General features: G+C 38.2%; 9 protein-coding genes and 2 non-coding genes across 27 annotated transcripts; 7 read left to right on the forward strand and 4 right to left on the reverse strand.

The window, feature by feature from the left end:
* Window positions 1–2,735: 2,735 nt before the first annotated feature.
* On the forward strand, window positions 2,736–10,331 carry tefa (TEF transcription factor, PAR bZIP family member a). 4 transcript variants are annotated; one of them, XM_017483598.3, is made up of 4 exons: window positions 2,736–2,980; window positions 5,806–6,186; window positions 6,650–6,870; window positions 7,285–10,331. In XM_017483598.3, exons 1-4 carry the CDS (start codon window positions 2,890–2,892, stop codon window positions 7,498–7,500), a joined length of 909 nt encoding a protein of 302 aa, XP_017339087.1. In that variant the 5' UTR covers window positions 2,736–2,889; the 3' UTR covers window positions 7,501–10,331. The 4 variants fall into 4 exon arrangements, with proteins under 4 accessions (XP_017339087.1, XP_017339089.1, XP_017339085.1 ...); XM_017483600.3 differs by having other exon boundaries at window positions 5,809–6,186; XM_017483596.3 differs by lacking the exon at window positions 2,736–2,980 and adding an exon at window positions 4,592–4,974.
* A 52-nt stretch (window positions 10,332–10,383) lies between these two features.
* phf5a (PHD finger protein 5A) lies at window positions 10,384–13,478 on the reverse strand. The gene is given in 4 exon segments (NM_001200932.1): window positions 10,384–10,581; window positions 10,723–10,889; window positions 11,321–11,344; window positions 13,386–13,478. Coding segments are annotated over 4 exon segments (333 nt in total). The 5' UTR covers window positions 13,438–13,478; the 3' UTR covers window positions 10,384–10,491.
* Window positions 13,479–15,438: 1,960 nt separating this feature from the next.
* aco2 (aconitase 2, mitochondrial) lies at window positions 15,439–27,876 on the forward strand. Its single transcript, XM_053685363.1, has 17 exons — window positions 15,439–15,548; window positions 16,360–16,502; window positions 16,794–17,052; window positions 17,318–17,410; window positions 17,530–17,688; window positions 17,798–17,948; window positions 18,028–18,132; window positions 18,218–18,309; window positions 21,273–21,378; window positions 21,490–21,647; window positions 23,424–23,497; window positions 23,604–23,715; window positions 23,828–24,106; window positions 24,186–24,377; window positions 24,525–24,657; window positions 26,608–26,729; window positions 26,888–27,876. The coding sequence occupies exons 1-17, from the start codon at window positions 15,513–15,515 to the stop codon at window positions 27,017–27,019; spliced, it is 2,346 nt and encodes a 781-aa protein (XP_053541338.1). The 5' UTR covers window positions 15,439–15,512; the 3' UTR covers window positions 27,020–27,876.
* A 2,368-nt stretch (window positions 27,877–30,244) lies between these two features.
* Window positions 30,245–35,392, forward strand: csdc2a (cold shock domain containing C2, RNA binding a). 2 transcript variants are annotated; one of them, XM_017482729.3, is made up of 4 exons: window positions 30,245–31,537; window positions 33,078–33,350; window positions 33,514–33,636; window positions 33,771–35,392. In XM_017482729.3, the coding sequence occupies exons 2-4, from the start codon at window positions 33,172–33,174 to the stop codon at window positions 33,931–33,933; spliced, it is 465 nt and encodes a 154-aa protein (XP_017338218.1). In that variant the 5' UTR covers window positions 30,245–31,537; window positions 33,078–33,171; the 3' UTR covers window positions 33,934–35,392. The 2 variants fall into 2 exon arrangements, with proteins under 2 accessions (XP_017338218.1, XP_017338217.1); XM_017482728.2 differs by having other exon boundaries at window positions 31,532–31,668.
* A 1,516-nt stretch (window positions 35,393–36,908) lies between these two features.
* On the forward strand, window positions 36,909–52,569 carry gucy2cb (guanylate cyclase 2Cb). Of its 2 annotated transcripts, none has more exons than XM_017482618.3 (27): window positions 36,909–38,057; window positions 39,481–39,593; window positions 39,684–39,751; window positions 41,119–41,334; window positions 41,531–41,649; window positions 41,737–41,836; window positions 41,963–42,062; window positions 42,250–42,382; window positions 42,499–42,581; window positions 42,777–42,897; window positions 43,098–43,188; window positions 43,288–43,390; window positions 43,846–43,908; window positions 44,002–44,073; window positions 45,566–45,670; window positions 45,766–45,852; window positions 45,931–46,063; window positions 46,144–46,281; window positions 46,470–46,558; window positions 48,537–48,628; window positions 48,994–49,149; window positions 49,329–49,521; window positions 49,632–49,806; window positions 50,342–50,440; window positions 51,052–51,146; window positions 51,297–51,373; window positions 51,949–52,569. In XM_017482618.3, exons 1-27 carry the CDS (start codon window positions 37,871–37,873, stop codon window positions 52,145–52,147), a joined length of 3,207 nt encoding a protein of 1,068 aa, XP_017338107.1. In that variant the 5' UTR covers window positions 36,909–37,870; the 3' UTR covers window positions 52,148–52,569. The 2 variants fall into 2 exon arrangements, with proteins under 2 accessions (XP_017338107.1, XP_017338108.1); XM_017482619.3 differs by having other exon boundaries at window positions 43,104–43,188.
* A 566-nt stretch (window positions 52,570–53,135) lies between these two features.
* On the reverse strand, window positions 53,136–66,922 carry kctd17 (potassium channel tetramerization domain containing 17). Of its 10 annotated transcripts, XM_017484496.3 has the most exons (7): window positions 66,369–66,904; window positions 62,079–62,187; window positions 61,410–61,501; window positions 59,039–59,185; window positions 58,609–58,734; window positions 58,159–58,292; window positions 55,506–56,931 (listed from the first exon to the last, which is right to left on the reverse strand). In XM_017484496.3, exons 1-6 carry the CDS (start codon window positions 66,723–66,725, stop codon window positions 58,200–58,202), a joined length of 924 nt encoding a protein of 307 aa, XP_017339985.1. In that variant the 5' UTR covers window positions 66,726–66,904; the 3' UTR covers window positions 55,506–56,931; window positions 58,159–58,199. The 10 variants fall into 10 exon arrangements, with proteins under 10 accessions (XP_053541339.1, XP_017339985.1, XP_017339990.1 ...); XM_053685364.1 differs by lacking the exons at window positions 55,506–56,931; window positions 58,159–58,292 and adding an exon at window positions 53,136–55,499 and having other exon boundaries at window positions 66,369–66,915; XM_017484501.3 differs by lacking the exon at window positions 58,159–58,292 and having other exon boundaries at window positions 66,369–66,906.
* Window positions 66,923–71,219: 4,297 nt separating this feature from the next.
* Window positions 71,220–71,292, reverse strand: trnar-ccu (transfer RNA arginine (anticodon CCU)). The gene has a single exon. It is a non-coding gene; the product is annotated as a tRNA-Arg (tRNA).
* A 296-nt stretch (window positions 71,293–71,588) lies between these two features.
* On the forward strand, window positions 71,589–79,994 carry rangap1b (Ran GTPase activating protein 1b). Of its 2 annotated transcripts, none has more exons than XM_017484460.3 (16): window positions 71,589–71,740; window positions 72,316–72,443; window positions 72,541–72,668; window positions 72,898–72,957; window positions 73,046–73,225; window positions 73,309–73,443; window positions 73,524–73,682; window positions 74,080–74,190; window positions 77,005–77,104; window positions 77,531–77,615; window positions 77,920–78,052; window positions 78,181–78,282; window positions 78,369–78,471; window positions 78,570–78,658; window positions 78,785–78,906; window positions 79,052–79,994. In XM_017484460.3, exons 2-16 carry the CDS (start codon window positions 72,335–72,337, stop codon window positions 79,128–79,130), a joined length of 1,695 nt encoding a protein of 564 aa, XP_017339949.1. In that variant the 5' UTR covers window positions 71,589–71,740; window positions 72,316–72,334; the 3' UTR covers window positions 79,131–79,994. The 2 variants fall into 2 exon arrangements, with proteins under 2 accessions (XP_017339949.1, XP_017339950.1); XM_017484461.3 differs by having other exon boundaries at window positions 71,617–71,722.
* A 634-nt stretch (window positions 79,995–80,628) lies between these two features.
* On the forward strand, window positions 80,629–87,549 carry chadlb (chondroadherin-like b). Its single transcript, XM_017484451.3, has 8 exons — window positions 80,629–80,834; window positions 81,284–81,453; window positions 81,877–82,071; window positions 82,202–82,503; window positions 82,633–83,134; window positions 83,231–83,917; window positions 85,649–85,815; window positions 87,324–87,549. The coding sequence occupies exons 2-8, from the start codon at window positions 81,292–81,294 to the stop codon at window positions 87,547–87,549; spliced, it is 2,241 nt and encodes a 746-aa protein (XP_017339940.1). The 5' UTR covers window positions 80,629–80,834; window positions 81,284–81,291.
* An 84-nt stretch (window positions 87,550–87,633) lies between these two features.
* Window positions 87,634–96,369, reverse strand: l3mbtl2 (L3MBTL histone methyl-lysine binding protein 2). 2 transcript variants are annotated; one of them, XM_017484450.3, is made up of 18 exons: window positions 96,301–96,369; window positions 95,525–95,979; window positions 95,096–95,252; window positions 94,149–94,282; window positions 93,871–93,970; window positions 93,710–93,786; window positions 93,308–93,425; window positions 91,859–91,993; window positions 91,641–91,729; window positions 91,297–91,546; window positions 90,889–90,965; window positions 90,668–90,772; window positions 90,051–90,198; window positions 89,877–89,959; window positions 89,550–89,784; window positions 88,767–88,808; window positions 88,342–88,536; window positions 87,634–88,256 (listed from the first exon to the last, which is right to left on the reverse strand). In XM_017484450.3, exons 2-18 carry the CDS (start codon window positions 95,897–95,899, stop codon window positions 88,126–88,128), a joined length of 2,451 nt encoding a protein of 816 aa, XP_017339939.1. In that variant the 5' UTR covers window positions 95,900–95,979; window positions 96,301–96,369; the 3' UTR covers window positions 87,634–88,125. The 2 variants fall into 2 exon arrangements, with proteins under 2 accessions (XP_017339939.1, XP_017339938.1); XM_017484449.3 differs by having other exon boundaries at window positions 96,084–96,333.
* Window positions 96,370–96,589: 220 nt separating this feature from the next.
* trnaq-cug (transfer RNA glutamine (anticodon CUG)) lies at window positions 96,590–96,661 on the forward strand. Its single transcript has one exon. It is a non-coding gene; the product is annotated as a tRNA-Gln (tRNA).
* The last annotated feature ends 5,765 nt before the right edge of the window (window positions 96,662–102,426 follow it).

The raw sequence follows: 102,426 nt of genomic DNA on the forward strand, positions 1-102,426 counted from the left end.
GAAGCTCTGGTGAACTCCATGCCCAGGAGGGTTAAGGCAGTGCTGGAAAATAATGGTGGACACACAAAATATTGACGCTTTGGGCCCAATTTGGACATTTTCACTTAGGGGTGCACTCACTTTTGTTGCCAGCGGTTTAGACATTAATGGCTGTGTTGTTATTTTGAGTGGATAGCAAATTTACACTGTTACACAAGCTGTACACTCACTACTTTACATTGTAGCAAAGTGTCATGTCTTCAGTGTTGTCACATGAAAAGATATAATCAAATATTTACAAAAATGTGAGGGGTGTACTCACTGTTGTGAGATACTGTAGACGGTTTACTAAACAGACCAAATGAGACCAGTTGTGAGTAGCATGATCTTTTCTTAAAGCTGTTGATGTAAGAATTTTTTATTTTCACCCTCTTTAGTGGGAAAAAAACAGCCATTGACACCTACTTGCAGAACATCATTTTATAACATGTTTCATAACAAAATACTTCACCTGTTCATCAGGAAAGCAGCTAAACTGTTGAATTAGATATCTTTCATGCCTTAATTTGGGGCATGTTGACACATGATGTACCTGAGCTGATGTGTGGAAAATTTCCACCACTGATGACCTGACGAACATCTGAAGCATTTTGTTAGGAAACAAAATGTTATACAGTGTAGCATTTTTTATAGCATTTTTTCTACTAAAGAAAAATTCTAAATTCTTACCTCAAGCAATCAATTGATTTGATTGATTTATTTTTTTAGAACATGGCCAGTAGTTTTAAATGACCAATTCTTTTGCTTGATTAAATATCTAACCATAATCTCTTTGGATCTGGGGTCTGTTCCAGAAAGAGTTCTATATTCAAAATTGATTATACAGTAAAATTTGTCTAATAATATGACATGTAAAATACCTGCAAATTGAATTATGTGCATGCTTCTAAGCCTAACAATTTATTGTTTCAATGATGTACATAAGTAACTTAATACAATTTTACTCAAGAATATTAATTGATTTAAAAAAAACATATTTTGAGAACAAATATCTATACTCGTGTGATTTCACCAACTCGCCATAAAATAGACAATGTGTTACATGTACAGCTCTGTAGAAACATACTTTGTGTGTACCATAGCAAAAGCATTTATAAAAAGCTTCAACATTTGGCATGCTGGAACATTGCAGGGTTGTCAGACTATCTATATATCATTTTCCAGGTTAGTTTCAGACTACAACTTGTCACTCAGTGCGTTTACATGGACAACAATAATCCACTATTAACCCGATTAAGACAACACTGATTAAGAAACTACCATGTAAACAGCTATTTTTAATTACCTTAATCTGATTAAGGTCATACTCAAAGTAAACACTAATTGAATTAAGACATTTGGAGTATTCCTGTTTTAGTCGCATTATCGACGTGTATTACAGACATGTAAACACCTTAATCACACTATTAACGTCGTGTGAGAGTTTTCACCACATTTTGTGACAGGACACGATCACACATGGCACTGCTCAACATTTCACCGCGAACAAGAGAGTACGGCTGCGTCCCAAACCGCATACTTGCCTACTATAGGCCTGTAGTGGGGAAAAATACATGTATCTCGGCTCCTATATAAACGGTAAGTACGCGGTTTGGGACGCAGCCCAACGGCTTCAAGCAGTCATCTATTTGCACGTACAGCATGACAAATAATTAACTGCATTTAAAGCGTTCATAAAAAATTTAATAAAAACACCCAAAATTGTATACGGTACCATAACGAAGACGAACTGTATGTTGATGCGTGAAATTCTGGAGGGACATCAGAAGGCGTGGCGCGGTGACGTAATGACGAGTGCCGTTAATCTAATTATGTTCTATAACGTGTAAAACGGGTACATGATAGGAGTATTCTAAAAGCGACTCATGTAAACACCTTAATCACATTATTATCTTACTCAGTGTAAGGTCAATAATTAGATTACTGCTGTCCATGTAAACGTAGTCAGTTTGTTACATGTACAGCTCTGTAGAAACATGCTTTGTGTGTACCATAGCAAAAGCATTTATAAAAAGCTACAACATTTGGCATGCTGGAACACTACAGGCTTGTCAGACTATCTATACATCATTTTCCAGGTTAGTTTCAGATTACCAGTTGTCACTGAAACTGGTATGGATGTTGTCTAATCCTTGTTGGAACTCCGGGTTTTGACGGATCTCAAATTATGTTAGCAGGCTAATTTGCAAATCCTACTTTCTTAAAGTGAACCCTAGAGGGAGAAAGCTGATTTAAACTCGATTTGCTGCGAACGGCCTCGTAGAGTGTGATAGGAAGAGGTCTGACACCACGTTATCCTGATGTTAATACCTCTACCATGCTTGCTATTCAGAGAGCACATCAGATCATATACTAATATCAAGACTAATCATTGTATTTATTTTATTACAAATTTGAGAATACTACACCATTAGATACTTTTTCTTCATTATTATTCAACATTTCTAGTGGTCACTGGTCAAAGAAAACATGGTTAATATTTCAGATGTAATAATGTTCAAAGTACTTTTTTTTTTTTTTTTTAATGAAACAGTAGGTTGGATAGTGTCAGTATTAATGTTGGCTTAATTTCATGAAACAGATATAGACACGTGCTTTTGGTCTGCTTAGATAACCTATCTTCATTCCTATTGGCTGCCAAGAGAACTATGAGAACTTCCAACAGCCAATCACACACATCAAAGCGCAGTGAGTAATTATCCTCAGAGAGACTGAGCTGCTGTTTATGATCTGTGCGCAGAAGTTAGGTAACTTCGCACAGCTTGTGGTTATCGGAAGGTTTCGTTCTCTGAAGACTGTGAAGAACCTTCAGGCTTGTCTTCATTCATAATTTGATTTGTTAGTTAAAACATGAGTTGTACTGAAATGTCTTCAGATATTCCGGAGCTATTCAAAGCCCTGCTCGAGCACCCTTTCTCCTTCTCCCCTATTAATGAGGACGGTAAGTGTATAAAACTCAGTTCTGCAACTGGGTTGTGGTAATATTTTTGCTGACTGTTTTAACAGCAAGATTATTCTGTAATTCATGCACGTTACTGATCTTCAGTGTTATTTATTATATTGATCGTTTGCACAGTCAATTTAAACGGTATGCTATTTCTTATTAAGATTTGTCAGTTTGGTGACTTTTTTTTTTTTTTTTTTACATTTGTTTTGTAAATTTTTATTTATTTATTTATTTTTAAAAGTTGTATGCATTGTTGAAATGACTACTAGAACTTATTATTGTACAATAAATTGCTGAGTTTGGATCATAGCAATACACTGTAACGTGCATATGACGAAATGTTAAATTCAGCTGCAAACCCTTACCGTGAATATCACCAGTCCAATGCTATGACAACCTGTTAAATTCTCATAAACTCATGAATTAATGAGCAGATTTAATAGAGCAGGTACTGGGTTTCTCGCCTGAAGTTGTGCACCACTGACCCAGAAGACAAGGCAATGTTTTGATTAGATTAGATTAGATTAGATTAGGGTTTTTCATTTAGCCACACATCTTCTCACTAGGAGATGCTTAATATGTTTACACTCAAAATATAATATAAATAACCTTCTTTTGCATACAAATATGTCCTTACATCACGAAATCAAAACAGAAGATATAAATCAATGTCGAGATGAACTGAACCGAGATGCCAAATTAACCGCAATTAGGTATTTATCTGATTTAGTATCACATATTTAGTTATTAACATGCATGTCTAGGTAACCTAGTTTGACAGCAAAAGGGGTAATGTTAATCTTTTATATGGTCATCTTGAGGGAGCATTTTGTAACTAAGAAACATCACTCTTGGTTAGATTTGGGTATCGTTACTACAAGATTTGGGTAAAGTTACTACAGTAGTATGCAGGGACCACGTGCCCATTTAAGCGTGTTTTGCTATTATTCAACAAAGTCTGAGTGACGCAGTTTGGCTTCTTTGGTAACAGGAATTCCTGGCAACGTCTATAAATCTCGCGAGAGTTTGTACATGAACGCGGCACCGCCTTGTAGCTACCAGCTGTCTCATTGGTCCGTCTGCGTGTTTCCTTTCTGATAACGGCACGTGCAGGGCCATGTGATCGTGTGTGCGCGCGCTCGTTCATGTAATGTGTTCCTAAGAAGTGGATTAATTATTCATTTACTAAGCCTTCTACTGTAATTTTTTTGGTGTATAAATATTATAGAAATGTGATATAAATTTGCAGTGAGCTTACCAATAAAACACGATTCATACAAAAGTATTCTACAATGCGTTGTGTTCTACACCGTGATATTTTACCCATTTAAGATTTATTACTGAAGTACACTGTAGTTAATCTGCATCCCTCGTCGTGTGTATGAGTTTTGATAAATTAGATTGGATTATTTGGAACAGATTTCATTGAATTCTGACGTCGACCCTATAGATCAGCGTGTGTGAGAGAGAGAGAGAGAGAGAGAGAGAGAGAGAGAGAGAGAGAGTGAGTGAGTGAGTGAGTGTGTGTGTGTGTGTGTGTGTGTGTGTGTGTGTGTGTGTGTGTGTGTGTGTGTGTGTGTGGGTGGGGGGGCGGGTTGGTGGTTTGCGCGAGGGGTGGTAACACATGCAGCGTCCGCGTTCACTTCAGTATGGCCGCCCGCGCAGGTCTAATCTCGATATATTATTCATGTTTGAGAAGTGTGATTGGTCAGTCCGTCCAAGTGGACGGGGTTTAATGTGAATATGAAACAAGCTGTTTGTTTGCAACATGGAGAATGTGGTGAAAGGCAGCGGCCTTGTTTATAGGGTGCGGTAGTGTCTGTTAGTGTTTTCGCAGAAATTAGTCCCAAAACAAGGAAGACGTTCGTACAAAATGTCCTCGGTATCGGTATGTTTGGACGAAGGGAACAGTCCTCCGGCTGGGTTTCCAGTGGCGTTAAAGAAAGTGCTGGAAATTCCTCCGCCGAATTTGTTGGACTGTGCAGATGGTACGTAGGTCAGATTTCTTACCGAGTTGTGTACACGCTGTTATGGATGCCATGTAGGAAAAAAAAAACAACTCGTTGAAAGTGTGAAGAAGACAAATAAAGCAAGTAAAAGGGCAAGTAGTCCTATAGGCATAAATATGTAGCCTATAGCTATAGTCTTCAAGATATAACACACATTGTACATGTCAAGTATATAGTGCATATTAAGAGCAATACTTGATGCATGCCCTGTATTGTAGTGGTATAATATACATGTTTTGGTTTAGACGCCAGCAAAGCAATACTCGAAAATCCGTTCAATGATAATGTTTACAAAAATAAATTGTTTAAAACATAAAATAAAAAAAGGAACAGTCAGGCAATGTAATAAGTGAACTAACAATACCCATACACTCCCAGAGAATAATATTGTCTTATTTTTCATTTTGCTCAACCTTAGTCATAGTTAGTGGTCACAATTAAACAAGTGAGAGAAAAACAGTGTAGGCTTTTCAATAAGTTGTGGTTTATGTACGGTGAACGTTTAAATAGTCATTTAATAGTTGAAATGAATTCAGCTCTAGCTTTTCATCTCATGACCGTGGTTTCCATGCTGTATCTGTACCAGCTGGACCTGTGTATATCTTCTGTGTGTTTCTAGAATTAATGCAGCATCTCCTGTATTGCCACAATCATTAACATAGGTTGATTTAGTAACCATGCTTGTTTCATATAAGCTATCCAATTTTCAAGCATATGTTCAGGTCTCAATGTTTATTGTAAAAAAAAAAAAAATAATAATAAAAAAAAAAAAGAATTTTACACTAATATAAGTGTTTTTGTTTTCCCCAGAAGATGAGAAAGAGAAGCTTTCTGGAGATGAAGCGAACTCTGTAGGGGGAGTCAGTGGATTGGGGCCATCAGCTGCCTTGACCCCTGCTATCTGGGACAAGACAATTCCATATGATGGCAAAACCTTTCATCTTGAGTACATGGATCTGGAGGAATTTCTCATGGAGAATGGTATCCCTGCTTCTGAACAAGTCCAGCAGAAGAACCTTGCAAAAGAGAGCTCCAAGCATCTTCTAGAGAAAACTGTCACTATCATTCCAAAGACAGAACCTAGTTCAGCAGATCCCATCTCTCTTCTACCAACCATGGAGCTGGAACAGTGTGAAGAAGAAGTAGTAACAACTGTTATATCAACCTCTGACTCAGCGCAGACCAAAACAGGTCAGCATAGCGGGGGAATGGTAAACACGGGTTGTGGCCATGGACCAATAGAAATTTGTGTATTCCAAATTCACCTAATGTATCTCTTGAAACATTTGGTAATTAGCTCGTTGGCTGAATCTGGTGTATACAATGAAGTAGATAAAAACTGCAGTGTTGTGTACACCCTGATACGAGTTTAGTGATGCTTTGTTTAAAAAAGATTCAGAAAACGTGGAAAAATGAGTAATAAAATAACACGGTTTATTTTCAAGTTCTATTGCACATAGAAATTCAGTAAAATCAACTTCACTCTCAAGAACCTAATAGACCCCAGAGGTTTATTTGGGTTCACTGAATAGTAAAAGAACAAACATAATCTACAGAATATCAATGATGTTCTTTAAGAAATCACAAATATGAGTGATGTTCCTGTGTGTTGTAAGTGCTCCAGCTCAGTGCATACTCTGACCACACATTTCAGACCTAACCAGAACGGAGGAATGTCTGACGCCAGACCCCATTGACCCAGAGGACATTGAGATAGCAGTGGATTTTGAGCCCGATCCTGCAGACCTTGTGCTTTCAAGCCTACCCGGAGGAGAACTCTTCGACCCTCGCAAGCATCGCTTCAATGAAGAGGATCTCAAACCACAACCAATGATCAAGAAAGCCAAGAAAATATTTGTGCCTGAAGATCATAAGGTAGGTGTTTAATTTCAGCTAGAAGTGTGTGCAGGACTTTTTGTTTGTCTATTTTACACCACTCTTGACCAATTCTGCTGACTCCTGTGTAAAGTTTGACCAGTGCCCCCTTACTCCCACAGTTATTGTTTTTGTTTGTCCTTGCCCATGATATTTCCTAAAAAAATCAGTTGGTTCTATTTCTCAGAATATAAACAAATTAGTCATTTAAACCACAGTGACCCTGACTTTTTTTGGGTGTGTCCCCCAGTGCACACCTTTACTTTCAGACACCGTTTTTAGGAAAGTATTTTTCATTATTTTAAAACAGTAATACCAATTATGCAAAAACGTTTCTAAAGCAAGCGATGCTTTTAATGCAGAGTTCACATTGTCCTTGCATTGTATTCAACACTTTTTTGCAAACTATTCCAGGATGAAAAATATTGGCAAAGGAGGAAGAAGAATAACATCGCAGCAAAACGTTCCCGGGAAGCTAGGCGGCTGAAGGAGAATCAGATCACAGTCCGTGCAGCCTTCTTGGAGCATGAGAACATGGCCCTGAGGCAGGAGGTAGCTGAGCTTCGCAAGGACTTGGGACGCTGCAAGAAAATCGTGGCTTGCTATGAAGTGAAATACGGATCACTGTAAGAGACTGATCCCAGGAAACAACAGCTGGACGATTTGCATTTTCAAAAGAAGTCAGTAAATCCACTCTCTCATGACTAAACTGAAATGTTTACTACGGTCACATTTTTGCCTTTTTATGATGCTATGTTCAATGAAAGCAAACTTATCTGCCTAACTGTAAGTTATATCAATCCAATCCAATTGTCATTGTTTATAATTAAAATTTATTTTTAAAATTATATTGTAACTTTTATTAACAGTTTATATAAATCGTCCCTACAATGGGTGTTCATAAACATTGCTTAAATATTTTATAAAGCAATACCGGAGTATGTATTTAAGGCTTATGTCAAAGTCTGTGAGATGACGACAAAGATTTTAGGAAGTGTATTGGTTAGTCTTTACATGAAACCGAGAAGAGGCCAAGAATATTAATATGGTGTACATATTGTTATATCTGTATTTTTCAAACATTTTTAAAAAGGTTTCATAAAGTACCCCCTTGTCATCTTGCCCTTGAAGAAATGTATTTAGTGTATTGAATACTTTTCAGCTGAAGTATTAATATGCATTTGCATTCAACGCTACAATGAACTCAAAACAATTTCTTGTTTATGAAGCCAATATGCCAGCCATATGAATAATTTTAATACCCTCAAAATAAAGTAGTAATCAAATTTGTATTTATAAGTTCGAAACACTGTATGTTCTCAAATTGATACATTTTAAATAAAAAAAAAGCAATGATCTCAGTCAGCCCTTAATCATAATTAAGGGTTCATTCTTCTCCCATTGATATTAAGACAAAGTCCCATAAAACCTCACTTTTGACACAAGCCTTTCATGAATACTCCAGCATGCTTGTGTTATGAATTTTATAATGGCCCTGTGCCAGTACACTTCGTGTTAAAGAGGGGTTTTTTTTTTTTTTAAAAAAAGGTGGGTTACTTTATTATGCTTTAAATCCCCTTCGACATTCTTCCTGGAAGCATGAAGAGAATTATGCTTGAAATTCAGATTGAATTGGTCATGTGAGCAATTGGGATAGGGTGATGGAAAAACAAAGAAAGTTAGCCACGTGACCACTAAACTACATTGAAAATAACAAATTGGCTGATGTGTATTTAATTGAGCAATTTTATTGTTACAATTTAATAAAGATAAATAATTAATTCTATTTATTGGTTTGTTTTTAATTTTGTACATTTTCAGCTGTGGTGAAAGTTAAAGGGGCTGTTTAGATCTTTCTGCTCAAAAGCATAACCATTACTCATGTTTGATGGCAGCGCTTCTTTTTCAGGGTAGTAAAATGACCATACTGTCTGAAGCACTATTCGGACAGGACTAGTTTTCCAGGGGGTGTAGAAGTTAGCGTTTCACAGATGTACTTCGTGATTTTAATCCCGTCTAAATCTGCCAAGTCTGTTTTTTTTCATACACAACCTATTTAAAAAAAAAAACTATTATTTAATAATAATAAATAAAACAAATTCCAGAGTAAATTACCCACTGGTCTTCAGTTAACTCTGTGATCCTCCCACTTGAATGCGAATGTCTGTGACTGCGGATAATATCTTTTCACAGTGCTTTTCCTTGTGTGTTTTGGCCAACGTGAACTACAGTAGAAGCGCTTACATGCATGTTTTCTGCTTGCTGCGTTCAATCCAGTCTGTATGTAGACGTTTTTGCTACCCGGTGAAGAAATTTTTAAAAAATTTAATCAACAAGAAGAGCCAAATCACAAATTGCTAGGATTACTCACCTTCATTTCTTCATTAAATTATATAATATTTTACTTGTATAAGTAATCATGTCTTTATTTTAGTGGGTTTATTATAAGCAGCCAGTTCTATAAAATCATGTTTTTGTTTTTTAAATAAGTAATTTTACTTAATTAAAATTGTCAATAAATTAAGAAAATTGATTTTTTTTAAATTTATTTAAAAGTACGTAAGCATGCATCCAGAGCACATGAACTTCTACAACACCCAGATGTACAAAACACTCCCGCCTCTGTAATAAACACAGATGTTAGTCCCGTCCGAATCAGTACATGGAATCACAGACGTCAGGTGATTGAGAATTGTAACTCAAACTACGTTTAGAAAACTATTCCCGTCTGAAAAGTGCTTAAGATTAGAGTTTATCAGGGACAACTTTTGCATCTCCTTATCTGTGCATTTACTTGAGCTGCTTTTGAATTATCTGTAAATATAGATAAAATACAGTTAATGGCATTGTGTCTCAGTACCATCTTGACAACCTATTAGAAGTTCAGCTGATATATTAGTGCTTCCTAAAAGGAATAACATGTCTCTTTCTTCCAGGATGAAACTGTCTACCAGGCACAGAGTAAATGCTTTTTAAGCAAATAAATCTATTTAGCCGTTTAATTCTGATTGGTCACCCGAAAGGGGTGGTTTACTGACCAGCTTCAAGGTTCAAAATGCAAATAATTGGATTTCCAGGTTCTAACTAGAAATAGATATGTATAATTATTTGTATTGCATGTCTAATCAAAGCTTTTTCATGTTGAAAGGATACTTTGTTTCTATATGTAAAAAATCTTCCTTGGTCTGGAGTCACCGTCACTCTAGTTCATGCATGTTATTGAACAAACATCATTCCAACTCGTGATCTGTAGAGATGGAGTCCAGTTCTCTGCTTTAACATACCTACCAGGGCTGGTGAATAACTGATAAGTGGTATCATGCGTTTGTGAACAGGGAAATCATTAAACTGTACTGTTATGACCTCTGGTTTATATAATATTGCTTTTTTTTAATTAAAACTTCCTGTGCTGAATGTTCCATGCTTGTTCCACATTATTAAAGAGTGTCTTCTCAATATGATTCTTTGTACTGTTTTACTTCACAGCTAGTAGAGTGACAAACTGCAACAGCATACTGTATAACAGTTTTATTTATTAATTTTTTTTTTTTGGGGGGGGTACTTGTACAAAAGATAGCTGCTGAAAACATGTAAAAGGTCATCTTCCAAATTCCCACAGCTTCACCTCTTCTTGAAGCCATATTTTTTTCTCTCATAAAAGAGGTCAGTCTTCGAGCTGCCGAGGTTCACGATCTTGGGACAACCGTCTCGCTGTACAGCAGAGAGAAGAAAAAAACATTAGCAAGCAAAGCTAGGAGAAGTTTGCATAATTGCATTATGTTTTTCTTACCCACAGATAAAACCGATCTCCTAGTGACAAGGACAGAAAAAATTCAATAGAAGTTTACTTACATCTTTTTCCTGAATGGTGCATTCCTTGCAGTAGTAAGCATCTGATACCCCTGGACCTCCACATATCACACAGCGTCCTTGATATGAGCCGTAGTTACATTCGTCACATATGCGTACAAGTGTGCAAGGCCTGACGTAAGAGTCGCAGATAACACACTTCCCATCACCTGAAGACAAGTTTGACACATTAGATAAAACATATGAAGCTTACAGAATATGAAAGGCTTAAAGGATAATCAGTGTTAAATGTTTTCACATGCAATAGAAATTAAAACATTTAACACAACTACCATTAAGACAGGAAGGCACAATATTATTGTACTATACTGAAAAGTCTCATGCTTACTGATGACTCCACATTGGTGGCAGAAATATACTTCTAGATAATACAACAATGATGTGATCTATTTTTCAAATGACATGAAACAGATCTGAGACTGAAAATGTTAAAGCAGATGACTCACAGAACATGTTAGTACAACAGATTAATTAATGCTGCTGAAAATAGTTAATTAAATCTACGTATTCTCACCACTGCCTATAACTGTCAAATACAAAGTATAGACTGAGCTCTACTGTGTTTTCTTTTAAAACTTACATTTTTCACAAAGTCTCCCAATGGCTGCAAAGGAAAAAGAGAAAGAAGTAAATCAACAAGTCCACAATGTCTTTTCATTAGTAAGCTCTGTCTAAAGCCTCCTTATTAGTTATTCTGCTTATTCTTCAAATGCTTTTTAACACCTCTATTTGATTTATTTTGTGAGAAATTACAAGGATGTGGTCTTTACCAGTGCATTTGTGAACTAAATAGGAAACTTTCAGGAGCAGCACTTTAGTATCAATATTCAGAAACCTCAGTCTGGGGCTCTCAAATGTGGAATTTACTAACTTGGCCCAAATAAAGACATTGTTTATGGAAGTACCTCACTCCAATTGCTGCTGTTTTCTGTCTTAGTGAGAGAATATCACATTTAAAAGCTCTGCTTTAATACATGTGAGGGTGTTACTATGGCTATGTTGATATTTTCATATTAAAAATATATTTATATGACTGCTTTATATTCAGTTGAGTGTTCAGTGGGGATAAATCAAAGGTCCGACAAGGAGACCAAAAAAAATCTTTATCTAAGGTGAAAGATTCTGTCAGGGGCCAAAATTTCTGCTGGTGCCCCTTAATATAGTATTTTTGTAACCATGATGTACATTTACATTTATTCACATAGCAGACGCTTTTATCCAAAGTGACTTACAAATGAGAAAGATACAAGCAAATGATATCAAGCAGAGAACAATACAAGAAGTGCTACCATACGAGATCTATTAATTGAATTCCAGAAGAAGCAAAGTGCAGAGTAGAGGTGTAAGTGCATTTTTTTTTTAATGAGTTTGTTAGGTGTTCATAGAAGAGGTGGGTCTTTGGTTGTTTTTTGAAGATGGTGAGAGATTCTAGTTATTGATGATGTAAAGTTATATAGACCTCAACTGTATAAATTATGATTGTCTAAATATTACTTACATTAAAAAGTAAACAGTATGTCTGAAATAATAAAAATAAATAACAGTTTAAGACTGTTGCATGATGCAAGGAGGTTTAAAAAAAAAAAACGAAAAAAAGAAAGGGGGGGGGGGGGGGGTTTAAAAAACCTAAGCTGATCCATGGAGTCTGGCACAAAAGCATGTTTTACTTCATTTTTTGTTAATTATTTGTTTGATGTTTTATGTAAAAGTTATTAAAGACTGAGAAAGAAAGGTAGTCTACAGAGCTATAGAGATTTATGTTAATTTATAGTAATGCTCAAGTGATTTACAGCTTACATCTTTCTAAAACATTAAAAAGAGCCTTAAACTGGCTCTCTTTAAGCATGGACGCTATGCATTAAAAGTTTAATAGCGATACAAGACACAAATGTGTAATTCTGCAGTCCAAAACTCCACTCCAGGGACTCCGTAATACAGTAATCCTGTAATACACAACTCTTACAGGAGGTGTAAACATTTACTGATGCTCAAGAAGGCAACACAATACATTAAGAGCCAGGGGGTCTAAACATCTTATGTGAAAATAAGAACTTTAAACAAAATAACACACCGAGCGGACTGTTCAAAAGTTTACACCCCCCTGGCTCTTAATGTATCGCGATGCCTTCTGGAACATCAGTGAACGTTTGCACCTTATGTAATAGTTGTGTACGAGTCCCTCAGTTGTACTAAGTGTGAAAAGATGGATCTCAACTTCATATAGCCGCTGTTGGAAAAGATGATGTTGGAAAAGCAGAGAATGTGCAGGACCTGGAGGATTTTTTTGAAGAACAGTGGGCAGTTTAACTGCTCAGGACAAATAAGGGACTCATGTACTTAAAATTCATCACAAAACATTTTTTAAAAATCCTGGATCATCCAGGTAACGACACACAGTGTTAAGAATCAAGGGTATGTAAACTTTTGAACGGGTTCATTTGTGTAAATTCAGTTAAGAAGAATTTAGCAGAAATACTAAACCACAACAACGAGCTTTGCTAAACTTGCTAAACTTGCTAACTTAGCTAACAACGTGGCTAATTAGTTACATCCTGGATAACCCTGCGTTCATAAAGATCGATTGTAAACCGCATCTGTGTGTCTGCTCTCTGATATCTGTAATGCACCTCAACAGTAGTTCTTACCGACACCCGCTTGCTTTCTGCAGAAAATCAAATCCGGATGATGTTTAGCCATTTTGTACTAGCCGAGATAGAGTCGACTCCACGACACTTTGTCGTAGTAACGTCACTGTTGACCTTTCACCCCACTCTTCTTCTCCACAAAGCGGCGCGCGCGCACACTGCCGCCTTCTGGTCCGTCAGACACAGGTCGACTAAGTCAAGAGTCGATTATTAGTCATTGGCACAGTTGCACTGGGTACATTGGGCATTGAAATGCTTGTGATGAGGCTCGGATTTAAACATTGACAGTACAAACAGTTATTTACATTTATGGCATTTGACATGAGCAGAAACATATTTGGACACTAAGGCAGAGATGAAACTGTGATGATGAATGAGACAGTGATGTACAACAACAGAGTAAAGTGACATCTGCTATTAAATGATTACAATGGTTGAGTAAAAGTGACATGACATAATTAACTATTTGTTAGATAACTATTAAGTTAACTATTTGTTTAATCACCCAAACATGAAATAATAATAATAATAATGAGTAATGAGTCTTTATTAGTAACACATACATTTCAGCACAGTGAAATTCTTTTCTTCGCATACCAGGAGGTTGGGGTCAGAGCATAGGGTCAGCCATGATACAGCACCCCTGGAGCAGAGGGGGTTAAGGGCCTTGCTCAAGGGCCCAACAGTGGCAGCTTGGCTGCACCAGGGTTTGAACCCTTGACCTTCCAATTAATAACCCAGAGCCTGGCAGTGCTGGGGCTTGACCCCCGACCTTCCGATCAGTAACCCAGAGCCTTAACCGTCAAGCCACCACTGCTTTTTATAGCTTACAACTAAAATATGTCATATGTGTGAGTTTCACTGATGTACCAACAATCAAGACAACTTTAAGAGGGGATGCCTTAAAATAAATCCCCCGTTAGATATTTTTCTACTGACTTAGTTGGGACTAAAAAGGGTGGTTGTCGGTCAGTCCTTCAGTCTCCTCTTCAAGAGGTGAGTTGCATTCTCAACTGGATTAAGATCTGGTGATTGACTTGGCCGGTCTGAAACCTTCCACTTTTTCTCATGACGAAGTCTTTTGTGATGGCAGTGTGTTTTGGGGCATTGTCTTGCTGCATGGTGAAGTTCCTCCCAATTAGATTGGATTGAATCTTTGCTATGGCATCCATATTTCTGCTCTCGAAGTCTTCGAATGGTGGATTATGATACCGTTCACCCTGCCCTGTGGAGGTTGTTGATGTCACTGTATGTAGTTTTTGCGTTTTTCTTCACAGCTCTGACAGTGTCTCTGACATCAGCTGCTGTTGGTTTCCTAGGCTAACCTGTTCCATGTCTGGTTGTTAGGACACCAGTGTTTTTTTTTTTTCTTTTTCAGGGCATTCCAAATAGTTTCACTGGCTATTTCCTTATTTTTTCAGCTTCAAAATGGCTTGCTTTTCTCCCAGAGATAGCTCTCTGGTCTTCATGTTGGTTTACTCTTTTTAAAAACAACAAATGCAATCTTAACAGGTGAAACCTGGGGCTCAAACCAAGAGTAGACATTCAGAGCTATGAATGAATGATAATAATGATAATGAGTCTTTATTGGTCACATATACATTAAAGCACAGTGAAATTCTTTTCTTTGCTTACCCCAGCATGTTAGGAAGTCGGAGCGCAGGGGCAGCCATGATACAGCACCCCTGGAACAGAGAGGGTTAAGGGCCTTAACCAATAGAACACCTTTGGGATGTGGTACGAGAGTCGCAGCATGAAAGTGCATGGAATCCATGCCACGAAGAATTGAGGCTGTTTTGAGAGGGAGACCTTACCCAGTATTAGTATAGTGTTCCCAATTAAGTGTTCATTGAGTGGACATATGAACACTTCATACACACTACATGGGCAAATTCACACATAAATTCACAATTTATAATGATAGGGCTGAAACAGAATAGCATTTGAGCACTATATTTGTTATATTCTTCCGAGACGTTGAGAAGGGTTGCATCCTTAAATCCCACACTACCCATACTAGTGTACTAAACAGTGGTAGGAAGCAGTAGTGTGGGCGGAAAAAGACGCTCACGGGACTTAAAACTGCTGACGTCATTTTCAAGCGTCACAGCTTTGTCAGTGCACAAAATGGCATCCTACTGTTTGACCGTCTCCCGGCTGCAGGTAAACGGAAAAAAGTCTATTGATTTACCTAATTCTATGTGTTTCGTGTGTATATAATTCGTAGTATATAATTAATTGCATTGAAGTGTGTGTATTTAATGTTGAAGAAGGTTTTTGTGATGGAGAAGAGCGCAGACAGCCGGCTAACGCTGCTCAGGTCATCGATTCCAAGGATGTTAACAGAGGGCTATGAGCTCTTCTTACCTAAAGAATCACCATTCATGGGTGTTTTTTGATCAGTTATGAGGAAAGCGCCCTTTTATAATACCTGGTGACTGTTTTGACGGTTTCGTATTTTGCGTGTGTGAAGAGTACAGCTCGGTGTTTTAGTTGCAAGGTTAACGCAAGGTTAAAATAGTGTGTGCGCTATGAAGCGGGGAAACAACAGCGCCATTTCTCCAGCAAAACAACTCTGAACAAGTGAAAGAGGAGTGCTCTTGTAGAAGAAAATTATAACTTTTCCTCCGAGTAATGACGAGCCTGCTGAACTCGTGTTACTATTTATGTGTAAAATGTAGGGTTCTTGATTCTTCAGCTAGCCACCGCGCATTTGTAGTGGATTTTTCTTAATGACCCTTTAAATAGTAAATGACTACCACATGAGCAATTTCCTTCTTTTACATATGTTTTTTTAGACAGTAAAAAGCTTTGTCAGTTGTGAGAAATATTCCATAGCCGCAATTAGTTTCAGTAGAGTTTTTACTTGAACTTTAATGGTTTTAATTTCTCTACTCACTCCTTCGTAACTGGTTAATGTTTTGCTAGAAGCGTGTTGTCAAGCTTGAATTTGAAGTGCAGATTTTCCCCTCAGCTAATCCTGGGCCATGGGGTTCGACGTCTTCATGTGTCTGCCGCCCTCAGCGCTAAAGCCAAAGTGTCTATGAGCCGTTTTGAGCCCAACTCCTACGTCAACTATGAGAAACTCCAATCCAATGTCAATATTGTACGCAAAAGGTCAGCCTGCTCCACTCATGCTTGCTCTTCACGCTCATGTTTGTTTGTTTTTCCTCTCTTATCTACACTGGTCTGTTTTAGTGTAGCTCTTTCTGTTGATTTCTTTCCAGCACACTGGTTTCCTATTTGTCCACGTTATCTGATACTGATTATGATGTCTGGTATTAATATTGATAATCTGATAATGGGGTTACTGATGTCTGGTATTAATATTGATAATCTGATAATAGGGGGAAAAGACATGTATACATATATATAACAGTGGGATATTTATTTCTTTTTAATAAATAGACTGGACAGGCCACTTACGCTTTCAGAGAAGATTGTCTATGGCCATCTGGATGACCCCGCAGGTCAGGAGATTGTTCGAGGACGCACATACTTGCGCCTGCGCCCAGACAGAGTGGCAATGCAAGATGCAACAGCACAGATGGCCATGCTGCAGTTTATCAGCAGTGGGCTCCCCAGAGTGGCCGTACCATCTACCATCCACTGTGATCACCTAATTGAAGCTCAGATAGGAGGAGTCCAGGACTTGCAACGAGCAAAGGTAAGTCTCTAATAAGATGCACTTGGCTGCATGTTTGCCGTTCACATTGTACAAGAGTGTTAAGTTGAAGTCAAGGAAAATGCACTAAACGTAATGTTAAAACCTGACGTGGCAATTTGTCCTTGACTGTAAGGACAAATTGACTTTTTTGTTTTTCTCTCTCTATAGTTTGGAGATTTATTGGGGCTGTAATTATTTTTTGCGCAATATGAATGGATGAGTGACTGACTAAACTGCAGTTTATTTTTATCCTGCTGTGACCCAGGAAGTGAATCAGGAAGTTTACAACTTCCTTGCCAGTGCAGGGGCTAAATACGGTGTCGGTTTCTGGAAACCTGGCTCAGGAATCATCCATCAGGTACGGTGTAAATGTGCGCTTTTTTTTTTGCGCTGCACCCCTGAATACTGGAAGCTTTTTGAAGATATTTTCCAGTAATTTAACATTAGCGAATCTGTATTCTATAACATTTCTTGCAGATTATTTTGGAAAATTATGCCTACCCTGGAGTAATGTTGATTGGCACTGATTCCCACACACCCAATGGCGGTGGATTGGGCAGCATCTGTATTGGAGTGGGTGGAGCTGATGCTGTTGATGTCATGGCAGGAATTCCCTGGGAGCTTAAGTGTCCCAAAGTGAGTTTACATATACATACACAATCAGCCACTGGTCACCTCTGTGGCTCTAAGTACTTGGATTTTGACGAGCTTATCACTTTGCAAAAATATGTAAATTCCTGTGCAGGTCATTGGAGTGAGATTGACCGGCAGTCTGTCAGGTTGGACCTCACCAAAGGATGTTATCCTGAAAGTGGCTGGCATCCTTACTGTAAAAGGTGGCACTGGTGCTATTGTGGAGTATCATGGTCCTGGGGTGGATTCCATCTCTTGTACAGGTAAGACTTAGCATCACTGATAGAGATAACAGTTCAGTGTATGTTTTACATGTGCTTACATTTTTTTTTTACGTTTTAGGAATGGCTACTATCTGTAATATGGGTGCTGAAATTGGTGCCACTACGTCAGTGTTCCCGTACAATCACCGTATGAGGACGTACCTGGAGAAGACAGGCCGTGGAGGTTGGTGGTAGTAGTATATCTGGCACATGTGTATTCATTCTTTCTTTCTTTTCCTTTGTTATAATTATTTTCATGTTTTGTATAGAAATTGCTGGTCTGGCTGATGAGTACAAAGATCTGCTGGTCCCTGATGCTGGCTGTGAATACGACCAGCTGATTGAGCTCAACCTGAGTGAGGTGAGCACCCATCCTGATTTAGTCTGTAACTAGAATAGTAGAAACCTGTGAAATTCATCTTTTGCATTTGATAGAATATGGTGATCTGTTCACTGTATGTTAATGTAGTTCTAATATGTCATCTATATGTGATGATCGACACTCCCGAATCAGTTTCATTAGAATTTGTTCTACAAAGGAAGCTGGGTCTTTTACACATGCTTCCCTGTGATTTTATTTAATTTTTTCCCCTCTATCCGGAGCAACAGTGTCTGGTTTTTCTCTCCAAGCCAAAATAACTATTACTCAAACTCAAGGTTGTTCTGATAATTTTTGTCCCAGGCAGCGAGACCTCTCTGTGATTCCATCACAAGAGATGTCTCTTTCACTGACTTGGCATATTACAGCGCTCACCTTGCTGTGGTGCATTTCTCTAATATTGCTCTTCTCCTTTTGCAGAAACATTGCTCCATGCAGTGCTTAAACCAGATGCACTCCAGTTTGAATGGGATGCTAAAACATATTAGCAAATATAACACACTTGCATGCAAAAAAAGTGGAATAAGGGCATTGTTTGTTTTGATTACTGTAATTTCTTTATTGATGGATTTCCACCTAAAACTGTATTACAGCCTTTTCTGACTATGGTTATTAGTGTAAAAAATCAAAAGGAATTTTAGGTTGATTTGCTACCAGAGTGTTGGGTCCATTAACTTATTCAGTCATCTGTCTCTTTTTCTCAGTTTATTTCAACATGTAGGAGTAGACATATCCCATTGATGACAAGTGCTGGAAATTGTTGGTTTCTAATAAAACCATAAACAAATAGAAACAATTACTCTAATACAAACACTTTAACATGTCTTATATCACGCATCTGAAATCAGTTTTAACAAATCCAATAAATATGTAGGATCAAAGAAAACTAAACATAACTAGAATTCAAAGCATGCAAAATATCAAACACAACATGCTTGCAATCAAACAAACAAGCAAAAGAAAATTACATGGACAGCAGTAATGTAATTATTGACCTTATTCTGAATAAGACATTGTAATTAAGGTGTTTACATGTGTTGCTTTTAGAATATTCCTTTCATATTCCTGTTTTACATGATATAGAACATAGATTGATTAACGGAACACGTCATTACGTCGCCACGCCGTCCGAAGTTCCCTCCAGAATTTTACGTTTCAACATACAGTTTGTCTTCGTTATGATACCGTATACAGTTTTGGGTGTTTCATTTTTAATTTTACGACAGCCTCGAGTGCAGTTAAGTATTTGTCATGCTATACATGCAAATAGACGACTGCTTGAAGCCGTGGGCTGTGTCTGAAACCAAATACATACCTATTATATAGTAGCAGAAATACATGTATATCTCCTACTTTAGATTGTAGGTAAGTACACGGTTTCGGATGCAGCCATGCTCTCTTGTTTGCCGTCAACGGTTGAGCACTGCTGTGTGTGTGTGTGTGTGTGTGTGTGTACGTGTTCTGTCGCTAAATGCGGTGAAAACTCCCACCCGATGTTAATAGTGTGATTAAGGTGTGTACATGTTGATAATGCAACTAAAACAGGAATACTCCACACATCTTAATTCGATTTGTGTTTACTTCGGGTATGACTTTAGTCGGATTAAGATAATCAATAATTGCTGTTTACATGATAGTTTCTTAATCAGAATATCGTCTTAATCGAGTTAATATCTGATTATTGTTATCCATGTAAACTACTGATTGTCAACTGCTCAACAATTCCACACAGGCCATATCTGAATCAAGGAGAGGTGGCATCTTACATCCAAACACTGAGACAAGGGCTTAATTAGTAAGAAGCCACATGTGTTCTCATTAAGCTTTGGCCAGACAATCAAATCACATGATGATGACAGGCTAATTGTAGAAAAATCTGTATTCAGTACAAGCTCCAGCTTATGCCTTTTCCATTTGGTCACCTACTATTTCCCACCCACCAGCTAGCTTTCCCCTAACATAAGACAGTTATGAACTTGTCAGTGTAAAGGTTAACGTGTTTTCTCTCAAACACATGAAGCCAGCATATCACATATTTGCAAACTGCTGCTCATGTAGCGTCGCAGGGCAGCGTAATACAGCTCTGAGGACAGTGCTGTCAGGTCTCTTCCACATACACAAGCTCATAGATGCTCACTATTAGCTAATATCACTGTAATTGACATGGGAGAGAGGAAATGCCATCCCACCTAAAGAGCACGGCCAGTTTTACTCTTTTAGACCATGGATGGCTCTGGCATTGTTGGGATTGAGCCTCCTGATATAACAAAAGCGTTTCTGTTGTGCCACTCTCGAGCCCCGCAGGTTATGATTTACATGTACTTGTGCTCTCCCTTGTAACCTTGTAGAGTAGAGGTCTTCGGTCTTATCCGCAAAAGGTCAGTGTGGCTTGAGGCTTTCTTTCCAACCACGCAGGAGTCGGGCCTGATTCCACTTGTTTTGATCAGCTCATCTTGGTTTCTAATCAATTGCGCTCCTGTTTGGCTGAAATGAAAGCTTGTGGATAAGATTGAAGACCACTACTGTAGAGTATATTCACTTGGCTCTTCTGGCACTGGTTCCTAGTCATCCTGAAGTTTAACCAGCCAAGATGGTCAAGTTATTCTAATTCGTTGCCTGTGTGTCTCGCCTAACTCTCAAAACAGTTTTATCCTCTTTTCCTGTATTTTCTTTTGTTTTTTTCCTTCTTGTGTATAGAAGTGTAGTTTGTCTATATGAATCTTCTCTTTAAAACATTTAGTTTAAGAATTGGACTATTAATAATAATAATAATAATAATAATAATAGTAATAATAGTAGTAGTAATAGTAATAATACTAATTAATATTAATAATAATAATAATTATTACTACTACAGAGTCCACACAGGGGTTTTGCTTGAGTAAAGTCACTAATCTTCCTGTGCTTGTGGGCCTTTTGCTTATTTCCTGTTTACCATCCTGCAGCTGAAGCCACACATCAATGGTCCCTTCACCCCTGACTTAGCTCACCTGGTGTCTGACATTGGCTCTGTGGCAGAGAAGAATGGCTGGCCTTTAGAGGTTAAAGTTGGTATGTACCACCACAGCTGCAGCACCTTGTATGCACACACCTTGAAATTGTATTGTGCTGTCAATTTTTCAGAGAAAACCATTTGTATGTCTTTCATTCACTGACTTTCAGGTCTGATTGGAAGCTGCACCAACTCGAGTTATGAAGATATGGGTAGAGCTGCCTCTCTGGCCAAGCAGGCTCTAGACAAGGGGCTCAAGTGCAAGGCCAAGTTCACGGTCACCCCTGGCTCTGAGCAGATCCGTGCTACCATTGAGAGAGACGGTTATGTGAGTCTCTGTACTTAATTTCGGAGCTAGTTTAAAAGTATAGACCAGACATGGCCTTTGTAATGTAGCGTTAAACTCAGTACCACTTGCTCATGATCGATGCTCAGCACCTGTTTGTGATTTTTAGGGAGTTAAGGAATTTGTGTTTATATAAGGTCCGTGTACGTTGCGTTCATTTGTTTTTGGTTCTAAAATTAAAAAACGAATGACGATGCGTTAAATCTTTTTTGGTTTGTTTTAATATTCATAATTAAATGACTAATAAACTGTGTTTAATATCCATTTTTGCTCAAAAATGCAAAATATTTAAAATATATTTATGCTTTCTTCCCATCGTATTTTTTGCGTTTGCGTTATTTTGTTTTAGGTTCGATTATTTGTTGGATATTCACTTTTCCCTGCCCTTGTTCTATAGAGGCGACAGTCTTACAGGGATATCAATACCACCATTAGTTTAATAATATTCAATTAATATATACGGACATAAAACATCTACTCAAAAATGCCAACGTGTGTTAGAGCTACATATTTACACCTGAAAATGTACTGACACGGTATCACAGCGCAAGTTGCCTAAGGGACCGTCTGGCAATTCTACCCACTGAGTTAAAACGTTGAAAAGCCCAGTTTTTGCCAGCTTAAAAAGGTGGACAGACTGAAGCCGCCTTGTGAGTGTAGAACTTATTGCTTTCAGCCAATATAAACAGTGAAAAATATGTTCTATGTTTCTGCCGTTATTTTGTGATTGGTTGTGGCAGTCTACAGCCCTTCCTCAAACTTCTCAACACACAGACTGCCGCAGATTGATTTTAACCAATACACACATTGTTTTAAAAAAAAAAAAAAAAAAAAAAAAAAAAGATTAATGTTGTCTATGCTTAAGTTCTGACTGAGTGGGCAAGACAGATGTTTGGGTGGGGTCAGACCACCCCTGCCCATGCTTAGATCTGGCCCGGAATGTCAATCTTGTCTGCACATTAATTAAAATGACTTATAATTATTAACATACAGAAGTCATTTAAAAACAAACATTTTAAATACTGAAGGCTGTAGCAGGCTCACAATGAGACGCCTGACCTATTAAAATAATTGAGTTCTGTATTTGTATAAAGGGAGATATTGGCAAAATTTCACCTGTAGTTCATCTCTCTGACCACTAGGAACCTACTGGAACTTTTGGATTGTGGAAAAAAACATGTAGGTGAGGTGCATGTCATTGTGATCCTGCTACAGTCTTTAGAATGTAAAAGTGTGTTTTTAAATTACTTTTGTATGTTAAATCTTAGGTCATTTTGATGTGTGGACAACATTGATGTTTTAACTCAGTGGGTGGAATTGCCAGTCAGAACATTCTCAGCTTAAATATGCAGCTCTAATACATGTTGGCATTTTTGAGTAAATGTTTTATGTCGGTATATAATAATTGAATATATTTACCCTAATGGTGGTATTGATACCTGTATAAGACTGTTGCCTTTATAGAACAAGGGCAGGGTAAAGTGAATATCCAGTGAATATCGAACCTAAAACTAAGTTTATTACGGTGGAAAAACCCATCTAATTTTCCCGATGGACCCATCATCCTCCCTTACTGTAACCCTCTTGCTGCCTTTGAAAAGCACATAATGAACTTCTCGGAGCAAAGCTAACATGTTTGACTAAACCACCGATGAATTCTGCTTGTTTTTCAGTTAGTTAAATTACACAGTACACGGACCATATAACTGTGTTATGTTTTGTATACATGTAGTATAATATTTATTTCTCTGGTTGCAGGCCAAGATACTGACTGATGTTGGAGGAGTTGTCCTGGCCAATGCTTGTGGACCGTGCATTGGACAGTGGGACAGGTAACACGGAGAACCTTGCTTATGAAGCACAATCATTTTTAATCTCCAGTAATCATTCTTTTGAATTAATTCTATTTGTGACTTGGCTATTTTTTTTCTTGTGTAGGAGAGATGTTAAGAAAGGAGAGAAAAACACCATAGTCACATCCTATAACAGGAACTTCACAGCCCGAAATGATGCCAATCCTGCCACCCATGCCTTTGTTACATCTCCAGAGGTACTAGGATTAGGGTATGATTGAGGGCTGTGCTACCGTTTGAGTCTGTTTTCTTCTAGTTGAATTTCTTGTTAAATTTGCACTTTTTTTTGTTTGATTTTCTGCCAATCAGATTGTTACTGCACTTGCCATTGCGGGTACACTGAAATTCAACCCTGAGGTTGACTATCTCACAGCTCCCAATGGAGAGAAGTTTAAGCTGGAGCCCCCTACAGGAGATGAGTTACCTGAACGTGACTTTGACCCAGGCCAGGACACATATCAGCACCCCCCAGCTGATGGCATTGGCCTCAGAGTGGATGTCAACCCACAGAGCAACCGCCTGCAGCTGCTCGAGCCCTTTGATAAGTGGCACGGCAAAGACCTGGAGGACATGCAAGTGCTCATAAAGGTAATCTGACACAGGGGTGCTTACTGATTTGGCTCCTAGGTTGTCATTTATCTTTAAATTTAATCAGAACTATTCCTAGGTGAAGGGCAAATGCACCACTGACCACATCAGTGCTGCTGGACCCTGGCTGAAATTCCGTGGTCATCTGGACAACATCTCAAACAATCTGCTCATTGGAGCTGTGAACATTGAAAATGATGCAGTCAATAAGGTCCGCAGTCAGCTGACTGGAGAATTTGGTGCCGTACCTGATGTTGCACGCAACTACAAGGTAAAAGGTCATTGCCTTGATTTTCGCAGGATTTCTTTATTGAATTCACTGGAAGGTTAATGGATTATGTATACCGTTTAGATCTGTTAGAACACAGATGCCGCTTGAGTCTTAAAGTTAAATGATGTATTATTGGCTTATTTGTAGAAAAATGGTGTTTCATGGGTTGTGGTGGGAGATGAGAACTATGGTGAGGGATCCAGCAGAGAACATGCTGCTTTGGAGCCCAGACATCTTGGAGGCAGGGCCATCATTGTCAAGAGCTTTGCCAGAATTCATGGTGCGTGCGATTCCTCTTTTTCCTCTTTTTTCTCCCCTCTATCTTCTTCTCTTTTTTTGTTCCTTCCCCGTTTAATGTGGTGTTGATGCCCTCTTTTATCTTCCACTCTGTAACCTATGTGTCTTTCAATAAGAAGACATTATTGTCATTGTACTGCTGTGCAAAACAGCGAGATTATAATGATATTCCCGGAGTTTTTTTCAGACAGCGACATAAAGCAGCAATTTAAAAAAGGCACATAAATATAAAACAGTAATTAAACAATTGTAAATTAAAATGGTACAGTAGACAACTGGACAGTAGGACAAACCATCTGCTGTGTGCTTATTCATCAGTAACAGTTATGAAAGACACACTTCTCGCTCTTAAAATTTTCATTCTCATGAGTACACAATGTGACTCACACAGAGGTGTCCATCAGCACCATCAGAGGATCCTGTAGAACCCAACAAAAAAGTTGCAGGAATGGGCATTTTTACCTTTGTTGTGGGTGAGTGGGTGGTCAGATATGAAGCCCATGGGACAAAGAAAGGTCATGTTCATTAACATGAGCACATTAACATGAGTAGTAGGTGCTCACACAGTGCTACGTGAAGCATTTACTGCTTTCATTCGTTCGTCATCAGTAATCACTATCCTGTTAAGTAACATTGTGATTTTAATGTGTTTATATTTTGAGAAATAAGACCAACTATGTATGGAAAAATATTGCGAGCAGGTGCAAACAATAATTGCGGTAGCAGATTGGCAGGATAGCTGGAATGTCTGTGGGAACAGGCCTGATTAGCTAGAATTCTTTTGGGAGCAGGTGGGAATGGGATTAAGAAAACATTCCCATGCACATCTCTACACTCTATCCTTTAAAAAAAACTTTAGAAATGGTGTAACTACCCCTTCCCTAGAGTGGCTCCCTGATTCTGGGATAACTTGTATTGCGCTGTTTTTTGGCTATTGTGCTAACGTTATATGGCTAATGCCTAACGCTTTTAACAGGTTGGAGAATACTTGATACTGATTCACTTCCTGGGTCACAGCAGGACATAAGAACAAATTCATACAGTGGCAAAGTCCAAAATTGTGTACTACCCTACTACAGAGTAGGTGAAAAGCAATACGGCAGAGGGGTAGTATGTCTGAATTCTCAGTAGGTGAGAAATACGCGGATGGCGTACTACTTCCGGCGAGATTTTGCAGTATGCTGCCGATGGAGAATATGTGAATCAAAAATCCCATAATGCAATGGGACAGCGCATTGGCTCTTTTTAAGTATTACACCTTGGTTAAACAGAACTTGTTTAACAATACGCAAATAAATTGTTAACTTGTTGAAGGTTTAAACAAGAAAACCGTTGTCACAGCGTTTGAAACCTTTTTTTTATGATCATCATGCCTTAGCCGGCCAAGCTAACGGCAATGAATTTACCTCCACATGTTAACACCTCCCACATTAAATTACTAATTCACTTAACTTTCCTGATGTGTTTTGCTGTTAGTATGGTTACTTTAATCTGTTGGCCCCTTTAAGATTTTTGTGTGTTTATGATGACGTCGAAGGTCACATGACAGTGCCAACATGGTGGACGTAGTCTGTCCGGGATTGTAATTCTGAATGTGTGCACATAGAGCTGTGATAATGGTGAAATTCCAAAATCGTACATGCATCAGCTTTAATACATACTATGTGTACTGTTGCAGGTGTCTTCGATAGGTAGATAGATTAATATATAGACGGATAGAGAGACATTTTGTTGATCCTGAGGGAAATTGTAGATTATTGATGCTAATAAAATGCATTATTCCTCTTGTTGTTTCTATTTTAGTATACTTAAACAAGATTACAGATTACATATTTATCCAACCCATCCTTGATAGAAGCTTAATTACATGTTGAATTTTTTTCAGGTTAATGCTCCACTTACTTAAATTTTTTATTTTTTAATATATGAACAGAAACAAACTTAAAGAAACAAGGCCTGCTTCCTCTTACCTTTGCTGACCCTGCTGATTATGACAAAATCCGCCCAGATGATAAAATATCCATCGTAGACCTCCAGACTTTTGCCCCAGGAAAGGTGAGGAGCATGTCTTTTAATCAAAAGTCAGAGTCCAGTATATTTACTTTGTCATTATTAATCTACACTATGGTGGACATCACCGTTGAAGGTGTAAAAAGTGTCAAAGAAATTGCCTTCCTCACTTGCCCTTTATTTTTGTGTGTTTTTCCCTTTAGCCTCTGCATGCTGTACTGAAGCACAATGATGGCAGCAAGGAAACTATTGAGCTAAACCACACTTTCAACGAGACACAGATCGAATGGTTCCAGGCAGGTTCTGCCTTAAACAGGATGAAGGAGCTGCAGTAATAAAGGACTGGTCCTGACGAAAGGGCAAAGAACTACACATATGGAAGAGTTGTGAGGCATCAAATATTCAGCAGAAGTATTTGTAATTTGTTTAAATGGACACACATAGAAGTCAATCAGGATGCTGTAACTATGAGTAGGGTATGTTTAATTCCTGCCTCAAGAAACAGTATTGCCTAAATAAAACATACATACACAATAAATTAATACACAATAAATCAAGGCACAAGGAAATATGAGGAGCATAGCAGTGTTGATAAATGCCATGTGATTTAAGTAGAGGTCCGGTATGTCACTCGGTTGTTTAAAAGTGCATGGAGCTTGTTTTTTTTTTATTTTATTTTCTTGTTTCATCTTGAATCAAATTAGGAAGTGGAACTTCTCAAACAGCAACAGTACAGTTTTCTTTAGATTTCACAGTTGCTCTAATATGTAAACCAGTTATCTCATCAGCTCAGCAATAGTTACTCTGCCCTTTTGCTAGTCATGTTAAGCACATAACTAACGAGAGCTTCTTGTGACTCGTATTCTGTGGTGTTCTGTGATATCTGCGTTATCTGTGGTAACTCTCTCATAATTGTGTGGTCACAGTTAAGGTTGCCGTAGAGAAAAATGTGCTCATGCTTTTCAGGACTATTTCTATGTAATAGATGAAGATTTGGTTGGCTGTGCTGCCTCACAGGTTCATCAAAACCTTCTTCTAACTCCAACTCCACTGTATATACAGTCTGTCATTACATTGTGATTCACATTGCAAATCTTTGAAAATGAGATGCATATTTATTTCTATTATCAAAGAAAGTCAAATATCCATCAAATTCTTTGTCAAAACCTAATTAAAATCTTGGATATATTCATCCTGAGTTGAAAGCATTTTCAATTCGTATTGTGTAGGGATTATTTCACTCTAGACCTTTAAATGTGTAAAAACATTAATGCCTATGTGTAATTGATGTGTGATTAATTAACTCCTAATGCAATAGCTGCTGAATGCTTGCAGTGTGACTATTACCTTAGCATACCCTGAGGGGGCAATTGAGTCAGTACATTCCTGTTACTGCAGCTACAATCCACAAAAACTGTGTGTGAGATCTGGAGGCTTGAGCATCTCTCGCACATGATTCTTACAGTGATGGGCAATAGGAGTAAATGGTGCTGTTTTGATAATATTGACCTTCGTCAATTGTTTTTCCTTTGAGCATCATTCATCTATACATTTAAGAAGCAAAGTTGCACCTAGCACTGTAAAAGCTACCCTGCTGATCAATTCAACTTGCTTTGATCAGCTTCCAACTGCCAAAAACACAGGCCGAGCGGGTCAGGCTCAAACCATTTCTGAATTACTGCTACTAATTCTAGAGAATATAGAAGATCTTCTCAATAAAATAACTCAACATTAAGACATTTAGAATATCTCATACATTTGTTGATCGATTTAGTCAAGCCATGAGGATGCTGGAAAATAACATGACACTTGGTGTTCAGGTCAAGATGGATTTTTCAGCATGATGATTGCTGTTCAATCACCTAAAGGATAGTGTTCATTAAGTTAACACACTGCATGTGTTTTGTGGTCACAAGTTAACACAATATGTGTTGCGTGGTCACATATATACAGTATCTCACAAAAGTGAGTACACCCCTCACATTTTTGTAAATATTTGTTTATATCTTTTCATGTGACAACACTGAAGACATGACACTTTGCTACAATGTAAAGTAGTGAGTGTACAGCTTGTGTAACAGTGTAAATTTGCTGTCCACTCAAAATAACTCAACACACAGCCATTAATGTCTAAACCGCTGGCAACAAAAGTGAGTGCACCCCTAAGTGAAAATGTCCAAATTGGGCCCAAAGTGTCAATATTTTGTGTGGCCACCATTATTTTCCAGCACTGCCTTAACCCTCTTGGGCATGGAGTTCACCAGAGCTTCACAGGTTGCCACTGGAGTCCTCTTCCACTCCTCCATGACGACATTACAGAGCTGGTGGATGTTAGAGACCTTGTGCTCCTCCACCTTCTGTTTGAGGATGCCCCACAGATGCTCAAAAGGGTTTAGTCCATCACCTTCACCTTCAGCTTCTTTAGCAAGGCAGTGGTCGTCGTGGAGGTGTGTTTGGGGTCATTATCATGCTGGAATACTGCCCTGCGGCCCAGTCTCTGAAGGGAGGGGGATCATGCTCTGCTTCAGTATGTCACAGTACATGTTGGCTGTCATGGTTCCCTCAATGAACTCTAGCTCCCCAGTGCCGGCAGCACTCATGCAGCCCCAGACCATGACACTCCCACCACCATGCTTGACTGTAGGCAAGACACACTTGTCTTTGTACTCCTCACCTGGTTGCCTCCACACATGCTTGACACCGTCTGAACCAAATAAGTTTATCTTGGTCTCATCAGACCACAGGACATGGTTCCAGTAATCCATGTCCTTAGTCTGCTTGTCTTCAGCAAACTGTTTGCGGGCTTTCTTGTGCATCATCTTTAGAAGAGGCTTCCTTCTGGGATGACGGCCATGCAGACCAATTTGATGCAGTGTGTGGTGTATGGTCTGAGCACTGACAGGCTGACCCCCCCCCCACCCCTTCAACCTCTGCAGCAATGCTGGCAGCACTCAATACGTCTATTTCCCAAAGACAACGTCTGAATATGACGCCCAGTACGTGCACTCAACTTCTTTGGTCGACCATGGCGAGGCCTGTTCTGAATGGAACCTGTCCTGTTAAACCGCTGTATGGTCTTGGCCACCGTGCTGCAGCTCACTGTCAGGGCCTTGGCAATCTTCTTATAGCCTAGGCCATCTTTATATAGAGCAACAATTCTTTTTTTCAGATCCTCAGAGAGTTCTTTGCCATGGGGTGCCATGTTGAACTTCCAGTGACCAGTATGAGGGAGTGTGAGAGCGATGACACCAAATTTAACACACCTGCTCCCCATTCACACCTGAGACCTTGTAACACTATCAAGTCACATGACATTGGGGAGGGAAAATGGCTAATGGGTTAAGGCAGTGCTGGAAAATAATGGTGGCCACACAAAATATTGACACTTTGGGCCCAATTTTCACATTTTCACTTAGGGTTGTATTCACTTTTGTTGCCAGTGGTTTAGACATTAATGGCTGTGTGTTGAGTTATTTTGGGGGGACAGCAAATTTACACTGTTACACAAGCTGTACACTCACTACTTCACATTGTAGCAAAGTGTCATTTCTTCAGTGTTCTCACATGAAAAGATAATCAAATATTTACAAAAATGTGAGGGGTGTACTCACTTTTGTGAGATACTGTAGGTTCTGTACTTATACATGATTTTAGTCTGCAAAAATGGTGCCCTTCGAATGAAACAGTAAGGGGGCTTTTTTTTAAATTACTTTTGGATAACCTTTTGAAATAAGTATTATTACTGGATATCCTAAACGTTGCACTTCCTAAGAACATATTATGCCCAAGTATCACCCACCTTCAGTGGTTGATATCTCAATTGGATACTGTGGATTTGTACCTAAGACCTGCTGCTGTAATCATGAAGACCATGATGCTCTTACTGAACATCCTTTCATGCCCACTTTTTTTTGTAGAAGAGGAACGATTAATAATCCCACTATCCAGTGTTACCCAAAAGATGATGGGTTCCCTTTGAGTCTGCTCAAGGGTTCTTTCTCATGTCGTCTCAGGAAGGTTTTCCTAGCCACTGTCGTGGCTTGCTCATTAGGGATGTAATTATAGGCTAAATCCAGAGTCGTCTAGTGGGGTGAAAGGTGATGACAATTATAGGGGCCCCCACTGCCCAGGTGCCCCACTAAATCAGCAGTATTTATATTACAGTATTAGACATATTACAGTTACAGCTTGTATGCCTGAGAGTTTAATGAAAACCACAACAACTTCATGAAAGAAGTTTTCCCAAATAACATAAACATAAATAAAATAAAAATACCCATCTGTTGAAAAAATACCCACTGGTCGCTGATGTGATATATTTTAAGATAACAATACTGTCAAGAAAATGTGACTACAATTCACTTCTCTTGGATGGATACATTTATTAGCTTTATTTAATAAAATATTATGCAGATGCGTATTATCTTCATCAAAAATGAAGACAATGAGTAACTGCAAACACTTTTGAGGGAAAAAAAAGTTTTTACAATAACATTACCATGATATGTTACAAGTAAATATACTGCGTCACAGTGATATGATATTAATCTTTTAAAATAATAATGTAGATGTGGGCCTCCATGGTCATATGTTATACCGTATATGATATGAGTGGAGGACTGTGGGGTCCACGACCCCCTAGATACAACTCTGGCTAATTCTATTACTTTGTATCAATGTCTATTATTAAAAACGCTATATAAATACCATTTAACTGAATAATCGATGATTCACATCTAACCACCTGATGTGTGAATGAGTGTACGCTTTAACCTCCCCCGCCCCCCATTTTTTTTTCTAGAAAAAGCACATCCAGACCTCCTCCTCCTCCTCCTCCTCCAGCACATCATTGGGTAAGCTCAGCCGGGGTTTGTGTTTTCTATATGAATAAACAGCTGTATGCCTCTCATGGATCAGCTTAACATAAACATGGCAGCAGAGTGAAGAATAGACCTATTACACCCGCGGACATTTTGAAAATACGGTAAGAGCGAGAGCGTCCTCGGTAGTCAGCTCCATCCATGCTCCACATTCCGTTATAAATAAAACGCCATGCTGGTTTTATGACGCGTTCATGTTTACAAGGGAATGCAAAGCTTGTGGGTTTGCCTAGCGCCAGCGTGATGTTTTTATGTCGCGACTCGTGTTACATTAGTGCGTGAATTGGGTAAACGTGCTGTAACAATAACGGGTTGGAAGGAGACTAATGATCATTAGGTTCCGTGTGTTATTCTGAGCATGTGCTCGATGTAATAAAAGGCGAACAACACATTCTCACTTGGAGATCATTTCCATTTACGCCCAGTTTTTATGGAGTTGAAAAATGACACCTCTTCAGAGCCACACTTAATTACTGAGAGCTCTCTGTTGCAACGTTATGATGTTGGTGTTCCAGCTTATGTTACACCTTTATTGCCCACAATTTATTAAAATGACAGAAATATTCTGGTTTCAGATCATTTTCGTTAGACTACTTGTTTCCCCCCTCGAGCTTCCACTGTATGAAAATAAAGGTACATCTATTTACAGGTGCACCTGTCTTCTAGCAGTACTCACTCATTGGTCCTTTCATCAGGTTCATTTGTCACTACCTTCAGTGAAATCGAGCTAGTTAGTTAGCAAATTAGCTGGGAAACAATACTAATGTTGTTGACCTGATTTTGGAAATTATTTTTGATGCTTTTGCTCATGAGGAGCGACCAACAGATGAAACAGATAAAACATGTCATTTACAATAAAATATTATTCTATTATACTTCAGTAAAAGACACATGTGCTTCCTCCATTTTAAAAACCACCAGCCGCCACTGGTCTGTTGCTATGCATGTTTGTCAGCCCATCTTAACTTTGTGCATTTGACGAAAAGGAACTACCACAGGACAACTGCCGACTCAACAATATCTGGGTGGCGGACCATTCTCTGTGATGTTGACACGGTAGTCTACATGGCACTGATTGGAGTCGTGTATACTCCGTTGCAGGAATTCTTAAACACCTTAGTATAGTATCTCTGCTGGGCTGAGAATAGTCTGCCAACAGCAGTCCTGTAGTGTGATCACTGATGAAGGCCTATAGAAACACTGTGCATGAAAAATATGAGTTATATGCTGTAACTGCACACCTACAAGGCATACAAACAAGGTGCTGTGGTGGTGGTCCCTTTCCATTGATGGACAAAGTGCAATGATGTGTAACAGGAAATGAGCTAAAGTCAGTAAACACATCATGTACCTGATAAAATGAGCAATTAGTGTAGCAACAATGCAGATGTACTTAATAAACTTTCTACTAAGAAATGGCTTTATTGTCATAACTATTGCATGTTCACATTGTAGTTGATGCTGGATTGTTATCGACACTCTGTTAAGTAGATTAATTTGTGATTCTCTGCAGTGCTTTTCTGCTTCTGAATCTACTCCTTTGTGGCCCAGCTGGTTAGTCTTCAGCCTGTGAAGCCTGCAGGTTCAGAGGGCTCGGACTCCTCTGAATGATGACTGATTCAGACACTTCATCCTCATCTGATCCCTTGCTGCACAAACCCCACACTCCTCTCCCACTCTCTTTCCCTTTTCTGAGAGGGGGCAGTCATGTTTGGGAGAGGAAACCGCCACAAGCCGGGGAGCCACATAGTCCACTTCCTACCAAGCGCAATCGCTCCTACTCTGCGTAAGTCAGAGCAAAACACTGTGTTAGAGAAATAAAATGAAACTTGGGTGCTGGAGAAGTTTTGACTGTGCCATCTCTCTAAATGTGTGACAGAGTTTGCTTTGCTTTCAGTAATATGCATCCTGGACTCACTTTCTCTCAATCATTGTCTCTGTTTTATCAGAACTGTGAGGTCCAGGTCTGGCCCAGTTTTCAAGGGAGTCTGCAAGAACTTCTCTAGATCTCAGGGACATGGTTTCATCCGACCTACTCATGGAGGCGAGGATATATTTGTTCACATCTCAGAGTGAGTACACTATCAGAGGAGTTATCAAGCATGCTGCATTGGACTCTAGAATAATACATAATTAGAATTTTGTAAAATCAATGGGGCACTGACATTTTAAAGAATAATATGTGCCTTCTTTTTTTTTTTAACAGCATTGAGGGTGAATATGTACCAGTGGAGGGGGATGAGGTGACCTACAAAGTGTGTCCTGTTCCACCGAAGAATCTGAAGTTCCAGGCTATAGAGGTGGTAATCACTAACCTTACACCAGGAACAAAGCATGAGACATGGTCTGGACAAGTTTTCAGCTCATAGCTCAGACATTACTCTTGCTAGAATGAATAACAGAAGTTTGGGCAGGACGCATTCTGACAAGGAGAAGGGAAATACAGTGTTACAAAATAGCTGAAGGCATTAAATATCTTTATATATATTTACTAACATAAGCTTGAAATGGTGTTATGTGTAAGTAGGTTATGGATGGATTTGGGGTCGTGTAACTTCTGGGTCTTTAGCTTGGCAAATATGTGCTATAAACTATTTGGAAGGTGGTGTAACTAACTGGAGTTAGAAGTTAGTTTGGCAGGACTGACTGAGCTTTTAAAATAGCAGTAGAAGTTATATAAAAACATAAAGTCTCCATCTGGATAGCATTGACTTTGTCTGTCTGTCTGTCTGTCTGTCTGTATTTATTTATTTATTTATTTATTTATTTATATTTTAGGGTGAAGTTGATTTCATTATTTCGGTGCATTGTTATTACATACTACTGAGACTACTGACAACCAAAATGTTAGTGTCATGTGGACGAACAGTGATAATTATATTCTTAATAATCATAGAACAAATGTTAAATTTCTGTAAGTGGAAATTTTAATTACCTTACCTCACAGTTAGGGGTGGACAAAGTACTGAGAAATTATGCTTAAGTGACAGTATATATAATGTGTCAAAATCTTACTCAATTAAAAGTTGAACTATTCTGCCAAAAAATGCAATCAAATGAAAGTTAAATAGTTGCTACTCAGGGCCAGGGGTGCGCATGCTCAAGTAACACAGGGCAAAGGATTATCCATATTCAGACATACATGGTTAGCTATAGCACTAACTACATTGTGTAACACAATAAGGTAGAGGTTTATAACGTACTTTGTAGGTCTAAATAAAAATGTATGGAGGAAAAATTCCTTTTTTTTTATTGGAAATGTAATCGGGTAAGAGTACAAGTATTCAATTTCAACAACAATCAAGTATAAATACACCAAAATAATACTTAAGTATAGTAAGAAAGTACAACTACTCAAATATTGTCTACCCTTGCTCAAAATAGTGAATTTTTTTTTAAGAACATTGGAAATGCTCACAAACCTCATCCATCTGATAATGGGCTGTTCATTAGTGAAAAGCATTTTGACATTGCATTGTCAGTGTCCTCACTGTAACAAACTGTGTGCATTTTAAGAACATTAAATAAACATTGGGTATTTGACCAAATACCCCACTCAAATTCACTTCTTCCCCACCTTCAGTGTAACTGTAATTTTATTGTCTACAATGTAATAAATGGTTGTTTGAATTTACAGTTGTCTGACCATACATGAGTCTGATCATTCAGATGCACTGATGAACATTTTCGAATGGTCAATCTTTTGCTCAGATTTGTTCATATACAACTTCATTGAATAAGAACCATTGTCTGTAAGTTTCTTAGCAGCGTACACTAACTTAAGTCAGTGGCTCTGAATATGACTAATAAATATTTTGCTCATGCTGACTCACTTCATCATTGTTTTGACCAAATTCCATGAGCATTTTGCACCAATGGACAAATCAGATACTGCAAATCAAATCAAATCAAATCTTGTTTTATACATGCTTAGTATGCTCTTGGCTCCTGTCTTTACTGCTCCGTTTTTAACAACAGTGCATAGAAGATCAAAAGAAGACTTTTAAATGAGCAAAGATGCTATAAGGAGATAAATGCTCAAGCATAATTTCAGAAGCTTATGCAGACTACTGGAGAGCCTTAAAGACACATTACAGTTTTAAAAGACCTTAAAGTTAAAAAAAAATTAACTCTCAAAGTCATCAAATCAAGATATTAGGAAAATATATTTGGGTAATACAGTATGTAAATTAATTATAAATATATACAGTTTTATGCAAAAGTTTGGTCACCCCTGAAAAGAAGTAAATACAAACTGTGTAAATACAAAAAGTAAAAAAAATAAAATAAAAAATAATTTCAGTACTGTAACTGTGCATTAACATTTGCAGAATTTTTTTTGTAATAGTTTGCTGCATCGTTCATGTCTTTTCACTTAAAAAATGAACAAAATATTTCATTTGGTTGGGGGTGCCCAAGCATTATGCTAGGACGTTATGTACCCACTTGATTGTAGCAAATTCATCAGTTTTGTCTTTTCTCAGAAGGTGTGTTCACTTAGCAGCAAACAACTTTTATGACAGTTCAGTTAATCAGCAGCACTGTAGTTTCATAGCACATCAACCTTTGAACTTTGAGCTTCATTGTCTTCTTAATTTACTGCTATATTTTTTCTACCAAGTTTTTAACATGAGGACAAATACACAGTAAAATCCCTAGTGTTGAATTAACACCCAGAGTGTTTATACGAGTCCAGTGGACTCGTATAAACACTGAAGGGTGTGAATTCAACACTGTGGGTGTTAAATCAACACTGGTGATTTTGCTGTGTATTATGTAAGTATAATGTAACAAAGGTTTATATGAGGCAATAAATGAAAGGTATGTCAAATTGAAAACATTAAAACCCACAATAGCCAAAGTCCATGTTAATTTATATCTGCTACTTATAAAAATCTGTTTCCCACTTATGATATATATGAATATTCTTCTCCTAAATGACTTCCCTAAATTTGATTAATGACTTGTCCTACATTGTACCACAAAAATGAAAACATCAAGTTGTGCATGAGCATCAAAAGGGGACTCAAATATCTTCAGTTAAATGACACATTCAGACAATTATCTTTCTCTTTTTTCCCCCTTTTTTTACTACTTGTTCCTTCAGTGGTCTTTGCCTTCTAAAGAACTTCACCAAACTAGCATTTATGTTTACCTCAAAACTGCAAGGCTGGGTTGCAATCACAGGCAAAGATATTAAGCTGACTCAAACTAATGAGGGACACTTCAATAGTGATACCATATTATCAAAATCATATGATATTACAGATTTAATCTAAAATATATGGAGGACAAGATGTAAACTGGAATTTCACTCAGACTAAGATCAATCGATGATGAAAGGCTTTTACAAACTTTATAAATGAGTATTTTTATATAAACCAAGACAAACAACGGTGAAATAATGTTTGTGTTAAATAGTTTTTTAACATGAAGATGTATGTACATTATCCACTATACAGAACAGTAGAAAAATGGGGAAGCTTGTTTCTGGGACAGTTCTATAGGCATTTTAGTGATGTTATGTGCTTGCATGTAGAAGGATAGCTTGTTATACAAATGCATGTAAAATACTCATTATTTAAAATATAAAAGCAAAATTACTAACTAAACACATGAATCCAGATGTGCTAAGTTCTCACTACAAGCCAGATAATATCTGACTGAATAAATCACATGTGTAGTTTAGGTCTGTGTGTTCACTGTTAGACCACAGCAGCAGGTGACCGGGTGTCTCTGTATAATTTTTACAGTGTGATTGTATAGCCAATCTTGCTGCTGTAGAAACTGGGCAGATGGGTAGGCTATACATTTTCAAATGCTCTTATCTGAGCAAGTCTCAGTTCAGACACAGAGCTGGTTTATTACTACACAAGCTCTCTCGCTCTCTGTAGTTCATTAACGAGCAGTGGCTCCGAGAACGGAAACATCTCGCTTTGATTGTCAACATTTTTTACGTCGTGTATTTTTCCATTAGTTTTATCTTTTCTCGTAGTCCACGGACTAGGCTTATAGTCAACAATAAACCTAACACAGAGTGGACTAAACTGGCATTAAATTGTAGATTTATTTATTATTTTTTTTTGCTTATTAGACACTTCGACCTACGCTATTAACCCTCAAAATATTTATATATCTAGGCCGATTTCCTACAAATATGACACCGTGTTAAATTCTGTGAAGACAATTTGGGTACAGTCCAGCTAATTTAGATTTTTTGTTTGTTTGTTTGTATGTTTTTAAATAGAGAAGCGGATCATTTCTTTTGATTCAACGCAATCGTCTTGTAACAGCTGGTAATGAATAATGCGTTACTGGATTTTTGTGTGTTTGTGGAGTCTAACGAGTGGACTGAACCAGTCTTGCCTAAACGGTGAGTACCTGATGAACGTGGTGCTGCTGCAGGACGACGTGTCTCCCTGGAGTTTGAACTTCGTTCAGCCAGCGGTGATGAAAGCGATTAAATTCGACGCGGAGATCAACTACAGCAATGGTAGTTGTTGTTTTTTTGTTTTTTTTTCTCCTTGTAGATAATTATGACCAAAAGAAGTCTAGATATTCTACACATTTTTTTTATGTTGGTGAACTAATACGCATAGTCAGGCTGTATATATTCCTGTGTGGTCCTTATAGGTCCCTAGTCATTGTAGTTTGGTGAACCACATCAATGAACATTTTCATATTATAAGGTCATCATTTTGTTCTAAAACAGATTTTATTTTTGTCTAATTTGGTGACTATGGCGATGTGCAATCTACCTAGTATTGAGGCTTGGATTAAAACATTTTCAAATAAAGTTACCAGCCAGTTGATCATGAAAATAATGTAATAATAACTTTACAATAACCACAATAATACCATTATAATAGTGGATGATTAAGATAAGATGTATAATTTATTTATTTATTTATTGTCCTGAATATCCTTAACAGAGAGCGGAAATTATAAAATGGTTCGAAACTAAAAATAGCCATGGATCTGTTAACTTACTAATATTTAGTTTTTTGTAACCCAACCGAATGGGATAAAACATCTGTATGGCCAAAAATATGATAAGTAGCTAACAGTATCTGCGTTGTATACTGACTTATCACTTATCTTGTATGTACAGAGCTCAAATGAAACATAAGTTTAAACAATTCTTTAAAAAATTGGATATTATTAAAAACATATATATATATATATATATATATATATATATATATATATATATATATATATATATATATATATATATATATATACATATATATACATATATATATTATAATTTAACTTGTACAGATGGGTAAAAAATTAATGGAAAAACTGGTGGGCCTGATATGCTCTGGGAGCCACCTGTCCCCTAGGGAAGGGTCACTGCAAAGCTATTCTTATTAATCACCTTTATTCTGTAATGAAACCTTTTTATCTTGACTGGAGTAGTCTCTTCCATCTCATGTCTCAGCATCATGTAGGATTAGCACATTTCTTATAGTATTAGAGAGCGCTCTCTGCCACCATCATCAAAACACCAAATGAGAAAATATCTTTTAGAAGAATATTATTCAGTGCTCCAGTATAGTTCCAGAGACTTGTAAAATCTATGCTAAGGAGCACTGGAGCATAAGGAGTTATACTACATCATTTTTCTGTTTGTAGTTTTCTACATACAGCTGTTTGAACCCTAAAAATATATCTGATTTTTGCTAGCTATATGCTATTACTTACTCACAACTGACAAATCATTAAACACAATGATACATTTGAAAAGCTTGTCAACCAAATAGGATATGCTGTTGAAGATACATTAACTTTGACTAGACTGACATTATCAACAAACAAAAAAAAAACCCCACAGGTAAGGCCATGTTTTTGTTTTTATTTTTTCAGTAATTTCATTGGTGCTGTGTTTTTGTTTTTTTTGTTTTTTTCAGATGTGACTCACAACCTGAGTGCAACCTACAATGGGTTTCAAACTGTTTATTACCGACATAAAGGCTGTAGCAGCAGCCCCTGTGGGGGAATAGAGATCCTGAAAGATCTTGATGTGAGAGTTCATTTCAGGTTGTACTAACTTTGAGACATGATCGTTACTCTGTTCACATTGGTAAATCTCATAGCCAATATTCTGTTGTAGAAATCAGGAATGGTTGGCTGTGCTCTGCTGGGACCATCCTGTACCTATGCAACCTTCCAGCTGGTGGAGTGAGTTAGACTGATTCCTAACGTTGGGCCGTATTCAGAGTTGGTGACTTAAGTCCAATGATTTTGTCAATATTTATGTGGGGAAATTTGCATATATTCAGACTTCGTTGCACACCTACTTAAATCAATTTTCTAGGCTCACTGAGATTATGCAAATCACTTTCATGTAGTTCATGACTCTGAGGTTGCCAGACTTTTCTTGAGTAGAAGTGTCTGAGACTGGTTTCAATAGAGTCTAGATGACAAACTTTAAACACAAGTTCTTGCATTTGAATCCATTAATTTAATGAAGCATTAACATTTTGTTAGGATACATGGCATTATGGACTCTATCAAATATCAGACGATATTAAATGAAAACCTGATTGCCTCTGCCAGAAAGCTTAAAATGGGCCGTGGTTGGCTCTTCCTGCAGGACAAGGATCCAAAACATACATCAATGTCAACACAAAAATGGTTTACTGACCACAAAATCAAGGTCCTGCCATGGCCATCCCAGTCCCCTGACTTGAAACCCATAGAAAACCTGTGGGGTGAACTGAAGAGGAGAGTCCACCAGCGTGGACCTCGAAATTTGAAAGATCTGGAGAGATTCTGTATGGAGGAATGGACTCAGATCCCTTGCCATGTATTCTCTAACCTACAATCTTGGAAAAGGAAGGTAGCACAAAGTATTGACTAAAAGGGTGCCAATTATTGTTGCACACCTATATTTAACAAAGAATTTTTTTTTTATAAACCTGTGTTGTGTTTTCAATTGTTTGATATCCATGAGAGCAGAGTATTTTGTGCATTTTTTTTTAAACAAAAGATCAAAATGTTAAACAATAAAAACAAGTTTTCACAGTATTTACAGGCCAGACGATGACTCTCTGCATGTCGTATTGTGGTTAAATGAAACTGTCAGACAGTGGTGCTCTTAGCTTGAGCCAATATTGAGCCAGAAAATGTGCTATAGTTCAGAATCGGGCGTAACTGACTCTCTTTTAACTCTCTTTTACTCAAAATCTACCCTGTGTGAGTAACTCTCATGCAATTTCTAAATAGTACATACGTTTTTAATTATGTTTGCGGTCTGAATACCTATGTGCACAATTGTGGTATAACATCCTCACTATGCACTTATCTATCTCAATTCTAAATATGGCCCTTTGCTTGAAATTATTGACTTGAAAATGGTAAGACTTTCCATGTCACACTGCGCTCTTTAATGAAAAGGCATTCTATTACTGTTGAAACTGTTGTGCCTAGTGTTGTCTCCATGCCTTTCACATTAGTAAAGTTTTAAAGATCTGCTACAGTTTGTAAGTCCTTTCTTCTCATGAAAATATTTGCTTTAATTGTATGTGTAACCTGGTCTTTGGCAGTATTGACGTTGGTCTAAAACTCAATATGCCCATCATCTCAGCGGGGAGTTTTGGCCTGTCTTGTGACTACAAGGCTAACCTGACACGCCTACTGCCTCCAGCTCGCAAGGTCTCCAACTTCTTTATCAGATTCTTTAACTTCTCTGACGATATTAAGCCTTTGTGGAGTAAGACATACATCTACAAAAAAAACAATAATACAGAGGATTGCTTTTGGTGAGTTACCTGAGATGTTTTTTTTTTTTCCATGAAATAAGCTAGACCTTAGTTCAGGGGAAGGATTAGTTCAGTTAATGCCAAGTTGTTCTGAAAATGTGTTTAGTTATTTGTGCTTTAGCAGTGAATGTATCAGCTTATCATGTGACAAAGATGCTTAAAAGCTAATGAGATATTACCTTTTCCTCTTGACAAGGTACATGAATGCCCTAGAGGTTGACTCAGGCTCCTTTGTTTCCAGTGTTGTGAAAAAAGTGGTGCTCCGAAAAGAAGAAGAGTTCAGTGCTGCATTAAAAAATAATAGAGAAAGTAACTGTAAGGATAAATTCCATGTTTTCCTGCCTTCTTTTTTAAATGGGCAAATGTTTGTTCATCATGAAACAGTGTCTGCTTTCCCCACAGTGTTTATTTTATGCGGAACTCCCGATGATATCATGCAATTGAAGAACGGCTCTCTGGATGTCGATGCCCATGTTGCCTTTATTCTCATTGATCTGTACAAGTCAGTCATCCACCAATCACTGCTATTTCACTTTTTTTTTAGTCTTATCTTTCTTTTTGAGTCTTACTCAGTGTGCTCATGGGGAACAACATAGGAAACTAAACATTGCAATATATCTCTTTTTAGTGACAAATATTACCTTGAACCATCCAATGATGCTATGAAGAATGTCTTGGTGCTGACAATGCCCAATACTCGGAATTACACCATAACCACCAACAACACGGTCAGGGGTTTTGCTGCTTTTCTTTTTCAGCTTCTTTATCATGTATAATTGTGTTTTGTACTTTGTAGAGTAATTACACACTTTTCTGCTACCAGTCCACATGCCACAAAGCTGTCATACATGGATTTTATGCTTGTCTTATTGTATCTGTTTCTTCCTGTCTGCTCTTTTGTCTTTGTGTCTGTAGATGAATGATTATATTGCCGCATATCATGATGCGGTACTGCTGTTCGGGCAGGTGATGAGGCAAATTTGGCGGATTCCTGTCATGGATGTAGACAGTGTCAACATTAACTATTTCAGAAATGTGTCATTTAAAGGTCAACATAATTGAGACTTAAAATACTGTTTGACTTCCTAATTAAGTCTCGGATAAAGTTAGTGAAATCATAATGTAAATGAAACCTGTGTGAATATTATGTGTTTATGATCACAGGTATTGCGGGAGATTATACGTTAGACGAGCATGGGGATAGAGATGTGGTGTTTTCAGTGATTTACACCAACATCAACAATGAGGTATGCAATAAATCTTCAACCACTCCAACTGAATACACCAGATATATTTGCCAGGGAGAATATGGGAATGTGGGAATCATTTATAAAGTCACAACTCGATTACTGACAGAGAGCACACACAGTACCTTAGTGACTGCTTGCAACTGGTTTGTATTATCAGACATAAAAGCTTAAGTTCCCCTTTCTGTCCTTCAGTACAAAGTTTTGTATGAGTTTGACACCAGTAATAATAAAACAACACTGGTCGACGTCAATCCTTCATTCATCTGGCCTCAACAGCAACTTCCTGATGATCAGCCTAACGCTGATAATGCAGGTGCTGTGACTTTTCTGATTTAGTTGCTTTTGCTGTTAGCAGTTTACTGTTAAGGTTATGCACTTTAAGTCATACCTAGAGTAGGTACAAAGAATGAACTCTCAGTTTAATTTAACCATGCCTAAACAGCAAAATTGCATGAATGTTACTATTTACAGACCCTTTAACAATGATTTCTAACTCACCTTATTTATGTTCAGGTCTAGGTCTGATGGTGCAGAATGTCATTGTCATATCACTGGGCTTCCTAGCGTTGATAGTGATAGCCACAGTTGCGTTTGTCTTTTACTGGTAAGAACGTCAGATTCTGTCATATTTTATTATTTCCTTATCCACTTAGTGTTTTGTGTTTGGAGAACATAAAGAAATATATGCTTTCTGCTTTCCCAGGCAGAACAGGTCATACCGCCGTAAACAAAAGCGATGGTCCCACATCCCTGTAAAGCTCATTAACCCTGTAGAGTCCAGTGAGAGAAATATGGTGTCTCTAAAGGTAATGTTTGTCATCTATTCACACTTTAGGTCTTATGCCTTTGAATCTTTTTGTAGCTTAATTCATTTACTTTTCTCTAGTCATTTTGACATTGCGAATGACACAAAGAAATCACTGTGTGAGACATGATTTGTTCCAAAGTGCTTTTCAGAAGTGGTTTTCACAGTATTTTTTTAACACTGAAAATTTATTTGTACCTTTCCATTGGGCCAAACTTGTTAATACATTGAAACACATCAACCAAGTAGTAGATATCTGTACCATGAAATTATTATAAATGAACTATGTTGATCTTTTTACAGTATCATGTTTCAGGTTTCAGTGATCTGTTCATATATCTTGCTTTTATGATAGAGTCCATCAATAAACAGCTACTCAGTCCATTTAACCACATTTAATCAAATTCATTTAGAGGTAATAGACTATTAATAATTTCATTCTATCTGGTTAATCAGATTGATGAGGATGCCTGGAAAGATACGTGTCAGAAGATTCGCCGGGCACGCTATGATAAAAAGGTGATTTGTCATCATTCTTCTAGTAGCTCTCTCATCAACTTGCCTGTTCAATATTCAGTTATTTCAACATAACATGCATGTTTGTTGTTGTAGATTGTAATCCTTAAAGAGCTGAAGCACTCTGATGGCTACTTCAGTGAAAGACAGAGAATAGCACTTAATGCAGTAAGCAAACGTTCTTTTTTCTCTTTGTGATGCTTTGGACTCTATTTGCAACAACCACTTGCCAAAAGTTGTACGTACACCTAGGCTAATGATATTCAATGTCAGTTTTTCCACAACTCCACCCATTTCATATTACCATACATGATCCATCCAGTGGGTTATAATTTTATATACACCAAGTTAACTGTTTCCTAAACTAGTGTGGACGAGTCTAGAAATTGATGTAATGACATTTAGAAGCTTCTGATTGGCCAACTGTGATATTTTGGATGTAATTGGGAGTCCAACTTTGGCTGTAAAATGGCCTACTTTTAAAGCCAGTGTCTCTTTGCCCTTGATACCATGGGAAAATCCAAGCAACTCAGCCAAGACCTCAGAAAAAATTATTGTAGGGTTCCTCCTTTGGGGCAATTTACAAACAACCGAAGATACCATGAGCATCTGTACAAACAAAGGAACCAGTTAGGAGACCTACCATGCCATGGCATGAAGGCTTGAGGGAAAGGAAAATCGGGTGATCACCACACTTTTAGATAGGTGTTCCATAATGATCAGCACAATGTATGGATTAAACAGGGTGAGGATTTAATTCAAAGAACGTGGTGAAGCATGGGTTAGCAGCATCATGTTGTGATGGTGTTTTGCTGGAAAAGTGCAATTCAGAAAATAGATGGTATCATGCGGTGGGAGGATTATCTAGAAATACTGAAGCATCTCAAGATATCAGCCAGAAAGTTAAAACTTGGTTCCAACTGGGTCTTACAGCAGGACAGTGATCCTAAGCATACCTCCAAAGTGAAATTATTGAAGAAGCCATCACAAAACCCTGCACTGAATCTCATACTGTAAAAAAAAAATTGTGGACTGGACTGAAAAAGTGTGTCTGAGCAAGGAGGCCCACAGACCTGATTAAGTTACACCAGTTCTATCAGGAGATTTTGCCAATCTAGCTTTGAGACGTTTGTGGAAGGCTATCCCAAGTGTTTTATTCAAGTTAAGCAATTAAAAGGCAGTGTCACCAAATACTGTCCAGGGTGTACCCCGCCTTGTGCCTGATGCTCCCTGGGATAGGCTCCAGGATTCCCCGTGACCCTGAAGGAAGGATAAGCGGTAGAAGGTGGATGGATGGATGGATTGATGCCACCAAATACTAACAAAGTGTATGTAAACCCACTGAAAGTGTTTTGACCCAATGAAAATCTGATATATTCTGATATAAAAGCTGAAATAATTTTTAAACATTTTTATTAATTACTATTATTTTGAAATAAGCTCTTATAGAAATAAAGTACATACCCTAATTGATTGAACAGAGGAAATGTATTGTAAGATGAAATGAGTGGAGTTGTGCAAAATTGAGCTTGAGCGTCTTCAGCCTAGGTGTGTGTAAACCCTTGGCCTCAACTGTAAACACTTGTTTTTATATTTCTTGAAACAATAAAATGTATTTGAAATAGAAGACAACTTTTTCTTTGGTCTACTTTCTTTTCAGCTATTACAAATAGATTATTACAACCTAATAAAATTCTATGGGACAGTAAAGATTGATCATGAGGTTCTTGGAGTGTTTGAGTACGGAGAGCGAGGATCTCTGAGGGTGCGTAGAGCAGCACAGATAACATGACCTTAAAGTTGACCATACACTGGTTCAGCTCAGATTTACACATATTTTTGATGTCCATATTCTTTCAGTATGTACTTAATGATAGGATTTCATACCCAGAGGAGACCTTCATGGACTGGGAGTTCAAAATTTCTGTCATGTATGACATTGCAAAGGTATGTGAACACTTATTTATTGTTTGAGTTCATATCTTTTTCTGAGTAGCATAAAGTCTTTAATATAATGCCATGCAGGGCATGTCCTATCTTCACGCAAGCAACATTGAAGTCCATGGCCATCTGAAGTCCACCAACTGTGTCACTGATAATCGTATGGTAGTGAAAATTACCGGCTTTGGTTTTAATACTTTCATCAGTCCAGACAGAGGTCAGTGTTCCTCAGTTGTTGCATTTACACTGAACAGGATTTTATTTCTTCTTCAACTAGAATTTTTTTCTTCCTCACAGATCTGTGGACTGCTCCAGAGCACTTAAGAAAAGAGGGCATTTCTCAGAAGGGAGATGTTTATAGTTTTGCCATAATTGCACAGGAAATCATGCTGAGAAAATGCACATTCTACACCAAGGCCTGTTCTGATAAAGCTGGTGAGAGTGTATAGATTACACCTCAGTCATACACATACTGACCCCTGCTGGATAACTATTGGTTAGATTCACTAGTTAGATTTGTCCATACCATATCCAGTTTCAGTGAGGTTGTAGTAGTTGTAACACATTCTTAAATATACATACATATATCTTAAATATATACATCCATCCTTCTCTTTGAACAGAAAAGTTGGACCATGTGCAGTATCCCCGAATGCTGTGTTTTTTCAGGCCTGACCTAAACTTTGAAACTGCAAGTGAAAAAGAACTAGAGGTGTGTGTGGTTGTATGTATACAGTGCTGTGAAATGCCCCATCTTGATTGCTTCTGTTTTTACGTGTGTATATCTCATTGTAAATAATTTTATATCTTCAAATGAAATACAACATAAAACAAAGGCAACAAAGACCTGAGTAAGCACACAATACAGTTTTTCTTTCTTTCTATTTTTATTGAAGTAAAAAAAAGTTATCCAACACCTATCACCAATGGGAAAAACTAATTGCCCTCTTAAACTTAAATTCTAGTTGTGCCACATTTAGCAGCAATAACTGCAACCAAACACTTCCGATAACTGGAGATCATACTTTCACTTACTTCTAGGACTAAGACTTACCCCTAAGCTTTGGAGTATTGTCTTGCTACATAATCAAGTTGTGCTTGAGTTTCAATTTACAGACTGGACATTCTCCTTTAGGATTTTCTGGTAGAGAACAGAATTCATGTTTCCCACAACTATTGCAAGTTGCCCAGGCCCTGAAGCAGCAAAGCATCCCCACACCATCACACCTCCACCACCATGCTTGACTGTAGGTATGATAGGTATGTTCTTTTTGTGGAGTTCTGTGTTTGGTTTACGCCAGATGTAATGGGACCACTGTCGTCTAAACAGTTCCACTTTCGACTCATCAATCCACAGAACATTCTCCCAAAAGCAGAGGTGGGTAGTAACGTGCTACATTTACTTTGTTACATTTACTTGAGAGACTTTTTGAATAAAAGAAAACTTTTAAGAGAAGGTTTAACTGGCCATGCTTATATTCTTGCTCAAGTTAATTTTTAATCACAGAAATGTACTTTTACTTCGCTACATTTAGTGGCGTTCCTCCAGGATTTTCCCTTCATTTTAATCACTTTTGAAGTAACTAGCATCTTCTCATTGGATCCTTTATTACTCTTACTCAAGTAACTATTTACATTATTACTTTTACTGTTACTTAAGTAACAGTATTTTTTAAAAGTAGTTTTACTTGTACTTGAGTAAAATGTTTGTCTACTCTACTCACCTATGCCCAAAAGGTTTGAGGATCATCAAGGTGTGTTTTGGCAAAGTTCAGATAAGCCTTAATGTTCTTCTGGGTTAGCAGTGGTTTTCACCTCGCCACTCTTCCATGGATGTGATTTTTGCCCAGTGTCTTTCTGATCGTGGAGTCATGAACTGTGACTTTTATTGATGCAAGAAAGGCCTGTAGTTCCTTTGATGTTGTCCTTGGCTCTTTTGTGACTTCCTGGATGAGTCATTGCTGTGCTCTTGGAGGAATTTGGAAGGTCGGCCACTTCTGGGAAGGTTCACTACTATGTTGAGTTTTTTCCATTTGGAGATAATGGCTCTCACTGTGGTTCTTTGGTGTCCCAGAGCCTTTGAAATAGCTTTGTAACCCTTCCCAGACTGATGTATTTCAATCACCTTCTTCATCATTTCTGGAATTTCTTTCAGTTTTGGCATAGTGTGTTACTGCGTAAGACCTTTTAACCAACTTCATACTGTTGAAAAAGTTCTATTTAAATTTAGATTTGATTGAACTTGGTTTGAAGTAATCAGGCCTGTTTGCGTCTAGTCCAGCTGAACCCCGTTATAAATGCAGTTTCATAGATTTGGGGAATTAGTTATTACGGGGTTAAATGCATTTTTACACTGGCTCAGTTGGTATTGGATAACTTTTTTGCTTCAATAAATAACTATCATTTAAAAACTGTACTTTATTTTTTACTCAGGTTGCCTTTGATTTAACTTAGATTTTCTTTTAATTTCTCAAAGATTTTAGTCTGAGATATACAAAAAAAAAAAGAATACTAAAGAAGAAACCAATATGGTTCAAATACTTTTTCACAGCACTGTATGTGTTTGTGTATCTTATGTAAAGGAATGTTATCTTATTTTAATGGTATTTTAATACATTTCTGTTAAATGCCAGGGCAAACAAAAAAGACCTATCTTGTATTGTGTTTTCTGCCATAATCCATGGTTTCAGGTGTACTTACTTATTAAATCCTGTTGGGATGAAGACCCTGACAAAAGACCAGATTTCAAAAAGATTGAAAGCACTTTGGGAAAGATTGTCAGGTAACAACTGTTCTCTCAGGTGAAACAAACTTTATATACAAAGTAAGAGACAGGATGAGGCAAATGCAATGCTAAATATAATACAAGTTAGTACACACAGCAGTACAGGAAGTAAGGCAGTGCACATAGTGCAATAATACATTATAACAAATAATAACTATTTTAATCTGTATTGGTGAAAAAAGAGGTAAAGGTATAAGTTTTATAACTTACAGTTGATATGTTACTGTATAGCCAGGCATAGTATTCACATTCCAGTCCTGATTGCATAATGATAGAAAGTAACTGGTGATATTTTTTCCTAAATTAGGATTACTATAGAAGTTGCTTTAGTTTTACAAACATGTTTGTAAATTTTGTTATAGTCTGCACAACCAGGCCAATGAGAGTTACATGGGAAATCTAATTCGCCGGCTACAGATGTATTCCCATAACCTAGAGCACCTGGTGGAAGAGCGCACAGCTCTGTACAAGGCAGAGAGAGATAGAGCGGACAATCTCAACTTCATGCTTCTTCCAGGGTAAGGTTCAACAATAGAGCTTGACTGTCCTCAGACTGCATATTCAGAACACATAAAATGATACATTTCCTCTATTTCAGATATAGGGTGCCTTACTATTCAAGTGTTTTATGTGTAGTTGTAGCTGTGTAAAGTTTATAAAGACACAGTCTTGAGCTAAAATCATGTGTATACCCTAGGCCAGTGGTACGCTCTCTGAAGGAGACTGGCAGTGTGGAGCCTGAGCTGTTTGATGAGGTCACTATCTACTTTAGTGATATTGTGGGTTTCACCACCCTTTGTCACTACAGCACACCCATGGAGGTGGTGGACATGCTCAATGACATTTACAAAAACTTTGACAGCATCCTCGACCATCATGATGTCTACAAGGTGGCTCTGCAGATGAATCTACATCACATTCAAACAGTATTTGTGCACAATCCATTTTGTGCTTCAGTAAATACCATATGACATTATCTATTTGCCTGTTTCTGATTCAGGTGGAGACAATTGGTGATGCGTACATGGTGGTGTCGGGTCTCCCACGGCGAAATGGAGACAGACATGTGATGGATATTTGCCATATGGCGCTGGACATCCTTTCCTTCATGGGCACTTTTGAGTTGCGCCACCTGCCTGGCTTGCCTGTATGGATCCGTATAGGGGTGCACTCAGGTATTGCGATGTGTGGGGCCCAGGTATTTTTGTTATGTAGGCAGGCTGAGGGAAGGTGGCTTATACAAATACAAAGTTGCAGAACTGAAGATTACCAGCATAGCAGGATTAAACACTATTCACTTGCTGTTTTAGCTGGCTGCTGAGCTGTATCTTCTGCTCAGAATTAGGTATAGGTATAATCATGATCAGGATGAGGCCTGTAGAAAGAACAAATATTTTCCCTGATATTTCTAGAATATTTCTATTACTTGAGTTTAAGCACAATTACAATTAAATAAATGGATACAAATAAAATTTACTTCACATACAGCAGAGCAGCAAGCAGGTGATTACTAATATCATTGTTTGTTTCTTTAAAAAAAAAAAAAAAAAAAGATAGTTAATATTTAATTTTAAATCATGTACAAATTGATTTATACAGAAGTTTTGTCTTCTGACTGAGTTCAAACTGTTCTGACTCTTCACAAAAGTTCTGTTTTAGATAGTGTTCATTTAAATTAAATTAAATAACTATTACTTCTTTTATGCAAAGGTCCTTGTGCTGCAGGTGTTGTGGGGCTTAAGATGCCCAGATACTGTCTGTTTGGAGACACAGTGAACACTGCTTCTCGCATGGAGTCCACAGGATTACGTATGTATCACAACTAAATGTGTTATTTACTGTCTCTATTAGATTTTTCTGTTCTGTTTTCCTTAAAGTCCTCGTGAAGTGCCTTGAAATGGCAACGTTGATGTAATTTCCACTGAAACAGGAAGTCAGAGCAGGACATATAGAGCGGTTCCTCCCCCTTTTAAAATAGCAAATAGCGTGTAGCTTATCTCACAGCCAGGCCTAAGCCATATTTGACAGTTCATATCAAGGACTTTTGGAATGTTGGGGGCGGGACACTTCAGATTCTAGCATTTGATTGGACAGAAAATCTGATGAGAAGCTGAAATGCAGAATGATGTCATCAAAATTGTTGATCTGTATTGCTGGTAGGGAGAGAGACTGTAAATTTTTAATGCATATATCTTCTAAATGTGACTTTTGTAATTGCTTTGGAGCACACTACCTTATAGATAACCTTAAGGCCGACATATTCATGCTAAAAGCCACAAAACTTCATGGGGACTTTAAGCTCCAATACTCACTTATTTGTATCAGTTCCACACAGAAATTCCTAGCATTAAAATTGCAGTGTTAAAAATTGTCTGGCAAATTGATTATAGATTGCTATTCATTATCCATATCTGACATAGCCTTGAAAATCCATGTAAGTCAGTCAACAATCAACATTATTGAGCGGGCTGACTGCAAGTTTGAATATATGAAGCGAGGAGAGACATATTTAAAGGTATGTCTGTTCTTTTAAGAAATAGAATTTGTGAATGTATGTAGATCACAAATTAATGCATCTACAGAAAAACAAGTTTTTTTTTTGTTTGTTTGTTTTTTTTTAACCATTACACCATTATTTTTATGCCATTACCAATATCATCATTAGGGTAAAGGAAAGGAGACAACATACTGGTTAACAGGGGTTACTGGACAAAACTACAACCTGCCTACACCCCCAACAGCGTGAGTCAGACACCTTTTCATATTCATTCATTACTTAATATTTAGTCATTCAAACAGAATGAGAGTATTGTATTTTCTAAATAATTTGCACCAGCATACTGTATATATATTTTGTATAACATATGTTTCACAACTAGTATTGTCCATCAATAATATTCAGCTGTCTCAGAGAAATAAAGTTCATTTATTCAGTGTGAACTAGTTATGTGTTTGTAACTGTAACCACCTGGGTTCCTGATATTTAGAAATTGCACTACTTCAGCAGAAAGATTATAAGGAATGACTGTCGAATGACAGCAGTATTTTTGCAAACTTATTTCATGACCTTGTTGGAATATCTTAACATGCATGTGCGCACACACACACACACACACACAAGGGGATATTCAGATGTTATACACTGCCCCAGGCTATTATACAGGGTTCATTGTAGCTAGCATTACATGTTAAAAAATATGATTATTTGCAAGTCCACATTATAAAACTACAGTCTGCAGCTATTTACAGTACATAAAAGATATAGAGTAAATCTTCTTGTAAGCTAAACTACTGTATTCTTCCACTGGTGATGGTAGTGAAAACTTCCAGCGTCTGCAGCAAGACCTGGCAGAGATGATAAAGAGTTGTCTGGAGCAGCGGTCTCCGAGTCTTGCGAAGAGGAAGACACTTTCAGCAGGTCAGAGGAAGCTCAGAGGTCACTCAGAGCTGACTGATAGTGAGCAGCCTGAGTACTTCCACCTTGCTACTGTTGACAACCTTAGTACATACCTGTAACCTGTAAAATGTTTGTTCCATGTTCATTGCAGAATATTGTAAATAATCTATATTTAACTATCAATAACTATTGACTTTTTTTTTTTTTTTAATGTAATATTTGGATAAATTTATATTCTTAGTTTATAGAATGTGCATGTTTTACACTGGTACATGTGAACAACTGTGAAATTGAATTTTAAAGCATGTTTTACCAGCTGTTGTGTATCTTTTAGCTGCAACCCATTTTAAAGAGAGGTTTTTATTAAATTGTTCTTTACGAATGCTCATTACAAGTGCATTATACTAAGTTTTAATCGAGCCACATCACACCATTGTCATTGTAAGAAATACAACTCAAAAGCTCGAAGCACTTTTTTTTAAAAATAAAGAGCACGTTTATTTGAATTTTCTATTTGCTACTCCCACATCAATTCATCGACTAACGTGATTGATTTGTATGCTTAAGAAAACGTTCCTGAATAATGCACTGATCGAGATATATGATATTTATTAAGTATGTTGGAACTGTCAAAAAAAATTACCTCTAGGAATCTTTAGCATGTCACCTAGTGGAAAACTGCTAAAACAAGCAACAGCACACAAATGAAAGGAAAACTGGTGCTTTTGTTGTGATGTAGGTGACATTATGCTGGCATGGTTTATGTTAACTTATTCCCTTGGAGGGAAATGTCACTTCAAATCAATACAAAGTTATTCTGACTGATCATAATGATCTTTATCCTGTGATGAAACAAAACATTTCTGTCCTGAAGGAAGTGTTCTCTATCAGGATGACCCCATCCACAAGGCAAGAGGGCTAATTGAAAAACACTATATGACAAACAGTTTGTGGTCTCATAACCATCACACCCGTGTGTGCTTCTTGAACATACCATTCCATTCCATATTTTGGAGGGTGACTGTTGGGATTTGCCTGTTCAGCCACAAAATCATTAGAGAGGTCCGGCACAGATGTCAGGCAAGGAAGCCTGGGGGATAGTCTGCATTCCAGTTCATCACAAATGTGTTCAGAGGGGTTAAGGTCAGGGCTCTGTGCAAGCCACTTGAGTTCTTTCACTCCAACCATGGCACGTCATGGCTTCATGGACCTGGTTTTGTGCACTGGGGCATTGTCATGCTGGAACATGTTTGGGCCCCATAGGTCCAGTGAAAGGAAATTGTAATGTTACAGCCTACAAAGACATCCTGATGGTCAGGTGTCCACAAACTTTAGGCCAAACTTTAGGTGTAACTTTAGTAGGTACACCTACTCATTCATGCAATTATCTAATCAGCCAATCATGTAGCAGCACTTTATGTAGTGCAATACATAAAGTCATGCAGCCATCAGAATGAAGCAAAAATGTGATCTCAGGGATTTTGACCATGGCATGAATGATGGCAACAGATGGCGTGGTTTGAGTATATCTATCACTGTTGATCTCCTGGGTAGGTTTTTTTGTGATGTAAAAAAATTAAACCAAGATAAATCGTCAGAACTTTTTCCACCCTCAATGTGAAATTACAAAATGTTTAAGAATTTAGTGAAAAACGATCAGAAACATTTTAGGGAAAATAGGAAAAAAATAAAATAAAAATAAAGTTACAATAACCTGGTCGTATAAGTGTGCACACCCTTTTATAATTGGAGACGCCCATGTTGAAAAGTAATTATCATACAGCTGTCGTCAATGAAATTATTCTGATTAACCCCAAATAAAGATCAGCTGTTTCTGTAGGACTGCCTTCACATCTTCTTGGTTTCATCTGACTGCTGAAGCCATGGACCGTAAAGACCATACAAAGCATGTACAGGGTCTCACTGTTGAAAGGTTTCGATCAGAAGGGTACAAAAAAAATTCCACAACATTAAATGTACCGTGGAACACCGTGAAGGCCATCATCAACAAGTGGAGAAAATGGAGCAACACAGTGACATCACCAAGAACAGGATGTCCCTCCAAAAGGACAAGACAAAAACTTACCAGAGAACCTGCCACGAGATCTCGGCAACATTAAAGGAGCTACAGTTGTATCTGACAAGCACTTATTACTCTCTGCATGTGACAACAATCTCTCGTATCCTTCACATGTCTGGGCTATCGTGTAGGGTGGCTAGACAGAAGCCCTTTCTCACAAAAACATCCAAGCCCAACTAAATCACCCCAAAGCATGTGGCAAAGTGTGTTATGGTCTGATGAGACCAATTTCAAAAGATATAAGATACATACAGTACCCTCTACTAATATTGGCTGTGAAAAATTGTCTTTATAGGTTAATCTTTTGATCTTTTGTTCAAGAAATTCACAAAAATACTCTGCTCTCATGTATATCAAACAATTGCAAACACAATTTTATTTGGTGTAATAAAATCACACACTGCTTCAACAAAGTATTAGTTTAGGAGTGTGCACACTGATGCAACTAGGTTATTGTAAGTGTTTTTATTTTTATTTTTCCCACTAAAATGTTTAATTGTTTTTCACTTATTTTTGTATGTTATAATTTCACACTCAGGGTGGAAAAAGTTGATGATTTATCTTGGTTCCATATTTTTTTACGTCACAAAAAAAATGCCATTTTAGCAGGGGTTTGTAGACTTTTTATATCCAATATATAATGTGTGTGTGTGTGTGTGTGTGTGTGTGTGTGTGTGTGTATATATATATATATATATATATATATATATATGAAAATATATATTTGTTGAGTGTGTGTTCGCTGTTGCCTTACATGCCTGTTCTTTGTTGATAGACCACCTCAAGGTTTGACATGTTCTGCATTCTGAGATGCTTTTCTGCTCAGCACAATTATAAAGAGTTAATGTACCCTTCCTGTCAGCTCAAACCAGTCTGCCAATTTTCCTCTGTCCTGTCTCAACATTTTCCAGCCACGGAACTGCTGCTCACAGGATGTTTTTTTTTTTCTTTTTCGGACAGTTCTAAGTTATTTAAATATCACGAGACTGTGAGTTTCTGAAAAACTTGAACTAGCTGGCACCAAACAACCATCCCACAGTCAAAGTTGCTGAGATAACATTTTTTTCTCCATTCTGATCTTCTGAACATTAACTGAAGCTCTAGACCTGTATTTGCCTGATTTTATGCAGTGCCCTGCTGCAACATGATTGGCTGTTTGGAAAATTGCAGGAATGAGCATGGGTCCAGGTGTTCCTATTAAAGTGTCTGGAAACTGGGGTTATTTCCAGTGTCCTTTACTGATTATCACTTACAAAGACCATAGACAACAATCATATAAATTAATATTCAGCACTCAAAATGATACATTTTACCAAAATAATCAATATATAAACAAAAAAAAATGTGATTGGAAATGATCCACACCTGATGGTGTATGTATCCAACATTTTCTGTAAAAAAAAAAAAAAAATTGTCTATCATGAAGGTGAAAGAAAACGTGTGCTTGAGCAACAAGATTGTCACCTCAAATGCCTGTACAGTGTGTAGGACTTGCTTTAGTTTTAAATTATACATTTAAGATGAATAAATTAATAATGCATAAAACATTTTAAGAGAAAAATACATAAACTACACTGGATTAAAGAAAGAAAATACCATATCAAAGCATTATTATGTATGCATTCTTTTAAAAACTGTGTTGGGATACAAAAGACTTAACACTCTATACTAAGTACATCATACAAAACTAATGCCCTCGCCTATGACATGATTATGATTATAAATGCCTCCTGGCTAAACACTGAGGATGAGGATGAAAGTGTGCCATTGTAACAGTATACACAAATTATTAAAAATGATCTTTTAATGGTCAAACTACAGACTTCTCACTTTACATACTTAAGTTTCTCTCAAGCTTGTCTATAAAAAAAATAATAAAAATTTAGTATGAACATGCTCGGTTACAGCAGACCACAATATGTAAAAAACAACAACAACAACAACAACAACAACAAACTACCTACTTCAATAAATCAATGACGGAGGCAGAAAGTACTTCATTTTGATTTTGTGCTGATTTTGGGGCTTGTAGTTTTTAAAATAATTGAATTTCTTGTTTAACTGATATATTGTACAATGTCTCAGTTACAAGACATTGTAAACAAGGACCCAAATGTAGAAAGCTCTTTTAGGATCATAATAAATGCAAGACAGAAATGCATAACATAATGTCATAACAGTAATGTACATAATGTAATAACATAATGTAATAAACAGTAGCATCAGACCCTGTTGTAAGTATCACATTATATGATTGTAAATGTGGACAAACCAACTGCAACATTGGAGCAGTACAGTATCCCAGTCGCACTGTGTTATGCTCATTAAATAGTGCTTAGGCTACGTGCCTGCATTTACATTCACATATTTTTACAAGAGTCACATTTTCACAGCCATTTTCACACAAAAATATAAATTCTTTTGGATTTTATAATATTGTCAAGACGTCGCTGATATAAGGTTATGGTAGGAGTTAAATATTCTAGTGAAACGCTGAATCATGGTCCAAGATTTATTTATTTTTTATGCCTGTTTTCATTACACTAAAGTTAATTGATACGAGTTATACCAATTGGTTGCCATTTGATCACAGGTTAGTAAGATCTATTAACTTCTGTTGCTTAAACAGTAATATTTTCTCCCGCTACAGCACACTTACTTCTACACATGCTTCACACACAGTTCCATACTTTGATTATCTTTCAGCTGCTGGTTTTTACACTGATCTCTGAGAGGGACAATTTTAGTATTTAAAAAAAAATAATTATGGCAATACAAAAAAATGTGTATACTCTACATCCGGGATCCATGAATCTGGAAAAGCTGCAAAATGGTAAATAAAAAATATAATGAGAATAAACATCTGGGACTTTACAATATTAACTGAACGTGCTATAACTTTATAATAATAACAGCTGAATAAGTGTTCGGATAATAAAAAAAATGTTTCTTTAGATGGAGATGCAGGTGAAGATGACAATGACTAAATGACAATTTATGGAGCTAGGATTCTGTCTGACAAATTTCATGTTCATATTACATTAACGCTCCACCCATGTCAGTATGCCTAAAGTACAGTGTACCTGAAAATGCTGCTTTTGCTTAAAAAGTAGAGAGATGTAAATAGGAAACGCATCATAATATTAATAATAATAATAATAATAATAATAATAATACCACCAAAGAATTAAATATATAGAAATTTATATGAGTGTGTGCCCATTATATTGTGTGTGCAAGCATGCGTAGGCGTTTCTAATGGAGGCTGTCTAGACTATTCCATTTCATTGCACCCTTCTTATTATATTTGTATTAAAGAAAGTGAACGACACCAATTCCTACCTATTCTAATTCCCACCAATTCCCAACTGAAAATTCAAATTGAATTGAATTCATTGCTACTTCATGACCTATGGTTAAACCTTTTATTCTGTTCTTATATTAACTGACTTTTCATTAGTAAAATAATTAAACATTCAAGAGAACTTCTCTGCATGTCTGTGTAGGTTTCCTCCAGGTTTCCACCTCCACCCAAAATTTCTTGAATATCTTCAGTAGGTGAAGATAAATTGCTCCTAGGTGTGAATGAGTGTGTGAATGTGTGTATGCATGGTGCCCTGCGATGGACTGGCATACCATCTAGGGTGTATTCCTGCCTCACACCCAATAGATTTCTCTCATATTTTCAGTGTGTGATTAATGTAGCAGCACAAATAACTACAATTTTTCATAACTTTTTATGAACAATCCTGTAGCTGACTGTACATACTATATAAAGTATAGCAGTTAGGGGATAGGAATTATAGTAAAAGTTATTACGAAACCACTTCTATACAGTCTGTTCATTGTAGAATGCACTTAAGCTTATTAACCAAACATTACACAGTATCTCTGTGGTTAGCTTGTTGCACTTTTTATAGTTTTTTTTACATTTTTTTTTACAAGTATAAAGTTCTGATGCAATGAAATAAAATACCCTATCATCCTCTTGGTACAGGTCGGAATTTCTACTGCTACCACCAACAGACACCTATCATTTGGTATCCTCACCCATTCCTGCGATCGGAACAGTGACACAAGTCTCCTAATCTCTAAATCCACTCATTTGGGGTGGTATTTCTTTCTTTCTCATCTTCCTCTTCCTGCTCCTCCTTTTCTCCTTCCTCCACCTGAGTCTCTGAGGCCTTGACATATAATGGGTGTTCAACAAGCAGGAAAAAAGGGCCGCAACCACACAGGTGACAAAAAAAAAGAATGGCACTTCTTATGTAAATTTTCAAAAGGAAGATGTTCAGATGGTTTATGCAAATAGGAATATACGAAAAACGATACCATTATGCAAAATGGGGCGTGATAAAGTATGAAAATGTTGTAAAGGATATACAGTGTTTATACAATATCACTAATGATACTGGTTTTGAGTTTCAGACAATGCAGCTGAAAAATATTACATGAACAAATGAAATAGTGAAATTGTGAGTATAAAAAGAGATATCCAACCTTATTCTTGTGGCTCTGCTCAGTCCCCAGGCCCCCACCAGATGTGTGCAGCTCTTTGGACACAACACAGAGGAACTCAGCCTGGTCCTCTGTACCATAGCTGTAAGATGAGCCAATATTCACCATCTGCAATAAAAAGCAAGAGAAGCAAGAGAAAGGAAGCCTTTTGTTAAAACACAATGACCCAAAGATATTTTACTCAATCAAATAATATCTGTTTACCTGCATTAAATGTTGAACAGATTACTAACTAACGGCTGTATTATATAAATGCAACAAGACGTTTTTTTTGCAACTGTAGTCTGAAACGGGACACTACATTAGACATGCATGTGCCATTTCACTTGTCAGATATGTTACTGGACTGGGTTCTGGAAGGGGCAACAGGACACTGGGATCAGGAAATCAACTCAGCATCAATCCAACCCACAGTCCAGAGCAGTCCAGGCCGCTGCTTTCGGCTGGCACGTACGCTGACCTGCTCAAACTTCCAGCCGTCCGACATCGTGGACACCATCTGTGTCAGCTCTTCTTCCTGACACTGCAACACCCGGTAGACATGCTTTGGAGGTACCTGCTGTAAGAGTAAGTGAAGAGAGAATAAAAAGAGAGAGAGATAAAAGAAGGGGTGCTGTTGTGGTGACCAACTGAAGGAAGTATGTGTATAAATTGATAAATCTAGAGCTGAATAAAATTTAGTGGGAGGGAGATTACAGGTTGCTACAGCAAGAAAAAAAGTCACATTTGAGTCCCTTGGAATTCTGAAGACATCCTCAGAGCTTAGCCTCATTTTAGCGTGGGCTTTTTTTGCTCCTTTTTTGGCTTGACCACCAGAGATGCCCCTTAGCAGAACAATGGAAATTACAGGGTATCTTCAGTGTTCAACCTCCTCCTGTTTTTTTTGTCAGCACAGGGACAGTGCCATAATTTAAAATAGCCAGAGTAGACAGTAGCCTTTCACGTCTTATGTTGTGAGTCCAAATATCTAACATCTACAGTATTTCACAAAAGTGAGTACACCCCTCACATTTTTGTAAATTTTTGTTTATATCTTTTCATGTGACAACACGGAAGAAATGACACTTTGCTACAATGTAAAGTAGTGAGTGTACAGCTTGTGTAATAGTGTAAATTTGCTGTCCCCTCAAAATAACTCAACACACAACCATTAATGTCTAAACCGCAACAGAAGTGAGTACACCCCTAAGTGAAAATGTCGAAATTGGGCCCAATTAGCCATTTTCCCTCCCCGGTGTCATGTGACTTGATAGTGTTACAAGGTCTTAGGTGTGAATGGGGAGCAGGTGTGTTATATTTGGTGTCATCGCTCTCACACTCCTTTGTACTGGTCACTGGAAGTTCAACATGGCACCTCATGGCAAAGAACTCTCTGAGGATCTGAAAAAAAGAATTGTTGCTCAACATAAAGATGGCCTAAGCTATAAGAAGATTGCCAAGACCCAGACACTGAGCTGCTGCACGGTGCCCAAGACCATACAGCGGTTTAACAGGTCAGATTCCACTCAGAACAGGCCTCGCCATGGTCGACCAAAGAAGTTGAATGCACGTGCTCAGCGTCATATCCAGAGTTTGTGTTTGGGAAATAGACGTATGAGTGCTGACAGCATTGCTACAGAGGTTGAAGGGGTGGGGGGTCAGCCTGTCAGTGCTCAGACCATACACCACACACTTCATCAAATTGGTCTGCATGGCTGTCATCCCAGAAGGAAGCCTCTTCTAAAGATGATGCACAAGAAAGCCTGCAAACAGTTTGCTGAAGACAAGCAGACTAAGGACAGGGATTACTGGAATGTCCTGTGGTCTGATGAGACCAAGATAAACTTATTTGGTTCAGATGGTGTCAAGCATGTGTGGAGGCAACCAGGTGAGGAGTACAAAGACAAGTGTGTCTTGCCTACAGTCAAGCATGGTGGTGGGAGTGTCATGATCTGGGGCTGCATGAGTGCTCCCGGGCACTGGGGAGCTACAGTTCATTGTGGGAACCATGAATGCCAACATGTACTGTGACATACTGAAGCAGAGCGTGATCCCCTCCCTTCGGAGAAGCATGATAACGAATCCAAACACACCTTCAAGACGACCACTGCCTTGCTAAAGAAGCTGAGGGTGAAGGTGATGGACTGGCCAAGAATGTCTCCAGACCTAAACCCTTTTGAGCATCTGTGGGGCATCCTCAAACGGAAGGTGGAAGAGCACAAGGTCTCTAACATCCACCAGCTCTGTGATGTCGTCATGGAGGAGTGGAAGAGGACTCCAGTGGCAACCTGTGAAGCTCTGGTGAACTCCATGCCCAGGAGGGTTAAGGCAGTGCTGGAAAATAATGGTGGCCACACAAAATATTGACACTTAGGGCCCAATTTGGACATTTTCACTTAGGGGTGTACTCACTTCTGTTGCCAGCGGTTTAGACATTAATGGCTGTGTGTTGAGTTATTTTGAGGGGACAGCAAATTTACACTGTTACACAAGCTGTACACTCACTACTTTACATTGTAGCAAAGTGTCATGTCTTCAGTGTTGTCACATGAAAAGATATGATCAAATATTTACAAAAATGTGAGGGGTGTACTCACTGTTGTGAGATACTGTATGTTGACCCAACTGACATCAAATGACTTGTTTAGATTTTAAAGCTTAAGTCACTGAAGCACAAGAACACCACAATGTTTTTTTTTCAGATCATACTGACTCAGTTAATTGTAATAATAAAGAAAGTTATGTACTTTAAGATTTTAAATGAAAGAATATGGTTGTAGATTTTAAGACAGATTGCTCATTACCTGAGAGGCCTTACAATCTCGTTCAAGAATCCTCTCTTTAATTAGTTTAATCAATGGAGTGATGTTATAAAACTCTGCCTCTTCCAAGACACCTGAAATTACAGACAAACATATCAAAAAAATAAATTACTCCATGTGATTGCATGTCTCATTGTTTTATGTATCCTCATGAGAATTTAACCAAATTAAATTACACATGTAGTCAAATGCGTCTCTGGTGACCTGAATAATCTGATGCCATGGTTTATAATTATGCACAAAATATGCAAACTAGTTTGTAACACCTGACAAACAGTTACCTGTTTTGTTCCTGGTTTCCAGTTGTTGGATGAAAAGTTAATTGCTGAATTGGTGCATTATTTTCTTTAAGCTATGAGAAGGGCACATTGGCTGTCAATCTCAAGACAAAAAATGCCTTTTGAACCTTTGTAGCCATAGTTTTAGATTAATTTAACTCTTGGTGTGAAATAGTGTAGGACACCTGTGACTGTAGTAAATGCTTTATGACATAATATATTGGAAGGATTGTATTTTAGTCTGCATAAAATCTTTCTTAGCTGCATTTACATCTAAATGTGTTTCAAATTCTTCCGCATGTTAGCACTTTAATTTTTGGTGCAGTTTATAATGGTGCAAAATATAAACATACAAAACACATGAAAAACAAACCTTCTTCAGCCAGTTCCTTGTTATAAACCAGTTTCCCATGTCGGAGGTAGTTGAGTACAGGGCCGAAGTATGTGGGGTCTCTGTCGATCACGTAGGCACCTGTTTCATCCTACACAAAGATTCAGTCTCTGTCAGATTTTATTCTTGGATTTACAGTTATATAATGCTTTTATCTCACTATACCAGACCCTGTGAGAAAGAGAAGAAAAAGTGCACCTGAGAACCAATGAATAATAATAAGTGGCTACAGCTGCAGGTCACATCAAGATGGTCATAGTCATTGTTTCACATGGCTGAGAGGCTGCTCTCTGCAGTGAATTAACCTTAAGAGCTCTACAGGGAACCTTTTCTTAGCTTGGAGATAAGGATGTTCTTTACATGATGCCCTGTGGAGTAAATTAGACCAGCTAGTCTTACGTATGACTACACAAAAAGAAGGGAGGGAAAGAAAAATGGAAGATGAAATAAGAATGAAGAAAAGAAAAAAAGTAGGAGAAAGTTTCTAAAGATATGGTGAGAGAGTGTGTGTGCAAAAAAAAAGGAACGAGCCTGTTGATATTCAAATATGTGGTTCATGTGGTTTCACATGAAGTCAGTGAGAAAATATGAAAAATAAAAGCCACATCTGGCAATATTTTGATGCCGAGAGCACCTCCTTTTGTGCTTAGAGAACTCTCTCTCTCTAGCTCTCTGAGTCTCAGGGGCAATATTAATACACTACCTCGAGTTTGCATATTAAAGCTCATTTTACACCAGAAGCGACACTGCACATGCAGCATTAAACATGGAGCCTTCATTTCTGTGTTCATTCACTGGATTAGTATTTAAATTATTTGAGCTTGAATTTTAATTGATGGCAGAGCGCTTTTGTAGTAGGTCTACAGGTATAAACTGACAGTCGGTTTTATTCTCGTTTAATCTCTGTCAAATTAGATAATATAATCCTTTACTTCACTAAAATTTGTGATTGTTATTCACTGCAATTTTTCTTCTGCTCCTAAAAGTGACTATAATATGTTTTGACAACTCATGGAGATGAACAGAATGTCGAATGTCACACAAATGTTCATTATTGAACCAACTCTACTGCATTCAGGCTGACATATTAAACTGACATTCAGTAAAATGTTTGGTGTGGTTTTAATATTTCTGTTGATTATTTCTATATAATACTGTACATCTTTCAAACACAAACTGCCACCAACCGGAGCAACGTTTACTTGCAGTGGAAAATTATATAATATACATTTATAAAATGTACACAATAATTTAAATATTTAAATAAAACTATTACATTCTCTAAAATTATAGAATCATGAAATATAAAATTATTATAGGCTTATTAGATATAATCAGTATAATTGTTTAGGCCAGTGGTCACCAGCCCTTTTCCTTGAGATCTACCTTCCTGCAGGTTTCATCTTTAACCAATATGTAACACACTTGTGGTTCATGAGGAACTTCTTAAGGCAATGATTAGATGGTCAGGTGGGCACGATTATAGTTGAAGATCTTCAGGAAGGTAGATCTCCAGGAACAAGGTTAGTAACCACTGGTTTAGGCTATGTTCACTAATGAATGATGTTTTATTTCCCCCCTTCTCTTGGTTAATTGAATATTCATTCATTAACTTTTGCAGGTATTCTCATATTAGAATTAGGCAGAAGGCTTGTCTCTAATTAGGATGCAAAATATGGATGTGATTGATTCACCATTTGCACTCAAATCACAAACCTTTGATATTATATGACAGTTTCATGAGTTAGAGGCAGATTCGTTCATGTCATTGTGTGCACTTAAACCTGGGCTCGTTTCTACACAACACTGAGGAAGTGAACAATGTCCCGATTTCATCGTTGAGATGTAAACTGTGTTATGTGTGCTGTCTGGATTCTGTATAATCTCCAAAAGAAACTCCAAAGAGAGCTACTGTTTTATTTGACCAAACAACAAAATGTAGTGTTTCACCTACCACTCCTTGCTGTTTACTGTCTGTTCCCCTCATCTGATGGATCGCTAAGATCCTCTCATTGTTCTGAAAGACCAGAAACTCTCAGAGATTTCTCATGTTTGTTTTTGGCCTCTCTCAGAAGAACTTCTGAAAATCCAGACATCAATCTCAGGCTTCCTTCTGTACTGGCTAGTGGTAGAGCTAGTGAAAGAAAAATCCTACAATGCCCACAATGATCTGCCCCCTAATCAGTTGTAACTCTTTCAAAAATGTACTTTCTGCATCATTAGCAGGACATGTCCCTAGTATTCAAACAAGGAAATCTTGCTCTAGATTTAACTGTGACACCACTGTATGAGATACATCAACGGTTAAACACGTCCCTTTAGAAGTGCTGGCTAATTTAAATGTACCTTTTGTTGATTTAATTGTCGATCACACATCAAGACACGCAGTGAAAACCCTGTAACTAGGCAAAGACAATCTCAAGAACAGCCAAGCACCTCTAGCATGGACGTGACTCGACTTGATAGCAGGCATAAAAGCACCTGTGCAAGACGCCCTCACTGTATTAGTCACTTGGGCCAATCTGTAGTCCTCAAACTGTAAAACAAACACACACATACACACACTTGTGTAAGGATTCAGAATAATATTTTTTTTGCATATTTCCTTAACCCTGGGCAATTACTTTGAAGACAGACCGACAGTGAATTAAAATATATGGTCTGTGTTGATGTTCCTCCCTGCATTTGCACATGGAAACATGAGCAAGTCCCGATTGCCAACCACCTGCATCCCAAAGGAACTAACTGGTAGACAAACAAAGGGCTTGTTTATATCAACACAGAGAGGTGCATCAACACGGTTCCTGTTCTGAGCTATCCCTTTCATTCCCACTCTGTGCTTCAATCATTTCCCTCTTGAAAAATTCATAGAAAAAGGAGTCTGAAAAAGACTTTTTTTTTTTTTCTTTTTTTTTTTTAAACCTTCCCATGTGGACTACAGCCCACTCACACCAAACATATACACTAGTTAGAGGATGAACATTTCAAAATTATAATTGCTTAAATGCTACACAAAGGTAAGAGATACCAAGGACAGGGCACACATCCTCCAGAAGCACGAACCATCCAGTAAATTGTAAACCATACACATCATATTACATAAGTCCTTATTCCTATTGACAACAAACAAATACAGCCTACATGAGCACATCCAGCAGGAGAGTAGGAGGAGAAAACAATCCTTGAACATTTGGGAGAAAACAGAACCCAGAATAGAATTGAGAGGGCTTCACTGATATTTTTGGACTGAGGTCTGGCAGCCTTCAATGTGCCATGTCTCTAATCTTATTACAAGAGTAAGGCACGGACAGTGAGTTGCATACATCAGAACCAGAGGAAACTCCACAAAATTATCACAGTCCATTTAAAATAAATAATCTACCTACTGGTACGCTGGAGACTAAATCCTGTTTGTGGAACTTCAGCCAAATGAGAAAAAATGCACAGAGCAGTTTGTGTAACATTGAACAGGAAGCATGGGTACAACAAGGAATACTCTCTGAAAGGACATATACTGAAAGCATATGAAAAGGTGCCATGAAGAAGAGGAGAAGAGGAGTGACATGACAGAAATAATAAAAATGGTGGACGATGTAACAGGATGGTGGTCAGTCTGTTGACCCATGTCAAAGACAAAAAAAAATATTTCAGCAAAGAATTCACAAGAAGGATGAAAACCCAGGAAGGACATCCATGTGGAATGCTGTTTATATGATGGTGGGGCTAATGTTTATTTTCTGTAAATTTACTCTCTATTACACACACACACACACACACACACACACACACACACACACACAATCCTCGTCAGGACCTTCCATTGACATAATTATTAATGCAGCTATTTTTAATTCTATACCTACACAAAAATGTTTGGCTCTTTTAGTTTTTTTAACTAAAAGCTTTTTTTTGTATATACAAAAAAGACAGTTTTCCTCTCGCGTGGACACCCAAGGTCAAAATGATCAGATATTTCTATCCTTGTGGGGACATTCGCACGCGCGCGCGCGCACACACACACACACACACACACACACACACAATATGACGAAATCATTCTTTGTTTCCCAGCAAGATAAGAGATATGAATGGGTCATGAAAGAGAGCAGAATCACATGAGTGCTGTGAGATGCTGATGCTGAGGTGGGATGCTGCACTACAGCTCTGCAGTCCATCATCTGACTCAGGACCGCGCTGCTCGTCCTTATAGCCGCCGTGCTATGTAACAAATATTTATTTCTCCAATCAGATTAAGCCCGATCATCGTCTTACCGTGTCAGAGTGCAGGTCCTGCTGCTGGCACAGTCGGTACAGGAAGGATGTTTGCTCTTTAAGCAGTGTCTGGCGCGTCGTTAGGAACACGGTACCGCCGACATTGAGCCGGACCCATTTCCCGTTCGCGCCTCCTGTGGCGGTGACTCCAACGCCGTTCTCCGTTACACTGCTCTCTGTGCCGCTCCTGTCGATGTGTGCAGACGTGGATGTCGTTGTTCCTTCACTTCCTTCGCTGTCTTTGTTGTTATTGTTGTTGTTGTTGTTGTTGTTTTGGTTGCTGTGTGCCGAACTGGATGCGTTTTCAGTTACACCCCAGTGTACCGGCTTCCCTTTATCCTTCGTAGCCGTAGCCATTAGGCAATAAATAACTGATGTTTATTTATTCTGTGTAAGTGACCGGTTTTTTTAAAATAGCTAACTGTTATCTTATTTGAATAACTCAGGCGCTCTCCTGCTCTGTGTGTGTCTGACTGTGGCATTCACTAAATTCCAGGGGTTTCAGTAACGCGACGTAAAATGGGCGTTTCTGGGGGTGGGGAAAAGACGCCCCCTTACAAAATAATTAGAGGTCACCGAACATGCGCACTATAATATATACTTATTTTTCGTGTGGGCACTCCCAGGATCAGCCAGGTAAGATGTAAGATGAAAGATGAAGGACAAAAACAGTCATATCGGTAACTATTTTTTTTTTATGTTTGTTTTTTAAGATCCTGTAAATGGTAAATTAACTGGTTCTTCAAACTCTGCTCTTTCTGTGCAAATAAAGTTGAGTGTGAATATGGATAATTATGAGTTTGTCTTCTATAATGGGGCTACAGCAGAGGAAAGGATGTTGAGGTTAAAAAGAAATAAAGTTTCACTGCAGATTTTTTGTCTTGCATGTAAAGTCAGTAAGACTTTGCGCTTATTTACAAGCATTGTGAAACAAGCATTTCATGACAATAGTATTTTTCAAACATGAAACCCCTGTGATCACGGACAGGTATAAGACGTTAAAGTATAAATGTAAAAGTGTATTTGGCACGAGACCCGTGTGATCATGGACATGTATCTGAAGTTAAAGCAGAATGAATGTAAAATCCCTGTTATCACAGACCGCTCTGCAGCAATTGGCTTTTCTTCCCAAACTACGCATGATCGTTGACCTATGCAAATTTTAAAATAGGCCACGCCTATATGATTACGCAATATCCGTTATAATGTCGATGAAAAGTGCCTGGCGTCTGACTGTGGTGTTTCTTCCCGCTGGACGTCTCGCTTTGTGCCGCGGTTGCCAGTTTGAAGAGACTCCATTTGTCGACAGATTGTAGGCGCTCAATCACAGTCTCAATCCAGTCCAGAATGACTATAAACTACACAAAGCTCAAATTAGATCACATTTCAGATTTACTATGCCACCTTCCGAAACCATCTTTAGTCTTTTACTTAACCTAAAAATGCAGCTATAAGTCCAATCTGGCAACGTCGATTCCTGATTTCCGTAGCCCCCTCCCACTTTCCTGCACTGTGCAGACTCACAGCAACGGTCAAGCGCGCGCGTAAAACTGATCTGTAACGACAGTATACTGCCTACTTTCCATTACCTTCCTGTTAATTGTAATGTATAATGGGAGCTCAGCACTCTAAGCTTCTCATTTAGACGACACTTAACAATGTTTTAAAATAACTTTTATATACCTGCGTTTTTGGATTGCATTGTTAGATTAAATTAGGTTTACAGATTTGACATTTGAAATGGCAAAACTCGTTAAATAGTGCACTATATAGAAAACAGTGTGTTGTTAATTTACACAACCAGTGTATTTCATTGGAACAAGCCCAACGTTTTATGGTCTGTTGTGGCATATAATAGATTTGCTAACAATCTATTAATGTGAAATTGTAACTAATATTAATGTACAGACTTCTAAATGTAAACCATGTGTTTGTCATTTATCTATGGAAACAGCTATGCAAATTATGAAGTCAATTTTTCCAGATTTGATATTTGAAATGGCACAGGCTAGTCTGAGTATTTCTATACCACTCTCCTGGGATTTTCGCTCCCAACAACCGCTAAACTTTGCTCAGAATAGTGTAATAAATAAAAAAAATTCTCTTGTGAGCGGCAGTTCTGTGGACGGAAAAGCCTTGTTGATGAGAGAGGTCAACGGAGAAAGGCCAGACTCGTTCAAGCTGACGTAAAGACTTCAATAACTCAGATAACTCCTCTGTACAATTGTGGTGAGCAGAAAAGCACTTCAGAATGCACAACATATCGAACCTTGAGGCGGATGGGTTACAACAACAGAAGACCACGGTGGATTCTACTTCTGTCAGCCAAGAACAGAAAGCTGATGTTAACAGAAAGCTGAGGCTGCAGTGAACACGGGTTCACCAAAACTGAACAGTTGAAGACTGGAAAAACATAGCCTGGTCTGATGAATCTCGATTTCTGTTGAGGCACACAGATGGAAGGACTGTCAGAATACGATGTAAACAGCATGAATCCATGGACCCAACCTGCCTTGTGTCAACAGTCCAGGCTGGTGGAAGTGGTGTAATGGTGTAAGGAATGTTTTTTGGCACACATTGGGCCTGCTAATACCAATCAATATTAATTGAATATATTATATTGAATATAATTTAATACCACAGCCTATTTGAGTATTGTTGCTGACTGTGTGTATCCCTTCATGGTGACAATTTACCATCTTGATAATGGTAATGATAATGAGTCTTTATTTGTCACATATACATTACAGCACAGTGAAATTCTTTTTTCTTCGCATATCCCAGCATCTTAGGAGGTTTGGGTCAGAGCGCAGGGTCAGCCATGATATGGTGTCACTGGAGACATAATGCCACATGTCACAAAGCAAACGTCTTTTCAAACTGGTTTCATAATTATAACAGTAATGAGTTCAATGTTATTCAGTGGTCTTCCCAGTCACCAGATCTGGATGTGGTAGCTTTCATTCACAGCATGAAAGTGCACCTGAAAAATCTGTAGGAATTGTGTGATGCAATCATGTCAACATGAACCAGAATCTCAAAGGAATGTTTCCAACATATTGTGGAATCCATACCATGAACAATTGAGGCTGTTTTGAGAGCAAAACAATGTCTTACCCAGTATTAGTATAGTGTTCCTTATAAAGTGCTTGGTGAGTGTAAGTTTTAAACAAGCACGACCCTGAACAATCCAAATCCTCGGCAATCACCACTGAATGCTGTCCTGTCACTCAAATCATTAATTTGTGCAGACTGATACATAAAGATTTTACTTACAACATGGTCTTTATATTCAAGTAACACATTTTAAAACACATGTTTACCATTACAGGTATGGTCAGTGTAGCACACTATTTAAAATAAATAAATTAATTAAATAATAGGATTTTTCAGACAGCGGTATATACACTGATGTATAGCTTTGAATTTCTCAATCACAAGCAGAGATCCATCCTTAATCCTCCTACTTGGCAACACTTTGTTTATGTCCACAACTTTTTATTTATTTTTTATTTTTTTACCACAAATGCCTGAAGAACAGAATTGCATTTCTAAAGAGATCATTCTGTCTAAAAATGGGGGGAAACCTTTCAGTGATTGTGAATACATTTTTAAAACTTATTAGTCATGTAATATGTGAGAATAGAGTCAGAAGCAGATTTTGAAGACTGAGAGATTTGAAAACAGGTTTAATTCCCCACGCTCTGTCTAACTAGTGAGTCTTCGCTAGAGACTTTGGTCACCAGAGAGAACAGAGAGTTGATGAACATGTTGTTCTTGACTCAGAATTCATAAGCAGACATTTACCCAGATGATTAAGGTCTTTACAGGATTATTTCTTATGGTAAGAAAGTTATGTTAACTGAAAATAAATGAAAGGTAGTGGAAACTTAATTTCTGGAATTATAGGTCTACAAACCACTATCAATCAAGGTAGTTATTCTCAGGAAAATGAACCAATTAAGAAATGCAACAAATATTGATTACAAATCCATAATCTCAGTGTAATTACTGACTACACACTTTCCTTTCTGTGGGTCATCTTGTCCTTGTCCATTACATTGTAACTGTCCAACTGTTCTGATCATATTGTTTCCAAATAAGAAATGAATAATTGTAACAACACAGACCTGAAAGGGTCTGAATATTTATGTAAATGTTACGTATAAGCTTTAATACATTTGCAAAACTTTGTAAAAACATATTTATGTTTTTTTATTATTATGAAGTATTTTTATTAATTAATGTAAAAATTAATTTAATCTGGGTTTACAGTGGCTTAGTGGTTAGCATGTTCACTTCACACCTCCAGGGTTGGAACCCTGTGTGTGCGGAGTTTGCATGTTCTTCCTGTGCTGTGGGGGTTTCCTCTGTATACTCCAGTTTCCTCCCCCAGTCCAAAGACATGCATGGTAGGCTGATTGACATGTCCAAAGTGTCCATAGCGTATGAATGGGTGTGTGAATGTGTATGTGATTGTGCCTTGCGATGGATTGGCACCTCGTCCAGGGTGTACACCGCCTTGTGCCTCATGCACCCTGGGACAGGCTCCAGGGTCCCTGCAACCCTGTAGGATAAGCAGTATAGAAAATTCATGGATGGATGGATGAATTTAATCCATTTTATAATATGGATGTTATGTAACAAAATAAAGGGGAAAATGAATGGGTCTGATTACTTCATAAATACAGTGTACTGTTGAGTTAATTCAATGAGAATCAGATTTGGATGAGGGTCAATGTCTTCCTTCTGACTGATTGCACACTTGTGGTTATTACAATTATTGAATGCACAGTTTCCAGTGGGTTGATTTGGGGAGTGTATGGCAGGTGAAAGCAGGAAAACGTCCAGCACCCCAGATGGGACTCGAACCCACAATCCCTGGCTTAGGAGGCCAATGCCTTATCCATTAGGCCACTGAAGCGTGTATACTCACATTAAAATGATGGAATTGTAAAGGTTTATTCTTAAATAGCTGAAAGTCCAAAACCTAGAGCGCATATATCCAGGGTTTTACGGTAACCACAAGGCGCTTTGAGCCTTTAGTGAGGTTTCTACAATAAAAGTCCTGACTGTACGTGACAGGTTTCGCTTGGTCACATACTACATGCTTGTGTTTTCCCCCAGTTAGTTTTTTTTTTCCCAATATCAACCCCTCTATCTTTGTGTATACATTTAAATACACAAACAGTTAGAGATTTGTTTTCCTGGTATGGCTTTATTTTGCATTTAAATTTCACGCGGTTTTATTTTGAAAAGTTCAGGAACCGGCAAACTAAAGTGTCCCCATGTGCCCATGTTGTGAAAGAAAACCCTGGTCAGTATTGGGTAGTTGAGGTTCTTGGAGATTTCAGGTGTGAAACTTCAGCAAGGTACATTTAATATCGGGTTGTTAATGTTTGAAATGTATAAATTAAATTTGGGGACGAGTACGGAATGTTAACAGTTTAGCTAGTTGGCTAACCTCGTAGCTAGATGAGCGCGTAAAGCAAGCTTAGCTAGTTGAACTTAGCTTATTTTGGTAATTGTAATGAACATTAACTAGATAGCTAACATTTATGTTCAAATCTGAATCCTACATGTTTAGTGACATAAGGTACCAATGATACCTGGATGAATGAAGGTTAATGAACGGTTTGTGAGAACACAGACAATGCTAATTAGCCGCACTGGCTAGTTAAATGTTAATTTAAATATTAACTGTTGGAAGTGTGGGAATTGAAACTATTACTTTGGTAGGAAGACAGCATAAATGTTTTTTTGTGTTGTATCGTAATTAGGTTTGAATTGTGGATCTGCTAAGAAAGTAACTATAAACCACTTTAGATAGATGAATATCATTATTTCCTTCAGGTGGGTTACCTTTGCCTAACGTTAGTAAATGGAGAATATTTAACTGGATATCAAATGTTAAGGTATTTTTATATTATTTTGCCTGTATTGCCAGGCAATCGAAAGTAAATCGGATGGCTTCTGGAGATATTGATCAGCTTACAGAGGCTCTGGCCAAGACTCATGTAGGGGAAGAGCTCAGCTACAAGGGTCAAGGACTGAAGCTGAATGATAAACAGTCAGGTAGGTAAAGTTTTGTCTCCTTTACATTGCATTTGGGATGAGTGAAACAATAAAATGACATATTGCAGTAAATGGGTGATTTTTGTTCTGTCCGTAGTGGAAGAGATAGCACAAGCGATAGAACAGTTCCAGGGTTTGAAGGCATTGCGGCTTGAAGGAAATACTCTTGGTGTTGAAGCAGCGCAGGCTATTTCAAAGGCTCTTGAGTCCAAAAAGGATCTGCAGGTAATTTATTTGTTTTCTTTTGGGTTGTGTGTGTCTGTATTCTTTGACAGAATGGTGTCCCCTCCAGAGTGTATCCCCAGCTCATACCCAGTGAGTCCAGGATAGTCTCCTGAGCCACCGTGACCCTGACCAGAATAAAGTGTTTGCTGAAATCGAGTGAGTCTGTGCATCTGTATTCCAGTATCTGTTTACCTTTAATATGTCTTTGTTTGTTTTTGTTTTGGGAAAGCGATGCTACTGGAGTGACATGTTTACGGGTCGCCTTCGCTCTGAAATTCCATCTGCCTTGGTGAGTCAGTATCTTGGATGATATTAATTGTCCATTACTTCATTCAGTATGCATTTACATCTCTAATTTCATAATCTAAACCTTGTAGAAATCACTGGGCAGTGCCTTGATGATCTCTGGGGCCAAGCTTACTGAACTGGACTTGAGTGACAATGCGTTTGGACCAGATGGTGTAAAGGGCATTGAGGCCCTCCTCAAGAGTGCTGTGTGCTACACTCTACAGGAACTCAGGCTGAATAATTGTGGCATGGGCATTGGAGGAGGCACAGTAAGTGGTGGTGGTTAATAGGACAGCCAAAAGTTAAATGATAGCAATTCAGCAATATTCAAAACAATATCCATTGATTCTAGATCCTGGCCTCTGCACTGACTGAATGCTACAAGCAATCAAGTGCTGCCGGCTCACCTCTAAAGCTAAAAGTCTTTGTAGCAGGACGTAATCGACTTGAGAATGATGGCGCCACTGCACTTTCCCAAGCATTTCAGGTAATGAAACACATTTTAGCTTTAAACATTTGCTGACACAGATATAATAAGGTTAATGCATTTATTTTTCTCTTGCTCAGTTAATTGGAAGCCTTGAGGAGATTCACATGCCACAGAATGGTATCAACCACCCAGGCATCACAGATTTGGCCACTGCAGTGCAACACAATCCCAATCTGCGTGTGATTAACCTCAATGACAATACCTTTACCAAGAAGGGTGCGGTAGCCATGGCCCAGGTCTGATTTACTTTATGGTTGTTTTACTACCTGACAACACACTTATCATCTAGCAAGTTTTTAATATTTAAATATTTCAATTGTGAATAAATCTATTGCAGTGTTATCTGGCAGTCAGTTAGCTAATTGCGTCAATATACAGTAGCTGCCTCATGTAGCTTTCAAGCAGGTGAACAATAAAAAAATATTGATGCATTAATGTGTGATGGTGCAGCAAAGAACTGAGCAGATCAAGATACTTTTTCCCCCCTTTTTTTCATTATCAACTTGCCAAAACATTAATTAGTAGAAGTATTGAAATTATTCTTAATTAGCACATCTCAACAACTGATTGAGTCCAATTATGTAGATTTTTTCCAATTATAAAATGACATTTGGGTTTTGTTATTTTTTTCAGGCCCTCAGGCACTTGTGCAATGTACAGGTTATTAATTTTGGAGACTGTCTGGTGCGCTCTGAAGGTGCCATTGCTATAACAGCAGCACTAAGAGGACTGCCTGATCTTAAGGTCAGTATTTTCAAGTAATCAGTTGCTAATGACTGTGAAATTGCTAGGTAAAGTGTATTATACTGTAAAGGGAATTCTGCACACTAATCTGTTATCCAGAAACTCCAGTTTAGTGGTTTTAGTTTAGAATTTAGTGGTGATACCGATACTGGTATTGGGCTGACACTGACCAAAATATGGCTCGGATATCAGAGAAAACATATTGGATCCTGAAACAAATGACAAAATGTGGAATTGGGTTTGGACAGAAATGTACTTTTGGAACTGGAAATGTTTGCATATAGAGAGACCGGACTGTTTTTTTTCTCTCCTTCTTCTTTTTTTCTTTTGTTAGGATTTTTTAAATTATATTTTTACTTTATGCACTATTGTAATGCAATGTAAGTGTTTTTGTGTGAACATGTTTAAAGTGCTTCTGTTAAAATAAAATAAAAAAGCAGTTTATGAAGAAAACAATATCAGAAGGATATCAGTACTGGCTGTTACTGAAGGTTTTGATGGTGAAGAAAAAAGTGTTATCATGCCATCACTAGTCTTCAGGCAAGACTACCAAATCTCAATGTCAATGGAAAAGATTGTGCATTTTCTGTTATCCTCAAGTAACAACTTAGTAGCATTCAGAAGCACTCTCACAAGTGCCATGTTATTGTGGAGTAAAAAGTCAAAGTTATCACAAACATTATACAGTGAGGGGAAAAAGTATTTGATCCCCTGCTGATTTTGTACGTTTGCCCACTGATAAAGAAATGATCAGTCTATAATTTTAATGGTAGATTTATTTGAACAGTGAGAGACAAAATAACAACAAGAAAATCCAGAAAAACGCATGTCAAAAATGTTATAAATTGATTTGCATTTTAATGAGGGAAATAAGTATTTGACCCCTCTGCAAAACATGACTTAGTACTTGGTGGCAAAACCCTTGTTGGCAATCACAGAGGTCAGATGTTTCTTGTAGTTGGCCACCAGGTTTGCACACATCTCAGGAGGGATTTTGTCCCACTCCTCTTTGCAGATCTTCTCCAAGTCATTAAGGTTTCAAGGCTGACGTTTGGCAACTCGAACCTTCAGCTCCCTCCACAGATTTTCTATGGGATTAAGGTCTGGAGACTGGCTAGGCCACTCCAGGACCTTAATTTGCTTCTTCTTGAGCCACTCCTTTGTTGCCTTGGCCGTGTGTTTTGGGTCATTGTCATGCTGGAATACCCATCCACGACCCATTTTCAATGCCCTGGCTGAGGGAAGGAGGTTCTCACCCAAGATTTGACGGTACATGGCCCCGTCCATAGTCCCTTTGATGCGGTGAAGTTGTCCTGTCCCCTTAGCAGTAAAAAACCCCCAAAGCATAATGTTTCCACCTCCATGTTTGACGGTGGGGATGGTGTTCTTGGGGTCATCGGCAGCATTCCTCCTCCTCCAAACACGGCGAGTTGAGTTGATGCCAAAGAGTTCCATTTTGGTCTCATCTGACCACAACACTTTCACCCAGTTGTCCTCTGAATCATTCAGATGTTCATTGGCAAACTTCAGACGGGCATGTATATGTGCTTTCTTGAGCAGGGGGACCTTGCAGGCGCTGCAGGATTTCAGTCCTTCACAGCGTAGTGTGTTACCAATTGTTTTCTTGGTGACTATGGTCCCAGCTGCCTTGAGATCATTGACAAGATCCTCCCGTGTAGTTCTGGGCTGATTCCTCACTGTTCTCCTCATCATTGCAACTCCACGAGGTGAGATCTTGCATGGAGCCCCAGGCCGAGGGAGATTGACAGTTCTTTTGTGTTTCTTCCATTTGCGAATAATCGCACCAACTGTTGTCACCTTCTCACCAAGCTGCTTGGCAATGGTCTTGTAGCCCATTGCAGACTTGTGTAGGTCTACAATCTTGTCCCTGACATCCTTGGAGAGTTCTTTGGTATTGGCCATGGTGGAGAGTTTGGAATCGGATTGATAGATTGCTTCTATGGACAGGTGTCTTTTATACAGGTAACAAGCTGAGATTAGGAGCACTCCCTTTAAGAGTGTGCTCCTAATCTCAGCTCGTTACCTGTATAAAAGTCACCTGGGAGCCAGAAATCTTTCTAATTGAGAGGGGGTCAAATACTTATTTCCCTCATTAAAATGCAAATTAATTTATAACATTTTTGACATGCGTTTTTCTGGATTTTCTTGTTGTTATTCTGTCTCTCACTGTTCAAGTAAATCTACCATTAAAATTATAGACTGATCATTTCTTTGTCAGTGGGCAAACGGACAAAATCAGCAGGGGATCAAATACTTTTTTCCCTCACTGTATAGAAGTTGTATTTTAGGGTCACCTATTAATATATTTGGGTGAAATAACATTGTAAAAACATTTAACACATTGTTTTGGCAGCTGCTTTGCCCCCATTTGACATTGGAAATGACTGTTTAAATTTATACCAGGTGCTTCCATGCATCAATATGAAGCATTAATTCTGTCTTTTGCTGCATTGGGTTTGTATATTTAACATGCAAATGCCTGTGCTGCCTGGCAGATTATTATAAACCGCTATTACCCCAGTATGATCAAATGAGGTTTGTTATTTCAGCAATATTTTCAGTTGTATGTCTAGTGTCAGTTAAAACATTTGCACAACTTGAATTATAACCAATGCAAAGGTGCACACTGCCACAATAAAATGAGAGTGGTTGTGATTAATAAAATATCAAAATTGCTGATCATCTCAGCCCTTGTATGTGAATAGTAATTTATCTTCACCCACATTTGCATAACGTAATCATTTATGCAGCAGTACCCTGGATGAAAAGTACTTATGGTTGTTATGTGTGTAGGAGCTGAACCTGTCATTTGGAGAGATTTCAGAAGCTGCAGCTCTGGTTGTTGCCCGGGCTATACGGGACAAAGCTGAACTGGACAAACTAGACCTCAATGGTAACCTTGTGTTTTGTGTTTGCAGCATGAATTAATAACATGTTTAGCTACATAAAGTCATAAGTCCTAGTGCACAGAACGAACATGTATGCTTTGACATGCTTCTGGATTGAAGTGATTTACTGATTCACAAAGTAGAATACAAATGTGCATATATTTCAAAAGCAAACTGTGAAAATAACCTTCTTACAGAGTCTGATTGATGAATGAATTCTATTTACAACATCCAGTGATGATCATTGCATATAAAACATAATGAGTAAACAGGAATGTTATGTTCCTTTCTCAATATGTTGTATGTGAAGTGAATGATTCTGGAGTGCAATGAACCCTAAAATCTGAACCACTGTATGTTCAGGCTGTGACTTTTTAAAGATTTCAAAGTGCTAAAATGAACTAAACAGTTGGTACTGGTTGTTTGGACAGGAAACTGCCTGGGGGAAGATGGTTGTGAAGCTCTGAAAGAGGCCATGGAAAGTATGGGCATGGGGGATGTGCTTTGTTCACTCAGGTATTTTAAAATTTTAGTACCTACGGGGGGGAGTAACACGAGTGCTTCTTAACTAAGTATAGATCGAAGAACATCAGTGAATGGTCTATAGAAATCTGCACTGATTCCTCTCTGCCAGAATCTTTGAATTGAGCTATTTAAATTTTCTTTTAAATACACAAAAAAAGACATGAAATTGTTCAATCAGGATTAAGCAGCTTCAGAATGTCCAGTCATTTTTTGAAGGTTGAAAACATGACAAGTCAAAACATGATGTCAAATTCCTTTTGTTATTTTCACTTAATAATTATATTAATAATTATAGTGATGATGAAGGGGAAGAGGACGAGGATGATGATGATGATGAGGAAGATGGTGAAGATGAGGATACAGAGGAAAAGGTGGAAGATGAGCAGAACTGTATCAATGGGCTAAAAGATGAAGGAAGCCCAAGAAAGGTAAGATACACTGTCTATTGCATGTATTATAAATAATTTAATTATTTCAGTATTCGTTAATGAAAGAGAGAAATACAGACTTGAGTGTTTTTCACTTAACATTAAGTAAAATAATTTTCTCTACACAGGTGCCATTAGGCAGTGCTGAGTTCTTGTCCTTCTTTCAGTCTCCAACTTCAGAGAACCTTCTTAACCTTGGTGCCAAGAGAGTTCAGCTCTTTGAGCAACAAGTACAGTATATATTATCATTCTTAGAGCTGGCCAAAATGAGTTCATTATGGGATCCATTTCAAACAGTTCATAACATGTGTTTCAGGTGGATTTCTCAGATGCTGCTAAAATTGCAGACATTTTTCTTCAGCTATCTTCAGTGTATAAAGAAGACGCAGATGTGAAGCAAGTTGTTTTTGAGATTGCTGGTATGAGCAAAATGCTTCATTCCAAAACATTAATGAAAATGTTCCTGTTGTGAAAATATTTGTTGGTCGTCAAACCTCTCCTCACTTGTGTAAAACAGATGCCCTGTTGAAGAAGGCGCTTTCCAACCCTCAGTTTCAGACCTATAGTTTTACCTGTTCACTGTTGGTGAAAGCGGGGCTTTTAAAGGTACCACTTACTATAATGTGATTTTAGTGTATGATGCTATGTTAGTGTATGAGCCTTTCCTTCAGATTAATTCTATTTTCATGTTATATATCAGCATGGTTCAACATCTCGTACTTTGTACTTCAGGGTGAGAAGAAGGCCAAGAAAGTTTGTGTCTTGCCTGGTCACCTACTTACTCTGAAGCACTGTGTTGAGCAAGAATACTTCCCTGTGGACCAGGCCAATGTTCTAGAGGTCTTTGTGTCTCGGTTAGTATATGTGTTTACTGAGCTATTGACAAAAGTAATTGTAGTTTTTTTTCTTCTCTCAATCAATTTTATAAGTCAGCTCTGTTCACTGTGATTATTCATGTGCCATTACAGCCTTGTGACTTTGTGTATGTTTAACTTTCAGAAATGGCAAAGTTTTGGCGTCATGTTCCAGTGCTAGAGATGACCTTAAAGCCACACTGGAGAAAAGGATCTCTGCCTAGGACCTTGTTTTTGTCACTGAGAACTCCTAATACAGGACAAACATATGGGCCAATGAGGGGACCACTAATGCTTCTAAGGACTTGATCTATTATTGTCTGTATCCACCCAAGTCATCAGTTCTCTTAATTGGAGCATAGTTTGACCATAGTGAAGCAAGTCCTTGGAAATGTATAAAGTACATTGCAAACCACTGCCTTATTACAAACAAATTGTAAGTTAAATTAAATATATAAACTTGATTGGCTTTGAAAAGAAGTGTGACTCTACTGAGGTTTTACTTTCATTCACAGATTCAGTCTTGGCTACCTGAATAACAGCCCAATTGCTGTTAAAGAGCTTTTTAAACATGACGATATTTGAAGATGAATTGTCACGGATATTCCTATATTATGCACAAACACTTGCTCTTTGGCCAGTGCCAGACTGAATCTGAAGAATGGAACAAACATGAAAATGCTAATTAGTTTTTTCCTCCAGGAGAAAATAACTGTTATGACTTTTTTTTTTAGTATTGACCTATTTTCATAAATAAAAACAAAAACGTCATAAAAAAAGTATTGGGTGAGAGCTTTGTAGTAAAATAAATAAATAACAAATCTAGCTCATGTAGGAAGTGTAATTTCAGAGGTGCGATAAACACCTTTACACTGATTTATTTGGCAAGAGGTGTCAAATTTAGTATGAAGTGATGTCTGTAGAATTGGTGTTAAATCTTTAGGGCAGCTAGTACAAGGGAACAGAATCAAATATGAAAAACGTACCTCAATACAGTTTGAATCTCATATTTCTGGCTGTATGATTATTATACTCAGTGTGCTTTTATTGTTTTTGTATTCACATTAAACTGATGACTTTTGAGAAAAGGAGTCTTGTCCATTTCAAACTACACACTTTACCTTATACCTTAAACGTCTAGGGATTTTGTCTAGTGCATCATGTGATTTTACTTACAGAGGTGTTTCCAGCTGTTATTGTGTACTGTTAGGAAGTTAGTGATAATTATATTTGCAGTGACCTAGACAAGTATCTTTGTATTTAGAAGTATTTAATATCACTGACTGCATTTTGTTCTGAAAAAGTCCTGCTCAGTTCCACCAGTCTATAGCCAAATGGGAGACTTTGTGAAATGGTTAGGATATAAATTTTATTTAGCAAGGACAGTCTGCAGGAAGAGGATTACTAGAAAGTACAGGAACTTTTAACAAGTGCATGGACTTTCAACTAGCTTTGTAACTGTAATGTGTGTGCAAATAACATTACACGTTAATCTTAATCAATGTAATTAGCTGTTTGATTAGGGTTCATTTTTATTTAGTAACTATTTGCACTTTTATGCAAGAAGTATTTAGTTATCCCCAAAATAAAACTATTTAAGCTTATCAAAACAGTCAGTGATAATAGCAGAAGAGTAATTCCAGTAGAGGAATTCAAGAGAAAATTATGTCCACCACATGGTATGTTTGTGAGAGCCACTCTGGCTGTGAGTGTGGTGTTGGAACAGTGTGTCTTTGTGTGTGCAGTGAGGTCTGGAGCTGGAGGGACACACACATACACACACTGAGCCACCTCGACACGGCAAATTCCTCTGGTGCAGTGTTTATCAGAGAATCTTTAAAATCTTGTACACAAGTGGTTATTTAAGATTAGATTAACTTCTGTCTTTAGGAGGCATTAGATGACTCTGTGAATTCCTAGTGAGGAAGGTAGGTGCCATTCAAGTTTTTTTCATTTTCTTTCAAAATTAAAAACAGTGATAAGACTGACTGTCTGTCTGTCTGTAATTGGAAGTTGGAAAAGGTTCTTATGAGTTTTTATATATCTATATAGTATACTGGAATTACTGATTGGAATCTAATAAACATTGTTTTAAAAGGACAGTTTTCTTTCACTGTAAATTTAACAGGAATTCAGTGGAAATTGTATTTAATTGCTAGATAATGAAAGTAGGAATTGACTTATGATTCACTTAAAGAAAAAAACTATTTAAAGGAGGTCGCAATATCATTAGTATCATCAAAGTTAATGCAGAAATGTAATAGTGAACTGAACTGAAGCCACAGTGAATAAAACATGATGGGTTGTAGGCTAGAACAACAAATGATCAATTATGACAGGTTTTTGTTTTGTTTTGTCTGCTGTGTTGTACATATAGAGACCAAGATGTTTCTCCTTCCTACATGGTCCGTTATATTATTGTTTTTTCTCGGAATCCGGGAAGTGAAGCCAGGAAAGTGCCCTAAATTCTGCATGTGTGACAACATTCAGCTTACAGTGGCTTGTGTCAAGAGGAATCTGACTGAGATTCCACCCACTATTGATGAGGTACAATTGATAAGGTTAACATACTTATATAGGAGTTAAAAGTACATCGCATCCAGGCATAATGGCAATAATAATCATATGGCGATTATTCAAGGCAATTGTTATCTACTGTATATATTAATTTGATCATTATAGAAAATTGTGATCATTTAGGTAGTATAAAGGTTGTACTAAATAATTTAAACAAGTAAAACTGAAATCCCAACCATTTAATTAAGCTCTTATGTCAAAAACTTATCACATCTCCATGATAATGTTAAGAACTTCATGTATTGTGCTGTTCCCACATTGTTGGCACAAAAATGTAGGGCTTCTCCACCTCCTAAAGCCCAATGTATCCCCACTCTATAATGTAAACTGTATAACAATACAGCTAAAAACCATATAACAAACCTTTCTATAATCTGTGTGTGCACTTCCCAGATCACAATTAAGTTGGACCTGAGAGGTAATAACATACAGGAGCTTCCTACAGGAGCATTCAAACATACACCTTACCTCACCCACTTGTCTCTCCAACGCACTGGCATCCACAAAGTACGAGAAGGAGCTTTCCGCAGTCTCGGCCGCTTGGTCTTTCTCAACTTGGCCTACAATGATATCGATATTCTGTACCAAGTGAGACAAGCACTGCTCATTTACAAGACCAGATTCATTTTGTATGGAACACATTGTGTTTGTACTGTTACATTCTGTATATAGTTTATGTTAACATGAAGCTCTTTGCTTCTGTTCATCTTAATCACAGGAGTCATTTGATGGGCTCTCCTCCCTGAAGCAGCTCATCATTGACCACAACAGAATAGAGGAGATCCAGCCTGGAGCTTTCTCGCAGCTGGGGTTTCTTAACCTCCTTTCCGTCACTCACAACCAGCTGGTATACATACCGAATATGGCTTTTCAGGGCCTACAGAACATCAAATGGTTACAGCTCAGTTATAATGCACTCAATTATGTTGACACTGAAGCTTTTGCTGGCCTCTTCACTCTAACCCGTCTCAGTCTTGATAACAATGAGCTCCAGTTTTTCCCCACTGAGACCATGACAAGGTGAGTTTAATACAATTTTGTGTGCTCTTGAAAGTTGTCATTGTGTATTTTCTTTGAAAAAATGTCAGTGGAGGAAGAATGTCAGCCAGAGCTGAGAGAAAATGTTTTCTCATGTTTTTTTCTCTATAGACTCCCTGAGGTGACACGCCTAGACTTGAGTTACAATCCCATGACCTATCTTGGAGAGGAGGTAGTGTCTATGGCAAAGCTTACACACCTCTTTTTGGATCACAATTCTCTGCAGGATTTTTCTAGTGCAGCTGTTTTGCTCTCACCCAAGCTCACACACCTTGACCTCAGCCATAACCAGCTGCGTGTCTTGCAGCCTTTGGCCCTTGGATCCCCTAAGCTGACTCGTCTCAACCTGACAGGCAACCCAATCTACTGCAGCTGCTACCTGCGTCCACTGCGAGAGTGGGCAATGAAGGAGCGGGTACGTCTTGGAGGAACTTGTAGTGGTCCACCCCACCTATCTGATGAGAGCCTCGATGCAGTGCAACCTGCTGATTTACGCTGCCAGAGTCAGGAGGCCATGCTGAAAGCTGAGCTGGAGGAACAGCGCAGACTTCCACCCCCACTGACAACCCCACCTGGTGACAAGGCCAAATGCCCAGACAACTGCATTTGTGAAGTAAGGGAGTTTCATGATAGTACAATGAAGATTTTTTTCATGTTAGGTATTAATTAAATAATTAAATATTGTCTCTGTTTTTACATTTAACACTAGACTGAAAACCATCACGTATCCTGTGAGAAGCAGGGCCACACCAAAGTACCACGAGGCTTCTCTCCAGACACACGCTTGCTGGACTTACGTGACAATCACTTCCATTACATTGCTTCCAAAAGTTTCCCAGGCTTGCCAGAAGTGGTTTCCCTTCATCTGCAGCGCTGTAAAATCCATGAAGTGGAAGACAGGGCTTTCAGTGGTATGAAAGGTCTGGTCTACCTCTATCTTTCAGAGAATGACCTCACGTCACTGAGTCCAGATGTCTTCAAGGGTCTGCCCCAGCTCACCTACCTTCATTTAGAGAATAACCAATTTAAACAGTTTCCCAAAGGAGCTTTTACGCTGCTGCCTGGCTTGTTGGCTCTACACTTGGAGAACAATGCCATCACTAAGCTTGAGACAGAAATACTGACAGGTGCTGAGAAACTGAGGAGTCTTTTTCTGAGCATGAATGATATTACCAACATCGCTCCCAGGGCCTTTGACCCAGCATCTGACCTTGTTACATTGCACTTAGACAACAACAAACTCAAGGAAGTGCCAACTAATGCCTTTCTAAAAACAAGTAGCTTGACAGAGCTTTATTTGTCCTACAATCCTATTCGCTGGATTGGGGCCAAAGCTTTTCTTCCCATTGCAACCTCTCTGAAGCATCTTTATCTCAATAACATGAGTTTAGAAAAGGTGAGACTTAAGTATACAGTTCATATATTAAAATGCAAATTGTATGTAAAGTGGTGCTTGCAAGATTGAAGTTGAACCCTTTAGAATTTTCTACCTATCTGCATAAATATGACTTAAAACACCATCAGATTTTCACAGTCCTAAAAGTAGACAACGATAACCCAATTACACAAATTAAATAAAAATATTGCACTTGGTCATTTACTTATTGAGGATCCAAGATTACATATCTATGAGTGGAAAAAGTATCTGAACCTTTAGGATTAGTAGTTCAATTTGAAGATGAAATTAGAGTCAGGTGTTTTCATTCAATGGGATGACAATCAAGTGTGAGTGAGCGTCAGGTTTAATTTAAAGAACAGGGATCTATCAAAGTATGGTCTACACAACACGTTTGTGGCCGTGTATCATGGCATAAACAAAGGAGATTTCCGAGGACCTCAGAACAAGTGTTGATGATGCTCATCAGGCTAGAAAAGGTTACAAAACTATCTCTAAAGAGTTTGGACTCCACCAATCCACAATCAGACAGATTGTGTATAATGGAGGAAATTTAAGACTGTTATTACCCTCCACAGGATTGGTCGACCAACAAAGATCACTCCAAGAGCAAGATGTGTAATAGTCCACAAAGTCACAAAAGAACCCAAGGTAACTTGTAAGCAACTAAAGGCCTCTCTCACATTGGCTAATGTTAATGTTCACCAGTCCACAACCAGGAGGCTTGTTTTGTGGAGTTACGAGACCAAAATAGAATTTTTGGTTTAAATGAGAAGGGTTATGTTTGGAAAAAGGAAAACACTGCATTCCAGCATTACCTAATCTGTGAAACGTGCTGGTGGTAGTATCATGGTTTGGGCCTGTTTTGCTGCATCTGGGCCAGGATGGCTTGCACTTAGATGCAAACTGTTCCATCAAATGCAATTGATGGAACAGTGAATTCTGAATTATACCAGCAAATTCTAAAGGAAAATATCCATGAACTGAATCTCAAGAGAAAGTTGGTCATGCAGCAAGACAATGACCCTAAACACACAAGTCATTCTACCAAAGAATGGTTAAAGAAGAATAAAGTTAATGTTTTGGAATGGCCAAGTCAAAGTGCTGACCTTAAAATGTTGTGAAAGAACCTGAAACAAGCAGTTTATGTGATGAAACCCACCAACATCCCAGAGTTGAAGCTGTTCTGTATTGAGGAATGGACAAAATTCCTCCAAACCGATGTGCAGGACTGATCAACAGTTACTGGAAATATTTAGCTGCAGTTATTACTGCACAAGGGGGTCATACCAGATACTGAAAGCAAAGGTTCACATACTTTTGCCACTCACAGATTTGTAATATTGGATCATTTTCCTAAATAAATAACCAAGTGTAATATTTTTGTCTCATTTGTTTAATTGAGTACCCATTGACTAGTTTTAGAACTTATGTGAAACTCTGATGATGTTTTAGGTCATGTTTATGCAGAAATATAGAAGATTCTAAAGGGTTCACAAACTTTCAAGCACCACTGTATGTACTCCAGCTTTTTCATAGGGATAGAACAAACAATTATCTTGTAGTATGCTGTAATTACCATATTACCTAAACACTATACAAAAACAATATTGTGACTAAAAACATTTGCAAACATTCTTCTGCTCTAAATTTCACATTGTAGATGATTACCTGTACATTCCTATTATGATACCATAAAAGTTATTTGTTTAATTTACTTTCCATGTACAGATGTCCAAGGATTCACTTACTGGCCTTGGATCTGGACTACAGAGTCTTTTATTGGAGGGCAATCAGCTTGAGGATGTGCCGGACTTTAGTCCACTTTCAGGGCTTCAGGTCATTAATCTGGCAGAGAATCCACTGCTGTGTGACTGCCCACTCCTACCTCTGCGCAAGTAAGATTGCTTCCTGTTCTCCTTATCTCACTGCGTTAACATTACCTAACATTATGATATGACCAATCCATTGGTGGGGGAGCAATATGTGATCCTGGCACCAAGTCATTTGAATGTGGTTACCTTTTTAAAATGGTGTTTCATCTCCGCTGCAAAAAGGTCTTATGATACTTTTCAACACGCTAGTGTGAAAAATACAAATCAACCAGGAGGTTGCCAGTGTTTAGGATCCTACATACAGTCCCCTCCAAAAGTATTGGAACGGCACGGACAAATAATTTATACCTTGACACTTGAGTTTTAGATCAAAATATCTAGATGTGTTAAACAATTTAGAACATGACACCTTTTGTTTGAACCCACCCATTTATCAAAATGATCCAAAATATTGGAACACATGACTGACAAGTGTTGCCAAGGGTAGATAACCCTAACCCTAGGTTAGATTGTTTGTTTAAATAAAAAATAGTTATGAATGTCTACTCCCTGCCGTGGGTTTTGCCGGGGAAGACTGCATTTGTTGTTAAAAAGGATAAACCAACATGACAAGAGTTGTCTATGTGAGAAAGGCAAGCCATTTTGATGAGCCATTGCACAAGCACTGGGCATAGCCAATACAACAATTTGTAATGTCCTGAAAAAGAAGGAAACCACTGATATACTAACAACTACACATGGAACAGGCCAGCCAAGGAAAACAACAGCAATTGATGAAATGTGAGAGCTGTGAATAAAAACCCCAAAACAATAGTAACAGTGATAGAAAGGTTATAAAGTGTGGAGAAAGAAAAAGATCTGCTCATGATACAAAACATATGAGCTCATCAGTCAAGCATGGTGAAGATAGTGTCACGGCTTGGGCTTGCATGGCTGCGTCTGGAACAGGCCCATTAATCTTTATTGATGATGTAACTCATGATGGTAGTATCAGAATGAATTCAGAAGTTTACAGAAACATTCTGTCCGCCAATTTACAGAGAAATGCATCCAATCTAATTGGGAGGAACCCCAACCCCAAAAAACAAAAACAAAACAAAAAAAAAAAAATGTACAACCACCACCAACTTAAAGAAGCTGCACTACAAGGCTGGAAAATACAACAGTTTGTTGAAGTTATTGCAAGAAAGAAATATGTAACCAAGTATTAAGTGTTATTTATTTTAATAGCTGTTAGCATACTTTTGCTCACCAAACAAAATTGGGTGGTCTGCCAACAAAGGTGCCATGTTCCAAGGTGTTTAACACATCTAGATGTGAATATCAGAAAATGAAATTCTGATCTATCGTCTCATTCATGTTTTGATCTCAAACCCAAATGTATTCAAAAACAACAAAAATATGGCCTTGCTGTTCCAATACAGTGGGGAATGTATAGCAGTATATGTGATTAAAGGTAGTGTGTACATACATTGTTATCTGTATGTTTAATCATTAGCTTGTTATAATGTTGGTAATGTATTTATATGTGCATGCACAGCATTTTTTATTTTAAAAAACCTTTTCTTCAGGTGGCTAGAGAGCGTCAACCTGAAGTCGAGGGCCAAATGTGGTTATCCACCCGAGCTCAAAGGCCAAAGGGTCAAGGACATTCATGTTTTTAAGAGCTGTCCAGGACAGGGGCCTCCTCTTTCCCCAAATCAGAAGATCTCCAAAGCACCAAAGAGCACAAAATCTAAACCAGCCCATGCCAAAACTACTAAGCCCAAACCACGCAGAATACAAAATCTCACTTAGTGCAGAAGTCTAGTGCTAAGAAGTCTGTGTGATCACAAAACATTTATAAGAGCATTAATATTTATGAAATTTCTAAATAAGGTATTTAACAATGTTTTACTTTATTTTACAAACAAACAATACAAACACAAATATCTTTAAAAGTTGCCTAGTAGTAAATGTTGTCTTTCAGAAAGTACACTCAGAAGTTGTTAACAGTTTAGCACTCAGCGATATTGGTATAGTCTTATTTCAGTATAATCAGTTTTTCCTTGTAAAGTTAAGCCTCTGTTTTCATGTGTCTTATTAATTCCTGTTCATTCATCGTAGTTATGTTTGGATGAAATTAGTGTACATTTATTGGTATTAACAAACTGACACAGAAACTAAGCTTCAGTAGTGTGTGAAGGTTAAAAAAAAAAGAAAAAGAAAAAAAAAGAAATAATACACAAATAACAGAATCCACCAAGTATTTGCTCTTTTTTTATCAGGATTGTATCAGCTGAGGTGCTTTTTGATGCTGAAAGAGAGAGCAATGTTCATTTATTGTCCATCAGTACATAGCTGTTTTGATGTAATCTGTGAACCTGGAGTGATTCACTCTGGAATTTCTTCTTTCAGTAAAGAAGGTGGAGGTGTGTTATATCCAGTGCTTTCATTGCCTTCAAGGTCATGGGTGATAGGGGTCTCCATCTCCATCTCCTCCACTTTCACTTTAAAGGAAATAACTGCATACAAAATATGCATCTCCGTGATTGATTATTACATTCATATAAACAAGGAAAGCATATTTAGAACACAAGCAATACTTACTCTCTTCCTCAAGCTCAGTCTTTAGAGTTATGACTGGCATGTTCACAGGCTGCATGGGTGTGTCTGCGGGCAGAGTTGGGAGCTCTTGGGGCTGAGTAGCTACAGGCTGATTGTCTGACTGGAGATGTCCATCTTGCTGAGGAACTGAGGGTTTTGATGTGTCATCACTTGTCCTTTTCTTTACATATCTTCTCTCTAAAAGTCACAGAGGGTCAATTTGTTTAAATAAATAAATAAATAAATAAATAAATAAAAACAAAAACGGTGTCCAATTAAAAATTATACAATTAACAATTATTTTAAGAAATAATGTGTAGAAACTTCAATTATATGAAACATATTTAGAGCAAATGATAAATGTTGCCAAGAAGAAAAAAAAAAAAAAAAGAGACAAGCAACATGACTAGGAACAGAAAAATACATACTCTTTTTACCCACTGATTTTTTGCTTGTGCGTTCCTGAGGTTCTGTAAAAAATAAATAAATAAATAAATAAATAAAATAATTATATATATATTATCAGACTCATTTTAACTTCAATATGCTTTATTTATTCATTTTCCTTATAAAATGTCTAACAAACAGATACCTTCAGTTAAATATACATGTAATTAAACAGTTAATTTGGGTTCACCAATTTGATTGGACAAGAGTGGTGGTATTTAGTATAACGGCACTGGGACATTTCACTGTTTGTGTCGCTTGTCTGTATTCGTACTACAGGCTGTCAAGTCAGTCTGTGCACGGAATGACATGACATCTGGAAATATTTTAGTTGACAAATCAAAAATAAATATAATATTTGGTCATATTGTGTCTGAAATGTCAGTAACCTGATATTAATTTCTTCTTTACAGAACTGTTGTATAAAAGCAATGCCACACTGGCACTGTTGTACAGGGTGTCAGCACGGCTGTGATTCGGCTGTAGACACAAGGCTGCAGGTAATCACAGCTGTGCTGATATTCAGGTAATCTCTTCAGTGCTGATAGCTAGTATATCAGCACTCTTGCTCATGTGATACTGCTTAATTATTGTATGTTGCTGACTATGTGTAGCACAAAATGTAGTATTGGACTTGGTACTAAGGTAAGAAGGCTATTGGTGAGGAACGCCTGTAAACTTTACTCTGGGGTCTCGTTTATTTATTAATCTTGAAATACAAAAATAAAGACATTTGTCATCATGGGTATATGGGTTCCCTCTACCTGGGCCAATGGGGGGCTGAAGCTGATATCCAGCAAGTTCACACCAGCCCACAGGGTAGATATCAGGGGATTCACAGTCCACCCACTGATCAAACTCTGACTCCCAACCATCAAAGTGCAGCAAAAGCAGGCGACCCACACAGCGCTGCACAGTGGCCACACACACCAACCGAGGCTCCATTAGGTCCACTGCCTCCAGCTTCATGCCTGGGGCAAAGCCATGCTCTACAGCATCCTGGAGGAGGGAGACAAGAAAGGTGTTAGCACTTAACTAACTTTGTACACACAAATAAGTGACTAATGAAATGTGTGGGGAGAATATTTTACTGTGTTAAATAGTCTGCGTGGAGCAGCCTCTGCTCCCATTTCTTCCAAATATTTGGCCCATGTGAAGGTTGCCTGATCATATCCTAATGGAAAAGAAAAAAACATTCAATTCATCTTAATACAATTTACAGGAAAATGTGCAGTCTGAGAATTTTAGATTAGAAAAGCTCATACCAGGGGGTAGAGTGAGGGGTATGTCATTGCTTTGGCAATATCCTGTGGGTAAGATGGCATGTGAGCCAACATGGTAGCAAAACCAATCTGAGCCATCGCCAATCTCCACACCATCAATACCGACCATGAGATAGCCATCGAAGAGCACCTGACAGACCAGAAAATGCATTCCAATCAGAGATTACAGACAATGTAATATAATTCACTCCACCAAAAGTTTGAGTTTTACATGAGTACAGCTAAAAGGTCTCATTTACCAACAAACATTCTTTCTAAAGACCATGAAAAACAATTTTGTGCAATTTCACCAATTCAAGTAGCTTTCTGTAAAAAAAGCACAAAAAAATCAAGCATTTCACGAATCCGCGAAATCCTGTATGGACTATTTAGGAATGTTCTGCTGTTCACTAAACACAAGAAATTACTAATCAAGATTGAGCATGTGAAGTGCAATATAAAAATGGAAAGTAATTTCAAGCAAATTTGTACATGCTTCAGACCTGAGGTTTCAGATTTGGTATTTGAGAATTGCTATAATTAAATTTAGTAAGGTCACAAAAATACCAATATGTTATAATAGCAGCCTTCACAAACTAACAAGAACATCACTACTGTACCTTTCGAACGGAAGCTACACAGATGTTCCCCAGGTTCAGAGGATCAATGGCCTCCAGTTTCATGCCTTCCTTGAAAAACCCTCCTTCCATATAAACAGTCCTTAACTAAAATTCATTTAAAAAAATAGTTTAGTAATGAAGATTTCTAAACAATTTCATAAAGAATGACAGACTATCCATAAACAGAATGAAAACGTTGCCAGCATGAGACAGACACTGACCTTTTTGAACTGACTTGGCACACTATCACACAAAACCTTACGGAATGCTGGATGACTGCTCATATCAACAGACTTATCTGTGAAGAAAGCATACAGAGCCTCAACTAAAAAACATGGCTCTTTACTGTTAACACCATGAACCTTGAAGTGTATTTTAACGTCTCAAAATGTAGTTTGTGTAATGCACCAATATACGAAAGATCTGTAAATTCAAAGAGTTTCTTGCAAAAGAAAAATATAAACACCAAAAAATATTCATTAACAAATGTATGAACTGTGTTATTTGCTAATTAAAATAATCATTAGACATACAATGTCATGTCTTTGTGGTCCTTTGTAGACACAAAACTACAATTTAGAAAGAAATGCACAATCTAAGTAGCAGATAATTCTCCTGGCCACCATTACCTGTTTCCTTAATGAGATGACCCACTCTAACCGACCAGTTTATGGGGTGTATAAGGGGGCTCAACATGTGACACCAGAAATCTGAGAGCACCTCCCCTGAGGCTCCAAGCCCTGCATCTTCATATATAAGCCTTAGACGGCCCCCAATCACAGTATCTACCACTGCTGTACGGGTTCGGCTAACCAGAGAGCGATCCACTACTTCTACACGGACCCCCTGCCTGAAGGGACACTTCATACTCTCTGCCATCTGAGAAAGACAGAGACAAAAAAGAAAGAAATATTGAGCTCTGTACTGTTTAGAAAATCGGTAAATATGGGACACGGTGTGCATTTGTTGTTACCATAGCATGAAAATCCACAGGTATTGTAGATGCTCCTACAAGTCTCTGCATCAAGTATGATTTCCAGCCAGTTATATGTTTGTTGATCTCTGAGAAAAAAACAAACAGAATACAAAACAAACTGAACTCCAGGAAACAATATATACAGTGTCTTGCTGCTTTTTTATTGGTTTAAACAAAGTACTACATGATTTATCATCAGACATTTTCTTACTTACCCTGAGGGGGAACGAGTAGTTTGCTGTTCACTGCACACCAGCCAATAGGATGGACATCAGCGATACCCAGGTTACACCAAAAATCAGGACTATCATCATCTTCAAAACCCACGTATCGTAACAGGGCCTTGTAACCTGAGTGAGGAAAAAGCTAAGAATACTGTTCCAAACACAAGGTTATGATTGTTCTAAACAGGAAATACTTCGGCATGTAGAAATTAATCACAAAAATCACAGATAATTAAAGGTCAAAAATCAATACTGAATGGGTCAAGACATAACAGTTTAGTCGCTACAAAGTCACCTGTAAACCTAATAGTAAACCTGTTAGTAGTTCTGTTCAAAGTGTTAATGGTGTGGCTCATCTTCCCATCTTATGTTCTTATAACAAGAAATACCAATACCAAGTCTACATTCACTTTCCTCTTTATAACCTAAACTACAGCCCATGTTCGACATTGTTCATACCTATATAAATATTTCGTAATTTAGACTAAAGTCAACATTATTTTTACTTGCATTGACGGTGTGAATATCATATCAAAACTGGACTACTGCAATGCACTACTCTCGTGCCTCCCAGCCAGCTCCATCAAACCCTTCCAAATGATTCAGAATGCAGCAGTAAGCTCAATCTTCAACCAGCCCAAGAGAACCCATGTCACACCCTTCTTCATCTCCCTCCACTGGCTTGCTGTAGCTGCACGTATCAAATTCAAGGCCTTGATGCTCACGTACAAGACCTTGTCTGGAACAGCACCCCCCTACCTCAACTCTCTCCTGAAGGCTTATGTTCCCTCATGCAATCTGCGATCGATTAACAACCTAGAAATACCTACTCAGCATGGCTCAAGGTCACTTTCCAGAACCTTCACAATGAACTTCCAACCTCAATCCAGACAGTAGAATCTGTCACCATCTTAAAAAAAAAACAGATAAAGACCCACCTCTTCCGTGAGCACGTAACTAACCCCACATTATCCTTTATTTAAATAAATAAATAATAAATAAATACATACATAATTAATTAAAAAAAAACAAACAAACACCTTACTCTGGCTTTTACACCTCTACTCTGCACTTTGCTTTTCTAGAACTCAATTAAAAAGTATTGTATGGTAGCACTACTTGTAATGTTCTCCGCTTGATATATCGCTTTGCTTGTATTTCCTCATTTGTAAGTCGCTTTGGATAAAAGCGTCTGCTAAATGAATAAATGTAAATGCGAACCTTTAAACCCCTTCAGTTCAAGTGACCAATTTGGCATAAAAGTACAGCTATTACAACTTTAATAGCGGTTCATATCTTATTGTCATTTTAAATAAATAATATTTATAAAATTGTAAACCCCCTAACAATACATCATGGACAATTGACCATCTTTATGATGTTTGTGCAAATGTTCTCACAATTGACTATAATAAAAGTGCTAAACAAACTGTTTGGTACCAGCAAGTCGAATGACGGTGGCAATCCAGTAAACCTTGGTCAGCAAAGTAGTGCGAGTATTCAGGACCTCCACTTGCAATCCCACCGCAATGTCCTCCCACTGAGCACAGAGTGGCACCTGTGTGGCCAAGAATCAGCACTTAAATACACAAGTGTGTCAGTAATCCGTAATTAACGTTACATTAAAAAAATTAAAAATACAATGCAAAAAAAATTGTACTTGCAAAAGTAAAAATGTACTACTGGTCCATTGTTCTCTATAGCATTTTCTATAGCATGTATTTGCAATAAATAATGAAAAATGAAAAACAAATCTTTTCATTTGACTGGTATTATAGAATTATGGTTCTTATGTGCTGATTTTAACATTTTAAAATTACAGGCTGAAGGATATGCACTCACATGTCTGAAGCAGGACACTGGGGCGGCGAGGCAGCCGTGTTTCTCAAGGTAGCATCCCCAATTGAAACCAGAAGAGGCTGGAGAAAGGAGGATAAATATATGATTATGTGCACCAAAAAAAGTATATACACCAGTACATAGTATGCACATGTGCATCGCACCATCTTTCCTAATAGTGGTGCTGCCATGATGACGTTCAGTAACTTCTGCATGAGGGGAAGCATTGGTCTGTAGTGCAGGAGCTTTCCGAAGAGGCCTTCCCTAAACATGGATGCGCAAAGGTGTGCAATTTATTATAACATATATAAGCATCCAAAGAATGTCAGTGAGAATTCATATAGTTCATATTAATCTAGTGATATTCTAAAAATGTGCAGCCTTTTTTAGACATAGCCTCTTCCTTTAACATATTCACTTCATAGATGACTTCAGTGCTCACCTGTAACCGTGCCATTATAGAGGATTTTTTCGAGTTGGAGGAGAAGGAACGGGAGCAGGATGGACTGCAGAAGCGCTTGGATCTGGAGTAAAAACTGCCCCGGGTTCCAGAAATGCCACACATCTCACAAACCACTGCAGACAAGCAAGTCAAACATACTCAATACACTCAATGAAAATCAAATACAAGTACTGAAGATGGCTTAACACTTCACTAATTACTGATGTTTGTCTCTCCATACAAAGGTAAATTACATAGTCATTAATCAATTCTCAAAAGAGTACTCCCAAGCTGTACTTATTTTCTTGGAAAACTTACTGTTAGTGATAGAAATAACATTTGTCCAATCTGGACAGTTACAGCAAACCTTTTTCTGGCTATTATGGCATTTCTTTTGCAGTACATCTGCCAATCTAAAGTTAATACACAATTAATAACATTCTTGGCATCTTGAAGTATAAGAAATCACTACCCTCCCCCCCATTGACTTCATAGTGCTTCCATGGCATAATGTATTATGGATTATGTGCATATATGCAATCCAGAGAGTAAAGTGATAAAAATGTATATATGTATATATATATATATATATACATATATACATATATATATATATATATATATATATATATATAAATATATATATACATATATATATATATATATATATATATATATATATATATATATATATATATATATATATATATGTGTGTATGTATGTATGTATGTATGTATGTATATACACACATACATATACATATATATATATATATATATATATATGTGTATGTATGTATGTATGTATGTATGTATATACACACATACATATACATATATATATATATATATATATATATATATATATATATATATATATATATATATATATATATATATATACACACACATATACACACACACACACACACATTTTTAAGTTGTACCTGGTTCATCAGCATATTCCACAGGAGAGAGTGGAGCAAATGTGGGACTAATATGCCCATCTTCATCAGACAGAAGCTGTTCAATGTGCTCTTCATCCTTTGTTTCCTTCTGTTTTTCTGCAGCACCCAAGTCTGCATTAAGAGTGGGCCAACCTTCCTTCGCACCAAAACAAAACATAGAATTTGTTCAGAGAAGGTATCTCTAATAGCCAATTAATCTTAGGGCAGTACTTCTCAGTCAGATTCTCAATGATAGTTCTCACCAATTTACACATCGATTAAATCTACCGTCTGTATTGAATTATTTATGGTTCCCAATACACCTTTGGAGGGTAACTTCTTGTTAGTGATACTTGTCCATATGGGGGTCCAAGGCCTGAATGAAATAAACTCTGCTTTAAAGAGAGGAGATGTTTTCCAGGTACTCACCGAGTCCTGCTTCTGATACTCTGTGCTCACACTTTGCTTTTTCCCCTTCGGACTGCATGCTGTGCAAGTGGTGCCATGACCTCCACATTTAGTGCAAGGTGGTCGGATAAAAATAGTTGGAATGGCACCCTCCTTCAGCTTGAGCCCTTTAGCACCCATGTTCTTGGTTAACGTGGTGGGTCTGGGCTCAAAACAGTCCTTGCTAAAGTGTTCAGAGCACAAGAAAGAGAAGGTCTTGGCGACCCATTTGTGGCGAGTTCTTTGTACCTGCTTTTCCCATTTTAGAAACTCACCACGATCTTTGGGAAATCTGAACATACTAACATTGTCCCGGTATGACTTTCCACAGCCATATGCTACACAAAGGTTAGGCATTTTGTGATTTTCAGATGTTTACATGCGTTAGTTGGGTGAATCTTGCAGACTCTCGAGTTCTTTCCCCTCTGAAAGTATATCTGAAAGAAATGACAGTCAGAAAAAAAAGAGTATATTGTTTGCTGCTAGTATTAAAACATGAATCTGTATCAATAAGAATAGCTGATGCAAAATAATATATTACATTAGTGCTGCTAAACAGCCTTCAGTCGTGTAGTTTACTAGCACATGTTCTGCAAATTTCAATAACAGCAGTTCACAACATTCACTGCGGGAGTGTAACAAGTCGCAATAAAATCATCAATAAACAATACTGCTTTAATATTTTTATCGAAATATTAATTATGCATCTTTCAAACCAAAAACTAACATTCAACCATTTAAACCCTCCAAAAGCTTACACGCTTCTTCTGCGCCTTTTTTGGGGCTTGTCGACTTAATGTAGAAAAGCGCACTACTGCCACCAGGTGGAGATAAACTACTACATCACCGTTCAAACGCCCTGCGCAAATCTGTGGCTACAGCTGGGCATATGGCACATATTGATGTACACTAATTAAATACCACCCTTACTCTCCTCATATACATTCTTGTATTGATTCAATATCATTTAATAATTCAATATCATATAATGGTTGTGCAACAATACTAACCTACAAATACAAAACCCAGCACCCTGGCGAGCACCGCGGTTCCATGGTGTAATGGTTAGCACTCTGGACTCTGAATCCAGCGATCCGAGTTCAAATCTCGGTGGAACCTGCCAACTCTTTTCAAAAGTCTGAAAATCACTCACACACTGTTTGCGGGTCTCAACAGTTAACAACAAAACATCGTCCAAAATTAATTGGACGTTAGCTGCTGGATTGTTTCTTAATCATGAATGAGTCACTACAACGTTAGTTAAAGCCAGATGTGACATTTTAATCTGCGGTTTTGTCTATGAACGAGTGGTGTCTCCGTGAGGGAAAATTGTGTAACTGACTATTTAGGGCATCCAACTGTGGTATAAGAAATGCCCCATAATAACCAAGGAGTGTCAATGAATCAGAGAAATAATAATAATAATAATAATAAATAAATATAAAGAAGTGACTAAGTAGTTAAAAAGTTGTGTTTATCAACCACAAAAAATTAAGAAAGCTTTCTAGAAGCAGAGGAGTCATTATATTGGTAAATAGGCATCTACAATTCAAATGTCTCAAACAGTTTAAAGATAAATTAGGGAGAGTAATTATTGTTTTAGCAGAAATTCAAGGGCAAAGTCTTATTTTGGCTAATATTTATGCACCCAATGCTGATGATCAGGGCTTTTTTATAGATCTTGAAGGGATGTTGCAATCTGCAGGCACCGCACATGATATAATACTGGGAGGAGACTTTAATCTTTTGATGGACTCAGTCATTGATCATAGTGTTGCAAAAGTGTGTAAGCCCCCTAGAGCAACAGTGACGCTTCACAGGATGAGTAAAAATCTTGGTCTTGCAGATATTTGGAGACTTTTGAACCCATCTGGTAGGGACTATAAATTTTTTTCTTCAGTCCATAAGATTTATTCTAGAATAGATTTTTTTTTTGATATCCAAATCACTCATTTCATCTGTTGCTGATTGTTCAATCGGAAACATTCTAGTCTCAGATCACGCCCTGGTGAGTTTAGAGATGTGGCCACAAACGGAGAAGAAGAAATCATTTAGTTGTCGCTTTTACAAAATCCTGATTTCCGACAAATGTTAAAGACTGAACTTGATGTTTATATGGAGACCAACTGGTCCTCAGTATCCTCTGTGGGTGTGGCGTGGGAGGCTCTTAAGGCGGTTCTTAGGGGTCGGATCATACAGTATGCCTCATTCATTAAAAAATCCAAAGCACGAGAACTCGTGGAGTTGTAAGGACATATTAAAAGTGCAGAGGCAGAGCTGAAGTGCCGAATGTCGTCTGATGGTCTCAGAGAGTTGACCAGATTGAAATATAGATATAATACTATTTTGTCGAGGAAAGTGGAGTTTTGGTTATTCAGGGCAAGACAGTCATACTTTGAGTCGGGGGACACAGCAGGAAAACTTTTGGCTAGATATATAAAACAGAGGGAGGCCCTTTCTACCATTCCCGTAGTGAAGTCTATTAGTGGTGAAATTTTTACCTCGGCCATTGATATTAATAATGCTTTTAAAGAATTTTACTTTGATCTCTATAGTTCAATGTCTTCATCTACTGATGAAGATATTAGAAACTTTGTGGAACCATTGGAACTCCCGAAATTGACGACGGAGCAAAAAAAATGCTCTTGATTCTGAGATAACCCTGGAGGAGCTTGGTGAGGTAATTAAGGCCCTGCCTACAGGCAAGTCTCCAGGGCCAGATGGCTTTGCTGCTGAGTTTTTCAAATCTTATGCTACAGAACTGGCTCCACTTCTGTTAGAAGTTTATACAGAAGCATTAAAGAATGGAAAGCTTCTTCCAACCATGACAAAAGCCCGGATCAGACTGATTCTTAAAAAAAACAAAGATCCAAGTGAGTGTTAAAGTTATCGTCCAATTTCCCTGATCCAGTTAGATGTAAAGATCTTGTCGAAAATTCTGGATAACCGATTAAGTAAAGTTATGACATCTCTTATACATATAGATCAGGTGGGGTTTATTCGGGGCCGTAGCTCTTCTGATAACATTAGACGTCTCATTGATATCATGTGGTCAGTAGCAAATGATCAGTCTCCGGTTGCTGCCATCTCACTTGATGCCGAAAAGGTGTTTGATATGGTAGAATGGGATTATCTTTTTAAGATTTTGGAAGTGTATGTGTTCGGGAATACTTTCATTGGTTGGATTAAGCTACTTTATAGACACCCGGTAGCTGCAGTACAAACAAATGGACGAATTTCAGATTATTTTACTCCAGATAGGGGCACCCGGCAGGGTTGCCCTCTTTCCCCATTATTGTTCTGTCTTGCCCTGGAACCATTAGCAGCTGCGATAAGAAAGGAGAATGATTTTCCAGGGGTGGTGGCGGGAGGTGTGGCGCATAAGCTTTTGCTTTATGCAGATGATATTTTATTATTCGTCTCTGACCCTACTAGATCTATGCCTTGCCTCCACAGAATTATTAACTCCTTTTCCAAATTCTCAGGATACAAAGTCAACTGGTCTAAATCCGAAGCTTTGGCTCTGACAGCGTACTGTCCTGTAACGGCCTTTCAGCCTGGTGCCTTCCAGTGGCCCAAACAGGGCATTAAGTATTTGGGTATTTTATTTCCAAAAAATTTGTCTGATTTAGTTAGTGTTAATGTTGACCCGTTAATAAAAAGGTTTTCGAGTGATGTAGACAGGTGGTCTTCTTTACATTTATCTATGATCGGGAAGGTTAATGTTATTAAAATGGGTTGTATTTCAAAATTCAATTACCCGCTACAATCTCTCCCTATAGATGTCCCTCTTTCTTACTTCAAGCAATTTGTGAGTATAGCAAAGTCTTTTATTTGGAATGGTAAGCGTCCCAGGGTTAATTTCAATAAGTTACATAGGCTGGTTGACAAGGGTGGGCTAGGCCTACCCAAGATTTTGTTTTATTATTATGCGTTTGGTCTCAGACATTTGGCTCATTGGTCACTTCCGCCTGAGAGAGCCCCCCCCGGTTCTGCATTGAGCAAGAAGTTCTTGCCCCTATTTTGCCACTGCAAAGCCTTTCCATTAATCTAACCAGAGAAGTTAAATCACACCCCGTTATTTCACATCTGCACTCAGTGTGGACAAGAGTGTCCAGAGTGTTTGATTCTGATATTTATCTCAATGTTGCCTCGAGCCTATGGCTAAACCCCAAACTACGTATTAATAAGTCCCCTTTTTGTTGGTCAGAGTGGATCACGAGGGGGGTTAATACACTTGGTGATCTTTATGAGAGTGGTGTGATCATATCTTTTGAAAAATTGGTTAAACATTTTGGGATCCCCAGATCTATTTTTTTTAGGTATCTTCAACTACGCCACTTGCTCTGTACTATTTTTGGGAGCAGCATGCACCCCCCTAAAGCAGCAGATACTCTGGGAGAGGTGATTTCTGCTTTTGGAAGAGGGCATGAAGCATCAGTGTATTACTCCTTACTGATTCAGAGTCTAGGGGACGGAGTCTCGACCACTCTCAAGAGATTATGGGAGAATGGGCTAGGATTTTAAAAAATATAAAAACTGCATCTAGAGACGCAAGGGTGCACCTTATACAATTTAAGATTTTACATTGGTTCTATTGGACCCCCTCTAAATTGTATAGGCTCGGTCTTAAAGACACACCCACCTGCTGGCGATGCCATTCAGAAGATGGAGACACCACCCATGTTTTTTGGTCCAAGAATTTTGGTGGAAGGTGCAGAGCTTTGTATGTGAGGTGTTGAACACTCAGATCTCGTTCTGCCCTAGACTCTGTATTTTGGGAGATGGGGAGGTCACAAAAATGGAGGATAGGTACAAAAAAGATTGGGTTTTGACCAGTGTGATGATTGGTAGACAGGTTATTTTAAGGGTATGGAAATCAGATGGAGCGCCCTCGTTTCCAGAGTGGTGTATGGAGATGGGGAGGGTGGCTGCCTTTGAGGAGGGGTCGAGCAGAAGGATTGGAGTTGGGAATTCCCTCAGGAAGAAATGGAGCAGTTATTTGGCGTTTTTGGGGGACTCTCGAGGAGGGGCAGTGGGGAGTATAATTTAGAGTTTAGTCTATGATTATACTTGATTATTGTATTTATTTATTTTCTTAATTGTGTGTATTTTTATTTATTTTTTTTATTTTTTGGATATGTGAGTTTATATTCTATTGACCACAGGTGTGTTCGTGGGGGGACCAGGGTGGGGTGGGAGGTTGGTGGGGGGAGGGAGGCCAGTCTCTCCGACCTGGGACAGGAACTTTACTTTATGCTGGAGATCTGGAGATGATACCACCTCATGGGTCTCAGGCGGGAGCCCTAGAGCTGAGGTCACTACATTGAGGTCATACAGAGGAGACCACTTCGTGGATCTCTGAGCATAACTTGGTTGGCCGTGACGTCGGCTTCAGGCGTGAGCATAACTTGGTTGGCCGTGACGTCGGCTTCAGGCGTGAGGAGAACTTGGTTGGACATGCCAGCGATCTTGGACCGGAACTTGGTGTGGAAGGTCACCTCGTTGATCTCAGACTGGAAATTGGCATGGAAGGTCATCTCCTCAACTGCGGTCAGGAAGGTGGCTTGGGTGGCCTTCTCTCCAATCTCGGTCAGGAAAGTGGTTTGAGAAGCCGTCTCTCCGACCTGGGACAGGAACCTGGCTCGGGAGGCCGTCTCACCGACCTGGGACAGGAACCTGGCTCGGGAGGCCGTCTCACCGACCTGGGACAGGAACCTGGCTCGGGAGGCCGTCTCACCGACCTGGGACAGGAACCTGGCTCGGGAGGCCGTCTCACCGACCTGGGACAGGAACCTGGCTCGGGAGGCCGTCTCTCCGACCTGGGACAGGAACCTGGCTCGGGAAGCCGTCTCGCCGACCTGGGACAGGAACCTGGCTCGGGAGGCCGTCTCGCCGACCTGGGACAGGAACCTGGCTCGGGAGGCCGTCTCTCCGACCTGGGACAGGAACCTGGCTCGGGAGGCCGTCTCTCCGACCTGGGACAGGAACCTGGCTCGGGAGGCCGTCTCTCCAACCTGGGACTGGAACTGTACTTTATGCTGGAGATCTGGAGATGATACCACCTCACGGGTCTCAGGCTGGAGCCCTGGAGCTGAGGTCACTACATTGAGGTCATACAGGGGAGACCACTTCGTGGATCTCTGACTGGAGCTCTGCTGTGGGGGCCACCCTGTTTGCCTGCATATAATAGGTGGTGGACTGCAGGGCACCTTTATCTGCCAGGCTGACCTCCCTCCAAAAGATGTTCCAGATTGGCCTTGGATTCTGGACTCCAGAACGCAGTCACAAATAGTCCCACAAACTGAGTTATATTTTCAAGTCTACTGGATCTTGTCTCTAGAGCCAAAGAACCTTGACAACATGATCCTTATCCATTGCTTCTCATCGGGCTTGGGGTCTGTTAGGCTCGCAAAATAGAACTGGCAGTCAACAAGAAATTATTCCAGATAGACAAAAAACCCATCATACGTATCCTGGAGATCCATGCCAGTCCACTGGGGAAACTGGATCGAATCTAAAGCTGGGACAATTTGCTTGGTTTGCCTAGCGTGACGTCTCCTCCATCTTCCTGCTGCATCCATGGTGAGGCAAAGTATTCAGTCACATAATGAGGGTTAGGACGGATGCAAATGCAGATAAGAGATGTTATTAAAGAGAGGCAGGCAGACAAATCCAAATCATGAGACAATAGCGTGGTCAAAAACAGGCAATAGGTCAGGCAATCGGCAAACAGGCATAAACTAGGCAAAACAGGAATTGAGAAATGTGGATGAGAAAGGATCAAAACTAAGACACAAAACGGCTTGGTAAACAGAAACTCACATAATACTTTGCAAAGACTTAGTGTTCGAACAGTCTCTTTTATGTGTGGTGTGATTGTG

The sequence above is a fragment of the Ictalurus punctatus genome, chromosome 13 (assembly GCF_001660625.3).
Source record: "Ictalurus punctatus breed USDA103 chromosome 13, Coco_2.0, whole genome shotgun sequence".
NCBI classification, from domain to species: Eukaryota; Metazoa; Chordata; class Actinopteri; order Siluriformes; family Ictaluridae; genus Ictalurus; species Ictalurus punctatus.

What these genes read in the sequence shown, in the direction of transcription:
- tefa (XM_017483596.3), top strand. Translation starts at nt 4,860, where the DNA reads ATGTCCTCGGTATCGGTATGTTTGGACGAAGGGAACAGTCCTCCGGCT. An exon ending in TTTGTTGGACTGTGCAGATG is followed by an intron (nt 4,975 to 5,805) that starts GTACGTAGGTCA and finishes TGTTTTCCCCAG; the next exon opens with AAGATGAGAAAGAGAAGCTT. An exon ending in TTGTGCCTGAAGATCATAAG is followed by an intron (nt 6,871 to 7,284) that starts GTAGGTGTTTAA and finishes AAACTATTCCAG; the next exon opens with GATGAAAAATATTGGCAAAG.
- aco2 (XM_053685363.1), top strand. Translation starts at nt 15,513, where the DNA reads ATGGCATCCTACTGTTTGACCGTCTCCCGGCTGCAG. An exon ending in GGATTCCATCTCTTGTACAG is followed by an intron (nt 17,949 to 18,027) that starts GTAAGACTTAGC and finishes TTTACGTTTTAG; the next exon opens with GAATGGCTACTATCTGTAAT. An exon ending in GCCTTTAGAGGTTAAAGTTG is followed by an intron (nt 21,379 to 21,489) that starts GTATGTACCACC and finishes ACTGACTTTCAG; the next exon opens with GTCTGATTGGAAGCTGCACC.
- csdc2a (XM_017482729.3), top strand. Translation starts at nt 33,172, where the DNA reads ATGATGACTGATTCAGACACTTCATCCTCATCTGATCCCTTGCTGCAC. An exon ending in CGCAATCGCTCCTACTCTGC is followed by an intron (nt 33,351 to 33,513) that starts GTAAGTCAGAGC and finishes CTGTTTTATCAG; the next exon opens with AACTGTGAGGTCCAGGTCTG. An exon ending in ATATTTGTTCACATCTCAGA is followed by an intron (nt 33,637 to 33,770) that starts GTGAGTACACTA and finishes TTTTTTTAACAG; the next exon opens with CATTGAGGGTGAATATGTAC.
- gucy2cb (XM_017482618.3), top strand. Translation starts at nt 37,871, where the DNA reads ATGCGTTACTGGATTTTTGTGTGTTTGTGGAGTCTAACGAGTGGACTG. An exon ending in ACTTTGGGAAAGATTGTCAG is followed by an intron (nt 48,629 to 48,993) that starts GTAACAACTGTT and finishes ATTTTGTTATAG; the next exon opens with TCTGCACAACCAGGCCAATG. An exon ending in ACCATCATGATGTCTACAAG is followed by an intron (nt 49,522 to 49,631) that starts GTGGCTCTGCAG and finishes TTTCTGATTCAG; the next exon opens with GTGGAGACAATTGGTGATGC.
- kctd17 (XM_053685364.1), bottom strand. Translation starts at nt 66,725, where the DNA reads ATGGCTACGGCTACGAAGGATAAAGGGAAGCCGGTACACTGGGGTGTA. An exon ending in CAAGGAACTGGCTGAAGAAG is followed by an intron (nt 61,502 to 62,078) that starts GTTTGTTTTTCA and finishes CTGTAATTTCAG; the next exon opens with GTGTCTTGGAAGAGGCAGAG. An exon ending in AGCAGAGCCACAAGAATAAG is followed by an intron (nt 55,500 to 58,608) that starts GTTGGATATCTC and finishes TTTTTTTTACAG; the next exon opens with AAAATGTTGGATACATACAC.
- rangap1b (XM_017484460.3), top strand. Translation starts at nt 72,335, where the DNA reads ATGGCTTCTGGAGATATTGATCAGCTTACAGAGGCTCTGGCCAAGACT. An exon ending in GCTGAATGATAAACAGTCAG is followed by an intron (nt 72,444 to 72,540) that starts GTAGGTAAAGTT and finishes TTCTGTCCGTAG; the next exon opens with TGGAAGAGATAGCACAAGCG. An exon ending in GAGGACTGCCTGATCTTAAG is followed by an intron (nt 74,191 to 77,004) that starts GTCAGTATTTTC and finishes TTATGTGTGTAG; the next exon opens with GAGCTGAACCTGTCATTTGG.
- chadlb (XM_017484451.3), top strand. Translation starts at nt 81,292, where the DNA reads ATGTTTCTCCTTCCTACATGGTCCGTTATATTATTGTTTTTTCTCGGA. An exon ending in TTCCACCCACTATTGATGAG is followed by an intron (nt 81,454 to 81,876) that starts GTACAATTGATA and finishes TGCACTTCCCAG; the next exon opens with ATCACAATTAAGTTGGACCT. An exon ending in ATATCGATATTCTGTACCAA is followed by an intron (nt 82,072 to 82,201) that starts GTGAGACAAGCA and finishes TCTTAATCACAG; the next exon opens with GAGTCATTTGATGGGCTCTC.
- l3mbtl2 (XM_017484450.3), bottom strand. Translation starts at nt 95,899, where the DNA reads ATGCCTAACCTTTGTGTAGCATATGGCTGTGGAAAGTCATACCGGGAC. An exon ending in CAGTGTCCTGCTTCAGACAT is followed by an intron (nt 93,426 to 93,709) that starts GTGAGTGCATAT and finishes TTGGCCACACAG; the next exon opens with GTGCCACTCTGTGCTCAGTG. An exon ending in TGCCAAGTCAGTTCAAAAAG is followed by an intron (nt 90,773 to 90,888) that starts GTCAGTGTCTGT and finishes AATGAATTTTAG; the next exon opens with TTAAGGACTGTTTATATGGA.